The sequence below is a fragment of the Paroedura picta genome, chromosome 3 (assembly GCF_049243985.1).
Source record: "Paroedura picta isolate Pp20150507F chromosome 3, Ppicta_v3.0, whole genome shotgun sequence".
Classification (NCBI taxonomy): Eukaryota; Metazoa; Chordata; class Lepidosauria; order Squamata; family Gekkonidae; genus Paroedura; species Paroedura picta.
In genome coordinates, this window is record NC_135371.1 from 154,575,215 (window position 1) to 154,718,687 (window position 143,473).

Sequence of the window (143,473 nt, forward strand, 5' to 3'; positions counted from 1 at the left end):
TCACAAAGCCCATATGGTGCGTCGTACAACTACACCTGTCTAGGAGCTCAGCATTTTACGGCCTCATTTGCAACTGAAGCCTAAAACCCCAATTCCGAGAACATTCATTGTTTGCTATTTCAGTCTCTAATGAGCAACCCTGCAAAATATACCCCTTGTCTGAAAACCCTACTGGCTTAAATATCAAAATAATAAAATCATGAATTACAAATCACAGTCATGAATTAAAGAACAGCTGCCTTGAAAACTTTGCAGTCTCGTCGTCTATGGTGATGAGAATTCAGAGTTGAACAGGGACTAACACAGGGGACATTGTGTGGCAAAAGGAAGCGGGGAAGACAGAAAAAGGCTCTCGGTCAGACACAGGAGCTGTTACCACTGGCTTTCCCGTAAAGAAATCTTCGTTTTGTTCATCTGCATGTCAGGATCCACACAACAATCTGTTTTATCATAAAGCTGCCTGTTGTGGTGTTTGTGCTAGAGAGCCAGCTTGGTGTATTGGTTAAGAGCGGCGGCCTCTCATCAGGAGAGCTGGGTTTGATTCCCCACTTCTCCACATGAGCCAACTGGGTAACCTAGGACTAGTCACAGTCCTGTTAGAGCTGTTCTTGCAGAACAGTTCTCCTGGTTCTCCCAGAGCTCTCTCAGCCCCACTTACCTCACAGGGTGTCTGTTGCAGTGAGAGGAAGAGAAGGTGATTGCAAGCCACTTCGAGACTCCTTCTGGTAGTGAAAAGTGGAATATAAAAGCCAACTCTTCTTCTATTACTGTTGCACCAAACTGTGGGCTTTTCCGCATGCAAGGAATGTGGCGATACAGCCTCTAAAGGCAGGCAGCACATTCCGGCCCCTCCAAATGCCGTCTCCTACCTCCAGAGGCTGTCTCTCAATTTCCTCCATTTTAACCTGCATCTATAGAAATCTCAGAAAGTGGATTCACGACCCTAAAATGCGCCTTCTACCAATGAACAACCAGCCAAAAATACGTTTGGAGGTTGAAATGCACTATAGCCTGCCCAGCTTTGTCCCACCCTCCCACTCGCCTCCCTCTCCCACGTTCCCAGCCATGGGAAGTCATGTCTTTTTAAAAATGGTGACGCACGTGGAGCAACGCATAGGTGCCTAGGTGCCTAGGCAATTAAAATCTGTTTAAAAAACACTATGCGTCTATGCTTCCATGCAGGAGCGTTGCAACTAATAAGTAGTACTTTTTGAAAGCAAAAACATTTACGGCTATTGCGGGACCTTTAAACACCAACCGGATATGCCCGGTGGAGATTGGTTGCCTACAGTGAGTGACAGGCCGCCGAGAGGCACATCTACGGTGCATTGCTCCCTCTTCTGCCTTTTCCAACCACTACTGAGGAGGGTAAAATGTGCGAAAAGGCGGCTGGAAAAGGAGAGATGGCTTGAAGCTGAGGAGGGCCGGTGAGGCGCGATATACTATTGTGCATTTGTGTGCAGGATATGTGCCGCTACTTTGACCTATGTGCAGAAAAGCCCTGAGAGATCCTCCTCACACTGCTTCTCAGTTATTCAGGTTTGCCGGCAGAGAATTCCACAGAGTCATGGTGATTACAAACTTGATGAAGGGCTAGGAAATTCCTCCCCCTCCAATGTCTGATTCACACCATTTTCTAAGGGCCAAACTAGATGTGAAGGCATCCTCATGGATGCCTCCGCCCTTTGAAAGCCATCTACGTCTGATCCGGATCCAGCCCACAGTGCAGCAGGCTAGGGTGGACAGCTTTGGATGGGGAAATACTTGCAGACTATTGGGGGAGAGCCAGGATTTGGGCGGGGATTGGACGGAAAGGGAGTCCACCCTCAAAAGCAGCCATTTTCTCTATGGGAATTTATCTCGATCGCCTGTGGATGAGCTGGAAAACCGGGATATCCCCAGGTCCCACCTACAGCAGGCTGAGACGCTTTTGTTCCCCACTCCCCGTGCCATATCAAGTGGCAAAACAGAGGCTGTTTCATCTTCAGAAGCATGTGGGAGGAAACAAGAGTGTCACACGGCATGTCCAACGGAGACCAAGCCCTAACAGCAACATTAAATTATTTCGAAATGGCAGCAGCCGTGCAGTAACCATCGGGAGGTTGTTACATCTAGTTTGACCTTAACTTTAAGGATCTTCAACCTTCTCACATGCCTGGCTCACCTTTCATGCTCCCATGGGCCACGAGTTACATGACAAGTAGTCAAGGCAGAATTAAGACATTGCTAGGAGAGGACTGCACGCCACCAGCACTTTTGGACAACCAATTGGAAGGGTGTCAAGGGAGAACTTTTCCCCGGGGTGGTGTGGCTTTGGACCTGCCTCTAGTAAGATGAAACCAGTTCCTCTGAGCACACAAAGAGTGATAACTGGCCTTTGCTCTCTGTATGCACAGCAGCAGCAGCAGCTCTTTCCAAAAGGTAATCCACAGAGCTGCTCTGTAAGGACTAGAAACTATGCAGGTGGGGCTCTGCAGAGAGACCAAAACCCACAGACTGAAGGTTACTGGTTTGACCTTATCTACCAAAACGTGCCTGACAACTGATAGTGGAATGGATGAAAACAGACATTTACTACGGGTGATCCATCAGTTCTATATGAAGTGCCCATCTGCCACTCCTTATTGCAGCTTTTTGCATCCGTTTGACCGTGGAAGAGCCCCAGAAGTAATTTTTCAGCCTTTGAGGAGCCTCAGAAGTGGTCAGTTGCCATGCCTTCCAGCCACGCCCCCTGGAAATGACATATCGCTAGAAGTGACATAGCCACCTGTGTTAACAGACAGGCTTGAGGAGAACTGAGAGGGGGAGAGACAGGGGGCGGTTTAAGGCGGGAGTAGGTGTGCAGGCTCCGCCCACTCCCAGGCATAGAAACCATGAAAATCCACTCATTCATACACGGGAGTGGGCGAGTAATAGAAGCGCCCAGTTCCCTAGCTTGTGGCCCTGTCTGCTAAGGCAGGAGGGGAAAGCTGCAGACCCTCGTATGAAGTTCTGCCACTGAAGGGCTAAGCAGATAAAAGGTCTGACAGTGCTGCCCTAGGATCACCTGGGACCAGAACTGGCTTTCATTCCCACCAAGCAGTATTTTCCCATACAAGTTCCTATGAACTATCATGAGCGTTTTGTGACAAGGCATCCTAGATGGTTACTACATAGATAAATCAATGAGATCTCTTAGTTCAGTACTAAGGGAGGAAATATAGTGCCGTACTAAGAGGGTTGCGGTTAGGGTGACATGTGCTCCACACCTACTGCGGTGTGATCTAGCTTTCACCAGTAAGGTTGCCAAGTAGGGTCAACAGAGGACTTTGTACACACCCCTTCCATCCTGACCACAAGCATTTTGCTGCTCTACAGATATAAAATCAAGTCTGCCACATCCTTGTGAACTCTCCCAACATTCTATGCTACGATTGCTGTGTTTGTTATGATTTTCTCTATGTAATTAATCTATGGCGTTTTATGTAAACTGCCCAGAGCCATATGGAAAGGCGGTCTAAAAATCTAAACAAATAAATAAAATTCCACCACACTCCCATGGGACCAAGAAATGGAACCAAGAGGGGCCCGGCTTGGAGTTTTTCAGAGCATTATCTTCCAAAACTAGCTCATTATGTCGGCATAGGCAGATCCAAAATACTGGAGAATCAACCGGAGAGCAAAGCCTTCTATGTAGGGAAATATTGCGTCTGAAGAACACCATCCAAACAAGCGGAAAACCTGCTTGTCATTTATGCTGGAGATGGATGATGGAATATAAAGGATTTGTAATTAAGAATATCAAGCTGACAACTACAAGGATTAGTTTTTTTCCTCCAATACGCGTCAATGTATTATTGTTGTATAGCCATTAGTACCCAGATTGTGTTTCTTGAAAAGTGTTATATTCTGCGCACCCAGCTTGGTGTAGTGGTTAGGAGTGCGGACTTATAATCTGATGAGCCGGGTTTGATTCCTCGCTCCCCCAAATGCAGCCAGCTGGATGACCTTGGGCTTGCCATAGCACTGATAAAGCTGTTCTGACTGAGCAGTAATCTCAGGGCTCTCTCAGTCTCACCTTCCTCACAGGGTGTCTGTTGTAAGGAGAGGAAGGGAAGCCAAATGTAAGCCACTTTGAGACTCCTTCAGGTGGAGAAAAGCAGAATATCATAATCAACTCCTCCTCCTCCTCCTCCTCCTCCTCCTCCTCCTTCTTCATCCTTCTGTGTATATCATTGCTATGCGAATGGAAGCGGGCTTGATTCTCAGTGGTCGGACTTGCAGAAGACAGGGGGAAAGTTCAGCTCTCACCCAATGCCGTTATTTTGTCAGATATAAGCAAAAGTAGGGGGAAGGAGTGCTGCAACCAGGGATTCTGTTGTGCTTGTGAATATACCAGCGATAGCCACCCACAGAAGGAGCAAAGGAAGTGAACAGTGTGGACTTCACAGGTTTGCATTGATTTATTTCAATTCCCCTGCCTTTCTCTCCAATAGGGGCCCAAAGTGGCTCACAATATTCTCCATTTTATCTTCACAACAACCCTGCGGGGTAGATTAGGCTGTCAGTATGCAACTGTCCCAAGGACACCCAGCAAGCATTCATGGCAGAATTGGGATTTAACCCTGGGTCCTGGAGAACACCCCACCACACTGGATGCATCACACTTTCTCTGTGTTCTTGCAGCACAAAATTTCTCTCTCTGCTCCCCCTGCCCCATGACAAACATTTTGCTGCACATTCAAAAAAGGCTAAAGCAGCCTGAAGGTGAATTCTGACCCATCTACCAGTGACACAACTGTTTCTCGCATCCCTGAAGAGAAGACTCTAGTGAGCATGCGAAGAGTGATATGTGGGGTGGGAATTACTGAATGCATGTAATGGCCTCAAACAAAGTAAGATCATCAGTTCTTCTAGCACCACACTGTCAGGGATCAGGCCAAGCCCTGTCAGTAAAGTCCGTGATAAAGAAACATCCAGGATACCGAGGCAGGCGAAGATCCAAAGAGTAACTTTATTGAACAGACACTACAAGACATAGATGCGCGCCAAGACCCATTGAGCAAAGGTCTTGACAGATACAAAGGCACAATAGACATTAGGTCAGTCGTCTCCAACCCCCGGTCCGGAGACTGGAACCGGTCCGTGGATCAGTCGGTACCGGGCCGCAGCTCCTCCTCGTCCTCTCCGGCTGCTGCCTCGGGGGCTGCCCTGCCACCGGCTCGCCTTTGGTGCTCTCCAGTGGCCGCCATGGCTGGGGCTCCCCCTCGGCATTGCACTGCGCAGCTGCTGCTAGCAGCGTCCCCCAGCGGGTGCCGGCGGGAAAGCAAGTGCAACAGGGGCCCAGGCAGCGACGTCCCTCAGCAAAAGACTACTCCCCCCCCCCCAGGCCTCAGTAAAATTGTCAAGTGTTGACCGGTCCCCGGTGATAAAAAGGTTGGGGACCACTGCATTAGGTGATTCTTATAGAGGTGATTCTATAGGGGAGGGGGGGCTAAGGATTTAGGCGGGAGAGTAAGGGATACTCAGAGGTGCAAAGTTTGTTGCCAGACCAGATGGCTCCACTCTGATCCTAACAGTTCTATTTCTGCTTTGTCTCTACTGGCCTAGCAAAGTCGTTGGACTCAACCAGATAAGGAAGCCCCGCTGGGAACATCAGTAGAATGCAGAGGAGGCTAGGAGCCAGGAGAGGATTTATAGTTTTATGGCATTAGGTCCAGAGAGGACAAGGCAAAGGGAGGGGGGCATGAATCGGGGTGCATGACAAACACAATGGCTGAATCTGCACAGAGCTTCTATTCCAATCCCAGGTTGATTCAATCCCTGCCACCTACATTGAATGTGATTTCCATTTTGATTTTGGGTGATTCATCTACAACAAGCATGATTGATCTGGAGTGAGCCTACCTTTCCCCCACGATATCCTTGAATGGATATAACCCTCGATATTTGAAAAATCGGCATGAGTAAAGGTGCAGCTATCTGCTTTCCCAGAACTGATTTGCTGCCTTGAGCCACCAACACTCTAGAAAAGCCCTGATTGGCCAGTGCGTCAGTTCAAAGGCTTCCTTGTTCCCATGTTGCAAGGCTTCCCTTAAAGGGGAAACCCTAACCTCTCAGCAGAAGCTCCAGAAGCCCTAACTTCTCTCGGCAAAGTTTTTCCTCTTGGATTTATTCCCACTCCTCTGCTGTCACCAGTCCTCTCCCACACTCCTCATTCAAGAATAGAAAGAAAGAGGCTTCTGTTGTGTTTGGCTTCCCACCTTCTGAGCTTCCCTAATCATGTGCAGAACACTTTCAATGGGGAGGGGGGAATAGAGGAAGACCCGAGTTCAAATCGATCTGAATTCAGCAGGATCCACAACGGAATAAACAAAGTAAGTGCAGAGTCAGCCACTGTCTACCACTTGAATGCCCAGTGGCCTGCCTCTCTCTCTCTCTCTCTCTCTCTCAGGACTCAGGCAGACATCCCTCCTAAGCCCCAATGCAATTCTTTTAAACTTAGACCTTCAAAAGTAATACAACATGAAATGCATCCCCTTCCCACATCTGACAAATTCTTCCTGGATCCAAACTCACAATAATAGCCAGATTTTCAGGGCTCGTGCAGAAAGTTCTTCTTTTCCTAGACAAATGTTTCTCTTTTCCTTCCCTGCGCATGAAATAACGCTCCCATCTCTTTATCATGGACAGGAGAAGGCCTAAGCTTTGTGGCCAGGGGCTAGAAGTGCATGGACAGCAGGTTGATGGTGGGGGAGATTTTTCTTTAAAGATAAATGCATTTGAACGATGAAGAGCATAAGCTTCAGGCAAAACGTGGAGGGAAACAATTAAAAATTGGTAGGCCAGTCAAGCTGATGCAGGTAGGCGGGGAAGGGACTTGCAGCATGCCTGGCAGTGATGCCTCTGGGCACCCCCAATCACACCTGCAAGAGCTGCACCTGGCTGAGGGGATAATGTCTGCTGTTAGATGGAAAGCACCAGCCAGTGGGATTACTTCCGGAGGCCACGTTACTTGTCCAGAGAAATGACAGCAATTTGAGAATCTGAGGCTTCCTGAGAGGCATCTCCCACTGCTAAATCATAGTATTAAGAGAATGGGCAAATCTGGGGAGAATCTGGCCCCCTGGCAATGCAAATAGCTATGCAAAGACCTGACTTCATGCTCCACTCGCAGTCACTGTGCCCCTGTAAGCCACGCCAACAGGGTAAATCGGATGAGTAGGTAAAGGCAAGGCACAACTCACAGCATGCCAAACCTGGCATGGATCCTCTCAACGTCCCACACAGCCTGCCTGAGCCAGCCTCTCTGCTTTGCTGCTGCTGCTGCGTTTGGTCTTGTGGGGGTTTTGTAAGGCGGTCCCCTCCTGCTCTGCACAACGGGAGTGAGAACACCATTGTCATTTGCAGCGGCAACCGCTAAGGCCTGGACACACAGAGAGAAGCAGGTGATGGGAACCTATATGGGCCTCTTTCTGCAGAAATTTCTCAGATAAGCTCAAGCCTCCTCCTCCCTCCCTCCCTCTTTGGTCAAACAAAAGGATCCTCGCTGGCCTTTGGAGCTCATGCTGGCCTTTGGGGAAGGGCTCTGGATGCCTGCCACCTCCCAATGATCCTCAGGCTCTCCCTGCTAATTAACGAGGGGTCCAGAGGCCTTTCCCTCCCTCGCTCCCTTCCCTCTAATTAATTCGCTGTTGCCGTTCATTAGGATCAGCCTGCAGAAGGTTCTCTGGACGCAGCTCTTTGGTGGCCCCTGGCTCAGAAGGCCACGGTTCTCACTGGCTGGTCAAACAGACCTCTTGTCCCTCCTCCGCTCTTCAAGCACAGCTCACCAGGAGGGAGGGGAAGAGCAATCTTCTTTAGCCAAGGTGGAGGTGAAGATCAGAGAATCGATCCCGTGACAATCCCCTAGAATATATTCCACTCAGTTGTTGTGTGGAGGAAGAGGGGAGGAGGAAGTGTAATTTGCTGCACAAACATTGCCGGCTGGTGGTTGCTGTTTTTTTTTTTTTTAAGGAATTGCATTGATCCCAGTGCATAAAGCGCCCATAAATCCATCTAATATCCTGGCTTGATTGATTATTGCCCTTTGAAAGGACTCTGTCCAGGCCTGCAAATTTTAAAACGATATAGGTAAATTACACATACCATTGCCAAGGTAAAAGAGCTGCTGTCAGGGAGCCAAGTGGGTCAGCAGCAGACAAACTGGGGCGTGGAGGACAAATGTTTGCATAGGTATGCAGAGGGGCATTGGTGTGGCAACAGTCAGATACCCTCACACCCATCAATGCAAGAACAATATGTCCAGAAGAGGGCATACAAGATGAAGAAGAGCTTTCCTCTACTCAAAGGAGGCTCAAAGTGGCTTACGGTCGCTTCTCCTTTCCTCTCCCCACAACAGACACCCTGTGGGGTGGGTGAGGCTGAGAGAGCCCTGAGATTACTGCTTGGTCAGAACAGCTTTATCAGTGCTGTGACTAGCCCAAGGGTCACCCAGCTGGCTGCATGTGGGGGAGTGGAAAATCAAACCTGGCTCGCCAGATTAGAAGTCTGTGCTCCCAACCACTGCACCAAGCTGGAAAAGAGAGGAAGTTTATCAGCCCCAAATATATGAAGAACAGTTGGTTTTTATACCCCACTTTTCATTACCCTGACCAAAGGGGTCTCAAAGCAGCTTACAATCTCCTTCCCTTCCTCTCTCCACAACAGGCACCCTGTGAGGTAGTTAAAGCTGAGGGAGCTCTGAAAGGACTGCTCTGAGAACAGTGCTATCAGGGCTGTGACTAGCTCAAGGTCACCCAGCTGCATGTGGAGGAGCCAGGGAATCAAGCCCAGCTCACCAGATTGGAAGCTTTTGCTCTTAACCACTGTACCAAACTGTATAAAATCATATTACCTCACAGCAGCTCTGGTCTGCATTGTAGACTGGGTTAAAAATCCAAGCAAAACTAGAATCCGCAGATCTTATGAAACTAAGATCATAACACAAGAAAGAAGTCACGTAATCTGAGAGGGATTTTTGAGAATATGGTTTACGTGCCAAAATTGATTGAGCCCCTCAAACTCTTTGCTTGTGTCCCCGATACAAACTCATTAGGATAAGAATATGAGAAATAAAAATGATTTTTTTAAATCATTGGCAGAATATTAATATGAAGCTATAAACATTCAATGCCTGCTGTATAATTTATCAATTAGTCTCAAGACTAAAGACTATCAAGTGTACTGGAAGAGGAGTTCTATGAGATGTGACTGAATTTGAGCAGCTGATTACAAAACAAAGAAGAACATTTACTACAATGGATATATGGGATTTTACTCCCGCTATATATAGAGGACGAACAAGAGAAAAATGTATGATTAAGTGGATGCAAAACCTTTAAGCATAGATTTCTATGCGACAAAGGGAATTATTATGGGATAAAGATATCAAATTTACAGTACAGTCAGTACAGTACACTAAGAGAAAATTGGTACAAAATGCTTTTCAGATGATGGTATATAACTCCAAAGGATATTGAGAAAAATTACAAAGAAAAATGCTGGAAATGTCAAGACATAAACGGAACCTTCTTTCACATGTGGTAGACTTGTAAAAAGGCAAAAACATTTGGACAGACATGCATCAAAAATGCAGAATATATTAAATTTTAAATTCCCAGTGGAAGTCAATAATATGCTATTAGGTATTCTGCCTAGCAAATGACCAAAAAATTTAGAAGAGCTATTCAAATACATGGTGACTGCAACTAGAATTATTTATACAGCAAAATGGAAACTAGGCATCTTTAGAAGAATGGGAAAATAAAATTGCTGAATATGCAGTAACAGAAATATTAAGAACCTATATGAGAAACAGGTTGTCAGTTTGGTGTAGTGGTTAAGAGTGGCAGCATCTAATCTGGTGAACCAGGTTTGAATCCTCTCTCCTCCATGTGCAATCAAGCTGGGTGACCCTTGGGCTAGTCACAGCACTGATAAAGCTGTTCTGACCAAGCAGTAAAACCAGGGCTCTCTCAGCCTCACCCACTTCACAGGGGGTCTGTTGTTGTGAGAGAAAGGAAAGGCAACTGTAAGCTGCTTTGAGACTTCTTCAGGTAGAGAAAAAATGGCATATAAAAAACAACTCTTTTTCTTCAGGTATATTACAAAATTTGAGAAAAGATGGAGTGTGTATTATGTGTATTTTATGGTAACGGGAGACACACTTAAAGTGAGAACATCCTGATTACTATCTGTATGAGATATATATAATAGACATTTACTACTTGTTCTAAATAATATACAGAAGTGACAAAAATGTTATGCTGAAAATGAAACCAGTATAGTTAACACGGATTAGTTATGAAGTTTGAAACTTAAAACTTAGATGATGAATACAATTGCACTCCGACATAAATAAGAACTATTGTATTTTAGAAATTATAATGAAGATAATAAAAGGGAAAAGTATTCCCTGTCCTAATATTATCTACTACATGATTGTTTTAGACAAATGTAATTATATTGTATAATCCATTCCCCCCTTTTTCCCTTTTCTGTACCTTTCCGGTTTTTCTAAAACAGATAAATAAATTAATAAAATACTCTGACACCCATCAGTGCAAGAACAATACATCCAGAAGCATACAAAAGCTATGTGTTGCTTAAATGCAAGAAAGTTACATACATAAGCAAAGCCATGCAACAGCACAAAGAGGCCCGTCTGTAACATGCATTTATAGCAGAGAGAGAGAGAGAGAGAGAGAGAGAGAGAGAGAGAGAGGTATAACAGCAATGCACACAGAAACATTTTTTGTGAAGCTACCAGGAAACCCAAGATCCCTTTCCCCAAAAGATGAGATGCAGATACATGCAAGGTTGTGCACTGTACACAAAACACACACACACACAAACATTTATCTATGCATATAACTAGGGTGTAACTCTTAGGAAGATTCTTGAACCTTGATACTTTAAAGATAAAGACAAAATAAAATAAAATGTGCACAAACATGGTACACAGCATTACACACACACAACTGGATAAACAGTGAATAATCACATTAAAAACAACAACAAAACACATGTGCTAAAAATGCCAGTCACACCCCCTGGCACACGCAAAGGTTCAGCCAAGTACAATTGTGCACAGACAGTTATAAGAACATTTTTGGAGAGGGCCTAGCAAACTCATGCGTAAATGTGGAAGGAGCTGTTCATAAACCATTCAAAGCAACTGGATATTGCCCATGCAAATAAAAAGAAAAATCTCCTTTTCTCCCACTCTCCTCCCTAAAAAATGTCTGAACAATAGTTTTCTTTCTGGGGAATGTTAGCGAAGCAGAACAGAGCCTTGTATTTTTCAGTTGCCTTTTTTTAATTGCCCAGAAAATGCAGATTTTAATCCCTTCCAAGGGATATTTCGGCTCCTGGGAACTCTGAGGTCAAAAGCTAAATTTTGCATAAAGGAAGTATTCACTGAAGATTTGAAAATTTACTCATAATTCTAAAAGAGCAGCCATAAATCAGGCAAGCCCATCTTTTCCGTTAAGAAGGATGCAGGAGAGTAAATGACAGATTCCGGGGGGGGGGGGACGGGGGGGGACGACATGTTGCAATTAAGATGTCTTCTTGGGATCTCTGGGTTGTTGCCTTCTGGGTGAAAACGGGGGGGGGGGGGAGAGACTTGTACGATGATTCAGTCTTGTCACAGACATGAGACCAACTCCATGTTTTAAAAGTTGCGCTCTGGGATAAAATAACCCCACTATTTACAACCGTACAAGAATGCAAACACCAAAAACAAACAAGCAAGCAGAGCAGCGCATATGCCCCACAGAGACCCAAAGATTAGTCTCCATGGCTTGGACCCTATCAATAAGATCTGTGTGCACTAGATAGCCCTGGCTGCAAAGCATGTTTCACCTTGTGCAAGAACAAGTCACTGCGCAAGGGCTCATGGAAAGGCATTGATCAGAAGCGCTAGCAAACAGGAAGTACACTCTGTGGCCAAGGCTACCTCGTGTGCATAGAACTAGTTCAGGGGATCCTTATCCACACTGCTTATAAAAACATAGATATGCACACAGGCACAGGTGAAAGCTAACAAACACCACAGGCGCACTGAAACTTGCTTAATGTGCAAGTCCAAATTCAAGTGATGTAAGATTTAATATTTTTTTGCATTTGTTGCTGACTGCTATGGATCTAGCGGTTTGGTTTTTGCACAGGAACAGAATCAATCAAGGCACGAATCCAGAAATCAATAGACACAAGGAAACTTGTTAATACACATACAGTATGGGACAGCCTCAATAAGCAGCGCATTTGTGCAGGACATCTTTGGGAGAGCTGGCACATACACCCCAGGCCTTCTCAAGGTCTGAGCACTGGCTCCCTATCAACCTGCATGGTAAATGAAGGGCTCTGATACAAGCAGCATAGGCAGTCCACAATGCGACCCTAAACCGAGTTACACTCTTCTAAACCCATTGACTTCAATGGATTTAGAAGGATGCGACTCTGCTGAGGATTGCACTGCCAGTCTTTTCCATCTGAGCAACAATGTTCTTGTGCAAACGCACAAAGCCAAGAGAGATTTTCGCATCCCACTGGAAGTTATTATTGCTCCTAAAATCCCACAATGTGCATCAGGCTAGTATTCCCAGTCTCTTGTTCTCTTTAAACACTTAAAACACTTCTCGATCCAGTGTTTTTCTTTTCTTCTGAAAATTCATTGTAGGCTGGACAGCAAAATGACTTATGTTCTTAGAAAGCATGCAATGAAGACACACTGATGCAATTATGATGCAACAACCAATAGCGAAATCGGAATAGAATGGAATAGAATCTTCAATACTTACAGCACCATCATACGTATGTTTACTCAGATGTAAGATCCACTCTATTCAAATGGGTTTACTTCCAGGGAAGTGTTCTTACAACTGCAGCCTCACTCCTCACTTTAATCCCTTTATTCAGAGGGATATTTGTACACTGCTTCTCAGTACAAGTATACTTATTTATTTAAGAAATCAGCACGTTTGTAGGTCAGGCACACCCAATTTCTTCTACAGAGATTCAACTATATCCTAGATTCTATCCATGCAAAATGATGTATTCATATACAACTACATACTTACTAGTCTGATCAGAAATATATGCAAATGTGGCTCTTTCTAAGACAGACACAGGAAATGTCAGTCACATACATCTATAGGTTTTCGGCAGCCTTGGAAACCACAAATCAGGCACATAAAAATGCCTGTTTTTCTATTCAATTAGTGTGTTGCTACTTGCATAAACGGCTAACAATGATAATGCGATTTACTGGAGAATGTATGGATACAAATATGAACAGATGGACCGAAAAGTTGCATGCCTGCACCGTTCACGCTTAGAAAGAGAGAAAGCTCTGCATAACATCTCCATAACAGTATAACGATGCAAGTGCTCATTGCGGCTCTGTGCTGAAAGGTGAAATGAATCTGGCTCTTTCAGCAACGCAGCTCCTTAATAACTTATCCCTTTGCTGAAGAAGCCAGGTCTCAAATCTCTCCCAGGGAACGCAGCAATTTCTTGGCTTGAACAGAAACCAAATTTGTCTTCTGCACCCAAGTTCATGCACACCTGTCAAGCGGTCCCAGCTCTCTCACGCACTTAAGTGTTTTGTGTTCACTTCTTGTGTAGACCTATGCACTCTGGTCTCATTCGTACATCACACGTGCCTCAGAGAAAGATGGGTGTGTAAAGCGAAGTCAAGTTCCAGCTGATTTCTGGTAACCCCAGCAAGGGGCTCTCAAGGCAGGTTTGCCCACTGGCTTCCTCTGCAGAGTCTTCCTTGGTGGTCTCCTTTCCAAGTATAGACCCTGCTTACTTTCTGAGATCTGACAAAGTCAGGATAGATAGATAGATAGATAGATAGATAGATAGATAGATAGATAGATAGATAGATAGATAGATAGATAGATAGATAGATAGATAGATAGATAGATAGATAGATAGATAGATAGATAGATAGATAGATAGATAGATCATGCAACCTTCCTTCCAAGTAGACAGACATCATATATGCAAACCCATCTTTACGCTTTCACCCATGTGCCTTCCAGAAAGCCATCTTCACCCCTTTGACATGTGCACACCCAAATTGCTCACACCTTCTGCTTCCTTCCCCATACTCATCTTAATCTTGCCTCCACACATTGTACACACAAACACACCAATGCGCTCTTCCTCTTCCATAGGTATTGCTGGCTGCCTTCACCCTTTTCTGTGTCATCCAACTTCTCAGTCCCATATATTCCCACCCCGCATCAATGCTCCCAAAAGACTGAGTCATTAGAGCATACGGCACCTCTCTGTACAGCATGTGTGTATGTGTGTGTGTGTGCGCAAGAGACAGAGAGAGCGAGAGAGAGAAACGGGAGTTCGGGGAGAGGGGGAATAATTGATTAATTAATGAATGTGATGGCTTGCAGCCCCTCTAGGAGATTCCTGCTGGATCTGTCAGCTGTTAATCAATCTCCGCCAAGAGAGGCAAAGGAGGCACAAAGGTAAAGCACTTAATTGCGTGGGGGAAACGATACAACCCCAGCATATAAAACACATCCTTAAACATGACTCTCAATACCAGCAAGGCTGGGGGACAGCTGGGATGCAGGCAGAGTAAGCCCAGCCGAAGAGATGGAAGGGGTGTGAGAAGTGGGGGGAGCGCTCAGAATACATCTGTTACTCCAAGGCGATGCAAGTGCCCACACGCACGCACACACACACGCACACACACAGCAAAAGGAAGGGGTGCACCTCTTCGAGTCTCCTTTCTCTTCTCCCCCTTACAGAAATATGGCCGTGGTGTTTGTCCCCATGGATCCCCGCCAGCAGCACCTGAGGACGGAGGCCTCCAGCCCCCCACATTCCTGACAGTCCGTCCCTGGCTCATGCAAATGCGCGCAGAGATTCAAGCTGCTGCTATGGATGGGATGAGACACTTCCAGGCTCCAGGCAGAAGCATCTCAGTGGCTGAGCCTCGCCTCCTTTGCGAAGCACCAGAGGTCGCTCTGGTTGGCTTAAAGCTACTTTTTGCATCTTGGGCAGCTCAGTCTGATCTTCTCTTCTTGAGTTTGTGGAAAGGGTTTTGCATGTGCTAGGGAGGGGTGGTGGAGGAACTGGTTGTTGGGAAATCTCTCTCTCCCCCTCCGGTTTCCCGTTGATGGCCATATGATCTGGCACAAGGAGCCTGGAGCTGCTACGGCGTCACCAGCTGAGTTCTCAAGTGGAGAAGAGAAAGGAAGGCAAATATTATACACACACAAGCGCTCCTGCACGCTCACACACTTTTCTCCTGATCATCTCCACCCCTAGCACATCTGCTGCTGCCGCCACTGCCGCTGTTCTCTGCAAAGTGTGAGTGAGCCCAAAGTATCTACTGTAAAGGCAGCAAGTATCCTGAGGAGGAGAGACAGCTGAAGAGCTGAGCAACTTCGGACAGAGTTTGCCATCCAAGTCAACAAGTGCTTTGAAAGGACACGGCGTCGCAGTGGAGCATCACTCAAAGGGCGCCAGAGTTGGGACCTCCGTCTGGGTGGTTGTTGACTCCCGAAAACCTTCCACCATTACCTCCAAAAGCGAAGACGATTTCTTAACCCTGGCCGCCTCCAGGCTAAGCCACAAAAAACGGGTCATTGGGGCCGCCATTGGGGTGGCAATGGTGTTGGTTCTCCTGGTGGCCATTCCTTTGCTGGTGCACAGCTCCAAAACCACCTCCCACTACGAGATGCTGGGCAGCTGCCGTATGGTCTGTGACCCTTACACACCGCAAACCCACGGGGCAGCTTCGGCGGAAGCAAGCCAGGAGTTGGCTGTCATCTCACCACCTCCTTATGCATCTGGAGGAAGAGGAGATCAAGGAAGGAAGAGCAAGTCTGGAATCCGTGGGCCCCCAGGACCTCCAGGGCCACCTGGCCCCCCAGGCTCACCTGGAGAACCAGGAAGGCCAGGTCCTCCGGGGCCACCTGGTCCAGGGCCCGGAGGTTACATGCCGTCTTTCCCAAAGATCGCCTTTTATGCAGGACTGCGGAAGCCACATGAAGGGTATGAAATCCTGCGCTTTGATGATGTGGTGACCAATGTGGGAAACTACTACGAACCACTGAGTGGCAAGTTCACCTGTCCTCTACCTGGCATCTACTTCTTCACCTACCACGTGCTCATGCGTGGGGGCGATGGCAGCAGCATGTGGGCAGACCTGATGAAGAATGGGCAGGTAAGGAGATGCCCCCTACTCTGCAAGCCTGTAGCCTTTCCCACCCAGAGTCACCCTCGGCTCCTCTTTGCTTTTGCCACCACAAATAGCACCCCTTCCTCTCCACTCAGAATCCATGCTCTGAGTCCTACCACCCCCCATAAAGACAAAGCTCATTGTATCCTCCTATTTCACTGAAACAAAATGTCTGCTCCATCCATTTCACCTACCTACCATTACCACTCCACCAATAGCCCCTCTAATTGGGGTACCCCATTTCACCTGCAGCCTACTTGCACTTACCTTGTCAAACTTTTGACCCACTCCAGCTACAAACCACACCCACTCTTAACTCCTCCCCATTAATGCCCTAACTTCTCCCAACTGACCTCAATGGCTCCACCCACTTTTAAGAAATCTGTCCAACCCTCTGCCTGTAAAGATATAGCACTAACAGTTCTGTGAAACTTAGTGAAAGCTCAAATTTACTTTAATTATAGAAACTTCTCAATCAGCTATTTGGAGCACAGTTCATCTCAGCTCTTGGGAGACCTAAAAACATGTTTCCTAGTAGTAAGACTCACTTAGCAGACCTGGATTCTGGGTAGACTTGTTTAGGATTGCGCTTTATGTTACTAATCTCATAAAGAAGATAATTTTTTCTCCCTGGGGAAAGTTGAAAGGAGAATTATAATTTCTCCAACTTTAGGGTACTTTATAAATCAATTAGAAATTACATTCATTGCTGCAAATAATGTTCTTCCAGAAGAGGCTTTCAGTTAAACCAAGATTATAGAACTACATCGTTATTACAAACTCCCCTCAGGTTATTTATCAGAGGAACCAGGTAATGCTGAAAATATCCCTGCCTTTATAAAAGGTTGTTCGTTCTAATTTTAAGGGTTCCCTTTGAGAACGGAAATAAAATAAAGATAATGCTTGATAAATGAAAAATGCATATGAAGCCCTGCATTCCACTGGGATTCATTTAACATTCCCTCTGCCATTAAAAAAAGTCCCTATGGACTTGCAGCCCTACATGGTTGTCAGTCAAATTTAAAAATTGCTTTAAATCAGAATGCCCATTCCTCTCCACTTAGTTCTTATCATATAATATAGAGCAATAGGCAATCTCGGTAGAAGAATGTATTTGGTTATTCATATTTCCTTAGAGGAAATGTTTTCCATATATGCATATATTTAATCTATCTGAGCAGGGGCATATTCCTTTTAAAACATTGTTTAAAAAAAAAACAAGTGTGAAACTTTACTTCAAGCAGTATAAGCAAACACAATACTCTGTGTCTGCATACAGCAAAAGAAGAAATTAGAACTTGACACAGACATCCCACCGGCAATCAGAGCAAGCTTACAAACACGGTTTGCTACCAAAGGTTCTAAAGTTTAATATGATTGGCAATAATGGAAGCAGAGCTTATTTAATTCTTGGAAACAACGTGTGCAATCAGGTCTTGTGAGCTCTACCTAAGCGTCAAGGACATAAAATCATTTTCTTCTTTCAATTTTAGGAATATTACAGAACAACTTTGGCAGCCATTCATGAGCTTGCAATTATGCAAACTAGACATTTATCTTTAACTGCAGCATAAATGTATAGTTAATCATTTTTATAAATTACCTCCATACATCTCTCTACCTCTAAAAACATATAAAACTATGTGTGTGCCTAAATGCTAGACATATGGATGTATATAAATATATTATGGTTGTCCAATATGGATTCCATAAAGGAATAGCATAGTATCATTATTTTTAATGGGTGTATATTTACAACAATATATGTTAAATGATTATTATAAGGATACCCTTATTTTCTTTGCATTAAAATCTATCTATTATCTCTCTTTCTATCAATCATCTCTTTCATACATTATGCCAATGTTGTATTGAATCATGTGGAGATGCTGCAGGAAGAAATGTTTAACCTATGTTGTACCTTTCTATATTTAATTTTATTTTCAGTCATACACACACACACACACACACACACACATTTTCATATAAAATCAGTGCCGGTATACATCTCTGCCTGAATAATATAAACTTGCAAAGTAGAATTTATCACAAATCTCCATAATTTATTTGTACATGCAGGCTTCTTAGAAAAACTTTGTAGTGGCTTTGTTACTGCCTTATATTCATATGATCAGTGTTTATGTACAAATATCAACAGGTCAAAACCTACAAACAAATGGACTTCAGTTAAGAGACATGTCAGGAGAATGACAAGTCCAAAAAGAAAAGTTATTTATAAAATGTAGACAAAATGCCAAGTGAAGTTCAGCCATTCAATATTTTTTGCATGGGATATGACTTCGCACAGATGCACACAACTAAACGTAATCTGTCCATCAAAAGCATTTTTTTTTCTTTTGCTATTTTCCAATAAGCTTCTTTGACCTCTGCCTTATTTTTACATTTCTATCAGCAGCCTCTCAGAAGCTGCAGGTGGGGGGAAAGTTTTCAATAAACTCCCCTCTTTTATTATTTTTTTTTTGAGAAAAGCATGCAGAAGAATCACTTATTTCATCGAATATGAGGCACGAAGTTAGATATTGCCGTAAAGACTTGAATATAACGTTTTTAAAGTCTTTTTAAAAACCCTTCTCCAGGGCACTGACTTATCAGATATATGGTGTTAAATGGAATCATTTAGAGTCTCATCTTCTCCTCTTCCCATTTGTTAAAGATAAATAAGTCATTGATCTGAAATTTAAAATGCATGCCTGTTATCTCTTGACAAGCCACCCGAACTAATGAAAGCAGGCCTCTCAAGAGAAGGCATCTGCCGTTTCTTTTCCTCAAATCAATATACATAAGACATGTGTTAGCTGGGAGTTCCAACAAACTGCTCTGGGAGATGCTGAAATTAAAATGGTATATTTATATGATATACTGTACACAGAGAGTGAGAAAGAAAGAGTATGTTATGTCAAAAGGTATTTTAAGAGCCAAAGATAACCCTGCTGTGCAAAACTGCAGATCAATCAGACTCAAAAAGGATTCATTTCTACTGCCCTATGCCTCACGAGGATGTTTTGCAAATATATATGTTTAACTGCATGTTTCTTTCATAATGCAACGAGGACACTGTCTCACACATTAGGGATGAAGAGTGTATGCCCTGTGTGTTTGAAGCTGTAACACACAGTTAGTGACACCCACATGGACGCAGTCAGACAGGTACACCCCCTTCAAACATGCAGGGTAACTTCTGAATCCATGACACACAAAGCAGCTCCAGGGATAAAAGTGCAGGCAGAACTGCACCCAATGGAATTCAGAGGATCCGGGCAAGATTTGGACCTGTTGTCTCTGAGCATTTTATAACAGAAAGCCTGGTGTTATCTATTTAAGTTGCTTCCATTATCCAATTACGTTATACCTTCTAATGAAAATAAAAGTTTTAGTTAGCTTCCTTAGAAAACTGACTCAAAGAACCTATTGCAGCTCTAGAAGAGAGGTTCGGTAGTGGCACACAGCTTCTTGTTTTCTTCCCCCTCCCCTTTTAATTGTTACAGAACTAGTAAGAGGAGTTCAAAATCCTAACCCCCCTTCATTGTGTTTTTGGATCTCAGATATTTTTTAACAAAAATTGGAACAGGGGCAATTTCATACAACTCTTCCATAATTTCCTCATTAAGATCACAGTTCTGTCGCCATCTCCCCCCCCCCCATCAGTTAATCACTAGTAATATTTGGGTGACAGAAGGGTTACCTAAGATAAATTCTGAGTTCGTCCTCTGTGTTTTAAAACTGGCAGAGTTTGACATGATTGCAGATTTGTATGAAGTTGACAGGGTTTCTCTCCCTCGCCCCAACCTCTCCCACCCACAATCCGAGCAACACAGTAAAGCATTCAGGCACCAAAGTAATGTTTGTCATGATTTATGCTTCATGAGTATGTGCCCCCCCCACTCCCGCAAGCCTTCCAGCTAAGAAGAAAGATCTTCCCTTCCTTGAATAGCAGCTTAGATTTCAAGGGAGGTGGTAATGAAAGTTGAGGTGGAAGAGTTAATGTGTGTGTGTGTTTGTGTGTGTGTGTGTTTGTGTGTGTGTATATATATCGCCAAGAGGCTTTAGAATATATTTTGACACCTTCACAATTTGTGCTTGGTGAACAGGAACAATTGCCTGTTTATTAAATAATAAATAGCAGGCAGGATAGAAACTGACACGCCACGTGGTAATATTGGTTCAGTCAACTTTCCCCCAGAGACACTTTGCAGTCGATTTGTCAGTGCGGGGGCTTTTTTGTTTTATTTCAGTTTTAATACCAAAATGCCTCCTGTCAATTGAGATCAGGGGCAAGCAATACCCATGTCTTTACCTTTATTCCCTCTGTATGTAATAGAGATCTTTCCCTCCTCCCTCCTTTCCCTTAAATTTATGTAGTTTATTTTATCAGGGAATTAAAATGAAGGGAGGATCACTTTAGGTTTAATTTGCAACGGCTGCCATCAATCCAGCAGTAGCAAGGGGAGGGGGAGGAACCTTGTGTGCGGTTTATTTGGGGTTTAGCACTCTGGTATTATTCAAACATAGGCAGCAAATCTCCAATATACACACTAATTTGAAAAATGACAATCTGGCACACTTTCACAGATACCACTCAGCAAAACAGGACAGAACCATTTTTTTCTGGGTTATCTCTTACCTTCTAGCCCAAGGTTAACTAGAATATAAGCGGAATGAAAGGTCACAAGAATTTAGCCCGAGAACCGGCTTTTTGAATGCCAGGGCTCAGTCCTGCAATATTAAAAACAAAAGGAGGGAAGAGTGCCTCAGGGCATATACAGAGTGCTTCCCCCCCCACACACACACACAAACACACACTCTCCATTCCACTCACAAATTTAATAGCCAGGCCCCAGTCCCTAGAAATAAGCGATCAGGGTTTCAAAGGACAGAGGGGACAGCTTTTACTCAGGTCAGAGTTTTAGCACATTTCATGTAAGAAGTTAGACCCTGAAGAGTAGCAACACTTGTTTTAGTCGCTCATTTCTCCCTTCTTAGACCTTCCTGGTGATGCTTCTCAGATACCCGTGACAGCGCACCATGATGCATAGAAAGCACAGAAGTGATGTACAGAAAGCTGGCTGTAATTCAGAGGCGGTTTGCAATCGGCGCCACTTTTATTGGGGTTAAAAACAACACAGGCACTTATTTGGGAAGGAATCAAACAGCTGTTTGTTTGTTTCTTAGCGCTGTTCAGTTGAGAGAAGTATGTGGCACCTCTCTCTCTCTCTCTCTCTCTCCCTGGTAGTAAACCCTGGAGCATTCCCAAATAGATCAAACCACTCTTGCCTTTCTTGGCCAGTCGCTCTCAATATCCATCACTTTGTCCGTCCCAAATCCCACACCACAGGGACATATTCTTGGCCTCTATCCCTGAGCTTTGTTGTGTGTACTGTAGGGTTCCCTGCACCCTGCTCAGCTTTACTTCAAATTCTATATCCATCTCTAGAACGTCTTGAATGCGAGATTTACCAGGTAATAAATGGTAGCAGGTGTGCTTTGAACAGCCTAAGACAGCTGTTGACAGACAGAGAGGGGGGGGAGGGAGAGAGGAGGTACTTCTAGTATTCAAGTTTTCTGGGAATTCAGTTCCTTTCCTCAAAATCATTTTCCTAATCCTAGGGAACTGGGAGCCAGTTCTGCTCCTCTGCACATGCTTTGATACACTCTCTTCCTCGCTGTGCTTCAGAGGACACATTGCAAAGCCCGGCTCATAATAAGCCCCTAGATGTGCTTCTGAAATCTGACCAAGCGGTCTCCACCTCAACCATAAATGCCCTAGTCTTTAAGGAACTACAAGACACTTGCTGCTTTGGCTGCTGCTAATGAATAGGCATTTCCCAAATCTAGAATTCTATCCATCTCCAAGGCAGGGTTTTATTGATCAGGATTAAGAGAACAAAACAGCTTTCCCTTCCAGAGAGGGAGGCCAGTTTCTATGTCGTTGGGCAGGAAGTGAAATGCATGTTGCCTGCCGGGGCAGCATTTGTCGGGGATCCAAGCCCCAAGCACTCCCCCCCCCTCCAAACATGCATACACACACCCCGGCAGGAAACAGGCATCCACAATGACAGAATTAATTGGCAATGTCAGCAGAGGGGAGATGGGGATTAAATAGGCCAGGGAGAATTAGCCCTCCACTGGCCTTCAGAGAAGGTTCCCTGTTAGGGTCATGGGTGTCAGTGGCTTCCACAGCTGTGTCAGTTGTGTGAGTAAACAAGGGAGTCAGCTGTCATTCAAGCCTCATTTGACTGCTAGGAACTCTTTTTTTTAAGGGGGGGCAATAATGAATTGCACAAGCACAGCAGATTCAGGAATCGTTTTTTTTTTTTTTAATATGCACCTAAAAATAGCCTCTAACACCCGTATGAATGCTTCAAGGGCATTGACTTTAAAAAAAGAACAAAAAAGGGAAATATAACTAGGGACTTCTTTACTTGCTGAGTGTCTGTGCTGTTAAGATTGTGTGACGGGAAGAAAGCCACCAGTTGAAACCACCCTGCCATATCTCTGTTCCAAGAAACATTTCATTTTGTCACACAGTTCTCCAAGGCGCAGAGGAGAACCCGGAAATCCTATTAATATGTATGTATTTATTTTTATTACATATCTATATTACTCACCCTTGCGGCTCAGGGTGGTTTACAGTAAGGGTTCACAGTTCATAATCTGCTGCGACCCTGGTACAATACAAAGAAAACATTAACAGTTATAATATTCCAAACATTACAGCGTTACAACTTATAGCTGTATAACATTCAACCATTAACTGCACAACTGTAAGTGCAATCTTTATTGGGTGTTATTGAGAGCCAGTTTGGTGTAGTGGTTAGGAGTGCGGACTTCTAATCTGGTGAGCCAGGCTTGATTCTGCATTCCCCCACATGCAGCCAGCTGGGTGACCTTGGGCTTGCCATGGCACTGCCATGGCGCTAATAAAGCTGTTCTGACCGGGCAGTGATATCAGCGCTCTCTCAGCCTCACCCATCTCACAGGGTGTCTGTTGTGGGGAGAGGAAAGGGAAGCCAACTATAAGCCACTTTGAGACTCCTCCGGGTTGAGAAAAGCAGCATATCAGAATCGACTACTACTACTACTACTACTACTACTACTACTATTATTATTATTATTTACTCACACCTGTTTCTACATTTACTCTCAAAGTGCTCATGACGCCATAACATGGGACACACCACGTTTCATTCTCACAAAGCTCTGTGAGATAATAATTTGGCCAACCATCACTGAAAGGAGGAATTTCATCAAAGCCCTGTCTTCAGCGCTAGCTCTGTCTCTGGTCACTCAATCACACAAATTAGCAGGAATTAACATCATGGCAGAATAGCACCAGTGTTAAAACTAGGATACTGGTGTGATCTCCTGAATGCTGGAGGTGACCAAGAATTGATGGCCTCAAATTCTCAATGGAGGACCTTGGGCCACACAGCGAAAATGTGGTCAAATCTAGCGCTCAGATTCCGACACCCATATCCTAGCTGTAACAGCAGTGGCATCCTCTCCTTACCTCACAGGTGCCATTCCTCATGACCTGCTGTGAGGATGAAATATGATCAAACATTATAGTATTTTGTCCACAGAAACTTTGGGAGTCACAAACAGGAACTTGCAACTACTGCCAGTGTGACAACTCCAGTGGGAGACAATTTACGTGGCCAGAGATGTTCACAAAACAGTGACAGTAAAGGAATTCCATTGGCACTATTACAGCTGGCCTCACACTAGCATTAACGTTGTTTCTGTACGAATACTCATTGCTCGTGTACCATTTCTGTAGGAGAGAACATCTTATTGAACAGTGATGACTTTCCAGTTTACTGTTCTGGAATACCAGCAGTAATATTTGGTTGTGTCTACATGCACACATGGTGGAAGGCAAAAATGTGAACACAATAAAAGCCAGAAAGCTTCTTAAAACGAACGCGGATCTGCTTTAAAATGAAATCTGAGTAATGGCACATTTCTCCACAGTGCTGTAAGAATGTTTTCCCAAAGGACCTGAACTTTGCTTCATGGGCCAATTTTTTTTTTTAAAGCTGTGGAAAGTGAAGTGCAAAAAGAACAGCACAAAGAACCAGCAAAGTCTGTGTAGCAACTCTACACCAGCACTGGGAATAGGGTTTTGCAGATTCTGGGCAGTCAGAAGAAAGTGGACGATCCCAATGACACAAGAAGAGAAAAAAAAAGAATCTGTCCAATGGCTTAATCATATTAGAAATATAAGAGTCTCTATTAACTCTTTATTATAATTTCCACCTGGACTCAGCCAAAACGGTGTCTAGATGATTTTTCCATTTTCAGTTCAGTATCTTTCATCAGGGGAAGTATTTATTTATTGTATTTATTTATTATTATATTTATATACCGCCCTCCCCGAGGGCTCAGGGAGGTTTACAGAAAACAGGAAAGGATACAATTAATATATGGTAACAGGTAACAGTAACAGTAATAACATTATAACAATAATAACTTAACAAGATCATAATAATAACATTATAAAATAGAAATTGTGAGAGCCTCAGCTCAATTCTTACTGGACCCAGTGGGTAACTGATTAGCGTTGGTCATGGGGGGAGGAGCTTGAGGGCCAATAGAAGCGGTGTTTTGGTCAACCTCAACCAAATGCCTGGCGGAGGAGCTCCCTTTTGCAGGTCCTATGGAACTGTTTAGGTCAGGGGTAGTCAAACTGCGGCCCTCCAGATGTCCATGGACTACAATTCCCAGGAGCCCCCTGCCAGCGAATGCTGGCAGGGGGCTCCTGGGAATCGTAGTCCATGGACATCTGGAGGGCCGCAGTTTGACCACCCCTGGTTTAGGTAATGAGTCCTCCACAAAGTAGTAGTAATAAATTCCATGTATTCTATCTCAATGTATTCTATCATCTCGCTTATCTTTTTTGAAGTATAATTAGGGCAAAAAATGCTCACATGGTATGGAAAGCCAAGGCTGTAAGCTCCTAATGATTTTTAAATATATATATTAAAATTGTTAAACATTTATTGGGTGATATGACCATATAGGGGTCACGGTGACTCACTTCTCCCCTCCCAAAGTGGCCAACAATTGGAGCTAGAAGAGATGAGGAGGGGCCCTGCGTGGGCACGTACACAGCTATGCTCCCCACCATCACACCACTTCTGGGGTTTCTCAGAGCCTGAAGAATGTTTCAGGGGTTTCTCAATGGTAGCAAAGCCGAGAAAGGCTGCTCTAGCCTCTTCCAGCAGATCCACTACAAGGCTCCAAGTCCCCTTTGACTTAAACTTAAAAAACAAGAGCATAGGACTCCCGTGCTTCACTTCCCCTAATCTACTTACTCCCAGGCCCTATTTCAGTGTTGGCATTCAAGCATCCCGGCAGCCCGTCCTGTGTACTCAACACTAAATTACATTGTCCGTCAGGAAAAGGATACCAAAAGCTGCTTCTGTACTGTGCATATTTTATTCCCCCCCCTCCTCGATCTCTGGTTCCCCAAAATGTCTAATTCTAATTGAAATCTGCCCCCAGGAGCACTCCAAATTCCGCATCCTTCAATCAAACAGTGAGGGGAAAAAACGCTAGAGGAATTACGGTCAGTTCATCAACAGACAGCAATTCCTTTCGACTTCTCTCCAGAGTCATTTTTAAAACACATATACATTCCCAGGCACTGCGCTCCTTGCCAGCATACTGTCATAAACACCCTCATTGCATGAGGCCCTGCCAGCTCAGGCTGTGATCCTGTCAGCTCATCCAGGCTTAGCTGCCTCGCTTGTCCGACAGGAACCCACCAAGGAAAACTCTGGCAGGTCAGCAGGGGGCGCTCTGCCCACCAGCAGCTATTGGCTCTAGCCATTCTGGCCGGCTCAGAGCTCTATGGCTAATTCTGGTTGAAGTAGTCAGCCATGGTTGGCACACTTAGCCGCACCAGCTCTAACGCTTTTTCAGCATTCAGAAGTCCACCACATCCAGTAGCAGACTCAGTACACCTCGGTATCTGAAAAGCCAGTCAAACACAAAATACCCCTAACCAAGTTCAAATGTGGAAGAAGGGGATGGGCCACCATATATTCTGGCCCAAACATTACCAACCAAGTAATGCCATGCTATTAAGACCTTATTTTTAATCAGCATAAGGTACCTGAGAGTCAACCTCCAACAAACGAGGGGGTGGACTCATGTAGGTTTGTGCCACTCATATTTCTTCCACTTCCTCATTCCAGTCAGTCCCTCCCCTCCCCACTCACCTTTTCCTTCAGTTCCAGCTTGTCTGTGTCTTCCTTCCTTTTGCTCGCTGCTGCCTCCACTACCAGAGTCCACAGCTCATTTTGTGTTGCTGGACTCTGCAGGATTTGTATTGCTGGACTCTGCAGAATTTGTACAATGTTGTGAGATCAGCAGTCACTATTAACTTTATTGGGGATCATTCTCCCCCCCCCCCCCCAGGTGTCAGGTTGGCATCTATACCCTGCCGTGATTTTACTGTATATATCATTTGTGTTTCTGTGTTCTCTGTCAGGTTGTGGGGATTTATTAAAAGATTTCGGTGCTAGCCTCAGGATTCTGCCACAACTTTAAATAGTAGGTGGGCCTACTGGGTAGATTTGCCCATCTGCAGATGGAACCAGTCCTTGGTAGTTAATGAGGGATATCAAATTACTCTCCTGTTCTCTCATCTTACTTCTTTTCATTCTACAAATTCTGAAGCCTATGCCATTCCCCCTCCTTCTCATCTGCTAATACTGTTTTGAAATGCTCTTGCCACATAATGTGTAAACACAGTTTTTTATTTTTGATGTGGGACACATCTTCTGGTGCGGCCCCTAGGATGGAAATGGGTACAGACATGACATCTGTAGCACTGCCCCAGGTAGCATGTCAGTAGAGGCTGGGGCAGCTGTGGGGAGCCATGGCAGGCAGCCACCTGGGGAAGTTCAGGTCGTTGCAGGAGGAAGCTGGGCCACTGCCACGATGTCTGGGGAGGCCTGGGCAGTCGCAGGGCAGTGTGACACCTGGATGGGGCACTGCAGCAGCCGGGCAGGTGAGCATCGCCCCACCTGAGGCCAGGGGACATTGCGAGGTGGTACAGAGGCTGGGTAGGCCAGTACCGCCACAAAGATGAGGAGAAGGTGGGATGGGGAGGGAGCAGGGAGTATGGGTGGCAGGGAGGCCTCTGGGGGCTGTGGTGGAGGCTCCTGGGAGGAGGGCAGTTGCCCTCCAGTCCTCCGAGGGCTGGCACGCAGGCTGCAATGCCAGCGCAGGCCCAGGCACTGCCCTCCAGGCCAGAGGAGGCCAGGGCCCTCCTGGGAGAAGAGGTAAGGAGGGAGGGACTCTTTCTGTGCGGGTTTTTATGTGTATATGTGGGGGGGATGTGTGGGGGAGGTAGGATCGGGGATTAGGTTGGGGAAGGAAGAGGGAAGGAGAGAAGGGAGGGGGAAGTGGGGAGGGAAGGAATTTGCATGTGTATGTTTGTGTGTGAGAGAGAGGGGGATGGGGATGAGATTACCTGTGAGAGCCTGGGTGTCACTACTTTTATTATTTATTTTATACCCCATCTTTCTCCTCAATGGAAATTCAAAGCAGCTTTACATCATTCTTTTCTGTTCAATTTTATCCTCACAGCAACAATCCTGAGAGGTAGGTTAGGCCGAGAGTGTGTTGCTGGCTCAGAGTCACCCAGTGAGCACCTGTGGCAAAGTGGAGATTCAAACCTGGGTCTCCCACCTCTTAGTCCATCATGCTGGCACACCCTCACATATACACACCTTTCTGCCTTAGAATTCCTTCTAACTATATACCATGATTCATATAAACTTGACAGGAAGAATAATCCTTTACATATTTTAGTACATTATTACTTATTCTATCTCACCCTTCTTGAAAGGAACTTGGAAAGGCATGCTTAGTTCCTCCTTCCACAGTCCATCCTCACCCCTGTGACGTACATTAAGCTGCTCCAGTGACTTTCATGGATGAGGGATCTGAACCCTGCTCATCTGGATCCTTTTTAGATGATCTAACCATCGCACCACACTTCCTCTCCACATCTAGATCTTCTTTGCTTCTTGGTCTGTGTATGTTCGGAAACTGAAGCGGCAACTTGAAAGGTCAACCAGGACAAGACAAGGCAAAAATACTAAACAGGATCAGCATTTCCCCTCAGATTTCTGACTGGGTACAGACCTGTGATAATGGCAAAATGCCTCCAATAAATCATTACTTGGCCCTAGAGACCATTAGGGTCACCAATAAAAAGAAAAACACCTTCCTTTGCTTCAGTCTTGCACACCTTTCCTAGGAGAAGCACAGTTGGTGAGAAACACACACCCCTCTTGTGTTACAGTACCTGAACAAGGTGTGTGGGGAAGTGGACAGGACCGCTTTGGGCTACCATGTGCTCAGTCAGAAACGAGGCCTCACAGAGGCGTTTTGACACCACGGGGATGGGGGTATCAAGAGTGCCTCAGCCTGCTGGGCTGTGGGCCTGATCATCAGTGTTTTTAAAAGACTTCAAAATGGTGGTGGTGTCTTCATGGCAGCCACAAGGACGCTGTTAGTGTTTGGTTTGACCCTAAAACTCCTGTTCTGTGAAACCTCATGAGGCAGAAACCTCATGAGGGTTTCTAAAGAGCTGTGCCCAAGTTAGGATTTCCAAATCCTCCCTGGCCACTGGCAGGGGATGGGGGTCTGTGTAGAGATGCCAGATCCAAGCTGGGAAACTCTGAAGACTTGGGAATGGAATCTGGAGAGGACAGGGACCATACAGTTCTCCCCCCAGGGCAACTGATCTCTTCAGTTTGGAGATGAGCTGTAATTCCAGGGGAACCCCAGCGGCCACCTGGAGGTTAGCATCCCTAGCTCAAGTTCCTCAGGCCCAAATCAGGTTTCTTGCAGCTGCACAGCAGCTGTGAGGAATGGCCCCTGGAGTAGATGGGTCCCTGACTTCACCCCAAAACAGGAAGATAGAATGTGGGGAAGGCGAGAGTCCTTCCTCTCCCCCCACCCCCCATGGTGGCTTCTCAAGCCCCTTTGGGTTCTCCTTTATTTTTTAAAAGCCATTCCCCATAACTGCTGTGGGGAATAACTGGTCTCACTGTTGGGAAGAGGAGAAGACTGGCTCCTTGCCAATATTCGTCTGGGAATCTAATTGGGGGGAGGCATTTGTAATAACTGCAATGCTTTTAATTTTTAACTCTGTATGTTGTTTTTACTGTTGTCACCCACCCTGAGTGATATGGAGGGGTGGAACAGAAATTTTAAAAATGTTATTATTTTAAAAATAAAATATCTAAAGGTAAAGGTAAAGGTATCCCCTATGCAAGCACCGAGTCATGTCTGACCCTTGGGGTGACGCCCTCCAGCGTTTTCTTGGCAGACTCAATACGGGGTGGTTTGCCAGTGCCTTCCCCAGTCATTACCGTTTACCCCCCAGCAAGCTGGGTACTCATTGTACTGACCTCGGAAGAATGGAAGGCTGAGTCAACCTTGAGCCGGCTGCTGGGATTGAACTCCCAGCCTTATGGGCAAAGCTTTCAGACGGCTGCCTTACCACTCTGCACCACAAGAGGCTCATATAAAATATCTAGCTTGGGCCTAAGGGGCTGGCTCATGCGCATACATTCATGATGTGATTACCGCAGCATCAAGCAACAATTTCCCATGTGTTAATGGGCCAATCCCCTGAGGCAAAATTCCCACAGTCTCACATCACCTCAAGCCCAGCGCTTTTCAGTTAGATCATTCTCCTGCCAGTCATCAAATGGTTAAAAGGAAGATTAAGCCATTTTAATGCAGGCAAGAATCATCCTTACTTTCTCCCGTGTCTTCATAGGATAGTCCTACACAATAATTTTCTTTTTTCTGAAAAAGTTTGATGGCCTGCCTTTAAATATCTGTCCCCCCCCCCCTCCACTTCCCAGGGTAGCTGAGGCTAGTCCACACAGCTAGGCCTGTATCTGAGTAGTAGCTCCGCAGACTAAAGGTGTGGCATGTGGGCATCCATGATTATTCTTCCATACAAAACAACACATCATTGTTTTTTGTATATGCATTGAGTAATTGTAGCTCTTCAGTTAGGGCTGCCAGCTCATACCTAGTGATGGGGGATTGAGCCAGGAGTGGGCAGGATTTGGGGTGGGGAGAGACTTCAGTGGAGTCTAATGCTATGGCATCCACTCTCCAAAGCAGCCATTTTCTCAAGGGGAACTGACCTCTGTCACCTGGAGCTGTAAAACAGGGGGATCCCCGGGTCTGGAGAGCAGCATCCCTATTTACAGTGGACGCATGTACGACTGAATTAGGGTTGCCAGCTCTGGGTTGGGGAACACCTGAAGATTTTGAGGATGGAAACTGATGAAGGTGAGGTTTGGGGAGGGGAGGGGAGGGACTTCAGTGGAGCAAGCCACTTTTGACTGCAAGAAACCCCAGGGTTTCATGAAACCTTGGTTGAGAAAGCCTGCCCTAAGCTGTAGTTTACTTAGTTTGCGCAGAAATCCAGCTCTGCTGCTCCCCTGCCACACACATACCTGACTCTTACATGCTCCTCTCCCATCCCTCCCTCCAGTCCGGCCTTAGGTAGCACCCTGCACCTACCATCTCTCTGGAGAAGTTTTTGCACTCCTAGCGCTACACAAAGCAGGCCCCAACAAAGTTCCATCTTCGCAGACTAAAACAGGAAAAGTAGCTTTTATGTGTTCCGTTAATGCTGTATTTACTAGTGATTTATTAGTGGTGGTGCTGTATTTACTGCATGGTTGTGTGTGGATGAGGTGGTACAAAGAATGACAGCATCTTGTGTTTGAGAATCTCTGAATGATATGGGATACTAAATACTGTTTTAGTGAGTGCAAAGAGCTTATAGATACAACGTCAGCCACGTTGACAGCTGGAACCCAAATAATCCCCCCCTTCCGGAAATCAATTCAAACATTTATTGGAACCAAGTGAATAAAAGTGTGCAAGCTTTTCATTTCTACAGAACTTTTCACCAGGTTGGGCAGGGCAGGGAGATAGGCCAGGCTATGATGTTAAGGCCTCTTTTGCCTTTGCAGACAGCTCAGGTGACAGTTCAGCTCAGCTGGTATTAAGCTGTGGTTTGGGTCCCATTGCAGAATTCAGTACATGTGTGGCCCCTCAACTGGGCAAAGATTTCCACCTCCTGAGCCATCCTGGTTCTAGAAAACAGCATGGAGACGAAAACTGTAGCCATTCCTCCCTTGGGGCTATAGTCTTGGGCCCATTCTTCACACACTGGAAGATGCACTTTCAATGTGCTTTTGCAGCTGGATTCTCCTGTGTGGAACAGGAAAATCTACTTCTAAAGTACATTGAAAGTGCATTACCTAATGTGTGCGAAATGGGCCCTGGTCCCAATCCAGCCCTAAGGCACTTGAGGAAGTAGGTTTCACGGGGGTCACGTTGGGTCAGGGGAATGGCGACCTGACTTGCGGCCAAAAGTATCATGAAGCTTGGAAAGGAAATGAAGGAAATCAGGACCCCTTCCATCTGAAAATACATCAACCAGCAGCTGAACAATTCCAGTCTCTCTCTGTGTTCCCAAATGGAATACATCTGTCCCAACATCGGCTTAATGTGCTTTGCTAAACTGAAACATGGATGTCACAAATCTCCCCAGGGAGGAGATCATGTGCTTTGTGTTTCCTTGACCCTGTGGTATATACCCAATATTACAGGAGTACGTGTGAAGTGCTTTCTCTGGCACATCTGTGCTCAATGTGTGACAAGAAGTTTGGGTGTTGGCAGGACAAACTGGTATGTTGAACTCCACTGACCTTGATGTCTTTTATGCCTAGGTTCATCAAATGACTCCAACCCAACTTAAAATTATGTATGTTCCTATTTCATAGCTTTGTGCTGAAGATTTTTTAAAAATCCAATCGCTGCTCCTCAGAATCAATACCTTTCTGTCCATTTTTAATTTGGAAAGTTCCAGCATGATAAGGCAGTCTTGGGCTCTCAGGGCTCCAGAGAGACATGCTGTTGCTTTCATGTTGTGTTATATTTTTATTCCGGCTCACTAAACAGTCAGGAAAAATAAATAAGAGACGGGGAGGGAGATTTTCACTCAATTTTACAAAAACCAAAGAGCAGACAGCAAAGTCCCCAAGCAGAATTTGCACCAGCGACTCTGGGGCAGAGAAGATTCCCCATTAAATCCTGCCTATTGCCCTAGGTCGCTACCTGATGTTTATGGCTTCAGAATAAGCCCCACATGGCAAGTTTATCCCCTTTTTGCTGATTTAGGCAGTATTTCATCTCCCCTGGTGACAGCTTGATCCATGCAAGAGCTCACTCTATTGTCAGAGATTTGTTTGGAGAGGTCCGGTGAAGGCCTCTTTTGATCTGTCTAGCCAAGGAATTTATTACCAGGACACTGTCACTGCAGCCTTAGAATGCCCCGTCACATTGGCTGTCAGACCTCAACACATATATACGTTGGGAAAGGGACATGACATACATCGCTCCTTGTGAACTGGGGCACTAAGGTGCAGGGAAGCATTAAGCGGCTTGCCCAAAATGCACCCAGGCATCTGTAGCAAAACAAGAAGGTTAACCCCAAACCAGTCTGCAATCCTAGGCACGTTGACATTAGAGTAAGTCCCACTTAATTATTATTATTTCTTGTACGGAATGTGTAGTGTAGCCAGGAGATTGTCTCGCAGCCAGGCTAGGGACATTCAGCCTTTGACTGTCTCCACATCATGACCCCTAGTGTTCCTTGGAGGAACTACCACCCAAATCCTTGGAGGTCTCCCATCCAAATAACAGCCAAGGTTGGCCCTACTTAGCTTCTGAGATCTGATGAGATACGGCTTGTCTGGGCTACCTACAAGGAAGCACCCATGATCAAGCATTTGTACATTTACAGCCACTTCTCCAAGTGGGTACAGTCACCCCTAACTAGGGAAAACATCGATAATTAACTTAAAGAAAGGGCTCTTTATATTGCAGAGGCAGAGTTACTGCAGCACTAGGCAACATTGGCCGTCATGACCCTGCTAGTTCATATGGACTAGCACCTGTAAAAATGGAGAACAAAAGCCCCCTGAATGTGTAGATCACCCACAAAGACAGATCTGTCCCTCTCTTCACTCCAGCAACCTGCATGGCCGATGCTGCAGTGAGACTCAAACACAGAGGAGCTACTCTGTGGAACGTCTTGCAGAGCCAAAAGTTCCAGTTTGCTCAGCCAATGAAACTAAGGCTGAAACTGCACAGAGCTTTTATTCCAATCCCAGGTCGATTCAGTCCCTGCCATCACCACTGAATGCGATTTCCATTTTGATTCTGTCCGATTTAAATTTTCCCTCTGCAACAAACATGATTGGTCCGGAGTGACCCTACCTTTATCTTGCAATATCCTAGAGTGGATATAACCCTCAATATTTGAAGAATTGGATTGAGAAAGGATGAGAAAGCATGTGGAGCTCTGCCTGTTTTAAATTTGGGGCTGAACTCCATGGTAGAGAAGCCCTGATTGGCCAGGGTGTCAGTTCCTGGATTCCAGGCTTAAAGGGGAAGCCATAACTTTTCTCAGCAGAAGCTCCAGAAGCCTAAACTTCTCTCAGTAGAGATTTGCCTCTTGTTTTTTTTTCTCCCTCCTCTGCTGTCTCCAATCCTCCCCCCTCGTTCAAGAAAAGAAAGAAAGAGGCTCCCCTTCTGAGCTTCTCTAACCACGTGCAGAACACTTATCTGTTTCAATGGGGAGGGGAGACCCAAGTTCAAATTGATCTGGGTTCAGCAGGATCCACAACGGAATAAGCAAAGTAAGTGCAGAATCAGCTTAAGCCTTACAGTGTCAAGGAAGATAGCTCTGACTTCCAGCTATGCCACTGTCCATTCACCTCAGTTTGTCCTCTTCTTAGATGTGTGCCTCTTTAATGGTAGGGCTGGAGCAGGCAGGTTCAATTCCTTCATGTCATCTTTGAGAGCCTGCTTTGGGTGTCTCTTCCCTTTGAGATTAGGCAGGTGGCAAACCCAGGAATGAGCCTTCTCAGGCATGGGAACTCTTTCTTTCCAAGAAGACCCATCTGTCCCCTTTGGTTGCCATCTTTCTTTGCTTTCTAAATGGCCACAAGCCCATTTTCCAAAGGATTCAGAGCTAGGGGCTTTGGGCTCAGTCATGGGAACTGGCAGTGTTAGATCTGTGGGTCAAGGAGCATGGAGGCACTGGGTACAAAGAAGTACCAAGACTTCACTGAAAACCCCACAACAAACCCCCAAATATATACACACCATAAACAATAGATTGACCCGCAGCTGTGGGTGACTGGTTACATACATAGTTTAAACTGAGGCCAACCAATGGGGCTGCAGCTGCCCGGTATGAATCTACTGGCTCTCCCAGAGAAGCCAGCTGTTGCAGAGCCAATCAGTGGCTCTGATTTTCGATCCTGCCTTGGACCTCAAGCTAAGTCCTCAGCAGGGCTGCATACACAGCAGGCGGGTAAAGTAATTGGAATACTGTCACATGTGGGAGAGCAAGCCCTTGTCTTTTTCCTGCATCCATGTGGATGATGACCAGTTCCTTCAACTGTATAAATCTGATTTTCATCCCCCCATTATATTGAATGCTCCTTAAAATAAGTAGATTTAATACTAAAGTAACCCAGCATTTTTTCTACCTTGAAAGGTAGAAATGGTCAAATTGTATTAACTGATGCATATTGTTATTTTCGCTTTCCTTTATTTTTTATTGTTTGTCTTTTTGAAGTACGAGTAAAAATAATTTAAGAAATAAAGTAGCCCAGCAGATTACTTTTCTTTAAACCTGAATGCAAGATCCTCTATCAAACACACAGAGAAAATAAATGTCGTTTTAAGGCTCAAATGTTTTCATGTTTGTCACCTCGGGACCTGAACTGGCTGGAAAGGCGGCATAAAAATGTTTTGAATAAAGAAACATCTGACGCTCAAAGTCCAGAACTATAATAATGTGTTACTTAGATGAAGTAGGAATATTTATGGCTTCTCGTTGATACCAAACTATATAGACATTTAGCAGAGAATCCAGTTTGTATTGCAATTCGAAACAGTGTTATACCTTTTAAAATCCACTGAAGGATGTAGGGTTTAGAAGGGCATAACGCTCAGGACTGTCCTAATAGATTTTTCCTGGAAGTAAGCCCCATGGACTAAAACGGGACTTACTTCTGTGTGGATCTATTTAGGATTGCTTTAGGAATTTAAGTTAAGCATATTTTAATGCATCACACTGAACTTTAACCAGAAAGCATTCAAGCTTTTCTCAGGATGTTAACATTCTTGTCTTGACTCTTTTATTCTCATTACAACAAAAATCCTTCGCCTCTGCAAAGACTGGATATTTAACAAGTGATCTTACAGGCATAAAAAGAGAACCAAAACAGAAGTAACCTACCTAATTCTGAATCCTCAAAATGCATGTGGATTTGATGTCCAGCAGTTTTCATGACGTCCTGAGCAGCATAAAGGGGCAACAAGTTTTGTTGTTACTGCAACCAATGACTTTGCATCCTTGATCTGGGAATATATGGATTACGGAACAGGATAATTGATTTAAATCAATGGTTTTAAAAGCTGTCTCTCTTTTCTCGTCGATTTCAATTGCCTTGATTTAAATCAATCAGCCCTGTCCTTGATCAAAGATGCAAATATTTCCATTTGGTAACAAATCAACAACATTTCCGAGCAGTAGTAAGGGGTAAAGATAAAAATATGAGAGAAAGAGAAAATCTATATAGGTACAGAACCAACACACTTCATCCTTTTCCAGAGCTACCTGAAATACCTCCCACAAACAATTCCTTTGCCCCTTGGATTCCACTTTCTGCCCTTCAAAGATAACAAGTCTATTTCAGTGTCTTAGTCTATTTTATTTCCAAATCAGCCCCAAATTATCCTATATTTGGATGAGAAAAGCCCATGGAAATGTTAAAAGAAAAAAAAACCCACAATCAAACATCCTCCGTTCTGGATCCTGAAAATGCTTATAGATAGGTTGATCCTAGTACTGGTATATACATTTCTTCACACTTCAGCACAAATGTATTTGTATATTTGGGGGAGATATGGACAGCAGGTGTATATTCTGAGGATACATGCACAGAAAGTTGATAGACTACAAACAGGAGGCAGACAAGCATATGGACAGAATTGTCCTCTTGGTTTGTGCAGACTGGCATACTTTAGGGTGCATAAATTTGAACATATATTTTTGTGTGTATTTCACTGTGTTGCACACTTGAATAGTAGCACATGGGTGAAGTGACTGTAGCTGTATTGTAAGTGCTTAAAAGGACAGCTAAGCAGCATGAGCTCCATGATGAAGTAATTAATAATGCAAATGAAATTAATGCATGTTGTGTTAATTCTGTTTAATTAAATTGCATTTCACACCATGAAACAACAGAGAGAGGGAATCACTGATCCTGCACAACATTTCCCAAGCTACCCAAACACACTGAGTTTAATTCATGATTTCCCCCACCCCGGTGTCTCCTTTCCGCATTTCACAAAGCGTGTGTGTGTGTGTGTGTGTGTGTGTAGGGGTGCCAGTCATCCAAGCCCTGATCAATGCAGGAGTTGATAGGGAGACAAGACCTATCATGTTGCTGGAGAGACACCATCTTGTTTATGTGCCATAAAGGACTGGGAGGTCTTCATAGAATAATATAGTTGGAAGGGTCCTCCGGGTCATCTAGTCCAACCCCCTGCACTATGCAAGACACATCCCAATCGCTCATCCACTGTAACCTGCCACCCCCTTGAGCCTTCACAGAATCTTCAAGGGGAACAAGTTCATTACAGCTGCCCACCACTGATTCCCCCCTGACAATTCACTACCATTGCCAGTGGCACCCACTCTTTCATCCTTATTATTATCATTAATAGATTTATTACGCGCCGCTATCAGCAAACCATCTCACAGCGGGTTACAGAATAAAACCTCACATAAAACAATCATCATGACCCTGTTAAAATATAAACCCCGGCAGTGAAAAAAACTACCCTCCCACCCCCACAAAAACTAACCCTGTCTTGGTGCGCCATGGAGAGAGTCTATGGATGCTGATAGTTCGCCACAGGCCTGATGGAGTCTCTCTCCTAACACCACCAGCCCCTGCATCACTATGGTACCCTCCCACCCCATCTTCTCCTGGATGTAGCATCATTTTCTTCTCCCCTTGCTACCCTTTCTCCATCTTCTGATCTTCTATCAGCACAGCAACAACAACTCACACAGACTAGGTTCACTTGGACTATGGCCGGAGTACAAGTCACAGTCCTGAACTGAGTGACAGCGAAACTCAGAATGGCGGAACAAATTTAGAGTCCCCTGGCACCATTAAGATCAACAAAGTTTAAAACTTTGTCGGTCTTAATGGTGCCATAGGACTCTAAATTTGTTCTGCTGCTCTTCTTCTTCTAGTTGGTTCTTACATGACACTTTTCTCTACCCAAAGGAGTCTCAAAGCAGCTTACAATGGCCTTCCCTTTCCTCTCCCCAAAACAGACACCCCTGTGAGGTAGATGAGGCTGAGAGTTGTTTTATGTCGCCATATATGTCTTGGATGTTGGGTTCTGTCAGAATATTGCTGTATTTTTAGGGGTATTTTATTGGGATTTTTATTGACTGTAACCCACCACGAGCCTTCCGGGGGTGGCGGGCTAAAAGTCAAATAACAACAATAACAATAACAGTAACAATAACAATACCAATAGCAATAACAATAACAAGTATGCATCAGTAAAGGGTTTGTTTCAGAACACCCTCCCAAGAACAGCTGCCAAAATACCTATCAGGTTCCACGGCCATCTCCAGCCCACCAATCCACACCATGCCCTAAGGGGGGATGGTAGTTGAGACATCCAAAAATACTTCGCCTCCAGAGTCAGTTTGTCTCAATCCCCAAGTGCCTAAGAATATATATTGCCCCTCGGGAAATCCTTCTTAGTAGCTTATTTATTTGGTGTTTGGGTTGTTGTCATTTTACCGGTGATGAAAGTGTAACCCAAGCCACATGGCGAAACATATTGCTTTGTCAGCCAGTGAAATTACACGCCTGTTGGCACAAATTCCCGAGTCTAATCAGGTATTCATAGCAGGGCGAAGAAGTCTCTCCCGACTGTTACTATTATCTTTTATTTTGGGTTCAGTATACCTCAATCCGGCCCTTCCTCCAAGAAGCTCAAGGGGCATCCTCTCATCTCGCCCTTCTGCTTTATGCTCACAACAATCCTTTGACATAAATTAGGCCAATATCTGGCCCAGGGACATCCAGGCAGCTTCATGCCACTGTATGGATTTTAATCTGGATCTGCTAGATTCTCCTAGAACCAGCGTGGTGTAGAGGTTAAGAGCTGCAGCTTCTGATCTGCAGGGCTGGGTTGGATTCCCCCTCATCCTGTACAGCATTTGCTGGCAGGGGCTCATGGGAATTGTAGTCCATGAACATCTTGAGGAACACAGGTTGACTACCTCTGCTGTACACGAAGCCAGCTGGGTGACCTTGGGACAGTCACATTTCTCTCAGAGCTCTCTCAGCCCCACCTGTCTCACAGGGTGTCTGTTGTAGGGAGAGGAAGGGAAGGCGACTGTAAGCTGCTTTGAGACTCCTTCGGGTAGAGAAAAGCGGCATATGAGAACCAGCTCTTCTTCTTCTTTCCTGGTCCTTTAACCACACTAAAACAACAACAACAACAACACCTGGTTGGTGGGTGGGAACTAATTAATTCAAAATGTTTTACTATACAAAAGTCTGAATATACTAAGAGATCCAGCAGCTTCCACCCACTCATTAAAAACACAGACAAAAAATGTGAAGGTCATTTAATGGTGTAGTGAGAGGTCAGTCCTCTCTGGATTGGTGAAGCAGGTAGTGCAAATTATTATGCCTCCTATCCATTGGGGACTGCATGTCTGCATTTCCTGGATGAGAAAACACAACTGTTTCTTTATGGCTCCAGTTCAGAGAACAGTTCTGGGGGATGCCATCTCCCATTCTGTTGCTACTGCCCTTCTTGCTTCTTCTGCATGCAGGACTGCAGTTTATTTCCCCTGCCCTCCACCAGGCAAGAGGGTCAAGTGTGAATCCATGTCTGCAGGACTAGGAGAGCCAATACCAGGCCCAAGTTTGGAGCTTGCAGACCCACAGGCACTTGTGACCATAGTGCAGAAATGCACAAAAAGGTTGACCCTTTAAAAATGCAAGTCAAAATCATATCGCTAGTGCAGAATCAGGGACTGTTTCCACGCTATTTTATTACTGGATTTCCTACCCACTGCTATTGGCGAGCTGTTACACCAATAAAGCCCCCACAGCAATCCACATTCAGATTTGCATTTTTGAAGGGTCGAGTTTTTTTGTCTTTTTCCACACTGAAATTCACCTCTCCAGGCCCAAATTGCCCCCTCACTTGCCCTGCAGCAAAGGAATCCCTGGAAAACATTTTTAAAAGTGGGGAATAACAGGGTCTGCCAGCATTTGGGGCTGCCAAATGCAGAAATGAGTACACTCAAGTTTTTCTTGTGCCTGCCATTATGAGTCATTTGGAAACACCCCTTTCCTTGTCACTGTCCTCTCTCTCCTCCCTTCCTCCCAAAAAATCGGCCCTTTTATTAAAGAGGTGATCATATTATAATGCTGTTTCTATTTTTGTAAACAGTCTTGCAATCTTACACAGCAGTGTTATAATGTCTTGCTGATTGCCACTGTGGAATGGTGGGTGAATTCAAGCCAGGCTGGATTCTGGAGATTTTTGGTGGAGGCATCACTTGGGCATGAAACTGGGGTCACTGTGGGTGGAAAGGTAGTTGTGAGTTTCCTGCATTGTGCAGGGGGTTGGACTAGATGACCCTGGAGATCCCTTCCAGCTCTATGATTCTATGCAATCCAAAGCAAGGCTAAGACAAAATATGTCTCCTTATGCAGAACCGGGGGGTAGAACAAGCAAGAAGTAAGACGGACACAATTATTTCCTAGAGCACAGTTCTGCAGACACCTGGGGAACCTCAGCATGATTTCTCATTCTTGCTGGGATTCACAGGGTGCAAGCAGCTTTCCCCTGCATTCTCGGTGCAGATTTCTATAGACTTTGATCAAGAGTCCTTTTAATTGCCTTCCCGCCAAGACAAACAGTCCTGGCCATTTTAATCTCTCTTCATTCTTTATTTATAAATTGGAATGACTTTTAGAACGAGTCTAGCGGGCCAGCTCATGCAAGCCAAGCGCATTCGGCTCACAAAAGTGTCCACCGCATGAAGGCTCCATTACTTCGGCTACTTCCTCTAAAAAAAGTAAATCAATGCATGGCATTAATGCAGCATGAAATATCGCCTGGAACTGTATAGGAAAAAAGGCGTTTAGGAGGGTGTAACCCTGCTTAGGATAGCTCTGCAAATAAGGCACAGACTCTCCCCGCACCTCCCCCTTGGTCAACTGTACTATTTCAAAACTTCCTTTTAATTCACACCCTACTTTTACTCACAATGGCTCTGTGAGGTAGGTAAGACTAATGGAGTATGACTGATAAAAGATCACCCCAGCAAGCTACCATTCCTTTACATTTATAGTCCACTTTTTTCACACAGGGAGGATTCCACCGTGTAAACAGATGCCATTAATAGCATGAGACCTGTCGGCAGCAATGCAATAGAGCTAGGACTACAGACATCCGAAACTAAGCATTGAGTATTAGCCATACTCTGTTAAACTTGGTAGAGAGTGGTATTACATGTGGAAAAAAAAACAGTGCAGTAAGTGCAGGATAATATATGCAGCAAACAGATCAGCCTTTCTCAACGTTTTTACTCTGGAGAAATGTTCTTGAAACATTTTTGAGGCTTTGAGGAACTCCAGAAGGGATGCAATCATGCAGAATATGGTTGAGAGACATAGCTGTGTATATGCACAGGGTGGTAAGGCAGCCGACATGCTGTCTGAAGCTCTGCCCATGAGGCTGGGAGTTCACGGAATCACAGAATCATATAGAGTTGTTCCTCAAGATGTTCATGGACTACAATTCCCATGATCCCAAAACAGCCTCCACAACAATATTTCTTATTCAAGCTTCCTTCTGAACGTTTGCCCCCTCTAACAGCTGCAAGTGTAGGAGCCATTATAGAACCCAGCCTGGTCCTATGGGATATTTAACCCCGGTGATGTCCAACTGGATTTACTCCCAGGTACACAAGATTGAAGCCTGCAAACATTTCTAGAGGTGAGGCTTAAAGCAGTTCTCGTTTGAGTCAGTTCGTAAGCGGCTGGAATTCATAGGTAGCCCTGCCAGCCGGAAATATGCCACCACAGACCTGCAGGCTGTGGCAGCAAGAGAGCCTCAGGTGGAAGGCCCAAGAAGGCCCAGGGGCTAGAGTTACCTTTGTGCACATGAATGAGGGCTTGGAAATAATCACCTTTTGGGATGTGCAGGCAGATGTCTGGCCTAACCCCGGCTTGGTCTCTGCGCCTCGGCCTCCCCGTTGTCAATCTTCAGTTATTCTCCGCTTCTCCTCGCTTAATAGCTCTTTGGTTTGCTCAGCACTGTGTGTGCTCCCAGGGTCTAACTGCAGGCTCAAGTGCAGAATCTGTGAGCCTGGAACAGAATTCAGCATCTCGAGAATTTCAGGTTTAATTTTTTAACCGTCCAGCCCATACGGCTGAGGAGAGAGACTCGAGGAGTCATAAGCACTGCTTCACAGAATGTCAGAAATCAAAAAGCGTGTTGGGCAGGAACTGGAGTGCTCAGAGGACCCCTCTGCTCTTTGTCAAGGAGCAGATTATGCAGATATGTACGTGGACTCTGCATAATGGATTTAGGTTTCAGCACGTGCCCACACAGGCACACACAGGGCCTAAAACTGCCTGCTGGCAGCAATTACCCTTCGGCCAAACAGTGCTCTGCTGTTTCAGGGAGAGTGTTCATTATGGTGCATCACTAATACAGACCAATCCATTCAAAGTGTCACGGCAGCACCAAAACAGTGGAGTAACGGAGGACCATCATATAGGAAGAGAAGAAGAAGAAGAAGAAGAAGAAGAAGAAGAAGAAGAAGAAGAAGAAGAAGAAGAAGAAGAAGAAGAAGAAGAAGAAGAAGAAGAAGAAGAAGAGTTGGTTCTTATATGCCGCTTTTCCCTACCTCAAGGAGGCTCAAAGCGGCTTACAGTTGCCTTCCCATTCCTCTCCCCACAACAGACACCCTGTGGGGTGGGTGAGGCTGAGAGAGCCCTGAGATTACTGCCCGGTCAGAACAGTTTTATCAGTGCCACGGTGAGCCCAAGGACACCCAGCTGGCTGCATGTGGGAGAGCGGGGAATTGAACCTGGCATGCCAGATTAGAAGTCCGCACTCCTAACCACTACACCAAACTGGCTCTCCAATGAGATTTGGGAGAGACGGGTCCAAACCCCCCCTCAGCCACAGAAGCTGGGAGACCATAGGCCAGAGAAGAGCATAGTGCACATCATGCAGGCCTAGGAGCACATTAGGACCAGAGAATACCTGATTCAAAACCCTGTTGAGCCTCGATGTTCACTGGGAGACTTGGGTCAGCCTCTCATTCAGGCTCCCTGTATCTCACTGCACCTTTGTGCAGATTAGGGGCACAACCATCTGTGCCACCTTGCCTCCTTGGAGATAAAATGTGGAAGGCAGATGATCGAGTGCTTCTTGAGAGCTAGCGTGGTATGGCGGTAGCCTCAAATCTGGAGAAACGGGTTTGATTCCCTGCTCCTCCCCTTGCAGCCAGCTGGGTGACCTTGGGCCAGTCACAGTTCTTCCAGAGCTCTCTCGGCTTCACCCACCTCACAGGGCATCTGTTGTGGGGAGAGGAAGGGTAGGCGACTGTGAGCCACTTTGAGACTCCTTCGGGTAGTGAAAAGCAGGGTACAAAACACCAGCTCTTGTTCTTCTTCTTCTTGATACTACTTTGATGCTAAGGCAAATGCGGCAGGCGGCCTCTGTGCTTTGAAATGCAGCTGAAAGAGCTCCACAGGAGCAGCCTTCCTTCCAAAGCTGGAGCTGTACATGTCCTATGATCCCACAGTCTTATTGAATAAGATACTGTGTCGTCATTAAAAGTGTCGGATGAGATTTGGGAGAGTCAGGTCCAAATCCCCCCTCGGCCACAGAAGCCGGGAGACCATGGGCCAGTCACACACTCATAGCCTGAACTACCACAAAGGTGATTGTGACAATATTTTTTTTCAGAAGAGAATCATGTAAGCTTCTTCATAGCTCCTTTGGGGAGAGAGGCCCTGCCATTACAGAATCATAGAATCACAGAATCGTAGAGTTGGAAGGGGCCATACAGGCCATCTAGTCCAACCCCCTGCTCAACGCAGGATCAGCCCAGAGCATCCTAAAGCATCCAAGAAAAGTGTGTATCCAACCTTTGCTTGAAGACTTCCTTGACCTACTCGAGGGATTGGGCCATGATCACTGCTTGTTTGCATGCGGGGCTAATTCCTGCTTTTGCACAGTATCAGGCCAGGTCCGGGGCAGTCCCAGGCCTGGCCTGACTCAGGCCCTCCGTTGCTCTGCGGCAAATCTGTGTTCCCTTTTTTGCCCTGGGGTCCATCGGTGCATGTGTCGGAGCAGGGCCATGCATAAGGGGGAAAACCCGGCCCGTCCCCAGTCGGGCATTGCTCCCCACCCTCCCCAGAGCATCACTTCTGAGCATCTACCCTCATAACCTTATTTTTTTTAATGACCAAATGTATTACAACACGATTCCAAAGCAACGAAATAGCAAAAAAATCCACCCACTGCCACGCTTGGTCGGCACTTTTCCGTCTTTCTGTTTTTTCTTGGTGTTATTGAGATCGGGAACAGTCTGCATGTATGTGGGGAGGGGGGTTGGCATGATAAAACAGCCCGCTGTTGTTGTCCCTTTGTTGGTGTTGTAATGCTATGGCAGTACAATGCAATTGTGGCAATTAAAAAGATATATATATTAGACTTGGAAAGGGGCGCTCAACGAATGTGAGGGAGGAGACAGCAGGTAGATGCTCTGTTTATCAGGATTCTTTTGGATCAGCTGGGAAACAGTCCCAATGAGCCCTGCTCACCTCGTAAAAACCTCTTGGTGTTTTTTTCAGCCACCACGTTAGGGACACCTGAGCCATATGCTGCCTCCACACACTGCATTCCTGAGGTAGGTCAGGGCCTTGAATGACTGCATCCGCCTAATAAAAAGTCACTTGGAGATTACTGAGTTCCCACATTTTTCTCTGATTCTCTGGATCAAACAGGGTTTACCCCCTGAAACAGTACAAAAATATGCTAGTCAAAGGTGAAAGTGGGACATTAAGACATTATATATACAATCAATGATCCCTTATACAAACTAGCTTCAGTGTGTATGTGTGTGTGTGTGTGTGTTTCAGGGGGGGGATGCACTCTTCTTATTGAAATGTGGGAGAGTTCATGTTGGTTGAGGCCAGGTTGGGGAGAGCTTGAGTCCCTCCTCTGATATTGTCTTATGATATCCAGCTACATCTCCCTGGGTAAGTGGTTTGGCGGCCGGGGGGGGGGGGGGAGGATTTTACGAAGATTGGAAGGTTGCTTTTAATCATATTAGCATGGTATATTTTCTTGCTATTGTTTTAAATTGTTGTGAGCCATGGCAAGCTGGCTGGGCCAAGAGCAGCAGCCTATAAATATAAGAAATAATAATCTGTTCCACTAAATATTTCTGGTAAGACCTTGGAGAAGGAGCAGGTCTCATGGCTTAAGTGCCACTCAGCGCTTAACACCCACTCAGGGTGGCTGTCCCGCCCCTAAGTGCCTCCTCCTCCAACCAGCTGTCCAACGGCCAGCCAATCACCTTCTGTCCCCCATCCCTGACCACCCCCTGCTCCTTCCACTTCTCTAGGAGGCTTGGAAGCTGCAGATCCCTCCCAGCTGAGAGCTGGTGAGTTCCTTAACAGCCTTTCCGGGTTCTGGGGGGACAGGGAGGCCGTCTGCAGAGTTCTTCCAGTCCACCCCCAATCTAGTGTCCCTTGTATTCCTGGATGCAAGGGGGTGTGGCCCCCTAGCAGCAGCAGCAGTAATAGTAATAGTAGTAATATAGTCTTGATCCCGAACATTTTGTGGTTGGCTCCACTTCATGTGGCACCCATTTTCTGTGACTGTGTCCACTGTCAGAATTCCAAGATGCTCGCAAACTCAAAAAGGTTGGAGATACCTGGCTGAGCCCTTCTTTCCCCAGTTTACACTAATCCAAACCCAAATTCTGTTATTAGCCATTTACAGGTAGAAAAAAAGATGTCTGTCTGTTTTCCCCTTTAAAGAGCTGCAGACAGAAAGCAGGGATGATGATCTGTTCTGCTTAGTAACACCGTGCAGGAGTGGCATGGCTGGACCCCTTCTACATGGGAGCCCCGATCTGACTAAGGCCTTCGCAGAGCTGGCTGCAATTGCCCTTTAAGAAAAAGAAAGAGGCTGCTGGGAAGGTCCAATCACAAATGCCCTGGCATCTCATCAGTTCCGGTCCAGAGGCGACAGCAGAACAAAATAAATGTGTGCCCAAACCAGAGGAAACAGAGCCGCTATCAAACCACATTCAGTTCTCTCTAAAGCCATTGTCTGTCTGATATATGGGATGCCTGGATAGCAATCAACAGAGTGAGTCTTTAGGGCCCCATGTAGATCTCTTACCTGGCCCACGGCTAGCTGAAGTATGCAAATACATGCCGTCTGAGAGTTCTGCAGTTGATTCAGGCTGCAAAACTTGGGAGGATTATACCTTTGATTTCTTCTTGAATGGCCTAAGCGGAGGCCTGCCCATCAACAGCTCCAAGGCTTATTACAGGCTGGTCCCATTTGGTCCTCTTTTTACGACCTGCTAACATCAGCTTGTTCCCCCCAGGTCCGGGCCAGCGCCATCGCACAAGACGCTGACCAGAACTACGATTACGCTAGCAACAGTGTGATCCTACACCTGGATGTGGGCGATGAAGTCTTCGTCAAACTGGATGGCGGGAAAGTCCATGGAGGCAATACCAACAAGTACAGCACCTTCTCCGGATTCATCATCTACCCGGATTGAGCCCTCCAGGCTCCGACTTCCCCACCCTTTTTACCTAACCCAAACCCTTCCCCCTCTGGGTCAGCTCACTATTCTTCTTGGCTTTACCATCTCCCTGGAGCCCAGGGGATCCTTTCTGCTAGTCCCAATCAACAGAGGACGGAACAGACACTTGGAGAGGGGAGACTCTGCCCTCCCCCTTGGGTCAATATGCTGTTTAGAGGGTGGGCAAAATAAGGGATTTTGGGTGCATGGGGAATTGGGGGGTGGTAGATATAGGGTAATAGAGTATCTCCTGGCTGGGCCCCTGGCTAGTACCAGCCATATCCCCTAGAGAGGCAAAATCTAGGTTTTTGAGTATTAAACCTCCTTTGAAGGAAAGGTTTATTAATGCAGGGCAGGGGGGTCCAAATCCACTGCTGATTGGTTGCAGGTTTCTTTTCTCTATCATCTACTCCCTAAACAATTCCAAGGAGCAAAGACTTAGAAAGTGAACGATTTCATTAGCTCCTTTCCACAGGAAAACAAAGGATGCCTTTTGTGTATATTCCACAGACCAGCTGATTGGTTGCCTGTGACAGGAGTCATTACTTCATAGGCTATTATTTATCCAATAGCAAAAGCCAGTGGGGAGGTCTACTGGGGGAGTGGGGTGAAAGTAGGAAGAGCGGGCATTAGGACAAGGGGTCACGCTTGCATTCGGGAAACACTCCGGACTCCGGTGCTGTATGTCAGCGGTGGGACAGGATCCAAATAAAAATGGCGAGTGTGGCTGGGCTCCCCAGTAGGAGCTCACTCCGTCAGCAATGGGAGAAGAAATGTCCTTTGGAATGAATACATCAAAAGAACCCTTGTTGTACAAATAGGAGCTTCCTACCCCAGATGCCTCCTGCCTTTGTACATCGAACCAAGTATTACTGGATCCGATCCTCATACAAGATCCATTGTTCAATTGCATGAATATATATAGAAATCCCTAATGTAGAAACTTCCAGCTGGGACAGAAGAGGAGCACAATCCATGGGGACTGCTAAGGTGTTGTGTGTAAGTATGCCACTGCGGCTGCCCTGGGGACAATGGAAACGGCTCCATACCATGTTGTAGACCCTTGTCATCCCAACATTGACACACCTGCCCGCAAGAACATAATTGCCATGTTGGAATCAGGTAAGGCTGCTGCTGATTGGATAGCTGATGGGATCCAGGTGCATTGCAACAGGCCACCAGAACTACCCCAGTTCCAACCACTGTAACACTTGTAGAATATGTGCCATCTTGACCACATTTGCCCCGGTTGGGTCTCACTGCTGCCACGTCTAAATAAGCCATGTCCTGCCCCAAATAACACAGCATCCAAAAATATCTATTTATTTATGCAATTTATACTCAAAGTCTGGTTGTAGTAGGTTTTCTCCAATAAAACACAGCTACATCCCAACACTGTGCCACCCTTACAAGTTCATTATAATGCCTAACTTCTCTGAAAACCTTGAACCAGAGCCTGGGAGCCCTCTTGAAACACTGCAGGTTCTTTGGACTGCACCAGTACAACTTCAGACACCATCTCAACCCCCATGCTTGAAACTTCAGCCATATCAGTTAGAGGTCTTATCTCCACCAAGAGCATAACCACAGGTTCTCCACCCAACACAGGAACACATATAGGCAACCTTCAACATGCACACCCAATGATACACCGTGGCTTGGATCCAACACAACATTCCCACTTGCCCTACAATTCCAGAAAAGGCCAAGCCAAACTTACTGTATCCCCACTTCCATTCCTGCTTCCACAGTACCTTGTGCAACCAAGCTCTAGGCATTGCCCAAGATCTTGCACAAGCAGAACTGCACAAAGACCAATTATGTTTCTGCATCCTTGGATGCTTTTTTGGTCTTTCCATTACTAGAGTCCTAACGTTAGGGGCAGGGGGGCAGAAAGCACAGTAGGAGACAGATGAGATCCCAATGCAGATTTGCCCAGCAACAGCCTTCCTCTGATAATGAGGAAAGAAAGGTCTTTTATTCCACATATGCATACCTATGTATATCTGCATTCTTCTCTTCCATTTTGCACATGAACTGAGACGTACTACGATGCATGTGTTCCCTGCACACGTATCTGCAGATCTATGCATACTTCAGGACTACTAGATCAAACCAAGGCAATGCTAAACTAGTTCCCAGGCAGTATGTACTAATCCTAACAGAGCTGTACATGCAGTCATGTGTGCAGGGAAACAAATTCCTCAGCACCAGAATTAGATTTGAGGCCCCAACCTCACTTAGGGCTGAAAGCATGTTTCAAGTTCCAGTGTGCCAAACCAAAATTTTTCTATTGATGCTCCTAGGATTTTCCCATCCCTGACAATACATGGAGATATGCCTACTTGCAAATATTCACAGGTGTGCCTAGGTTTGCATGTGCGTGTGTGTGCAGGTGTACCACATTTGAATTTGAAAGGATACATACCTGAGATGACATATCAGAGGAGACAAGAGGAAGTGAAGATCACCCCAAAATTGCATCGCAACATGTACACAGTAAAGTCCATGTGCATGTTCACAACTGTGTACATTCTTTACAGCAATTAAAAGTGTATGCTATATGCCAGGGGTAGTCAAACTGCGGCCCTCCAGATGTCCATGGACTACAATTCCCAGGAGCCCCTGCCAGCATTCGCCAGCGAATGCTGGCAGGGGCTCCTGGGAATTGTAGTCCATGGACATCTGGAGGGCCACAGTTTGACTACCCCTGCTATATGCGCATACAAGTACCTGAACAAGTACCTGTGTATTAATGCACAAGCATACTCTGTGCAATTAAGCTGCGTGTTGGTATTACCTCCATCAATACTCCCCCTCCGTTGTTTCACCCTGTCCTGTTCCTCCCTTCCCATCTGCTCCTTCTTCCCTTCCGCTCTGGGATGAGCAAGAGAGGGGCCCTCCACTGTCGATGGCTGCAGGCTGGACCCCACTGCAGCCTGGCTAGTTTGCACAGTCTCCACACTGCATGCCTGCCCTCGTGTTAGCAGTTTTCAAATCCACTGAGGATCTGGACCGTGCCTCCTACAGATTATAGACAGAAACCTGCCGGAGGGGCCCCAGGGCATGGCTGTAAACTCAGCATCCGGATGGCATCGCTGCCAGGAGCACGAACGCCCCTGGGACCACTTGACTCTGTGTCTTTAAAAGATCAGAAATCTGTGTTTTATCAGTTAATAAAGATACTCTGGTTTTTGACTCACATCTTGTCCTTCTGCCGGTGTCTATTCAATGAACATAGCAGTAGCTGAACATCAACATTGTATTTACCAAGCTTCAACAGCATACACAATCCCAATACACTTGTACGCACACACACAGAGACCCTTGCTAGCAGCTAGCAGGCATACACTTTGGACAGACAGTGACATATTTTCCTAAAATGAGAAGCGTCTTCCACTGGCTCCTTTACATTGCCCCAGAGCTTGGTGTACTCAGTGTTCAGAGACACTTGTGTGCACGCCACCCAGAAGCTTAGAGAAAGCACCAAGGTTTAAATTGGGTCTATAATTCTGCTTCCTGAAAATCTCAGCTTTCTCATAAAAAGTCGAGCTTCTAGCTTTTCCAGCTATTCATTTTAGGAAAGAGTGATGTGAACATCAGAGGCACTTAAAACTCTTTCTTCCCCTAGGTCAGTGGTTCTCAGCCTGGGGGTTGGGACCCCTTTGGGGGTCGAACGACCCTTTCACAGGGGTCACGGCAGGGCAAGCAGCTTGGCTGGGGGGGGGTGCCATCCAGACAACAGCCTTGCGGGGTAGACCGAAATACAGAGTTCATCTGTCTGGAACAGCAGAAAAGAGCGAGATCAGCAGAACTGAACTGAGAAACCCCAGAAAGAAAGAAAAAACAATGTATATACAATCATGAACAATGGATCTTCATGCCATTGGTCAGTTTTCGTTTAATTTCCGTGAAAGAACACTTGCATAATTTTATGGTTGGGGTCACCACAACTCAAGGAACTGTATTAAAGGGAAGGCTGAGAACCACTGCCCTAGGTACATGTGTACTTATACAGACACACACATATATAAATTTTTCTTTGCGATCCAACCCAGCCCCCCCCCCCAAGTGCAACCGGTTTCAGGTTGGTTACTTGCCCCCGATAAGCACACTGAGAAGGGCATGAGAACAGAACTCTCTGCTCCTCACTTGGCATGGGTGGGCGAGGGAGAGGCTGCATGCGGGGCTCCTCATGCACGGCTTGGGCAATGCCCTTTTCAGCTGGTCCCTGAAGATCTCCTGGAATTGTAATTTACTGCCGGACTACAAAGACCTGTTCCCCTGGAGGAAATGGCTGCCTTAGAGAGTCTATAGCAGGGGTAGTCAAACTGCGGCCCTCCAGATGTCCATGGACTACAATTCCCAGGAGCCCCCTGCCAGCATTCGCTGGCAGGGGGCTCCTGGGAATTGTAGTCCATGGACATCTGGAGGGTCGCAGTTTGACTACCCCTGGTCTATAGCATTATAAAGTCCGTGGCGTTATACCCCCCTGATAGCCCATCCCTCCCCCCAGCTACACTCCTAAATATCTAGGAATTTCTCAACCCAATCTTAATCCAATCTCAATTATTTTAGCCAGCAGAACAGAAAGGAAGGGAGGAGAGAGAATTCCAGGGATCTCCAGGTCCCACCTGGAGACTAGATAACAGAACCAACAGTTGCTCAGTGCAAATACAACAAACTAAACAATATGCTGAGCAGAGGTAATACAAAGTACACTCTATATAAAGTTCCCCAAAAGGAAGTCAAAATATGAATCCTTGACTGTGTTTCTCTGCTGTTTGTTTCTCTCAATAAAGATATGTTTACGAACACCGGCCAGATAACAGACACTTTCAAACATGTTTCATCTGTGGTGAAGACTGGTTTACTTTTTGAGTACTTACATAGTACGTACTTTGTACTGCCTCTGCTCAGGATATTGTTTAACCTGCCATCCTCCCTGAAGGCTGGCATCCCTGGAGTCTGGCATCCCTAATTCCGCCTCATATTAACAGATGTCCTTGGCTGAACAACAGAAATCATTCCCCCAAGTTCTTCCTTGTCTCTCCATGAACGCTCTCAGTTATTTCTCCTTCCCATTGGGGAGGTATCTAAGTTGATAAAGGGAGTTATTTTGTGATCAGTGTAAAAACCCCTCCCCTTCATTCAGATGAGGTGGCACAACGCACACTCTAGCGGGGCCATCCTCTAGCATGCTTACCCACTGACTTCTGCAGATACTGACCTTGTGCACCACAGGCCCACGCTCAACCAATCAGCATGCCTGCTCCAAGCAACATTCATCTCCTCCACTCGTAGCATCATCGGTGCAACACAGTGGAGTCACCCCTCAGACGAGAACCTCCACCCAGTAATGAATATCTTTCCATACATGAAACATCTCAACAGTTGCACATGCGCACAGCATGGCAGTGATGCAGAGGAAGGCCTACTGCTTTCCCTTTATGTATAGCTTCATATATACAGATAGTAGCACAAGGGAAGGACGTGGGCATCCACTGAATGTGGCATTTCCTTGGACACATCTGTATAGAGTCCTTCCCCCCTCCACGCTCTGCCTCTCCCGCTACCAGTGGCTCCTTGCCGCAATGTGCTGGCCCCTGTCACCATTCTGACAGATGATGAGAGGCGTTTTCGCCGTAATGAGCTCCCCAGCCCTGTCGGGGTGGGGAGCTGGGGATTTAAGCTTCCTGACGGATCAGGCTGGAGAAGCTGCTAGGAGAAGAAGCCAAGGGCCAGGGAGTCACGTGGTGCCCCTGGGGAGGAATAATTCAGCAGAACTCATCAATGAAGGGTGGGGGGAGAAAGGAGGCCAGGCAGAGAACTCCCTCCCGTCCTGACCTATCTCCCCCTCCCACGTCCATCTCATGGCCACGATTTGCATGAGGCAGAAGGAAAAACTGTGGCAACATGCGAAGGAGACACAGGGGTTAAAGTGCATTTATGCACCAATGCTCAGCAAGGTGTAAACAGGGTGCGTCACGGAGGGTTGTGAAAGCACAGGATCTGAGCGGATCTGTGCCACTATGCAGCTGCGACTGCTTCCTGACGTAGGTGAATATATGTGCCCAAAGCATGACATTCTGATACATGGAGTGAACACGGAGGACACTTAGCCCACCACGACTAGAGGGGTGGGATTAGAGCAGGGGTAGTCAAAGTGCGGCCCTCCAGATGTCCATGGACCACAATTCCCAGAAGCCCCTGCCAGCATTCGCTGGAAGGGGCTTCTGGGAATTGTGGTCCATGGACATCTGGAGGGCCGCACTTTGACTACCCCTGGATTAGAGGATCCTTGAGATCACTTACTGAAGAGAGGGAATCACATAGTGCTCAAGAGTTTCCACATTTAAGATTAAAACAAACCAAAGGTGTCAAACATATGGCCCATGGGCCGGAACCGGCCCCTCCAGGGCTCTCATCCAGCCTGCGATGGAGAGATGGCAGGAGACTGCTTGGAGGGACGAGGGTGAGCGGAGGCACAGGGTGAGGTGTGTGTGGTAGACGCTGTCAAGAAATAGGTTGGGGCTAAGAGGCTGAGATTAAATAGGTTAAATGCCCCCCCCCGCCTCCTCCAACTGCCACAGTGTCACTACATGGGGGCAGAGCTGAGCAGGCAGAGCATCAAGAGATTTTGGAAACAGCCTCTCTGCCAGGCCTTCCCCTCAGCCCTGCTGCCTCTGTGAGAAACACGGGAGGGATGAGAACTGGGGGTCGGAGGATATGGGAGAGCCAGGCCCATCCCACCCCCACCACAACTTAGAGTAGGGGGTCTGTGCAAAACTGTGTCATATGGGCCACCCAGGGAGTGTTGGTCAACCTGGTCTACCTCACAGGGTTGGTGGTGGTGGTGTGGATGGGGTGGTGGAGGGGGAGTCCAGTGTTCCTCTTTGAGATCCTCAAAGGTCAGTTGGGGGAAGAGAGGAAACAAAGACGGAAGAAGAAGAAGAAGAAGAAGAAGCTTACATTTGCCTTCCCTTTCCTCTCCCCACAACAGACACCCTGTGAGGTGGGTGAGGCTGAGAGAGCCCCGATATCACTGCTCGGTCAAAACAGCATTATCAGTGCCAGGGTGAGCCCAAGGTCACCCAGCTGGCTGCAGGGGGAGGAGCGGGGAATCAAACCCGGCTCGCCAGATTAGAAGTCTGCACTCCTAACCACTCTCTGAGAGCTGCTGAGGCTGAGTGCCTTGGAGGGATGCTGGAAAACTACCTTGTTTACTTGCCGGGAAGATGATGCATCTACTCAAAGTGCTATAGATACAAAAAGTAACTCATTTGTATGGAAGAGTAAGATACCTCCCAAGGTATCCCTTGGGGAAAACCTAGCAGATGAGTAAATACAGTTCTTGGGGCTTCTGTGGTTTCCCCAGCAAATCCATTGCATTCATGGCTTGGAATCAATTGCTTTTGTTTGTATTTGGAGTAAAAAAGAATATTAATTGGGTTTACCAGTGTCCTTTATAAAGTTTATCCCTACTGTGCCTGGCATTATGTTTTTATGGCACCCGTGGCCCAGCCCGACAAAGTGACCTTTAATGTGAGTTCCAGCCCTTGTAACAAATGAGTTCAACACCTCAACATTATGCCAGTCTATAGTGGAGAGGGACCCAAAACAAGGGGAGGGGGAGTCAATATACTGGTTTGAAAGAAACTCAGTGTATTTTGAGTAATTGCGCTTCAAGCCACAGCACTTTTACATAGTCCCCTTCTGATTCTCTAGGCTTGCCAACTAAACCCAAAAACTTGTTCCCGTCTCCCCCCTCCTTTTGTTCACTTTACCCCTTTTTAACATCTTAAGTCAGGCTCTCTCAACCAGGGCTTCATGAAACCCCGGGGTTTCTTGATGACCCTGGAAGAGTTTTTTTTATATATATATATTTATATTTATACCCCGCCTCCCCCCGAAGGCTCGAGGCGGCTTACATAACCCCGTCCCCTAAAACCATAAAATGACAATAAAAACCAATGATTTACAGTAATTGTAACAGCGATGGCGTAATCTACTCATTTGCTCTCTGCATCCCAAATGGGTAAAAAAAGGTAAAGGTATCCCCTGTGCAAGCACTGGGTCATGTCTGACCCTTAGGGTGACGCCCTCTAGCGTTTTCATGGCAGACTCAATACGGGGTGGTTTGCCACTGCCTTCCCCAGTCATTACCGTTTACCCCCCAGCAGCAAGCTGGGTACTCATTTTACCGACCTCGGAAGGATGGAAGGCTGAGTCCACCTTGAGTCGGCTGCTGAGATCGAACTCCCAGCCTCATGGGCAGAGCTTTCAGACTGCATTTCTGCTGCCTTACCACTCTGCACCACAAGAGGCTCTCCCAAATGGGTAGGAGTTAATTAATTTTTAAAATATTGATTGTGTGATGTGAATGATAACGTCAATGCACCTTCCCTCCCAAAATGGCCAGTGATGGGCCTGGGGAGGGTCCCCAGATGGGCATGTACACCACTATGCTTCCCAGCCATATTCTGTGCGGTGGTGCTACTTCTCAGGTTTCTTGAAGCCTGAAGAATGTTTCTGGGGTTTCTCAATGGAAAAAAAGTTGAGAAAGGCTACCTTAAGTAAACATTTTAGCTTTAGGGCTGGTCTCTCAGTTCAAGGTCATAGGAAGGGCATGGTATAGTCTGGGCTTGTCAGATCTTGGAACTAAGCAGGGTTAGTACTTGGATAGGAGACCACAAGGGAAGGCTCTGCAAAGGAAGACAATGGCAAACCACCTCTGCTTCTCACTGCCTTGAAAGCCCCATAAGTCCACTGCAATTTGATGGCAGAGGGGCTCATGGGAATTGTAGTCCATGGACATTTGGAGGGTCACAGTTTGACTACCCTGAAGTTTGCTCCCCTTTTTTTCTGGAAATTCCAAAGACGTAATCTAGGTCCTTTGGAGTGCAAAGAAGGTACTCTTCTTCCACCCAGCCTCTCCTGATGGCCTCTCTTCAGGCTAAGAAACCACAGCTCACAGCCTGCCAGAGCTTCACAACACATTCACACGCTGCACACACCACACATGCTTCCAGGAGACAACAGCAAATGCAAGAAGAATAAAAATGGTGGCCATTTGTTTTAACAGCATCTGCCAAGGTCACTGCTTATAGTGTCTTTTCTCTTAAACCGGATGAGTTCACACCAGCATGTCTTTTCTAAGGGGGAGTACATTATATTAGTAATAAAAGCAGTCACTTAAGAAGTAAAATACAACTCTCTCTCTCTTAGATCAATCTTGCTGGGCCTACAAAAGAAAAATGGGAACTCTGAAATGGATATCAAACGCAAACAGTAGTTCATTTCAGTGGTGCACTGAATAAAGGTGAGTAGAGACGCTGTGTTTGAAATCTAGAGGTTGAGAAAGTCTGCTTTATTATTTCAGAGGGTAGGCATGTAGGTCTACCATAGAACATTAAGAACTGAGCCTGGCACCACTTTAGAGACGCACAATATTTTGGGGGCATGAGTTTTCAAGAGTTAGAGGTCCCCTTTGTCAGATATTTACTTATGTCAGTTATAAGCCACCTTGCTCAAGACAGTTGATTTATTTATTACATTATTTATTACATTATGCACTGTAAATCAGCTATGAATAAACATCTAGTCAACAATGCAAAAGAGTCTGGAATGCAGAAATCGAAGACACAGCTGAAAGAAGCCTGAAACAACTTATAAGTATGCAAACAGGACATGTTAAACAATTTGGAAATCACACAGTAGCATCCTTGCCGCACAGGGTTGCCTGCTCTGGGTTGGGAGATACCTGGAGACTTTGAGGGCGGAGCTGGGAGTGGGCAGGATTTGGGGCAGGGAGGAACCTCAGTGGAGCATAATGCTATGGGCTCCACCCTCCACCCTCCAAAGCAGCCATTTTCTGCAGGGGAACTTTAGCCTGGAGATGAGTTGTAAAACCAGGGGATCCCCAGGTCCCACAGCAACAGATAGTATATAGTAGGATAGTTCTCAATCGCTATCCCTTTACCAAAACATCTCTCTGAACCATTTCATGACATTACAGCCCTCTGACCTGTGTACAACAGCCTTTCTGAAATAATTCCATTTTGCACAGTCTGAGGAAAGCCAGGACAGTGGAGATGCTCTCGACCTCTTCAGGCAGGCTGCTCCACAAGGTGGGGGCCACGATGGAGAAGATACACACATGACCAGTGGTTGACTTTGCCCATTTGCAAGGTGACAGTTCCACAAGAGGGAGAGGAATGATTTTCAGGACACAGTTATACAGATGTTTTTCAAAGCAGCCTCGATGCGACCAGAATATATTAATTCACCATGGCCTTCACCATTCCAGCCAAGACAATAATCTCTTCTAAGGTGTATTAACAAGCAAGCCTGCTGAATCAAATAAACCTCTCTTGTAACTGAAGTGCCTGATCTAATTTCACCATATATATATATAGCTAAACTACTAGTGAGCCAGGAAAAAACGGGAGAGTCTCCACTATTTCTGTTAGCCGCAGAGTTTTAGGCCTATCTATAGGCGTTTGCTGGCAGGGGCTCATGGGAATTGTAGTCCATGAACATCTGGAGGACCACAGGTTGACTACCCCTGCTTTACACTGATCCCACCTTGCATATGGGAGTGCACTAGGTAGCCCCCTCCAACTCAATGATCCTAGGATTCTATTCTAAGAGGGGAAAGTTAACTGGCCCAGAGTGCCAGGACTGGAAAGGGTGGTGAATGGTGGGTGTATTGTCCCTCCCTGTGACATTGGAGGGAGAGGAAGAGAAAAAATGTCTGGGGAAAACTTTTTTCCCATTTATTTCCCTTGGGATCCCTCCCCCTTTTTCCACCAGAGAAAGTGGACATTTTGTGGAACTCTGAGGGGGGGGGGGACCTATGAAATACTTTCTCTTTCAGACAAAAAAAAGATGTAGTAAATGCCACTCCATATTCCAGTTAACTCTTTGCAATCCATTTAACCACACAAGGTGTTACTCAAAATGTATACAATGAAGATTATGCATGGCAGTTTACTGCATTAGATGATAATTTGTGTGTGTGTTTGTAGACACATCACACATCATTTCAAGCATATATTGTTCAAATGCAATTCAGCTTGTCCAGGGCCCTTAGACTGCTAACAATAGGGCTTATTGGAGGTAATTCATTCATAGGGTCACTATAAGTCAGAAACAATTAGATGCCCCGTAACTTGATAAGAAGATGCTATATAATGTATATAATGACAAAGTACTATTGAAGACTTCAGTGAGTGTTTTTTCAGCATTACTGTAATAGGCTGCTGATCCGGTTGTGTCTATAGGAAACTGTCCCAGCCCAAACAATACTCTTTCTTTTGCTTGTTCACTGGCTGTTCTGTCAGCAGTTTTTATCTTCTTCTACCTCTAGGATGGCAAAGACTAATATTTGCGTTCTAGAGTAGCACAAATTCAGAATTTTGCTTTGGTACGGAAGTATGTATAACTTTATGGGCTGACAATATATCATGTAGTTTATGCTATTAAGACAGTCAAGTAAGTTGAGGTTTGATAAGAAAGGAAGCATTGTGTATATGTCAGGCGTTCTGAAGAAGTAGTGAGCTCTGAAAATCCATGCAAAACAAATGACAGTAGTCTTTAAAATGCCACTGGACATCAGGACTGGCCCCTCCTGGAAATGCTGCAGCCCCATCTAGTGGGGAAGGTGGGCTATAGCCCTGCAAATAGGCATCATCTTCAACCACCTTGTGAGGGATTGGGGCAGATTATGGCTAGCATGGCCTGAACTTCTTGACCTTCCTTCAGCCAAAAAAGGAGGTCCCATTTGCTCATGTGGCACAAAGCACAAGAGTGCATCCCAGTCTCTGCCTCTTGTGTGCTTATTGTAACCAGGGGCGGGGCGGGGGGGGGGGGGTAGCAGCCCATTCAGATTCCGAGGTGGCCCCTTAAATCTTGCCTTCTATTTCCCCCCTCCAAAAACCGAACAAGTTTAAGCAACTGCCAGCTAACCCACCTAATGCACCTATCTATTTTAGGCCAGGCGAGATTTAGGTGGCTGGACAAATGGCCGGCATTCAAGTAGTCGTCCAGTTGTCAGAGTGCAAAGGGACGGCTGGTATAAGCCCCTTGCAACAAAATAAAGCAGAGGACCAGGAGCACCTTGAAGACTAACACAGATGATGAAACAGCCCTGATCAACCGAGCGCATTTTATCCCCCTTTTCATGCGCTAACCAGACATCTGGGCGATGACAAGCACTTCTGCACAGAAGCAAGAGCCATAGCTCAACCAGCAATCCATATCCAATTTAGCAGAATTGCTGTGGGAATCGGCCCCTGGTTGCAATTGGAAAGGCTCAGACATTGTCTCACCGACTCCGAGCACCTTCAGAATTCATGGGAGCTCAAAGAGGATATCCTGGGAGGAGGGAGTGAATGTGTTACAGGTCCCACCCCACACCTGTGCACAGTCTCCCCTGATAGGTACGGTACTTGTGCACATACCATATGTGCAAGGGCTCTGTCACTGTAAACAGGAACATTGGCTCCAGATTATAGGGATGTAGCCTATGCACATATAACTTGTTCATGCAGCACAAACATGTCTATGAAGGTAAGACCAGTGTGCTCAAGCTCATTTTGCACACATTTGTCCATGAATATGTTGTGCATCCAGATCAAGCAACAGCCAGAAGAAGAAGAAGAAGAGTTGGTTCTTATATGCCGCTTTTCCCTACCCGAAGGAGGCTCAAAGCGGCTTACAGTCGCTTTCCCATTCCTCTCCCCAAAACAGACACCCTGTGGGGTGGGTGAGGCTGAGAGAGCACTGATATCACTGCCCGGTCAGAACAGTTTTATCAGTGCCGTGGCGAGCCCAAGGTCACCCAGCTGGTTGCATGTGGGGGAGCACAGAATCGAACCTGGCATGCCAGATTACAAGTCCGCACTCCTAACCACTACACCAAACTGGCTCTCCAAGCATGCACACCTTTGCTACATTGTCCTGAGTGGCTTGAGCTGGAGGCAGAGTTTGAATATGCAGAGAGGGTGAAGCACCAGGATGCTTAAAGAATAAAATCATTTTTATTTGGAAGTGAAACAATGATGTGGAGAAAGAGACAAAGACCTAACTAACTATTCTGGCTGTTTCCGGCAGTCCTTTCTGTTCAACAACTGTTCTGGAGGCAAGCTGGGAGGAAGCGTGATCAAAAAGCAGAAAGTATCGTGTAGAGCCAATCAGGACACTGGAGGAGATCATTTGAAAATCATCAGAAAGTGCCTATCCTAGCTAAGCTAAATATACATCTCCTCTGATGCCCCCTGCAGGACACCTTTTATATTCTGCTCAGTTTTGCACAGGTCAGATCTTGCATATTCCAACACAGGCTAGCCCAGATTTCAGAAGCTAAGCAGGGTCATCCCCAGTTAGGACTTGGGTGGGAGACATCCAAGAAAGTCCAGGGTTGCTGAGCAGAGGCAAGCAAGAGCAAACCATCTCTGAACACCTCTCGCCTGAAAACCCCTACAGGGTCACCATAAGCCAGCTGTGATATGATAGCAACCCTCCCCCCCACCCATATTGCCCAAAGAGAAGCACATAAGTGGAATGTGCAAGCTCTCCCGCTCCTGTCTGTGCATGAGTGTAGGGTGGCTGCTTAAGCTGTTGGTCACCAGTAAGCTTTTCACTTTAATGTGGACCCCAGGATGCCGGGGGGGGGGGGGAGAGGGAAGAGTCTCCTTGGGAGAAGTGTCAGCAGTTCTGCCAAGTGCCAATGAAAAGACAGCTTTCCAGTTCAGTGCAGAGAGTTTGAGCACAGACAGTGGGAAGGTATGCAGACCTAGGAATAGGAGAAACAGGCACACGCCTTGGCTTCCAGTCTGCTTTTGGGAAACCCATGGCCAGATCTACCCACTTGGGAGGGACCAGCCCAGCTCCAAGAAGACACCCACAACAGGAGTACAGCATAGTCTGTGGGTGGGGCCAGTCTTGATTGGTGGAGCCCAGTGTGAATTCAGTGATAGGGCTGGCTCTGTGCCTGTGCTCCAGAGGGAGCCCCTTTATGGTGCAAAATGCAGAATAAGGCTTGTTAGCATTTATTCTCGCAGCTGATGCTGCCCTGCAGAGTTTTCACTAAGAAGCCAAGATGTGGGTTGGGGCCAGACAATCATTTCTGGGAGACCCGAAGGGGATGCAAGAACACCGTGATTGCTCTGTTTCTTTTGTCTCTGGGAACCTGGGGAACGCCACTTAAGCCAAAAGTCAGACAGCAGAACAAAAGACACTGGTGTGTAACAAGGGATGGGGATTGCTGTCCTCGGCTACCCTCAGCTCTCCTCTCAGGGAGAGAGTCCTGTTGTTTTTTTTTTAACCTGTGCGCTCCCCCAATTTAAAGTTGCATCCTCCATTTGATGGAATAATCACAGTATTGCCCTGACATGCTCCTCCATGTTCCACTACACCATGTGTTAAAATTATCCTTTGGTCTGTGGCTAAGTGGAATCCTGTATGCATAAGATCCCCATCCCCCCGCCCCTCACATCCCTTTATGGGTACAAAATTGGAGAGGGGAGGAAGAGGTCACAGACAACCTCTGCACCTAAGAGAAGATGGAGCTACCCACTCAGTCTGCTAACCTCTGATTCTGTGAAGGTTCAAGGGGGTGGCAGGTACAGTGGATGAGCGATAGGATTGTGAGTGTCCTGCAGAGTGCAGGGGGTTGGACTAGATGACCCAGGAGGTCCCTTCCGACTCTATTATTCTATGATTCTAAAGAAACAGTGGGATACAGTACTTCTTTGGCAATAAACTATTTGCTTTGTTTTACTTACTTCATGCCCTACTGTTCTCGCCAGTGGGGACACAAAGGAACTTATACTGTTCTTCTGACTTTTTTCTTCACAACAGACCTGGGAGACTATGTGGTTAGAGCTAGCAAGTTCTTGTAGCAGAGTGTCAAGAACCTAGGTTTAAAGGTCCTGAATGGCCCAGCCCAGGCTCCTCAGATGTTAGGAGAGAGGCAGGGACAGCCACAGTCATGGGTGGGAAACCACTAAGGAGATGTAGAAAAGCCAATGGCAAGCCAATGGAACGCCCTCATGAGTGAGGTCATGAGGAGTCAGTTGCAAACTGAAGGCACCTCCTTCCAGATCTGAATCCAACTTTCTAATTCCTACATCACACATTTAAGTTTTGTGTGTGTGTGCATTCATCTTGTGACATGACCCCAAACAACCCAGACTAACCTACACAAAGACAATTCAGGCCACTCAAAGCATAAGCAAAGGACCTGGAGAAAAGGAGGTTGAGAGGGGACATGATAGCCCTCTTTAAGTATTTGAAAGGTTGTCCCTTGGAGGAGGGCAGGATGTTGTTTCTGTTGGCTGCAGAGGAAAGGACACGCAGCAATGGGTTTAAACTTCAAGTACAACGATATAGGCTAGATATCAGGAAAAAAAATTTCACAGTCAGAGTTCAGCAGTGGAATAGGCTGCCTAAGGAGGTGGTGAGCTCCCCCTCACTGGCAGTCTTCAAGCAAAGGTTGGATGCACACTTTTCTTGGATGCTTTAGGATGCTTAGGGCTGATCCTGCATAGAGCAGGGGGTTGGACTAGATGGCCTGTATGGCCCCTTCCAACTCTATGATTCTATGACCGATTCTACTTTATGTGGGCCAAGTGTACTGAACAAGCACTTCTGATTCTTCCCCAAAATCATCTTAAACAGGCGCTTAGTGACACTCTATACCAGACTTTCCCAACCAGGGTTTCATGATGGCCCTGGAAGGATTTCCTGAATGGGTGGGAGTTAATTTTTATATATATATTATTTTATTTAGCAGGGGATATAACTATATACGGTCACATCAACCTGCCCCCCTCCCCAAATGGCCAGTGATGGGCCTGGAGGGGGTGGGAATGGGAGGGGCCTCAGGTGGGCATGTACACAGCTCTGCTTCCCAACTATATGCTGCATAATTGCTCCACTTCTGAGGCTTCTTGAAGTCTGAAGAATGTTTCAGAGGTTTCTCGATGGTAAAGAAATTGAGAAAGGCTGTTTTATATACTAACAAAATATTTTAGCATAAGCTTTCATAGACTAGACCCCACTTTGCAAAATGCAAGTTGATTTGTGCAACAGTAAAAACCTTTACATGAGCCTCTTGTGGCGCAGAGTGGTAAGGCAGCCGCCTGAAAGCTTTGCCCATGAGGTTGGGAGTTCAATCCCAGCAGCCGGCTCAAGGTTGACTCAGCCTTCCATCCTTCCGAGGTCGGTAAAATGAGTACCCAGCTTGCTGGGGGGTAAACGGTCATGACTGGGGAAGGCACTGGCAAACCACCCCGTATTGAGTCTGCCATGAAAACGCTAGAGGGCGTCACCCCAAGGGTCAGACATGACTCGGTGCTTGCACAGGGGATACCTTTACCTTTACCTTTAAAAACCTTTACACTTCTCTTTGTTTTTGCCACAACAAGGCTACCCTGCCTCAATTGTATCTGGACAAGAATGAATGAATGAATGAATGAATGAATGAATGAATGAATGAATGAATGAATGAATGAATGAATGAATGAATGAATGAATGAATGAATGAATGAATGAATGAATTCTCCCTAGGAGGGATGAGGTACAGACATAAATTTGGCAAAATTGGTCCTTTCCCCAGCCTGTGTCCAGCTAACATCTCACATTTTTCGATGCATCTGCTTGTTCTGCCCCACTGATAGTTCTTGAAGCAAGACTTTGAGATGGAACTTTTAGGCCCATTATGCACGGAGTGGAAGGTCCACATTCGGGGTGGAATGGCGGTGGCTAAAATCACCAGTTATGCACGCTGCAGGCGGCAACCGGACGCAGAGTCAACATATGCCGCCGAAAAAGCCGTGTTAGCGAGATGCGGAAGAAAGTTGAGCTTCCTGGGACCAGGGCACAACCAGAAGCGGCTCTGGAGTAGCCGCGTGCATAATCGGATACTCTGGGTTTTGCCGCCGTTCCGTCCTGTGCATAAGCGGTTTGCTTTGCTTCTTCCTCCTCTGCGTTCTCCATACCGCTGTTTCAGCGGCGGTGCATAATAGGCCATATACACAGCCACAGAAAACTACAAAAGCAGTTCACCTTGAGCTGCTAAAGACTTGGCTGCCATCTGGTGGCCAGCTGCTGCTGTAATCACTCAAAACACAGGAAACCTCATCTAGCATGCAACGGGTCTGCCTGTCACCTCTATAAAAGCGACTTCCACAGATTTCCAGTTCGTTTTGTGATGGGTCCCATGGCCACCGCTGCATAAACCTCTTTCACCCCAGGGAGATTCCTCTGGGCCTTCTGCTGCTGTATTCCACCAGCAAGGGAGGCCTTTACTGTTTCACTCAGCATTTTCTCCGGGATCCCATCTTCCTAACCCATGATCTGTTTTTATTAATTTTTACTCTGTTTCTAACCCTTTCAGTTATCTTGATGAAGCTTTTTATTATAACAGTTTTATTATGCAATTTTATTTTGCATCTTTTAGATTGCTAACTGCTTTGGCTGCCCTTGGCAGGGTAGAAAGGTGGGATATAAATTTTATAAACAAACCAGGGTGCTTTGAAATAAGTGTTCTTTGGACACAGGCAGTTTACATGTTATATGCAGGCCACAGAGAGTGAGAAAGGTGGAGTACCAACCTTTTGCTTAACATTTTGTTCGCTTAGGAGGCAGGATGAGGATGCTGTTACTACCTGTCTTCCGGTTCAAAAGAGTGGCATCAATTCAGCAGGAAGTATCACAGTTACAGACCTGTAGCACACCTAATTTCTTGCAGAGGGGCATTTAACTCCACCTCAGCCAGCCCCCAGGAACTGCTGCAGTTAGTGGCACAAATTTGTTCCCCAAGCAAATATAATTGGGGTAGAACATGGAACCGCTGGGATGGTGTTTTTCTAAGACTGACTAAGCCCCTGGAGTGGAAAACCTCCCAACTTCCTTGCCCATGTGCGTGGGTCAGACATTTATCTTTCTTACCCCTTCTCTAGGGAAGATGTGATCCAGACCATGCCGGTCCAATAGGTCAAACAACTAGATGCACACATCGCAATGCCATCCCTCTCCCTCTTTCCAAAAAGCTAGAGGGATAAGGCAACAGACACAGCAAGTGTCAACCCAAGGAATTTTGGTGTCCTAGGATGGAGAGGCCACCCACTGCCTCCCCTCGCATCATGGGGAGCTCTTGCAGACCCTCCTGAACCTCTTTGCATGGCAGGGCATGCATGGCACCCCCAATAACTTTAGAAAAGGGCTCAGCCCCCCAACTGTAGGGAAGCAGCTTCCCACAGAGGCCATCCATTGGGGCAGGATGCATAGCCTCCAGCTGCTGTTTGCTGTGATGCACCTGAGCATCCTGGGCAGGTGGACCTTGTGGCCTCTGGCTTCCTAAGCAATCCCCTAATTGTGCCACATGGACCTCCCATGAAATGTCATTTCTTCTCTGCTCATCTCGTCTTAGGATGCCTCACCTTACCTTTCTTTTAGGTACGTTGCTTTGAGAACAACCCTCACATCATAACTGCTGGATAACAGCCCAAGCTGTTCAGCTGATATAATGAAGACATGATGCTTGTTTAAAGTCAGTTCAAGTTCCCACAACTACAACGCCCAAGGCTCCAGGGAGCAGGGCAGAATTTCCTCTTCTGCCTGTAGGACCCTTTGCCATATCCACCAGCAGAACAGCAGATAACATACATGCTAAAAGAAGGGCTGCATAAAATAACATTGAACAGGCTAACTGTGTTCTATCATGGGTAGCCGGTGTTGGTCTGAAGCAGCACAACAAAACAAAATCAGAGTCCAGTAGCACCTTTAAGACCAACAAAGATTGATTCAAGGTGTGAGCTTTCAAGTTCAAGCACAGTCTGAGGAAGAGTGCTTGCACTCGAAAACTTACACCTTGAATAAATCTTTGTTGGTCATAAAGGTGCTACTGGACTCTGATTTTGTTTTGTTCTGCATGTTCTATCAGAACTTCCTTTCATCTGGAGCTGCCATGTTCAGCGGATTTGCTAGCAACAGATAACAGGCCAGAACAAACTTACTCCACCAAGCTAGAACCACGCCGTTTCGGCCTAGCTTGAATCCAGCTTGTGACCTTCCCCAACACAAAAAAGGCGTTTTGCTTGGCTGAGTGATAGAAGACAGGCAGGCTTTTGTCTGGAAGCCGGAGGCCTGCGTGGGAAGGCGGCGGCCAAGGTTTCCATCCCTTTGCAGGACCCACAGGGAGGAATAAAGAGATTCATTCATTCTCATTTAGGCTAGACGACGCTAGGTGGGTGTATCTGGATGGAACGACTACAGCTGTACCATTCATCACCATGCATCAAATGTGACAGGAACAAGCAGGACAGAATTGGCCCTGACATGAGGCAGTCTCATCTGGAGGCCTCCTGGCCACCTCTCCACACCCCACACCCTTGCCGGACAAGGGCTCATCCCAGGAAGCCTTTAATACTATGCTCAGCCCTTAAGGATGGTCCAAGATGTCCTACACAGAAAGTGCTTGTATACCAGAGCAGGGGTAGTCAACCTGTGGTCCTCCAGATGTCCATGGACTACAATTTCCACGAGCCCCTGCCAGCAAATGCAGGGACTACAATTCCATGGACTACAATTCCCACGAGCGCCTGCCAGCAAATGCTGGCAGGGGCTCGTGGGAACTGTAGTCCATGGACATCTGGAGGACCACAGGTTGACTACCCCTGTACCAGAGCATGCAGCCCACTGGATTTAACCCCACCCCTTTGAGCACAGGAATCTGGAACCTGTTTTTAACAGGTGCAATTGTGAGCAGGTCTACACCACAGTGTCTACACCAGAGTTGACCTTAGGGATAAGCACACTGTCAGGAGCACCTTTATTCCAGGAGTAAAAAGGAAGCAGACAGGGGAAAAAAACTTCCATTGAATCCCCATGTTTTTTTACAGTTCCTGGCAGTCAGAGCGGTTTCTCAGTGGAACAGGCTTCCTCGGGAGGTGGTGGGTTCTCCACCTCTGGAAATTTTTAAACAGAGGCTGGGTAGCCATCTGACAGAGAGGCTGATTCTGTGAGGATTCAAGGGGGTGGCAGGTTGCACTTTCAGCGATAGGGCTGTGGGTGTCCTGCATAGTGCAGGGGGTTGGACTAGATGACCAGGATGTCCCTTCCAACTCTGTGATTCTAGGTGCGGGGGCAGCTGTAGATATGAAAACAGCAGAGCCATTAACAAGGGTAACAGGAGGGGAACTAGTCTTGGATGCACAAAGCTAAGTGGAAGAGAAAAACATAAAACGTGAGTCTACTACCCCAAGCCACCGTGCCATTTGGAAAAAGGCCCGTTTCTTCTGTCAGATCAAGCTGAACCCACCAAGCAGGGGCGGCTAATCCACTGGACTCGGCTCCTCGCTTCCTCCTCAGTAGACCCAAAGCCCTGCTGAACTTACTGCCAGCCCAGGGCTCGCAAGCCGTTTGCTCACTGCCTAATCTTATGTTCTCTGGCCTGCTTTTCGTTCTGGACTTCAACCAAGTTCCTTCCCAAACTCAAGGGACAGGAAGCCCCCATTCTTCTTCAAGGCACGGCCTCTTTCCTGGGGTAAGGCCCGTGGCTGCCCTACAGGAATAGGGTGAGGCATATATTAAAATAAAGCTTGGTCTAGAGCTTCTTATGAACTCACGTGAGTTGAAGAAACCCCTGCTCAGCTGTAAAAGGGGCATGTCTTCCATCAGGCCAAGGAAGCCAGGAAACAGATACATGAATCATCAGCTCAGTCTTATTAGCAAAGAACACCGTGATTCTTTTTGTAACAGTTAAATTTTTATTTGTGTCTTCTGAAAATAAGCTTTTTACAACGCTACCGTTAGACACGGGGCTAGTTGTCCTGCCTCCTCTCCCCAGGGGCAGAGTCTCTCTCACAACCAACAACTGCCCTTTCTACAGGACCCTAAATGCTTTCATCAGACGGGAGAAGGCATTTCGGTCCCTGGCTCTCCCGCCCCAAAAAAGGGAATCAAGTCACGGAGATTTGGAATCCCAGGGAGAATTGTTGGCAGGGAGGAAGGTTCCAAGGGCAGCGGAACTACAGGGAGGACCCTTCAACCTGGCGAATCGGTGAGGAGGCACAGTCCTGGTGCTGGTGGTCCCACCTTGTCCCGAACTCAGGCCATCATAGGGGTGGAGCCCTCTCTGCTTCCGTGAATGGAGACCGAGGTGAAGAGATGGGGATAAAGTGCTGGTGGGTGAAGAGAAGAAGCAGTCACTGAGATGCCAGATTTAACAGGCTCAAACACCTGTTCCTCTCTGCATACCTAAAAAGGGGATGGTCCACAAGACGCTGAAGCAGGATGCCCAGGCAGCACACTCTGGACCTCCCACTTTTTCTTAGTGAATGCCATGCCTCACCTGGGTCAAATAAAATGGTCCTCATGCTTTGGCCTCTGACTCCCCCATCTCCATTGCCCCACCGTGCCAATGCTGCTACTCTGTTTACCTGCAGCTAGTTCATGGTGGCACAAGGTTAGAAAGACAAAGGGCAGCGTCTTCTTTTATGTCCTTGCTGCCCTGAGCTGTGTTACACTGTTGCTGTCAAAAGGGCAGCTTGAAATATGGTTTTGTCATACTAAAAAGAGGTGTGACTTGAGGGTGCACGTTGGCAAAAAAGAGAGGCTCATTGACGCATCTAGGGATGTGCTGTCCAGAGGCATGCTCACAAAAAGCATGGGCTTCCTGCTAGTGTGAGGGAGTGTTAGAAGCTGCTGGGACTACCTTCTTGAATATCACCACAGAAATACAGGAAAAGTCTACTTCTCATCTGTGTTCACAGTTTTGGGCACCTCAGTTGGAGAGGGATGTAGACAAACTGGAGCGTGTCCAGAGGAGGGCAACAAAGATGGTGAGGGGTTTGGAGACGTATGAGGAAAAGTTGGAGGAGCTTAGTCTGTTTAGCTTGGAGAGAAGACGACTGAGAGGGGATCTGATAACCATCTTCAAGTATTTAAAAGGCTGCCATATGGAGGATGGAGCAGAGTTGTTCTCTCTTGCCCCAGAGGGACAGACCAGAACCAATGGGATGAAATTAATTCAAAAGAAATTCTGTCTAAACATCCAGAAGAAGTTCCTGACAGTTAGAGCGGTTTCTCAGTGGAACAGGCTTCCTTGGGAGGTGGTGGGTTCTCCATCTCCATCTTTGGAAATTTGTAAACAGAGGCTGGATAGCCATCTGACAGAGAGGCTGATTCTGTAAAGACTCAAGGGGGTGGCAGGTGACAGTGGATGAGCGATAGGGATGTGAGTGTCCTGCACAGTACAGCAGATTGGACTAGATGACCTATGAGGTCCCTTTCCAACTCCATGATTCTATGGTTCTATGATGTACTAGGGTAGCACCACACCACTCCAACACCATCTTCTACCCAAGTTTCAAGAGGCCTGCACACTGTCCTCCTAATTACATACCTTTAAGTCTAACGCAGTGGTCCCCAACCTGCGGTCCGCAGCCCGGTGCTGGGCCGCGGTTCCCTCTCCTCGCCCCCCCCCCACAGTAAAAAACTTCCCAGGCCGCAAGCTTGTGGCCCGGGAAGCTTCTTACTGTGGGAGGGCGGGGAGAAGGAATCAGGGCCACGCCGCACATGCATGCTGCGCGGCCGCAATCGCGCATGCGTGAAAGTACCGCGCACGCGCGATTTTGGCCGCGCGTCCATGATGCGCGGCCGCGGCCACACATGCAAGATGCGCGGGCGCGGCCGTCGCCCTGCCGGTCCCCAGCCAAAAAAAGGTTGGGGACCACTGGTCTAACGGACACATGTGGGAATGTCATCCAGTGGGAGAACATTTTAATCTTCTAGGACATTCTGCTGCAGACCTAAGAGTGGCAGTTTTCCTGCAGTGAAGCTTCAGAGGGAGATTGCAAGGTGAAACTGCTGAACTAGAATTCATTTAGTAGGACAGGGGTAGTCAACCTGTGGTCCTCCAGATGTCCGTGGACTACAATTCCCATGAGCCTCTGCCAGTTTTTGCTGGCAGGGGCTCATGAGAGGTTGACTACCCCTGGCTTAGGACCATGAACTCCCCACCTGACCTTGGCTGAATAGGTGACACAGGATTCTTATCTCATTACAGATGTTCATTTTCTGTGTTCGCCAGTTCTGCTCATCTCCTAGCTCTAACCAAGCTGATTCTGCTTTGCATTTTCTCTACGAATCCTGACTCCACTTGGTCCTCCCAACCCTCTGACAAGCATAACGGCTAAAGAATCTTCATTCTATTTATATCTGATGAAGCAAGCCTTGGCTCACAATGAGTTTTGGAAAGTTGTGTTTGTCTTTAAGGAGCTACTAGGCTTGAGTTTTGTTCTCCTGGTACTATTACTAGATCCTGCTACCCACCCGCAACCGTATCTCTACCTGTGACTTTTTGAATGAAAGGAGAAATTTTGCAGGTCCACACGATAGGTCCACACAGCTGACATCTGTGCTCCATTCCGTTAAAGGCTCCTAAATCTAGCCTAGCATAACAGGGTGTTCATGCTCTAATTCCTTCCTAATTCACTCCTCCCAGGCTAATGACTAATGTTCAGGTAAGGAAGTGTAGCCTATTGCTCTAAGTCAGGGGTAGTCAAAACTGCAGCCCTCCAGATGTCCATGGACTACAATTCCCATGAGCCCCTGCCAGCGTTCGCTGGCAGGGGCTCATGGGAATTGTAGTCCATGGACATCTGGAGGGCCGCAGTTTTGACTACCCCTGCTGTAAGTGGACCCATTTATCGAGCAGCCAGAACTACCAAGATGTGCCACTTCCATAAGCCACTCCCATCGTCTGTCACGTGGCCCCATGAAATACCACAGTGAATTCCTACTTGGAAAGTAGCTGCCTGTTATCTACCTGAAGGCTCCCCATGCTGGAGCAAAGTAGCTCCATTGTTGCACAGGCTGGAGAGCATCAAGGGGCTTCCAGCTTACCATAGCATCTTGAGCATCCAGCAGTTTCGCTACAGGCTCCTTGCACCGTGGCGCTAAAGGCTGGGTGAAGGGGGTGACGCGGGATGTATAGAAGGCACACTCGTCGTTCAGGCAGTCCTCGTGGAAACGCTGAGCTGCCTCCAGCAGATCTTCCAGACGTCGCTTGAAATGGGCCACGGAGAAAGAGGCAGCAGTAACTCCTAGACATGGGAGAGAACAGAGCGTGAACGCCACACCATGGAAGGCCAGGCTGTGCTGATGTCAGGGGCACCTACACTTTGCTCCCCATACTTCCTTAGCAGTCTCCACTCTATACTAGATGACCTGGGGAAAGACAGTCCTCTTCTCTCTCCCTCTCGCTTCTGGGGATCTCTTCCTCAGCCTTACAGGAAAAATTCAAAATTTTGGAGAGCATTGTCTGTGTGGGGGGGGGGGGGACTATGAGACACAGCCTCCTGGAATTAGTTAAATGCTTTAGTACACAAGGTGCTTTCTAAGAACTATTATGAGGGTTTTCATGAAAGACAAGAGATCACCACATTTGGATAATGCTAGCTCATATGTATGCAGTAGATATATCTACCTAAACTTCTGTACGCTGCCTTTCCTCATGGTTTACGGAGGCTTCAAAACATAGAAACATTTTCAGTTAAAACCAAATAACACAAGCCCCAATTATGCAGTGTCAAGGATACACTTAGTTTTCCCCCTCGCCATTACAAAGGCATGCATGATAAACAGCTGGAGGTCAGGGTTCACTTTGCAATTGGCGCATCTGGATCCTCCATACTGTAGACCAAAATAATTCCGCTTATTATAAAACTTCCACTCTCAGCTGTTCCCCCTTGCTTCTCAGAGGGCAAAAACCCAAGATACCCATATCAATTTGCAGCTCTCTCTATTTGCAGGTTTTAGAGAAAACTAGGGCTTCCAGTGCTCCAAAGTATAACAGCACGTTTTTATATGCAACCGTGTCAATTATGCACTTTATACTGTTCAATAAATTGCACTCTTATAGAGCCCAGACCATTTATCATTTCAACCACACGGGAGGGAACTACCTGGCTCAGGGCTTCCACCCAGTGAGCTTCCTGGTTGAGCAGACTCAGAATCCAGAGCCTCCTGGACTGGAGGTTAAACACCACATAGGGAGGAAAAAGTCATCCTCCAAGACAGTGGCCCTTTTGTAACATTAGATTTAGGTATGCATATATATTTGCCTGCAAACAAGACCCAATGTTCCTGCCTAGGGGCCTCTCAAGCTTTGTTTGGATAGTAGTTGCAATATGTTTGGCCCTTCTTGGCCACCACCAAGAGAGTAACAAAGCTTCTTGGGGAGGGAAATTCTGGGCTACATTCCATGCAGGCTGTGGAGAATACTCTAGCCTTCCCTCACCCTCCTGAGTTCCTTCCAGGCGACCCAGCCAGGCTTACCTGTACTGTCAGCGCAGGATGGAGAAGGCCCGAGAGAGCACACGGACGGGCCGGAACAGACCGGCTGTGAGCTGGCGGAGGTGAGGGTCGTGTTGGGCACAGCTGCCACAGCAGCAACTGAGACAGCTGCCTGCTTGCCAAGCTCTGGGGTAGCCGCCTGTGAAGGCGTGGTGACGAGGTCAGGCTCAGGAGCCTCTGAAGCAGGGGAGCAGTGAACCACCAACAGTTTGTGCAGTTCTCCCAGCGAGGGGGTCACCTCATCGACACCACCGTCAACTTCCTGCTGCAGGAGCCGGGCCAGGAACTCAATACGCTGGAAGCGGGACAGCGAGAAGAGCAGCCGTTAACTTTTGACCAACCTCAGGCTTAGCTTTGCTCCCTGCAGCTGCCAAATAAGCCGACTAGCCCAAGCTCATGAGAACTTGGAAGCGAGGCGGGGTCATCCACAGTCAGTACTAGAATGGGAGACCACCAAGGAAGACTGGGGTTCTTGCACAGAGGATGGCAATGGCAAACCACCTCTGCTCCTCCCGTATCACAGGAAAGCCCTCCACGGCCTTAGGGTTGCCACGGCTTAGCTGCAATATGGTGGCAGCGCACTATAGTTATTTGCTTGCTACAAGACATCTTGAAGTTATGCACCCCCTGCCTACTGTGAATCTCTTGTCTTAACCAGAGAATCCTTCTGTCTCTAAACCTCCCCACACTCCAACAACTAGGATATTCACTGATAGTTGGCATGATTGCAACTTCTTTCCTAGCCATTCTCAGACCAGGATATTTTAAAGCAAGGGCTGAAGGGAGAGGAGTCACAGGAGGGAACAGGACACCGAGGTGGGGAGGTAGCAAGGCTACTCCTCTGCAACCTGGAAAGCTAGATGGGCTTGCTCTGAAGAAACACACCTCTCCTTTCTGAATGAACTCTGTGCCAGGATTTAATCCATTCAATAATTATGCAGTTGTATGGCCTTCCTGAAAATCTTTGGACCTCTAGGACATATTTAGAGAGCCAGCGTGATTTAATAGTTAGGAGCAGAAGACTGCTCTAATCTGGGAAAAGCAGGTTTGAGTCCCATTCCTCCACCTGCAGCCAGCTGGCTGACCTTGGGCTTGTCATAGTGCTGTTCTCAGAAAGCAGTTCTCTCAAAGCTCACTCAGCCCCACCTACCTCACAGGGTGTCCGTTATGGGGAGAGGAAAGGTGTCTGTTGTGGGGAGACAGTGCTTGAAAGGCACTTTGGGACTCCTCTGCATAATGAAAACCAAGGTATAAGAAGCAAGCTCTTCGTCCAACAAAACCAAATGTGAAGAGTTCAGATCCCACACAATCTGTTATGGCCTTTCTAAATGCTAGCATGTTGAAATGACAGCGTCATCCTTCAGCCTGGGCATTTTGCAGTTTTTCCAGCTGGGTAGGGGCCGCTCAGGGCACACCTGCACAGCAGGGCCCCAATGGCCATCAAGGCACTCAAGCAAGCCTTGAGGCTGTACAGGAGGAAGGTGAACAGACTCCAATTGTCCCCCCACGCCCCACTGCAAAGCTTGATCCAAACAACTCCTGCATTTGCTTGCAGAAAAGCCACACCTGGTCCTGCTTGCTCCTGGCTGAAGCCCTCTAGGAAGCTGGTTCCCCCTGGCCGGACTCTGCCCTCTTGTGCCTTTACAGCCAATGAGTCACCCAAGAAGACGACGACGAGCTGGGGGTTTTGTACCCCGTTCTTCAGTACCCAAAGGAGTCTCAAAGGGGCTTATAATCGCCTTCCCTTCCTCTCTCCTCAACAGACACCCTGTGAGGTAGGCGAGGCTGAGAGAGCTCTGAGAAAACTGGGACTGGCCCAAGGTCACCCAGCTGGTTGCATGTGGAGGAGGAGCAGGGAATCAAACCCAGTTCCCCAGATTAGAGGTCACTGCTCAACCACTACACCACACTGGCTTATGGACCTCGTGCATCTTTAAATTCCCCATTTTAAGCATCAGTTACCAACAGAATGCCTTCCTCCCTTACTGAAGGGCCAGGAAAAGTGGCTCCAAAAGAGATTTTTAACCAGCGCGTGTCAAATGTCCAGCACCCTATACTCCGACTCCATAAAAATCTTGTGCAGTTTTTGCAGGGTCTCATCTTGTGAACAGTCACCAATTAGTTTCGGGTGTTCTCCTTCCTTCCCACTGCAAGGAGCGAGATTAAGGCAAGGGCTGGGTTATTCTGCAAGGAGCTCCATCGTGGCCGTGCAGAGCACAGAAACAACACGTTCAACTGAGGAGACAGGTTTGTTTACCAGCAATTCAGACATGGACAGATCACTCTGTCTGGTGCCAGGTGCGGTCTAGTACAGGGCTTGCTTTGCAGGCAGGACACGATCTTCCCCTAACTTCCTCCCACTTACAAGTCTGCTTTACTGCCTAGACCCATTCTTCTAACCCTTCATCTGGAATCAAGAACCTTCATGAACCCAGCCCTCTCCCCTCCACCCAGCAATGACTCTTTGCTTATGGATCTAGGCTTCCCAGCAAGCTTAACTCTGCAGGAGAGGCCTGGCAGCTACTTAATTCTCATGCTGGGGGCCAACAGCTACCAGAAAAGAACAGTCCCCTGCTGCCCACTCAAGCCAGGCCCCTGCTGCCCATTCCATACCTGGAGCTTCCCCATGCCCGAGGGGATGACACGAGTAGGGGGCACTTTCTTTGCCGATGCCTCTAGACCATCGTTAAAGAGGCGCACTGCAATCTTCTCCTGTGGGGAAAGGAAGAGGTCAGGCTGGCAGCCTGGTGTCCCCCCCCCCATTCAGCTGACATCACAAATGGAATGTGAACAAGGAAGACGAGGGAGAAAGCAAAGCATCCCCTTCCTCGCCTAGAAACTGCCTGCTGATCTTGACAAGTGCCGATTAGAGAGCCAGGGAGGTGCAGTGGTTGCAGGGCCAGGATAGAAACTGGAAGGACAAGGTTCAAATCCCCATTCTGCCATGGAAACCTGATTAGGTGATCTTGGGCCAACTGCACAGTCCATCTACCCTACCTCACAGGGTTGTTTTGGGGATAAAATGGAAGAGGAAAATGATGTAAGTTGCATTGGGTCCCCGGATCAAGGAAGAAAAGCAGGGTACAAATTAAATAAATGCAGCTTATAAAAGCCCACCGGCTAAACCACAAGTCAGAATTCTGCATAAATTTAATCTCTGCTATCCAGATGACATTTTAAATTACAATAGGAAATCATAAACCGCCAATGATCTATCAGCAGAAAGGCTACTCCAGCCAGACCTGCTCTGACTTCTGCAGATGGAGCAGTTTTGTACCTTGAATGCTCACTTTGGTTAAATATAATTCTTTTAAAAATTAACAGATCCTTTTCTGGGAATAGATCAGGTATACCTTCTCGAGGCTTTGCAGAAGGCAGGCAGGGGAAGGGATTTCACAGTATTCTGACCTCAGTTTCCTCAGGTCTCCACAGGCAGTTTTTGCAAGCGTAATGCTGCAGACACCTCTCAGTGTACATTAAATAAAGGTAAAGGTATCCCCTGTGCAAGCACCGAGTCATGTCTGACCCTTGGGGTAACGCCCTCCAGCGTTTTCATGGCAGACTCAATACGGGGTGGTTTGCCAGTGCCTTCCCCAGTCATTACCATTTACCCCCAGCAAGCTGGGTACTCATTTTACCGACCTCAGAAGGATGGAAGGCTGAGTTGACCTTGAGCCGGCTGCTGGATCAGACTCCCAGCCTCATGGTCAGAGCTCCAGACAGCATGTCTGCTGCTTACCACTCTGCACCACAAGAGGCTCATACATTAAATAAGCCCCAACAAATCACACCCACAACTGAAAAGGTTTGGCCAACGCAGGCCGTGGAAGAAAGCCGGAGTGCCTGGACTACTGCCAGATCTGTCCAGGTATCAGCGTTTCGAGGTCTGCTTTTCACTTCCCTTTTGGCAGCAAACAACTCCCACAGTTTTTAAAGGATTTGTCATAGCACTCCCAGAAAGAGTTAACAGCCACCCAGAAGCTTCATAAAAGGCCTTCTTAGATGGAAGCTCAAACAACACGCTCAAGCCAACATGCAGAGTCACCAAGAGAAGCACACTTGAAAGCATCAACCCAGTTCCACCTGGACACTCACCCAGCGTACAGGACTCCCATCTTTTCTGGAGCTGACAAGGCCCGTACATCGTGGGGTGACCCCACCCATCCACTTAGTCTGGAAAGGACAAGAGGACGTGGGTCAATGTTTTGTGTGCCAACGTTAACTTGGGGCCAGGTCTTGGAGGACAGAGAGCCTTGGCTGCTGCCAAGACTCTCTACCCTCCACGACCTGGCCTTTCAGGCCTGTCACCCCTGCCTGGTCTAGACCTAAGGCCCAACCATCACATAGCCCAAGATTGCTTCCTAAGTCCTGCCATCAAATATTCCTTTAGTGAAGGTAACAAGACGCAAGTTCCAGGAGCCTGTTCCACTATGTGCTCATACAACATTGGAAGTGACACATACGGCCTCGAAGTCAACCATGAGGAAGCTCCCCGTACAATGCGAGTGACTTCTCAAATTGCAAAAAAAAAAAAACAAACCCTGCATTAAAAGCATACCCGTAATAAATGTTCTGTTTCATGAGCTGCCACTCTCTAAACCGGGGGTAGTCAAAACTGCATCTCTCCAGATGTCCATGGACTACAATTCCCATGAGCCGCTGCCAGCAAACACTGGCAGGGGCTCATGGGAATTGTAGTCCATGGACATCTGGAGGGCTGCAGTTTGACTACCCCTGCTCTTAACTATCAGAGATATAAACAAGAAGCAGATATGGAATTTAACTTTTGTACACTGACCTGGTCTCGGCCAGGCAGATTCAGGATTTTGCACATCATGGCAAGTGAGAGCACTGCTCTGACCCCCCATCGTGGCATGAACATCAAATTGCCCCCCACAATAGAAAAACTTCCAGAGAACATCAAATATGACTCTACGTCAGAGATCATTATCACTGCACTGATGACACTGCGGAATGGAATTCTGATTGTGAGATGTAATTTTAATGGTTTTTAATGTTTTTAATTAGTTTATATGATCGTTATTCCTATTGACGTATTCCACCCTGAGCCGGTGCGGAAGGGCGGTATGTTAATCACATAAATATAACTATAATTATAAACCCTAATCCCCTGCAGGCCGTGCCCCCCCCCTTAAAGGAATCAGTACCATCAAGGGGGAACTGAAGACCTCAGAATGCAGATTTCCTCCCTTAACCTACTTGTCACACAGCAGCCGCTTCCTGCCATCACTAAGCAACATTTAGGCCTTTTAATGGGCCTTTTAAATGCTTTTTAGCAAAGGAGGACTTGGCCTCTCAAAACTCTGTGGTCCGTCCACAAACCCACCTGTGGCGTCTCTGTCAGGCACTGGATAGCTGGCCGCTTAGCAGTGCAAGAGGAGGGAAGTGCACGGTTACATCTCCATGGGTTGAAATGCTGAACCAAAAAGGAGAAAATACTCAGAACACCGCCTTGTGTGTGTGTGGGGGGGGGGGGGTGTTTGTTTGCTTTTTCGGTGGTGGCGGAGTACAGAAAGAGGCAAGGCTTCAAGAATGAAACAAAGGGCATTCTGGCTAATGACAGCCACCCAATGAGTATCTATGACTGCCCTGGCCAGTAAGAGAGTGGTAGCATTCGGACGGCAACATGCCCATCTCAGAAGATCCAGATACCTGCTCCTGGGAACTCACCTTGGATAAGAGCCATGACTCAGAGGGGGGGGGTGGAAAGGGGACTTCAGCTTTCCCCACATCACCCCCACTGCTTCCCCGACCCCAAAATGACAGCTTGGATGCTATTGGAGGGAGCTGCATGTATACTGATGAACTGCATGTGTAGCCCCTGCAAATGGGGAAAGTAAACCTTCCACACCAGGGCCATTTTGGGCCAGGAAATGGAACAGCAGGGAGCTGACCCCCTCCCTCCCACCCACCCTGCAACCCCAGTTTGAGCACAGCCTGTGGGGCCAAGCCACTCCCCCCCCCCCCCACCATATCTTCTTCCCCAGGCACAAACCGTGGATTGCGGCTGCACGACAGGAACTCTCCTGGCCAGCCCACTCAGGGAGTAATCCGCCACAGAACACCTGTTGCCAGGTGTGACGGGCAGCTGCCCTCCGAAAGCCCCCGACTCCGCAAGACCTGCAAGGGGAAAAAGAAAGAAGTCAGAAAGTTTCAGGGGAAAACAATCCCCCCATATATCCCCTAAGAATAAACACGCCTCCTTAAATTCACACAGCAAGAGCTCTTTCGTTTGTACCTTTAAGGCCCTGGGTGGACCGGCAGGAGACACGGCCAAACTTTGCTGTTGGGGGAGCACTCATCCGGTAGCCTGGAAGAGATGCATTTTCATCCTAGTATAGGAGGGGGAAATAACTTATCAGTGCTTCCAGCTGTCAAGGGCAGCAAGCCACGTCCCGGAACGTTCCCCAAAGTCCTTTCCTAAAGCAGGCCTCTAAGCCTAGGCTCATGAGAAATGCCATTTCTTCTCTGCTCCTCTCGTCTTAGGCCTTCGGATGCCTCGCCTTACCTTTCTTTTAGGTACGCTGCTTTGAGAACAACCCTCACATCACAGCTTTTCAATAAGCAGAAGCTGCTTAGGAAGCTACTTGGTAGGGGAGCGGTGAAAGGCTGCCGTGTCCAGAAAACGGGGTGCCGGAGGGTGGGGGAGTCTGTGTGCACCGAGCACAGCGTCGCTGTACCTACACAATGTCTGGCCCTTGTGCCAAAACACAAGAGCAGCAAGACTGAGCCATCCCCGGACAAGTTTCCAGCTCCTTCAACCTTTCCTAGCTTCATGGTCTTTTTCCGGGGACTCTCGTCTGCTCATAATGTGACCAAGGTACGAGAGCCTCCACTTGGTCATTTTCACTGCAAGGGAGAGTTTGGGCTAGATTTGATCTAGAGGCCATTTATTTGCCCTTTTGGTGATCCACAACCCAAAATGGCCGGCGAACACTTCCAATCATGCCCCCCAGGCCCCCCAATTGATTCTCATGAGCCCCTCCTCTAAAGCAAACAGCATTCTAATGTTCACCTACAATATTTTTTAAGACCAAGGATGCTTCTAACACTCAGAAGCCATCCTTTTGACAACATCTGTGAGTTGACAGCTGGAAACCAGCTGGAGACTTTTCCAGGCAAGGTTGCCTACACCCCCTACCCCTGCAAAATCTCCATTCCACTGTTCTATAACAAATTCAGCCACTTAAGAGGAAGCCATGCTCCACACTGACATTCCTAGTTCACACTCAGTAGCCTGTTAGAAGGCCCTTGTAGGAGTGCTCCATTCCCAGAAGCTGGATCAAGCTAGCTGCCACCTTTAACCCAGTTCCCGTACCCAGTGGTTATGGGTCCTAAGCTTATGGCTGCCACAGTTCCTTGCCTACTTAGCCACAGATCACACCACAAGAAGCAGATGAGGGAGATGATATGTCCACCCTGCAGAAGTCTAGGACAGGACTTGGGCTCTGCAGACGTTCAGCCCCTTGTTGGGGTGACCACAGGAACATGCCGAGAGATAATTCATAGACATCCAGAACTCTGTTGCTGAATGCTGCTCACCCTGATGCTGCCACAAATGGGCGGCTTTCGAACGTCTTTTATCGGGACCCGCCTGGCCAGACTCAGCTTGCTGCCAGTCCCAAGGGCTGAATGGCTCACTCCGATGTTCATCAAGATGCTGGCTTTGGCAGCTGGATCTGGTACAAACTCTTCTTCTGGAACACCAAGAGAAGAAGTTTATCACGGACGGCCATTAGCCAACCTATTCAGGCTCCGCACCAAACCGAATCAAGAGCTGCATTCAAAAGAAGGCTTCCAAGGCTGTGCTTAAACATTACTGAATGGTGCTCTATTTGCATGCTTCAAGCTGAAGTGCTCATGACTTTTCTGTAGCCATTGAATGGTAATAGAACAGAATCTTCAATTAAAGAGAAAGAGAGAGAAAATAAGCTTCATCCCAGGGTTACTGAAATGCAAATGAACTCTAACAATCCATTTTTAATTGATATCTACAAGCAAGTCTTTGTGCCAAGATTCTACACCTAAGAGATACAAAAAACAATCAGGCAGCTTGTTTCAGTATAAATACAGAAAACACAAAGAATCCTGAACAGGGCCTGAATAAAGTACAATAAATATAACTAGTAGAACAATGAAAAGAGATGACTGTTCTGTTTTTCTTTTTTTCTAATTTATTTGTAATCTTCGCCAAAGCACTGTCCGGTACCAACCATTTTCAAAATATGTTCCTCAGTGGCAAAGGCATCAGAAGAGGTCTAGTAGACCCTGAAGTATTTCAAACAGTGAACACTAGGGTTGCACGCTTCAGCGCACCACGGCACGGTGAGGAGGGGTGGCGGCGGAGACACACCAGCTGGCGGCCACACACAGAGCTCGGTGCCTGCATGTGGCTGCCGGCTAGCACACCACCACTGCCGTCACCCCTCCACTCCACACCGCTGGCCACCTACACACTGCTTAAGGCTTCGGTGATCACCGAGGCGGCCAAACTGCACCAAAGCACACAACCCTAGAATGCTCTGTTTCTACTTAGGGTGTTTGCCATTCTGAAAGCGGTTCCCCCCTTGGGAACAGAACTTTGGAAAATCATAAGTCATGGTTTGTAGGTATTTTTCATGATACCAACTTTGAGAACTTAAGCGTGCACTGTTTGAAGTTTACTCCAGGGTCTACTAGACCTCTCCTGAAGTCTTTGCCACTGAGGAAAATATTTTGAAAGCGGTTGTTACCGGGCGGCGCTTTGATGAAGACTACAAATAAATCAGAAAAAAGAAAAACAGACAAGAGTCAACTTTTTTCATTGGTTTACTAGTTATATTTATTGGACTTCATTCAGCCCCTGTTCAGAATTCTTTGTGCTTTCAGGATTCTTCACCAAGCAGATATGGTGAATCATGTATCTAAACAGCAGACAAAAACACTGCTACTCACCTGTCCGTGAGGCTCTTGGGGTCACCTGACTGCCAGTTGTGTCGCTAGTTGAGAACAGACAGCAAGACACAATTACAAAACAGGGTGGGATGAAGGGGAGGGGTCCAAGCCTCCTCCTCAGTATGCAGCAAGAACTAGCCTCCAGTATCCTTTTATGCTGCAGGGGATCCACCCAATTGCCACCAGTAATGAATACCTCCATCTGGAAAACAATCTGACACAAGCTGGCTGAGGCTCCCTAGATTAGGAAGAATTGGGAAGCAATAAAAGAAGGCAGACCAGGAGTCAGGCGGGGATTCTCCCCCATCCTGATGAGTTTGGAAAACCATGGTAACAGACCTCAAAATGAATTATGAGTTCAACTGAAGTCCCCTCCCCTCATTGTTCAGTTCACCTCACCTTTGCTTCCCATTAGCAGCCTCAGTGTTGCTGCTCAGACATTCCATCTTGGGCCTGGCAGCTGAATCCTGACACTTCCCTGCTTGCAGGTTCTCCATTGGTTGGTTGTCCTTTGCCTCCACCTGATGCAGAAGTCAGACAGTCAGAGAAGCAAGGGGGCTGCCGCTTACAAGCACTATTCTGGGGGACAGAAGGACCAGCCCAGGTGGGACTGCCTTCACAGGGCAAGGCAGTCCCACAGAGAAGTGTGCCAACTGGACAAAGGGGTACCAAACAGATTTGGGACCATTAGCTTAGGCATAGCTATCCCCAGATTTCACCATCACTAGAGGTGAAGATTGTTTATATTTGTAGTTTTCTGTTTAATTTGTAGGAGAACTTTCTGGAAAAAACGAAATTGGGAGGGGAAGATTTGAATTTACACAGTGCTTCTTTATCAAACCTAAACTTACCTTACTGCTTTAAACTTACTTTACGGCTTGGTGGGTGGATAACTTGGGCTTGAAACTGGGGTCACTGTGGGTGGGTAGGTAATTGTGAGTTCCTGCATTGTGCAACGGGTTGGAATAGATGACCCCAGTCCAAGTCTTATGATTCGACTAGGGGCCAAGCCCATTGTATTCAGGAATACAACGGGCAGTAGATTAGGGGGGGTGGAGCGGAAGAACTCTGCGGACAGCCTCCACCTCCCCTCGGGACCTGGAAAAGCTTCAGGCAGCTGTTATGGAATTCACCAGCAGGGGCAGCTCTCACGCAGCAAGGATCTGCAGCCTCTGAGCCTCAAAAGGAACTGGAAGGAGGAGGGGGTGGTCAGGTGGGGGACGGAAGGCAATTGGCTGGCCTCTGGACAGACAGGCAAGCCAGTTGGAAGAGAAGGCACTCAGGGGCGGGTCAGCCACCCTGAGTGGGTATTAAGCGTTGAGTGGCACTTAAACCATGAGACACACTCCTCCTCCAAGCCCTTATCAGAAATATATTATGTGGATGGATGATTCTAACAGTATACATGCGTTATAAACTTAGGTAGCATGTAAATGGCATATTTAAACAATAGTAATGTTGCCTTCATTTTCTGTAATCAAAATCAAAAACACCCACAGTACTAAAGAGATTGCAACTTGCTATGCTGCCCTAGCTAATGAATCTGAGCTTTTGCCAATGGAAATAAAAAGCTAAAGATAACCAGACTCAGAAACAGTTTTTTACACTATTAGTAGTGTATTGTCACATATCGCGTTCACTATGGACAACATTTGTCACATTTAAACATATGCTTGAAAATATCTCACATAAGTTCACTATACTCAAGAGTCACCATTACCTAACGCTACAGATGGATTTTTAAAAAATGCAAACGTGCTAAACTTCATGAAAGAGTGAAGCAACATCTTTAAAAAGGATTTCAGTCATTCCTAAAGAGGAAGTCTTCCAGGGGAGTTTCTCCGTGCCACGAAGTTCTCAGTCAGAAAAGAAGAAAGCCTTTCTGAATCCCCCTCCTCCAAATATTTGTCTCTCTAGATGGAGTCACAAAGAACCACTTAAAAAAAAAACTGCACTCCTGGATAGTGAATAAAGAAATATTTTTAAATACGTCGGTAGAAGCCTCCGTTCTCTCAAGCCCTCACCCAATTTCCGTGTTACCCACTATGGCCAGAGGCCTAAGACAGGAACTGACTGTGGTATTGACACACCTGCTCCTCCAAGACAGGGAAAATCAGGAGACAGAAGAGCAATGGATTCAAGACACACACAGGGAGAGCACAGACATGCAGAACCACCACGCAGAACTAGCTTGGGATCATAACCCTCCACCTTGCTAATAGTACGAATGGAGGGTTACTCTGAACCAGCATTGGAATGGAGACACACTATGTGACTCTGAAAGAAGACGGTATCCACTGAGCATAGCTGCTGTTAAGGGCAAGGGAGCCTTACTTAGCAACAGCTGTAAGCAGAGACCAGCAGCCCCAAAGCAAACTTTTAAAGAAGCATTAGTCTCAAAGAGCCAAACTAAACACAGCAATGGTCACAGGTCCACCCCATAGCGGCCAATGTCAGTTTAGAAGCAGATTAGAGATAGAGATGATGGAGACGGAGACGGAGACGGAGACGGAGACGGAGACGGAGACGGAGACGGAGACGGAGACGGAGACGGAGACGGAGACGGAGACGGAGACAGAACCAACAGTTCCACGGGGCCTGCAAAAGGGAGCTCCTCCACCAGGCATTTGGTTGAGGTCAACCCAAGCCATCGCTTCCAATGGGCCCCCAACCCCCCCCCCCCCCACCACTACGACTTGACACTAATCGGCCTTACCCACAGGGTCCCAGTAAGAGTTGAGCTGAGGGTCTTGCAGTTTCTATTTTCTAATGTTATTGTTATGATCATGTTAAGTTATGATTGTTATAATGTTATTACTGTTATCACCTGTTGCCGTATGTTATCTGTATCTTTTCCTGTTTCCTGTAAACCGCCCTGAGCCCTTGGGGAGGGCGGTATATAAATATAATTAATTAATTAATAGATATTGCTGTGAGCTCCAATTCAGATCAGATACAAGGCAGCTCCAAGATGTTCTTGTCATCTGCACCCCTCTCCCAGGCCTTTTCGGGGGCTAAAACTGCCATGGGGGGGGGGGAATGAGAGCTCCTGGGTCCACCACACACCCAATTGGGATTAGAGCCTCCCATCAATTTTTGAAGGACGACAGCTGCTTCCAAAATGGCATTGGTAGCTGTGGGATGAATCCGAGGCTGCCCAGCCTTTTAAAAGTCATCCCACCCACCCCCAACCCCGCATTTCTCCTCAACACTGCCATCTGCTGGTCAGCAAACAAGGAACAATGACCTGCCACTCACCCGAGGACCCAGGTTCCCAAGGGTGGTAGACAGTGCCTTCAGCTGCTGGGCATTCAGTGCCAGACTACCGGATTGAGGGCGATCCACATCTGTCGTGGGGAGGAGATGGAGGGACAGAAGAGGAGGAGGAAGGTTCTTCAGTTTCACTTCCACAACCCTCAGAGCAGCTTAGGGGCTTCTACTGAGTTGCAACACCGAAGATGCCGCAGGGAGACCTAGGGCAGGGGTAGTCAACTTGTGGTCCTCCAGATGTCCATGGACTACAATTCCCATGAGCCCCTGCCAGCATTTGCTGGCAGGGGCTCATGGGAATTGTAGTCCATGGACATCTGGAGGACCACAAGTTGGCTACCCCTGCTATAAGGCAGCAAACGCTGGCAGGGGCTCATGGGAATTGTAGTCCATGAACATCTGGAGGACCCCAGGTTGACTCTCCCTGACCTAGGGCACTATTCAGCCCAGCCACCCCACCCCCGAACATCCAGAAGAAATCCCAGGCTTCGGTACCTTTTGATGCGGATCTGGAAAGATGGGACGGGCGGACAGGATTCACTGCAGTAGCTCCTAAATACAGGGAGCCTCGGCCTATCTACAGGGAAATCAGAGGTGTTGAGTGCAAAAAACACCACCTCTAGAAAAGAGCCCCCCCTCCAGTTTCTTTGCTCCTGTTCCAAGGACCAGACTAGAAAGGAGGACAGAGAATCCATTTGCGTAAAGATTATGGTTTTCATATCTCCTTTACTACAGCTGCTCTGTCAGCATGCTCTGGCCCTGCACATGATGCTCAGCAAATGTTAGCACAGCTTCCTTTCTGTTCATCATGGTGGTTGTTCTTACCATTGAGTGAAACAAGGAAGCTGTCAGTGGTTTCTTATGCTGTAGGAGACAAACCTGGCTCAAGGGGGGCAGCGGCCAGGCACAAGAACACCCTGTAACAGCAGCATGAGCATCATCTACCTTTGTCACATTCCTTAAGGCAGAGGGGAAGCCTGTGAGACAATGTTCTCCAGCCCTTCCAGACACAGGACCCCACCCTGCCTAGGTGCCACTTAAGCTGCAAGCATTTGACAGAAGCCAGGTGACATCAGAGCCTTGCGACAGAATGACAATGAGCCAGAACTATGACTTCACCTGTATCAAGGCCAGAACCATGGGAGCAAGAGAGTGAAGGATCAGAAACACACAGCCTTTCTCAAGCTTTTTACCATCGAGAGACCCCCGAAACGTTTTTCAGGCTTCAAGAAACCCCAGAAGTGGCGGGATTATGCAGCATATGGTTGGGAAGCATAGCTGTGGACATGCCCACCCAAGGCCCCTCCCCTTCCCACCCCCTCCAGGCCCATCATTGGCCATTTTGGGAGAGGGGGGGCGGGGCAACATAACCATATATGGTCACATTTCTTGATAAACGTTTAACAGAAGAAAATTAAATCTACAAAAAAATTAATTAACTCCTACCCATTCAGCAAACCCTTCCAAGACCATCATGAAACCCTGGCTGAGAAAGCCTGCATCAGAAACATGGACCACAGTGCAGATCAAGTCAAACAGCCATGGAAAAACTCTCTCCGCCACCAAGGGACTTACTTCTTTGCCAGGCTGTCCTGTTGCTTTTTCCAGCATAAAAGAAAAGCAACAAAATCGAGACCAGGGGTGGGCAAACTGTGGCCTTCCAGATGTCCGTGGACTACAATTCCCATGGGCCCCTGCCAGCAAATGCTGGCAGGGGCTCATGGGCATTGTAGTCCACGGACATCTGGAGGGCCACAGTTTGCCCACCCCTGGTCTAGACCCTCTAAAGCCAGAAAAGTAATGGTGGCTCCATAAGGGCTTGTAAGCCACTTGGGAGTCACAAAGCATAGCCTGAAGACCACTGCTGTTCTCCAAGTCAACTTGACTGACAAGTGAACATCACACAAAATACACACATAGCTGCACCCATGCACATCGAGGAGACTTACCCCACTGCTGGCTGAACATACTCTATTCCCATGCAGAGGCATCCGCCGGGCCAGGCTGGGCTTGTGGGTTGCACTGACCACAAGGTTAGAGAGCCCTGTGTTGGACAAGATGCTGGCAAGGGCTTCGGCGTCAGGCACAAACTCCACTGCTTTGGCTTCTATGAGAGAGAACACAGCCTCATATGAGTAGCACAGGGAGCTGCACAAAAGCCCCGGCAACTAAATGCTTTAGGGTGGTTAGGGCTGATCCTGCATAGAGCAGGGGGTTGGACTAGATGGCCTGCATGGCCCCTTCCAACTCTATGATTCTAAACACAGGTGCCTAGGAACCGGAAATTGAATCCCAGCCCTGCCTGGAGATGTCCTCAAAACTGGATGGTGGGAAGAGATGGAAGCTCTCCAGCTCAGCCCCATCAAGCAAATCAGTCCCACTTACAGACTCACATCCGAGAATGTTGAAGCCACGGAGGGGAGGGGTTTCCCCGCCTTTGGGAGGAATACAAAGTTCACAGATTTCACGGGAACAATTCAACAAATGTTATGATTAATCAAAATTCAGCATGCTTCACTGTTTTAAGAACATAAAGGGACTGATACCTTTGCCACTTGCATTTCCACCTTCCAGGACATTCCGCTGACCAGAGACGCTCAGCTGCATCTCCCCTAGAGGCTCTCTGGGACAGCCCTTGGAGAGCAGCCCGGCTGCTGGTTCCAGAACTGGAACGCCGACAGAAGACGCCTTGGACATCTTGAGCCCTTTGGTCTTCACAGCGGACGAGTGTGCCTGGAGAGCACAACAAGAGGAGTTTACTCAGACCGGTTGTATGTCTCAAGATTATGTCCCCATTCAATAAAGGGCAGCCAAAATACGAAAGGGGACACACCAGTCCAAAGCTGTCCAAAGATCCAAAGTTCCCCGATGGATGTAATCCTCATCACAGCAAAAGCCTGGGGAATATAGACCCACACTCAAATACCCACTGCAGGCTGTAGTGATAACGGATGGTGTCCTCTAATCTGGAGAATTGGATTTGATCCCCCACTCCTTCACATGCAGCCAGCTGGCTGACCTTGGGTCACCCAGTTCTCTCAGAGCTCTCTCAGCCTCACCTGCCTCACAGGGTGTCTGTTGTGGGGGGCAGGAAGGAAAGGTGAATGTAAGCTGCTTTGAGACTCCTTCAGGCAGGGAAAAGCTAAAAACCAGCTGTTCTCCCTGCTGTGGAAACTTACTGGGTGACCTTGGATTAGTTACTCTTTTAGCCTCACCTACCTCACAGTTGTTGTGAGGATAAAAAGGAGGAGAGAACAACGTTGTGAACCACTTAATTGGGGCGAAAGGTTAAGTAATAAAAGCAGAGGAAACAGAACGCTTACACAGTGCCCCCTGCATGGAAACACCGATTCCAAAGAACAAGTCTAGAAGTGACACTCAACCAGTGTCTCAGGAGCCCTAAGTGGTTCTTTGACTTGCCACCTCTGGCTCTTTGGAGCGCCACTGTCCTCTGCAGCACCTGCCCCATGTTCCAGGAGCATCGGCTAGGCCCTTGCCTGGAAGGGTTTGTGGTTTGCGAGTGGATCCCACCTTGCAACAGGGGCCACTGCAGGACCAGCGCATCCCTCCCTGAGACACAGGCCTTCTTCTGCCAGGGATGGAAGCCAACGCAGCTGTTTGGGCTGATGTGACCTGCCCTTGTGGCTCTCTGTGAGCCGCAGCGTGAGCACCACTGAAGCATCTGTTTTGTCATAGTCCCCAATAACTTTTGGACAGGGCTGGCTGCGAGACTGATCCAAGCGCACGGTATCCATTCATTCATCAAGCACTGTCAGGCAACCTGCACAGTAATCAATACATTCATCCAACAGTGTCAGAGAACCGTCAAGAATTTATACCATTAATCACCTAACAAAATAGTTATGCTAAATACAAAAAAAGTCTCATAGCAACCAACTTAAGGGGGCTCTCTGAAAACCAGCCGGCCACCCTCTGGGCTCAGGTTACGGGCCTGAGCGACCAAACCGGAAGGAAACGAGAGGCACTGAGTCTAGGAGCTGAACAGCAAGCTAAGCTTTTGCACACAACCTTCCCAGGCCCACTGTGAGGACTTTTCACTGAGACTTGCATTGAGAACTCCGTGCCAAGCATGTGGGGCCCCTGATTGAGATCAGGATGGTGGTACACAGAGGGAAAGGTCCTCAGGCTCCTCTGTCCCAGGCCATTTTATTGGCCTGAAAAGTCCCCCAAACTCTGCTATTTGCTCTTCTGGGAGCTACTGGGGCACACACAGGTTTCCTCCAAGGAGCAAGCAGCGTTCAGGTTGGGAGAACAATGCAGGGGGAAGCTGAAGTCCCTTTCCCCCTGCATGCTGCAATCCTTATCTGGATGGGACCCTCACGCACTTGGGAACCAAGATCCCAGCAGGGACTCACAGTGAGTAGGGAACGCAGACATAGCCCATGGCAAAACTTCCTGCATAACTAGGTTCTCGAAAACACAGAAATCACAAGACATGCTTTTTAAGAGCTATAACCCTGATATAGGGGTCCATCTCCCAGTCTTCAGCAGATGTTTAGCAGGTAGATTATGCTTTTACTAGCAACCACAAGAGCCTGGCATTCCTTTTTCTTTTTACAGTGCATGACTGGGAGGCTGTCGTGAACCTTATGCATCGCACAGGTATTGTAGAGCCATCCCATGACAGAACAAGCCAGGGGGTCACTGCTTCGCTCACCTGCGGCAGCTGCTTCGGCTCTGATGGAAGCTGGCTTTTTGAGAGAATTGGGATCTTGCTGCTGCTGAAGGGACGCTCTTTCGGCCCCAGCTCCACATACTGGCCTGGAAGGGGCGGGACCCCTTGTGTGTTTTCCTTCCCGGTCAGAGCCATTTAGAACGGTGGTCTCCGTCTCTCCGTAGAATCCTCTGCCGATATCTGTGCACAGAAGAAATATAGATTCTGTGACCAAGCAATGGAATTAAAAAAAAAAAAAGAACAAAGCAGCCCTGGTTCATGATAAGCACAGGCAGCCAACAACGTGTTCTCCACGAGGGTTTGGTACCCTTTCATTAAAAATGTGTCCCTGGAAGGCATCACCCCTGTAGGCTTTTCAGGGCACAAGACATTCAGAGGTGGTTTGCCATTGCCTGCCTCTGCATGGACATCGTGGACTTCCTTGGTAGTCTGCTGCCCAAGAACTAAGAAGAAGGAAGAGTTAGTTCTTATATGTTGCTTTTCCCTACCAGAAGGAGTCTCAAAGCGGCTTACAGTCGCCTTCCCTTTCCTCTCCCCACAACAGACACCCTGTGAGGTGGTTGAGGCTGAGAGAGCCCTGATATCACTGCTCGGTCAGAACAGCTTTATCAGTGCCGTGGCGAGCCCAAGGTCACCCAGCTGGCTGCATGTGGTGGAGTGCAGAATCGAACCCGGCATGCCAGATTAGAAGTCTGCACTCCTAACCACGACACCAAACAAGGCCAACCTTCCTTAGCTGCCAAGATCTATCAAAGGCAGGCTTGCCAGGGCCATACAGATGAGGTTGGCCCAAAACATACTAATCTTCATGCAACCAGTTATCCTGATTGTAACCCTGACCAGTAGACAATGCAGGTGAATTTCTAGGACTCCCTTACCCCCAGGCCTTTGTCTTAAGACCAGTCTCAGGCATGAAGCAAGCCCACATTATGTGTGTGTGTATAGGGGGTGCTTATCAGCTCTATCAGGATCATACAGAGCTGGAAGAGACCACAAAGGGCCATCCAGTCCAACCCCCCACCTTCTCGCACTCCTGAAAGGTGTTCATCCAATTTCTTCCTAAAAACATCTGAAGGAGACTTCACCACCCTCCAAGGTAATGCATTCCAACTAGGAAGAGCCCTCACCCTCATAAAATGCTTTATAATATTTAAGTAGATCCTTCTTTCCCACAATTTGCACCAAATATGGACAATAGCAACCTGATTCTACAAGAGATATGAAAAAAATATGGGGGAGGGGATTTGGAAACATTCTCAAAAGTTTTTTGTTTGTTTGTTTGTTTTAATCCATCCATGGCTTTTGTCCAGCTTTTCCATTGGGAAATTTGGAGGAACACTGGAAAACAACCTCCCATGAAATGTTTTCTCTTCAAATGAATGAAATGCTTTTTAAGACACCGAGTTTCCCTCTTAAGATATATAGCACGAAAAGATCTGAGAACTCTATTGAATTTTTGCCATTGGAAAAACTGGGATATATTAGGGAATACTGGACAAAGAAGTTTCTTTCCTTCTCTCCAGAATAAATGAAATGCTATTAAATACAAGGTTTTACTTGTGTTATATACTTTATATCCTAACCTTATGTAATGACAACTGTATATGCCAATAAAGATAGTATGGAAAAAAAATATGTAAGACAGGCTACAGAATTTGTAAATAATAATTCCTAAGTAGATATAGACAATGTGCTTTCATGAATACTCAAACCCCCAAAAATTGGCAACAAGTAACATGCAATAATGTATTTAACGATAATCTATTAAAAAGTTCGGTGTTTTCAGTGCTAACTGAATATCTAAATATGCACATGGACAGAATAAACAATGATCCTTTAGAATCAGGAGTCGCAAGAGTATACTCAAAAGATAAAGCCATGCTTAATCTTTTTTTTTGCATTGCATTCACTTTAAGAAACTTGCCATTTTACTTCCTATTGGATACAACTAAACTCTACAGTGGTGTATTAGAAGCCCAAGGCTGCCACCTAGTGGCTATGACTAACAGCAATTAATCTGGCTAGTTCTTTGTGAAAGTACCATGAAGTCATCACAGACAAATTATACAGACTTTGTAGGGCTTTCAAGGCAAGAAAATGGCTTGCCCTTGCTTGCATAGTGATGTAGGTGGTCTCCCATCCAAGTATTTACCAGGACCATCCCTGTTCAGTGGTCAGATCTGATGAGAACCAGGTCACTGTCTACTTAGCAGAAATTATGTTCTGGCCTAAAACCTACACTGCCCTTTAAATGCTTCTAGGTCTGGGTCCAAGACAGCAAAGCCCTATCTTATTCTGTTAACTCATTTTAAGGATGTATTCTCAAGCTGAAAGTTCCCTAAATGGATCATTTAAAAGCCATTTATCACAACTTTTGAAATACTTGCACAACAATAAGATGCTTAACAGCACCAGTACTAATATATGCAGGTAAGTACCGCATCATGCCAATTTAAGAAAGCAAGGTATTAAAACTAGCTAAGCAATTTAGAAAGAAGGATATTAAAACAAACAGCATCTACAAATTTAAAAGCCAGGAGACAGCAAGAATTTTAAAACTGAAAGCCCAAATAAATGAAACAAGCTAATGCCAAAAACCGGGGATGCTCTCAGAATTCACACCAAATCACACAGTGGGAAGAATATTAGCCATTTCTTGAACCTGCAGATTTCTCCCTTCTTGTGCGAAGTGCAGTTAAGAAGCCCTAATTTGAACCATCGCTGGTTCTCCATGATAGACAATACAAGTATCCAAATGACTTCAAGCTCATTTACCCTCCCACAAATCAGGAATTTAAACCAGAAAGTGTAGTTTAGATATATTAGATATAAACAGAGATTATTCCAAGCAGCTTCATGGAACTGGAGTTTGGTTCAAAGCAGGAACCTTTAATCCCACCAGGCATAAGGAGGGATGGGGGGAGGGGGGGTTTACACAAAGAGATAAAAAATAAGCAATGTTCCTGCCTGATATGGCAAAGAGTGGGTTGGTGCTAATGAGTGAACTTAGCCTAAAAGCTCAGGCCAGCCAAACAGCTGTGAATAGGGCAATCTGCACCTGAGGGCCACCTAAACAATATGCATGTCTCTTAACTATTGGGCAGACTTGTACTTCAAAATGTTATTTTGTATAATACGGTTAATGCACATGGTGGTTTAGTGGAACAGCATAAGCATAGAGACTGCTCTGGATCCTAAACAGCTTACTGAGCCATAGCTTTCTCTGCACACAGCCTAAATTTTGGCAAAGCTGGAGAGAAAAATGCTGGAGACAAATGCAATGACATCTGCCTTGGTTAGGAAAGAGAAGATAAGTCAAAAGGCTACATGGGAGAAATGGTTTTAATAAAGGTTATCAGGGTGGGAGGAAGGAGGCGACAAGACCACACAAGCATTCCAGAGATGGCATTCTGGGCCTCAGGGCGAATGTCGGGAAGATGACCTCCTCAGGTAGATGATGGGATCAGAACAGAGGGGCAAACACTGCGCAGAAAGGAGAACACACGTATGGTTTCCTCCACCATTGCGAGGCTGCACTTTACAGTTTTTGAAATTAATTTTATGGAAATACATAAACGAGAGGGTTGGGAAGGGACTTCACATACTTACTCCATCTCCCCACTTGATAGCCCCAAAGTATTCCAGCATCTCACCTCTGGCTATCCCTCCCCCCTTGCCACCCTCCCCAACCCCAAGGCCCTTGTGAGGGTTTGGCCTCCATTTTCTCCTTGGCTGCTCCATCCTTCTTTTTCAGAGTGTTCCCTTGCCACCCACTCCACCTTCCTGTTTTTTTTCCACCCATTGCTTCAATGGGCACTTAGTATCTTGAGGGCCTGCAAGGTTTGTCCTTCTTTCACAACTTTTCAAGGACCCCTCCATCCCTCAGCTTCACTACCATTGTTCCCTTGCCAGGTTCTTGTTTCTCAGTAGTTTATTAGCAAAGACCTCGCCTTCCTTCTTCTGTGTTGCCTCTTGGCCAGATGATTTTGAGGCAGCCCCCTTTCCACACCCTGTCTTCTTACCAAAAACTTCCCCTCAAAACATACCCCATGCCATTGCCCAACTTTCGCCACATCGCTCATCCTACTTTTCAGCCTCTATTTTTTCTCCATCTATCATCTCATTTCAGCCGAAAAAGTAGGCCTGTCGGTAACAGTGGATTACTGACAGCTACTTTCAGCTGACAGAGTATTAACGTACATTCCACAGTACGACATCAGTGACAGGTTTCAGAGGCTTCACCACGGCCACAAAAATGCCTTGGCACATGACCATATAGCCCAGAAAATCAAATATAGAAGATGCTGTCCCTGACTTTTTACTCTCTGCTTCCCTTAAAAGCATCTCTTCCCTTGAAAGCCAGCCTAGTGGTTAGGAATGGCAGCCTCTAGTCTGGTTTGCCAGGTTAGACTCCCTGCTCCTCCACCTGCAGCCAGCTGGGTGACCTTGGTCTAGTCACAGTCCTGTTCTCACAGAGCAGCCCAGTCAGAGCTCTCCCAGCCCCACCTACCTCACAGGGTGCATGCTGTGGAGGGAACAAATGTATAGTCCAGTGGCACCTTCAAGACCAACAAATTTTTACACAAGGCATGCGCTTTTGTGTGCACGCACACTTCCTCAGATACATCATGTGGGGGGAGGAAGGGAAGGCAATTGTAAGCCGCTTGGAGACTCTTTCGGCCAGTGAAAGGTAGGGTACAAAAACCAGCTTCTCTTCTTCTTCTTCTCAAGCGACAGGAAGCATTACACCTGCCATCCCCAGTCCAGTTCTAGCAGCTAGGCTTCCTTGCCCACAGGACCACCGGCTTCCCTTTGCCCCTTCCCTTAACATCACAAACAAAGTCAGCCATGCTTCTCCCCAAGCTCTCTGCCTCTCTTCTCAACCCCAGCAGCAGCTCAGTTTCAGCGCCAGCCAGGTGGCCCTTTAGAGCAGGGGTAGCCAACCTGTGGTCCTCCAGATGTCCATGGACTACAATTCCCATGAGCCCCTACCAGCGTTTGCTGGCAGGGGCTCATGGGAATTATAGTCCATGGACATCTGGAGGACCACAGGTTGACTACCCCTGCTTTAGGACACAAACACACAGCATAGGGCGAGGGAGTTGTTAAATCTCTCGCACTGCAAACCGGAACAGAGTCACGCCTGTCTCAGCCCATGAAGACCCTCTGCTTAGGGTGCCAAGGGAAGCCTCTCGCTCCTGGGCAGCTTTTCCCTTAATTGGGGGGGGGGGTGTCCAAGCACAAAGGCGCGCGTCCTGTAAACTGCCCGGTACCCCAAAAACAACCCTGCCGAACCTCCCTGGGCGGGGGTCTCTCCCAGCCCCCGCGACCCTGAAGGCAGCCAGCCCTCGCTCAGCACCCAGAAGCAGCCGCAACGTCTCTTCTGCACCCCCCGCCCCCAAAGGCCACCCGGGCGACCAGCCACAGCCCCCCTGGCGCCCCCGGAGCGCCCCTTCCTCTCCCACCTGGCGCCTGGGCATCGCCAACGCACTCGCGGGCCAGCCAGACAGCCAGCCGCCCGGCCCAGCTTCTCCGGGCAGTTCATAAAACATCGGCAGGCGCTGATTGGGTGGTTCGCCGCCCCACGTGGCTCGGCGAGGGGGCGGAACTAGAACGTTAGGACGCGCTGCCCGGGGAGAGGGGCGGGCCGGAAGCGTCCCCGGGAACTGGGCAGGAAAGGAGCCGGGCCGGGGGGTCTCGCCTAACGCCTTGTGGCGTTTCAGAGACTGGCACCGTGGGATTCTTGCACAAGTTTCCGTACACTGGAGCTTTTCAGTCAGAAAGGAGAAAACTGTGCCTGGCGCTCTGGTGTATTGCATCCCTCGTTTGCTTGACCACTGAGGAAGGCTAGCCGGTGCAAACAGCGTCCTTCTTAGGCTTTATTGGGTGATTTTGTAAGGCTATTATTTAAGCCTAAAGTTGTTTTTAGTCACTTTGTAATAAATACATGTAATTTTTGTATATTTGAGCTTTTTTTTAACTTTCTCTGTGGAAATGCTGCATCGTTAGGGCCTGTATTTTTATTTCTTTAACCTTTTGGTTCTAATTTTGTTCACCTTTAAGGTGTTCACCGCAAGGCTCTTGTGTACTAGAAGTGCTGGTTGCCTTTCTGTCACATTTTGACCCCTCCCCTCCACAGAATAATGGTTCGCCTGTATAACTATTTACTCATAGGCTTGCTGCTGCCTGAAGCAGGGAAAATACTCTCCCTTTCATGTATGTTAGATTAAGTGATTTATTTGCCAGATTAAGTGATTTACCTACATGTCCTGAAAGGTTTAAACAGCCCATTTTTGCACCTTAATCATCTCCTAAAGGGGACAGAACATTTTTTTCTAGGTCTGTGGGCAATTTGACACCTTACAACAGCTTGCAGATTTAGCAGCTCAACTTCAATATTGTTTTAGTTGCTGATTTAGTGCACTCCGAGGATGTCACTTGATGTACAGCCAGCCAAGTTTCTTGTCCATCCCAGCTGACATTAACCAGATGAGATTGCCCAGTTTGGTCCAGGAAGTAGTAAATGTTTCTTTATAGGAGAGGACAATCTTGATTGTCTTGAAGAACTGTTGTTGTTTTTAAATACCCAGCTTTTCACTACCCAAAGGAGGCAAAAAGTGGCTTACAGATACCTTTCACTTCTTTTCCCCACAGCAGACACCCTGTGGGGTAAGTGAGGCTGAGAATGTTCTAGCCCAAGGTCACCCAGTTGGCTGCATGGGGAAAAGTGGGGAATCAAACCTGGTTCTCCAGATTAGAATCCATTGCTTTTTAAGCACTGCACCACATTGGCTTCTTGAAGAAGACATCTCTTTAAGAAGCCTGCCCTAGGCCCTGGTCAACTATTAGTTGTAAATACCCCTTTGTGGGGAAAGGAGTTTCAGCAAGTAGTAGCCTAGTTATGCCAGGCCTTCTTGACTGACATATAACCCTGTGATGCTCACAGGCCCCATGGCTCCCTGCGTGTGTTTCCTGCATCTCACTGGAGCAGCAGATGCTTTAAAAGAGCCCAAGAAGGTAAGTGTGTCTGGAGGGAACCATCATTCAGTATCAGCTGTGTCCAGCTTCGAGTTACTCCATTAAAAAATGGAAAATCCCTGTACCTTTAGCAAGTATGCAGGAAAATGTAATTTCAGTAGACAAAGCTTGTCCTGCAATAGTCGCCATTGTAACTCCCCCTCCCCCCAAAAAAACAGGCCCTGCTCCTAAAACTTTTTGTAGGAGCTGTAGAAAAAAATTAGCTGGCAAACAATCTTGTTTTCTGGCCTCTAGTTTTCCATTAAAGAAAGCTAAACTAGATGGAAGGGGTGGGGGTGGCAACTTCATAACATGTATGAATGTATCTTGACCAAACCATATAGTATATTGGGGCACCTAGGAAAAAAGTAAAAAACCACAGAATACAGAGGACTCTTCAGTATGGTGTTTATTGGCTGGTTGGAAGCAGTTCATGAGCCTTTCCACACAAATGGCCAAGTGCCATCAAAGAACTGTCGCAATTGAGGACAGATCAAGAGGCACCGGAAACAGTACTACTGCCACCACCCTGTCTCCACAAGCCCTCTTTCTTCATGGGAGGGTGAGACAGGCTGGGCTGTCACTTGGGCATATGACCTCTTCTTTCCAAAGCTTAGTGAAGCAAAGCTGTTCCAAGGAAGGAGAGACTGGAGAGCCAGAATGTGTGGCTGTATTTGGTATGTCACAAGAGTAGTGGGACTGGTGGAGGATCAGTGTGGTGAGGGGGAGACAACACAACAGCAGGGATCTGGTCCTGACATTAACATCAAGAGCCGTTTGTATGCAGGAGTTAGCACCAGGAATTCTTGTCTAACTTTGAATATGGAAAATTAGCAACACGACGACAAAAAAATATTAGGAGACATCAGCACCAAAGTCTCAGAAGACCCCTGGACCAAATGCTTCTCAGCTGTGACCTCAGCATTGTCCTTTAAGTGAAGAAAGAGCAAACCTTTGGGAGCCTCCAAACGGAGTGATTCTGACCAACAGATACTTGTAGCTGCAACCATGTGGAATTCTACCCTCAAAGTAGTTCCAGGGATGGTAGGCAAGAGTTCTGGTGTACTGTAGTGGCTAAAAAGGATTGCCCCTGGACTGGGGAGATGAGGGTTTAGATCTTTAGTGTGCCCCTGAAGGTCACTGGGTCATTAGGGGCCAATCTCACTCTTCCAGCATAACCCTACCTCACAAGGTTGTCATTGGGACAAAATCATGGGGTAGGAAGATCTTATATGCTGCTTTGCGAATGTATGGGATAAAAATCAAATTGGTAATGCATCAAATGATGAACATGAAAAGGGAACAGGAAGAGCCTTCATCCTAACACACTCTTATTCACATCCCCAGAAACTCAATATGGACAACACTGAATCAGTTATTTATTGGTACGGTGTACTGTTAAAAAAATTCTAAAGCAATGCGAATAACTTATATAGTGTTTTAATGTTCAAGCACTTCATATCTATTCTCTCAGATTTGCTTACAACACACTGTTAAGTATTATTAACCCCAAACCAGGATGTGGGGGCTGGGAGGGAAGCTTCTGCATTTGTGCCAGAGGTAAGGTATAAGTGCAGCTAATTCCTAACTCTGACTCCTGACTACTATGGTTGAGGTGCTCTAACAGTGTGATTGTAAACTTACAGAAATCACCAGGCTTAGACTGGAGTAACTTAAACATGCTGTGTCAATTCCACCTGTGGGGGAAGAATTATGCTGTTTCTAAACCCTGGGAAGTTCACCTGGCCTCAATCAGGGCCAGGGCCTTTTTGGTCCTGGCCCCAATCTAGTGGAATGAGCTCCCAGAAGAGCTGAGGGCCCTGTAGGAGCTCTCTGCATTTTGCAGGGCCTGCATGATGGAGCTCTTCTGCCAGGTCTTTGGTCGAGGCCAGAGCATGGGAGATCAGATGGGCGCCTCCTGTTAGATCATCACCAAGTCAGACCATCAGCTGGTAGTGGATCGCCTCCCATGACACACAGAGAGGTCTGCGGAGGGGGAGCATAGGTTTTTGCTGCCAGGATATATAATTTCAATGGGGGGATTAATATTATTGTATTTTATGTGGGGTTTTATTACTATGTAACCCGCCGTGAGACAGCTTTGCTGAAAGCAGCGGGTAATAAATCTAATAATAATAAATGGCAGCAGTGCTATTGCAATCCTAAACCATGAACTGGGTTAGAAGGGTCAAACTTTAAAATTATACTACAAATCTCTTCAGCCACTCGCCAAGCGCTTCATAGCTCCCCTGCCTTCACTGCTGGTCTGTGGCATTGCCTCATCTATAAAAAAGTGGGATCCAAGTGTCTTTCCGTATATAGTACCTTCAGAAGAACAGCTTTACGGGGTACAAATTATAGGTAAATGTAAGTTACAGACTTCTAGGTATCACAAGCATAACAAGGTGACCTAAAAGCCTGTTTTTGAATATCAGGTGGATTTTATGTTCACCTTAGTTGCTTTTTAAAATTTGTTTCCATCACCTTTCTAACTGACAGAACATGTCCATTTGGGTCCGATCAGTAAAGGACAACACAGCCCATTGTTGGACTTGTCACTTTTGATCTGAGTCCCTGGCTGTTTTCAGTAGCTGCCCAGTCCCAGGAGTTAAGAAATGGTACCTGCATGAAGACCATTACAAAAGAACATAACAATCAGGAACAGGCTGCAGGTAGATGATACAAATGGGGACTAAATAAGAGTGTTGTGGTTTGATAGGCCTAATTTGCACCACAAGTTACCTATAGAGGATCTCAGCTCCAAATCTTCCACCAGGTATTTGGTTGAGGCCAGGGTGTGGTGCGGAAGATCTGGGGGTTCCTTTACTTTACCATATTCTATACTTCAATAGGCCCCTTGAGAGTATCAGGATTAGGGACCGCTGTTAATCTCTAGAACCATTCTGGAGGGCACTAAAGGAACCTCCACCTCTGTAGCCTCACTATTGGCTTCAGAAAGAGCTGAATAGTGGCAGCATTAGGCAAAGTGATTGAGGCGGGTCAGAGAACTAGAAAGGGACGGCCTTTCAGTTCTGGTTCCCCGAAATCCCCTGCCTAAGAGATCCCAGAGCCCTGGTTCTCAAGAGAGTAAAACAAACATCCCTATAGGATTATAAGCAGAAGTGGAGGAAAGCAGGAAATTAGGAGATAAAAGGGCCAATACAAAGGCCATGGCCTGGAGACCTGTTGCTAATCATGTATGCAACGAGCTTCCTTTTTCAAAGGAATACCTTACTCATCTACAAGGACATTTGGCAACCACAGCCTATGACTTCTAAGAGAAATTCAAGTGTGAGAAATTCCAGAGTGCGGCCTCTCTGCCTCTGCTAGGAGGTGACAGCCGTTCTCGGCTACCACTGTGGAATTTAAAGGGGTTTAAAACTAGAAGGCAGGAGATGCTGCGACCCAGCCTGTTCCAGCAGCTTTGCAGGATGTACCATGCTTATGTCTGGAAGGCTGTGGGTATCAGAACTCCATCCATGGAACAGTGGAGGTTAGGGGAGGAGCCCAAAGGAGGGATGCACGAAATACGAGGCAGAGAATGGAAGGGAGATCATTAGGAGTGATGAGAGCCGAAGAAGAAAAACGTCTGCGCATTTTGCTCACTCCTGGGAAAACTGGACCTCAGGATAAGTTGACAAGTGGATAAAAATGTCTTGCATGCAGACAGCAAATTTAGCCTCCGTGAGAAGTCAATACTTCACAGAGCAGCATTTGAGGATGTTCTATTTAATGTCCCTGTGGGTCAGTATGAAGTAATCTCAGCTGAATATTGTCAGGAAATCCAAATTGTTGGATTAATATTTTTTTCTCTCTCTTTATAGATATGAATGGCATTAGAGCATTAACCTGGATTATATTAAAATAGTATCCATTTGTTTCCCTGCCCAGAGGACTGGTAGCTCATCTGCCTTCCCTTGGGTCCATTAACCAGGGGCCTATTGGTATTTCAGATGAAAAGTCACGTTTGGTGCAAAGAACACGACACTTAGCATTAAGTCTATCGGTCCAGGAGTATTTGCTTCTGACTTAACAGCTCTAGGACTGGGGTGCAATTTTATAAATAAGAATTCATGGAACTGTGCTGGAATCAGCTGGAGAAATTCCTTCCTATAATAGACTGTTATTTTGGCATTGTTTTTAAAATTAAAAGCTAATTTTAACAAACAAAAAATAAAAAACGAAATGTATTCATTCATTTTGAATGTGTGAATGTTGAATGTGCTAGGTAAAATTTCAGCAATTCTACTCTCGATTTAGGGAATTCTCTTACTGAAAGCTTTTGAGGATCCCTGTAATGCAATTTTGATAGTCAACACAGTCAGTTCACCCAACGAGGCTCCCATGGTAGGTGGTCAACAGTGACCAGAGCTAGTGACCAGGCTGTTGATTTTCTTTGGTGTTTCTGCGTTGGTGTGCCTAGCTAGACTGGCCCGGCTTCCTAATCTTGACAAGTTATGAACCGGAACATCGTCCAGATTTGCCTTTAAACACATCTGGGCAACATTGTACCTATCAGGGGCCAACTCCAATCGATCCGCTTTGGTGACAGTGCTGGCTGGGAGTGGCCCTTATGGGGCAAAATGAGAGTCTGGGGGGCAAGAGGTAGGAGGCAGGGGAAGGGGGGAGAAGAGGAAGACAGCTCCGCTCCCCGCCCATGTGTGGTTATTGCTGGAATCACAACTAGGCTGCCCCTTGAAAGGCTAGAGGCACACGTCAGGAGGGGGGGCTGGCTCTAGTAGCCTGGTAGAGTGTGGGAAAGGCTGTTGGAGGTAAGAGGTATTAGCATCATTATAAGTAAGGCCAGTGTGGCTTTGTGGGGAACGGGGGGGGGGGGTTGCTGCTGGGACTTCTGCACGTTGGCTATTTAGTGCCCATCTCTGTGGCATGGGGAGGTGCCTGGTGTGGCCAAGTTCACTTTTCTAACTCTGCTCGCTGCTCTTTCCTGGATTCAGTCACCACCTGCAGGGAATAAACAGACAGGCCGCAGCATTAAGACTCTTGGGCTTCTGGGAATGGAACAAGCGGTGGTCATCAGTTCACAAAATTGTAGGTGGGGTTGTATGTAGGCCATGGGACTGTATCAGTGGGCCATGCTGGAGTCTGAAGAGGGTGGGAAAACGCAACATGCTGAAATATTTTTATTCCCCCCCCCAAAAAAAAAAGAAGCAACTTTCTAGTCCTTAAGTCTGTAAACACTGGTTTGATATATATATAAGTAATAATGCCTCCAAGGGGTCAGAATTGGGCTTCATTTCCCTGAATAGCTCCATCCTCCTTCCCATTACTGGCACAAGAACAATGAATTATGCAAAAGAAGCTACTGCATGCCAATTAAAATAGCTTGCATAATTTATACGGGGTCCGGAGGTTACCATTGCAGCCCTTATACAAAGCCCTTATTTTAGGACTGGATGGGGCTAAAATACAACCAGTTCCCAGTCCCACACTGCAAGACATGAGAGTACCCCCAACTTGCCTCTCACAGGTACAGTCAGATGGTCTACACCAGGGGTAGTCAACCTTTGTTCATCCAGATGTCCATGGACTACAATTCCCATGAGCCCCTGCCAGCAAATGCTGGAGGACCACAGGTTAACTACCCCTGGTCTACACAACAGCCAAAAGCACATAAGATGCACACTCTTCCAAATGACCAACAGAGAAAGAAGGAGCTGGAGAGACAGAATTCTACCCCCCTTGGCCCAAACAAAGTTTGCTCCAGGCCTAGGTGTGATCTTCTCTGCAGATATCCTGAGCACAGCTCAGGAACCGCCTTCAAAGCCCCTGGGGATCATGAATACGCTCACCTCTCCATCTCGGGTCTCGATAGTTTTGATCAGAACCGTCTTCCGGGTATGGCTTTCTACAGTCGGCTCAGGCTCTGAAACTGTAGGGGTGGGGGGCCGTTAGGAGAGAGGGCACAGCAAATTCCAAGCAGCCCCTTGTTGTTGTTGTTGTTGTTGTTTAAATTTATTACTCGCCTCTCCCCAAAGGCTCGAGGCGAGTTACAACATGTAAAACCCCAGTAAAACCCCTAAACAGAAATAAAAACAATACAAATATACTCGACCCCCATTGGGGATGACCTACAGCCATCCCTGAAAAAACAATTCTAGCAGGGAGGGAGACAGGTGAGTTCAGAAGGAGGTGCTTTTCCTCAAGGGAAAGCAGACTGAGCTCAGCTGGTCCGTGTCAAAGGGCTGAAGAGGATTCTCCACCGCAGAGCTTAGCACCCACCCAATGTACTCTCTTCCCAGGTCAACAGTAAAGCAGCTTTGGGTTGGGGGACTGTTTAACAGGAAGCAAGACATGTGCATCAGGACAACAACATGTACACAGAGGCTCATGCAAACACACCGTCTCCTATTTGTGCCAATGCCAGCAAGCAGGTCTCAGCAGGTGCTCTTCCAGAAACCCACATGCATGATGTAAAAATTGAGCATTTCCCCTACAGAGTGATGGACTTGCCTGTTGTTTTGATGCTGAACGTCGACATGGACTGGACAGGCACTGTGATCCTGTAGGAAACACAAAGTAAGAAGCCACAGAATAAGCTCCACAAGCACCCCTCCTTTTGAATATGGTTCTTCTCGATCCGTTCTGCCTTGGCAGCAAGGAAAGGAGGTGAACTCTGCAAAGCTGGAGGGAACCACTGGCCTGAGGAACCCACCTGCTTTCCTCTCCCTCCAGCAGCTTGCGGTAGGTGGCGATCTCAATGTCAAGGGCCATCTTGACGTTCAGTAGGTCCTGGTACTCTCGCAGGTGCCGAGCCATCTCTTCCTTCATGTGCTGGATCTCTTGTTCCAGCCGTGCCACTGTGTCCTGGTAGGAGTTCATCTCGACCCCGTATTGGTCCTCCAGCTCCCGCATCTGTCTCAGTAAGGCTTCATTCTGGGGCGGCAAGTAAGTGTGTTAAAGGTAGGTGAGAGCCCCTGTGCGGTTTCCTGAAAGTCTCTGCTTCACACCCTGGAATGCTGTTCCTAATTCCCAAATGACTGGGAGGAGATGAGCCAGCAGAGCAGAGGACTAGGCTGGTTTCTGGCCCAGGGTTCGAGAGTCAGCACAGGGCTGTGGCCACCTTCCCTCGCTGGTTGGGGATGCCATATTTCCAGGTAGGAAAACAGTGGTGACTGAAACTTCTAGAACTCTGTCACCACACCGAAGCATTTCTGCATTTTTGTTGTGCTGGCCAGTTAACAGTGTCCAAAACACAGGATTAGCAAGAACAGTTAGTTTTTCAAAGTTCAAAAGCTTTTATTTATTTATTTTCAAATTTTTAGACCGCCACTCCTGGAACAACCGACTCGTGGCAGTTTACATAGATCTAAAATGCCATACAATGGTAAAATATCCCCGTAAAAACCCAAGATGGCGGTAAAAACACAACGGGATAACCCATCGGACTGTTCCCACCTCCCGACCCCCACATCTGTTCCTACATTAAATAATACTTTATTAGGATTAGTCCATTCCCCCATCCCACCCTGCTTTAAGCACCCTCCCTCACACAGTCATAAAAGGGAGATTTGTCTCAGCATTGCTTAAGCATACAGTTAACAAAAACCCTGACAAAAATCCACCTCAGGCTGGGGGTGACAGAAGGCATTCAATGAAGCCCAGGGCACTCCTATTTCAGCAGGGCAGCTAGACTTTTCCTGATTCTAAAACCAAATCCTATTTCTTATTCTAATCAGAACCTTCCTTAGAGGAAAGGGTGTAATTAAAAAAAAAAAAAAAGGGATCTTAGATAGGGCAAAAAGCCCTCCAGGTGAGGCCGTGGTTCACTTGGCCACATTTATTCCTACTATAATCATGAATTCTTTTAACTGAGCACTGAAAAAAAAGTGAGCCAACCCCTGGTTGAGCCCAGGCCTCCTGCATGTACTGAGAGCCCAGTTCCACCAAAGCAGCCTTTCCCAGCTTTTTTACCCCTGAGAAACCCCTGAAACATTCTTCAGGCTTCAAGAAACCACAGAAGTGGTGCGATCGTGCAGAATATGGTTGGGCAACACAGCTGTGGACATGCCCACCTGTAGCCCCTCCCCTTCTCACCCCCTCCAGGCTCATCACTGGCCATTTTGGGAAGGGGAAAACGGGTCGATATGATCATAACACCCAATAAATATTTAACAGATTTAAAAATCATATAAAAATTCACTCCCACCCATGTGGGAAACCCTTCCAGGGCCATCAAAAAATCCTCAGTGTTTCACAAAACCCTCGTTGAGAAAGCCTGCATCAAAGGTTGCCAGTAGGGAGAAAATATTCTGTCCCTTTAATGGAGGTTTAATATACAGAACTCTGCAAGTGAAGCTTTTCATGGTATGGTGCTAAATAACATGACCTGCTAACTGCTGCAGATCAGGCTGATATTAAGGGAACAGCCGGTCTAAAAACGGGTATCCGTAATCATACCGCTTATATAAAGCTCCCGCCTGCTCCCTGGAAGACAAAACAAGGGCCTTAAGCACAGAGAGCAAGCAGCATGGATGCCCCAGGGCAAGCAGTTCAGGACAGGATCCGAGGCCTACTCACGGTTCCCTTGAGTCCATCCACCTCGCAAGTGAGACTCTGGATTTGGCGCCGAGATTCGTTCATCTCCTGCTTGGCTTGGCGAAGTGCCTCGTGGTTCCGATTGGCTGCATCCGACAGATCGGCAAACTGCGAGAGACGGAGGGTGGAATCATTGGTGAGGGAGGGGCTGTGGCCCAATGGCAGAACATCTGTTTGGCACGCAGGAAGTCCCAAGTTCAATCCCCGGCATTTCTGGTTAAAAGGACCAGGCAGGAGGTGATATGAAGACCAGCGCCTGAGATTCTGGAGAGGTGCTGCCTCTCCGACTGGACAATGCTGACCTCAACGGGCCACAAGGTCTGTTCCAGTGTCAGGCAGCTTCATGTGTTCGTGGAAGCAGGGGACCAACATACAGTGCAATCCCAAGCAGAGCTGCACCCTCCGAAGTCCAATGAAATCCAATGGACTTGAAAGGTTGTAACTCTGTTTAGGATGGTTCTAACAGTCTTCAGTTATCAAGCTCTCCTGCTTGAGCTGAAGGCTAGCTATTTCTATGTGTCCATCACTGAAACAGACTCGTCCCTCCTCCTGTCTGGTGCCTACGAGACTGCTGGTTGGTCCTTATCAGCCTCAAAGGGGCAAATGCCTGTGATGTGCAAATGCATACAATGGAGCATTGAGGTGTTGGGGGTTTTTAATGAAAAACAGCCTAGGAAGGCTACCTTTGCAGCCAGAGAAGGGGTGGGACAATCCCTGACACCCTGGAGGGCTGCTGCCAGGCAGAACAAGAAATGCTGACCTTGGTAGACTAATGTACCGACTCAGACTAATGAGCCTTCATGTGTTCGTGGGACTGCTGAATTTTCCTGTTCAAAATATCCTTCTCAGGTGCTTCTGGGAAACAGCCAGTGAGCAAAGGGTTAAGCATCACTTTCTTCCACCATTTCTCTGCACAAAAGCACGGCTACCCAAACAAAACGTGAAGACTGTGATAGGACTTCACTTGTAACGTGCGGTTTTCTGCATCCTGAGATGTTTTGGTAGCGGCGCCGTGTCTCTCTAGTTCCCCTACAAACTCACCAGAGAGCTCATTTTGGCATACTTTGGAAACAGACTTTTCCGTTTGGGTATGTGCACGGTGGCTGCATTTCCACAAGAAAGTATACGTGTGTGCATATGAGAGAGAATGTCCCTCCAACCCAGTATCCAGTTCAATATCCACATTATGGAGCTCCCACAAGAGCTGGCCACCAGGAGCTCCCTTGCGGACCAGGAGAGCCAGCTTGGTGTGGTAGTTAAGAGCAGCAGCCTGTAATCTGGAGAGCTGAGTTTGATTCCCTGCTTCTCCACAGGCAGACAGGTGGGTGACCTTGGGCCAGTCACAGTTCTCTCAGAGCTCATTCAGTCTCACCTATCTCTCAGGGTGTCTGTTGTGGGGAGAGGAAGGGATTGTAAGCCACTTTGAGACTCCTTCACATAGTGAGAAGCAAGGCATACTTCTTCTCTGGTGGGCGCCTGACAGCAGTGCCGGTCTTCCCAGGGGAGAAGTTCAGGATTACAATTCCCCATTTTCTGCCTGTGGCCATTCAGATCCACTGGCCTTCCCCTACCTTCCAGTCCACAACATGTTCTCAACCGAGGACTGTGGCCAGTCCTGTCTCCCTGACAAGTACATCCGCTGGGTTCTAAAATGAATATTTGTTGCATTCGCTCTTTTAGATATGCCTGTGAGAATCATTTATCTGTATCCCCCCTCCCGTGTGTGTGTGTGTATTAAGCATTTAATGGCTCTTAAAGGTAGATAGGCCAGTACTGGCAACAAAAAAAAAGACTGCAAGCTCCTGGATCCTGACATACAGTTTCTAAATGACTGTGGGTCAGCTAGAAAGATTGGGAGCTCTGGGGAGCTGCAGCAGAACTGAAATCCTGGGCTTGGGGTGAAACTTCCCCCCGCTTCTTTGGCTATGTCCACCCTTGCACTGGCTATCTGTCTATCACGCTTGTATTCCCCCCAAGTTATCCCCTTGATAAACCCGTGAAGCAGACTGATAGATTCTGTTGTATTCACTGAACTTCACGGTTCCACACGGATTCAAAACCAGGGTTCTCTTGTCTACACTCAGCACTCCCCATTACACTGCGCTGGTTCTCAGTGGATACATGGGTCATCCCACCCTTTTTCCTGCACTCAAATGTAGGCACCTTGGATTTGTACCACTCTTCAGCCTCTTGCAGATTCTTGACGGCAATGCTCTCGTACTGGGTGCGGATATCTCGCAGAGCGGCTGTCAGGTCCGGCTTGGCCTGCTCCACCTCCACTTGGACCTGCTGCTGGCTGTGTATGCTCACTTGCATGTCGTGCAGCTCCTGCATGCATCAAGAGAGCCACCAAGGTAAGTCAGACATGTTCAAAAACACGCCCGTCCCACAAAGCAACATGGACGGACACAGTGGCAATCACACCTGAGACAACACACCCACAGAACAAGGCGCATGAAGCACAAAGAAACATATGCATAAGAATGTGCATACCAACCATCCATAGTATGCATCATAATTAGAGGCGTTCATAGAGGCCAGACAGGGAGTGCTTAAGAGCACCTGCAAACCTGCCACAGTAAGAACAGCAGCTTCACAAGGCACATGACTACCATCAAGCAGACAGATTTTTTTTAAGGGATGTAAGAGACAACCGGCTTCATGTACAAGGTTTCTCACCTGGATCAGGCTTTGCAAACCTACCATGATAATCCTGCGTATAAAATTTGCTCCTGCTGCCAAGGGTGGGGCTGAGGATGCAGCTACAGTGCTATTATTCGCCACTAGATGGGGCACAAGTAATACAGCTTTGGCCTATGAATCTTCAAGAGCTCTGGAGGGGACCTAAGGCCACAGTCCCACCCTCCCTGTCAAACCTAACCGCACCTCTTCTAATCTCTGCCCAATTCTGCTTCCTCTATTATTATTATCATTATCATTACTACTACTACTACAACTATTATTATTACTATTACTACTCCATTACTATTACTATTAAAATTTATTGCCCACCACTCTTGGCAAAGCTGGCTCGTGGCAGGTTACAAGATAAAATAAGTAAAATACAATACCCTAAAAAAAAGAACCCACCCTAAAACTCAGCAGCTAATAGAATACAATCCAGCAAGAACTTGACAGCAGGCCAACCCCCCACTTACCCCCACTGGGGACCAGGGAGAAACAGCTGGCCACAACAGATAGAACATGGTGGAATACCTTCCCTCCTTACTCCTCCTTTGGAGGGCCCCACAGACCTTTTCTTCACCCTGGTCTCAACCATAGACCTGGTGGAAGAGCTCCGTTTTGCAAGCCCTGCGAAAAGCCAAAAGCTCCTGCAGGGAGCTTCTAGAACCCTTGACTTCCCGCCCACAGCTCCCCTAGAAAAATGCAGCCACTGGGGCTAGCCACTGGGTTGGTAAAATGTGCTGTAATTGTTAAAGGGGTTCAGGGTGCCAGCCCCAAGCAATCAGGGGAGGCAGCAAGAACCAGGAGACCTGTCCCATTTTTAGAGGGTTCTGCCGGACTTTCTACACCAACAAGGCAGGGGAGGCTATCTCTATCCAAGAATGGGGGAGCTGATCAGCCACCTTCGGCCTTGGTGACGGAGCCCTGCCTTCCTTACCTCTTCGTGTAGCTTCTTGAGGAATTCAATCTCATCCATGAGGGACTCGATCTTGCGTTCCAGCTCCAGGCGGGAAAGGGTGGCATCATCCACGTCCTAGCGTGCCACAGGAAGGGGAGAAACAGAACCAGAATCAAAAACACAGCAGGCAAACCTTTCATGTAAAATGTTTTAGGAGGGGGTGGCCAAACTGTGGCTCTCCAGGTGTCCATGAGCTGAAATGGGCTGGTGGTAACTGTAGTCCATGGACATCTGAAGAGCCACAGTGTGGCCACCCCTAGTGTAAGGGAAAGCAGGCAAAATGCCCTCCCACCTCACTTCAACAGCCTGGCTGGCAGAGCAATGGCAGGTGGAGCATGATCCCTTAATTCAGCACAATGGACAGCTCATGCATTGCCCAAAATGGCGCTGGAGAAGTAGGCTGGGCAACGTCTCCGGAGGGCTTGTCTTGGAGCAGGATGGCACCAAAAGCCTCTCCATGTAACTGTGACAGAGGATACAAACCAGAGAACATCTGGAGAGCCTGCAGGTCCACCACCACGAAGGGCAAATGGGAGAGCCAAGTGGCGCCATTTCCTTTGCTCTGCCCCACCCATCGGGCACACTTACCTTGCGGAACAGAACCAGGTTGTTTTCAGCTTCTTCGCGTTTGTGCATCTCCTCGTCCAGCCTGCAGGAGGCAGAGAGAGCAGCAGAGGGCTAGAAACAGGCTAATTATATAGCTCACCATGGTATTGACTGCATTGACCCAGCTGTAACCCCATCTATCTATGATTACACTCTGGCCTATCACACACCCACACTCACATGCCACAGTCTTCTGCGCTAGAGAGAGGGGACCTGTTTCTATTCCCCTCTGACTGCAGGAGCCATACCAGATGTGACAACCAGTCAAACAGGCTACACATATGGAAACTCCCCCGAGCGCCTTTTCCCGCGTGATTCCTAGCAGATGACCCCCCTGCCAAATAAACTTATCCAGCTCCCTCACGTTTATTTACTGCAAACTGCATGCTGCACAGAAGGGGTGATGGAAGCCCCTACGTAGGGGAGTTGATGTTAGATGGTCAACACGAGGAGTGGAGGGAAGGAAGAGATTGTCCACTAAGCAAAATTTGGACGACTTGGTTGTAGAGGGGACGTAGAGAAATGAAGGCAATTTTGGAAAGGGTTTGTTGGAAGCACTTTGCAGAATTCGGCTGCATTAAAAGCCTTCTATTGGGTCAGGAGAGTTGACATACTCTGTTCCTTTGGAGGCAAGAGGGGATGCTTTCCCAATGGCCTTTCTTCTCCCATCGCCTGTCCATCCTCCTAAGCTGGCTGATGCAGGAGGAGGAAAGGATGGAGAAGAGGTTGCTCTGTCACAGTGCAGGCATCGGGGACCACGCCCATTTCTCTTCCAGCCTTCGGCTCCTGGCGCTTCCCTGTGTCTGGTCCCTCTTCTCTCCCCCCACCCCCATCTGCCACACTGCAAGCTATGCCAGGATGCGGAAATTCAAACCCCACCCCACAGAGCCTTAGGGAATGCAGTCCCCATTTTCCTCTCCTATTATTTTGTTCCTTTTAAAAAAGAAAGCATTGGAGTAGTGGGATGCATACAAAATGGGCCCCTGCACACAGCCAGGTGAGACCGATGAGGCTGCCCCATCACACCAGTGGCATCCACCTGACATCCCCTTAATGCCTGTGTTTGCCAACTCACCAATTCCACCATTCCACTCCTCTACCGCCATGATATTCGGAGTCCTTCCACAGGAGGGATTCTCAGCAGGGCATTTTTTCTTGCCACGCCCTATTGCTCCTCTGCTCCTGCGTCACACAGTCACTCCACTCCTCTCCTCTCCTCTCGCCTTGCCCCACCCCACCCCACCCTCTCACTGCTGCAACAAAACTGTAGGGGGAGGGGTTCAAACTCCTCCGGGCACCCATCCCTCCTGTAATTCCTCGCCCTCGTCTGGCGGCTCAGTCCAGCCGCTGCCCCCCACTGTCCCACCCTTTCAGCCAGATCTTCCTCCCCATTCTTGCATACTAAAGTCCCACCCAAATGGTGGATCTCGAACCCCACTCTTATACAGACATGGTGTTCCACTGGTGGAAGGACATCCTCGCTATAGGGTTTTCCCTCTCCCTGCCCCCTCAAGGATCCAATAGCAAATATACTTCCTCAAATCCCAAAAGCCATCTTCTTTCATTAAGCACGCTCCTTAAAATCACTGCTCCTTCTTTATGTATTATTTATTTCTTAGATTTCTAAACCGCCCTCCCAGCGAGACAGCTACACTCCAAGTAGCTTCCCTGTTTTGGATATGAGACACCCTCAACAGAGCACCGATTCCCATCCACCCTTTCTGTCTGTCTACAGTCTCCATCCAGAGCTGGACCAGAAATAAACCTCAGAATTACCCTCTGCAGTCTGGGGGTGGATTTCAGGATGGTTGTCTCAGCTCTCCTCGCCTTGAGCTTCCAGGCTTCAGCTCAAGTCCTAACATTTGGGATAAATGCCTGGGAATCCCAGGTGCACATTCACAAGCCTTTTCTGCATCGGGGATAGAGGCCAGGAGACCTGGATTCCAGGGTCGCTGTGGGAGCAACCATGAAACTCCTTCTCAGAACTGGGGCTAGCCCTGCGCTCCCCAGCCCACCGCATCCCCATTAACATTCAGCCTCAAATGCAAAAGAAATACAGATCCAATTGCCAATCAGACCCATTTGGAGTATTTACTCAGTGAAGAAAGCAAAGAATTGCACAGATATAGTTGTATAATATACATTGCTAATTCCATGTTGGTCTGTGGCAGCAAAATTAAAAATGGACTGACATTGGACAGTCAATAGATCCACACAAGTACCATTGTTCATTAGTCCAGCTTTAACTTTGCAGAACAGACCTAACTAGACCTCCTCCTCACGTCTTCCCACCACACCTTCCTTGATTAGATCTGACTTAATTTTCCCCCGGCTGCATCCATCTATCCAATTCCAACAGTTGGGAGTGGTCCACCCTGGCTCTGAAGGGACTGATTTCTCTTCAATTGGCGATTGTTCAAAACTCGCTTCTCCCCACTCCTGACTTTCGATTGCTGTAACTGCGGGTATAAATATATCTGCCACAGAGGTACAGTCCTCCAGGAACCCAATGAAGTGAGCTGGGAATGCTTATGCTAGGATAAATGTGGTTAGTCTTAAAGGCGCCACTGGAGCCTTAATTTGATCTAATGCAGAAATGTCAAGCATTATGCTAATTTGTTTGCACTTCCGCTCGGCTTTGATTCTGGAGGGAACGACAAAGTAGGAGACATAGACATGACAGTTTAGAACATGTCCCACACTTACAGTGCCCATGCTGGACCACTTCTCCACTCCTTTGGATTAGAGGCAGAACTCACATGGGCTAAATTGGCCTGCTGCCGTCATCAGTCGATCATCGCTACGCATGCTGCTTTTTGGGTTGAGTCCGCAGCTCTGAAATCCTGGCACCCAGATCTATACCCTGCCAGCAGCCCATTAGATCCAACCCTCTCCCCAACTCAGGAGCCTTGATGCTCCACTGAGATTGACTAAAAATCTTCTCCAGATGTGGTGAAGCCTAAAAGGTACCAGCGTCCAAGCCTATCTGTAAGTCCTTTTCCCAACTGAACCAAGATTAGTGGTCCACGCATGCAGCATATGCTCAGAGATACCCTCCGCCTGTTTATTTTGCTTGTTCCAAAAAGCTGGGAACTTTGGCATGCAACTTAAACAGTGAGGGGCTGAGCCGGGCTCAGATGGACTTTCTAACTCTCCGCCCACTCCCAACACCCCGAAACCCCATGGATCCCGGGAGGAAAGTTGCCGACTCATTCCTGGGTCCAGATCGGGCCCGGGTTGTCCTCCACAGACCCCACCCGGCTCAAGGAAGGAAGGTAGGTAGCCAGCCAGCCAGCCAGCCAGCCCCGCCTGGCGCTCCGGAGAGCGTCCCCCGCGCCGCCCGGCGCCCTCCTCACCTCTGCTTGAGCGCGGCCAGGTCCTCGGCCAGGTTGTCCCTGTCGACCTGGAGGCGGTCGCGGTCCTTGCCCAGCGCCTCCACCTGCCTGCGCAGCTCGCGGAGCTCGTCCTGGAAGAGGTCGCCGGCGCGGGTGGGCTCCTTGGCGCGGGCCTGGCCCAGCTCGGCCAGCAGGGCGGCGTTCTGCGTCTCCAAGTAGCGCACCTTCTCGATGAAGCTGGCGAAGCGGTCGTTGAGCTCCTGCAGCTCCTGCTTCTCGTTGCTCCGCGTGGCCAGGAACTCCTGGTTCAGCGCCTCGGCCACCGAGAAGTCCAGCTTCTCGCCGCTGTAGGCGAAGCGCGCCGGCGCCGGCGTGCTGGAGCGCAGGACGGCGCCGCCGCTGCGGTAGGAGCGCAAGGAGGGCACGGCCGAAGGCGCGCTCAGCAGCAGCCGCTGGCCCGACGACGAGGCGGCGAAGCGGGACGACGAGTACGACACCGGCGACAGCATCGGGGGCGGCCCGAAGGTGCGGCGGTACGAGGTGGCGCGCAGGCCGCTGGAGTGGCTCATGGCTGAGGCGAGGGCGGCCGGGCGGGCAGCGGCGCACGAGGGAAGCGAAGAAAGGGGCGGCCGAAGTTTCGGGCGGGAGAAGGAGGCGGTGGCGCCGGGCGAGCCGCCTTTATAGGCGCCCCCTGGGTGGGAGGGAAGGAGGGAGGGCGGGCGGGCGGCGGGGGTCACATGCTCCTCCTCTCTTGGACAAGGCCCAGAGCCCCGCATTGCAGCCCCGCAGGCGGCAGGGAACCACCCGCGCCAGCGCCGCGCCCGGGGAAGAGGCGCCGGGGGGGGGGAGGGGGAGAGGAGGGCGACCGGCCTTCACCCAGGTGCTGCCCCGCACTCAGCCCACCCTCCATTTTGTGCGATGGTCGGAGCGGTGCCCTTCTGCGGTCGTTTCCCATCGACTGCGTGACGGCTGGCTCTCGCCCCGGTTTGGTCGCTTAGGCGATCTGGATGGATGGGGGGACGGATCTCCCAGACCCCTGCCCTTTGCCCCGGAGGAAGAAGAAGACCTCCCCCACCCCCCTATTTTAAAGGTGCTTGGGACACATTCAGTCTGAGGGAGGAACGCATTTCTTTCCTTGGTTCTTCCCCCCCCCCCCCCCAATGTATTGGGAAGTTGTTCCATGTCAGATATGGAGTTTTTCCTTCCTTGAATGGGATATGGGTGCCACAGCCTAAGGCACAAAGACTGTAGGGGAAGAGAGAACCCAGGTGCCCCTCAGCCTTTTGCTGCAACCACCGATGCCCCGTTTGCAGAATCCGCAGGGATTCAGATTGCCAAACTGAAACCTTTGGGCACAAGGCATCCTGAACCCCACTGTACCCCCCAAACAAGCCTCTTTGCAGTTTCTGTCCCCCTTAAATGGTAAAGGTAAAGGTATCCCCTGTGCAAGCACTGAGTCATATCTGACCCTTGGGGTGATGCCCTCTAGCGTTTTCATGGCAGACTCAATATGGGGTGGTTTGCCAGTGCCTTCCCCAGTCATTACCGTTTACCCCCCAGCAAGCTGGGTACTTTGTTCCCCTTAGAAAAGTTCAAATAGGGAAGCCGGGTTGGCCTGAAGTAGCACAATGACACTCAAAAGCTCATGCCCTGAATAAATCTTTGCTGGTCTTCAAGGTGCTCCTGGACTCTGATTTTATTCCTTTGAAAAATGTCCATCTGCATTATGTTTGGAAAGATGCTTAATGATCTGGCAAGTCTGTGCATCCATGCACGCCCAAGAACAAGAGCCAAGTCATGGCAATATCCCTAGTGGACAAAAGTACAAACAGACCGTGTGTGCAAATAGTGTGAGTCGAGTGATGGTTTAGAATGAAGCTCAGAGGCAAAAGTAGGGTCAGCGACTGCTTCTGTATTTACAGATTCTTGGTTCAAAGGACAAGTTATCTGTATTGTTCTTGTTTTGAATGACATTCTTGTTCAGATTCTATCCATCATAAAACACCCAAGGAGTACAGATATCATGCAACCATACAAATGATGATGATGTCATCTGTTGAGTACCACTGCAATAAAAAATTTTCCTTGTGGAACTCACTTCTAAATGCACACAATGTCCACAAATTTCACTGATGCTTTTTCCCACCCAGTGACCTTGCTATCTTCCAGACTGATAAGAAACCGGCTTGGCTACATGGATGTGCCACTTGGCACACGTTCATGTCTTCATATTCATTGCTCTCTCTCCCTCCAGCAGTCTTCACCGCCATCTCTTTTTCATATGTGTTGATCACATCTCTGGTAATCTTCAAGCAACGGCTGGGCAGATCCTGTACTAAGCAGGGGGTTGGACTAGATGGCCTGTCTGGCCCCTCCTAACTCGATGATTCTGCAATTGGACTGTAGGGAAGCTTGTGTTCCCCTTTGTCTTCCTGTTTCCAGCCTCCCTGTCCTCCCTCGTCCTTCAAATGATACATTTGAAGTTCTGTTGGCAGCACTGCCAGCTCTGCAGCCTCCCAGGCTTCCTTTGTTGAAGGATATGGATGGAAGAAGCGGGAGAGGAAGAACAAGAGCAATCCTGGCTCTCTGGAACTCTTCCTCAAGCTACATCACACCCAGTGCTTAGACCAGGGATTCCCAACCAGGGGTCCATGAACGCCTAGGAGTCCCTGAGAATTTCAAAGAGGGGTTGCAGCCTTTCCTCTCCTAGTTTAATGGACTAGGCCACAAGCTAAAGAATTGACTGCCTCTGCCCAGAGGGCTCAGTGGTTAGGCCATGTAAAAATCAAAGAGGGGGAGTTGGTCGCATCAGCTGCTGCCATTCTTTCAAGCCAATATTAGGCAAAACCACCATACTAGTAGTTAAGGTGTGGGGGAGAGCAAAAGGAGGGTGAAGGGTGCAGGTGGTGATGTCACTTCCAGGGGCGTGACAGGAGGCATGTCCAGCTGACATCACTTCCGGGGTCCTCAAAGTTTGAACATTTATTTCAGGGGCTCCTCCACAGACAAAAGGTTGAAAAGGCTGGTATTAGAATGCTGTGCCTCGTCCCACTCCTGCATCCTCCTACCTAATCCCTGTATCACTACCATGGAGTGGCAAAGACCTCACTCATGCCACCCAAGTGCCCACCAACAACAACCTAGACACCTGTATTGGAGCAACATGGAGACTTTTCTGCACAGAAATACACTTCAGTGTGGGGAAATGCATGGATTCCATGTAAGGACCAAAACATATGACAATCTCAAATCCATGCTGTTTTTGGCAAGTGCACATCATGATTTCATGTGTTTTCCTTTAGAGAAGTCCATTCTGCACAGGAAAATTATAGTGTGCGAAGCTGAACTTAGACAGGTGGACTGCAGGGTCGGTCATCCCTGGACAGTGACCCTCTGCTTCAGCATACATCACACCAGGGCGTGTCACAGCCCTTGATCATCTTTCCCAAAGATTCAGGGAGCTTTTATTTCACGCAAGCACGCACATCATTCAAGCAATGGCTGGTCGATGCCTGACTCTCAGCTGAACTTGTGAACTGCTGCCACTGAAAAACATTGTGTGCTGGGGGCCATGATTGCGCCCTCTTTGCATTTAAACTCTTTTAAGCCTGGAAGGCACCAATCAATACTACAGCCTTTGGCTCGGATCCCATGGAGGACGTCTGCAGTTGGCCCCTCTTGCGCCAGTCCTCCAACTCCTCCTCATCCCGTTCCTGGGCTGCAGGAGCAGAATTTCAGGGTTTAGGAGAGGGGAGATCAAAATGGTGCACTGTGCACACAGAAATCCCTTCCACTTTCAGTGGGTCCAGGCCACTGTCTTAAATGCAAGTAGATTCCCCCACAGTGAATTATTCTAGGTCCAGTCAGGAGTGAATGAGAAGTGTTAGATCTATGTCTGCTGAAAAAAGAGGGGAGGGTTCTAGGAACCCCTTGGAATGTGGCAAAGCCGATCCCAGTATAGTCCACCTGCCTGCCAAAGGGGCAATCTCAACAGAGAGAGAACTGCCTGAGGGGCTTATCTGGTTGTTGACCACCTACTGAGACTGCCAATCTCTAGGCCGATAAATGTCAGGGATGGTTGATAAGTTGTGACAATACAGATGCCTCCTTTCGTGAGGCCTCACAGGCACAGTGCAAGCAGGAACTTTTGAGCATCACATATTTTGTCTGAGGCAGATGTGGAGCAGAAGGCAGCAAGGGCTGTGGTTTCACAAAGCCAAAGCCCAAATCTATGTGCAGCTGCAAGCATAGCCGCATGTACACTGCGCTAAGAAACACCAAGATTCTGTTCCAGGAAAATTGAGCAACATGACCTGTATAAACTGAAATGCGAATCGAATTTGCCTATATTTGCTTGCCGTGCTTAATTTAATCTCTTTTATGCTTGTCTTGAAGAGGAGTCAGGAGTCGGCAGGACTGTGAAGCTCCAGCCTGGAATCACTGGAGATCCTTCTTATACTACTGCTCCTTTGGCTTCTGAGATTTCACCAGTGTCTGCACACTTTCTGTGGCATTCTCAGCAGAGCTGCATCCCTCTAATTCAGTTGAAATCCATGGGCTCAGAGGGAGGGTGACTTTGCTTAGGATGGGGCTGTTGGAAACTTCTCTGCACAGCCACAAAGGCTAGGGATTCACTGCTTCCTCCCAGGGGACTGGATGCTTTATTGAGTACCAGATTCTGTTCTGGCATTGAATCACACAGTGTACACAGTGTTAGGCAAAAGGGCTACGCCAGGGCTACGCCAGGGCAATTGGATTCAAATTCAGAATGGCAGAGAACTTGGTGCATTGGAGTGGTAGGTGGGATGAAAATATAATTGGACTTGCAAAGATAAAGTTCTTGTACGGTTTTTAGAATATGCTCAGGTTAGGACTTTACGCCAAGAGGCAATGAAAAATGGAAGATATAAATATAAAGATATAAAACTGGAGAGCCAGTTTGGTGTAGTGGTTAGGAGTGAGGACTTCTAATCTGGCATGCCGGGTTCGATTCTGCGCTCCCCCACATGCAGCCAGCTGGGTGACCTTGGGCTCGCTACAGAACTGATAAAACTGTTCTGACCAAGCAGTAATGTCAGGGCTCTCTCAGCCTCACCCACCCCACAGGGTGTCTGTTGTGGGGAGAGGAAAGGGAAGGCGACTGTAAGCCGCTTTGAGCCTCCTTCGGGTAGGGAAAAGTGGCATATAAGAACCAACTCTTCTTCTTCTTCTAAATCTATACAATCTAAGAAAGCTTGTGTGTGTGTGTGTAGGATTATTTCCCCTATTTATTTTCTGCAAAAATATCTCAGTACTTAAATCACAAGTACTGAATTTGTTTTGCAGAAAATAGGAGAAATACATTTATAGACACACAAAACAACTTTTCTTAGATTACATACATTTATTTTCTTTCATTTTACATTGCCTCTTGGTAATAGCACAGTTCACCCTTTTGGGGTCCTTTTGGGCTTGTATTCATATTACTGTGCCCCCCCTTTTTTGTAATACTTTTAGGTTAGTACTTTGGCAAACCTCCAGAGAAAGAAGTATGGGAGAAGAACTGAAAATACCTCTTTCTGCAACTTTGCATAGGAAAGGGGCCTATAAGCGGATGAGAAAGAGGCACTGAAATTAAGTTTACTGCATGGACACTGCAAGTAATAACAATTTCAGTGGTTGAAATCATTCCCTACCTACTATTCAATTATTTATTTATGGTTCACTCTCCATCCCACCCCCATCTGCTATTAGTGACTGATATTTGGAGTACGAATGACCTATTTAATAGGGGTTGACGAGATGATTAAGACAAAGCATTGTACAGCACTAAAACTGCTGCAGAGATTATAGGTAATATCCCAATAGGGCTGATGATGGGAATATGCTGTTATCCGGGCAAGCGTAGCACAGAAGCTGGGTAATCAGATTTGCAGCCCCTTTCCGCAAACCCCTATGGCTCTTATCAACTAATGGAGCTTAGGGGGGAAGGAAAGAAACATCAACCCTGAGAGACATGATCCTTCATCAGCAGGAAGTGCTGAAGCCAGAGATCCAGCCAGCTACAGAGACAAGCAAAAAATAAAACCTTACTCTTGCTGTTACTATAGTTCTTATTCTCTTGCATCTTGAGATGGAGTAAGTGGAACCTCAAGAGCCATTTCTCCAATCAGATGATGGGAATTCTCTTAGGTGTACGATGAGTTTATCGCTTGCTTTCCATTGGGGCTGCCGTTCTCATCACACAGCAGGTTTCTAAAGTGGGTTACCATGTGGCTGGGCGTGGTTTTCTCCTTGCCAATGCAAATACTTCTAGGATTTTTTGCAGGACCAGGGAGGAAACATGCCTGTACCATATGGTGAACTGTTCTGAAGGACTGGCTTGCCATGCCACGGCAAGAGCCACCAAGGACAGCAATTTAAATGGCCTCCAGGTGTCTGCTGCAACATGTCGTTAGCCCTGAAAAGATCTCTGGTACCAGTTTTGCACACACAATAAACTACTGTGCAGTTATCAGAGGCTGTGCTTCTAGATTCTGAATTACCATGCTTTCCTCCATACACACACCCATCCTTCTTCCATGCTTATTGTCTTGAAAGGATTCATGTGTCCCCATTCATTTTGGAGACAGTTCAAAATTATTGCTGTTATTCTTTTCTCCAGTAGTCTTTGGGCAACCTGAGACTTTCCTTTTGCACCTGTCCCATCCTAACCTATCAGCCTGCATAAGGTTTCCTGTTCTCCACTGTGTGGTCTTAGTTACATGCTTCTAAGACCATGGAAGGTAATGGGTTTAGAAAGGTGAAACTCTGTTTAGGACTGCAATAATGATCTGTAAAGATGTGCTGGATAAACTCTCCCTTTCTTTTTCCAGCAGTGTATACAGTTCTTGCAAAACTGTGCTCCCCGATATGTGATATTTTAGTGGATCCAAATGAAGATATTACACTGCCCTGTTCTTGCTTCGGATGTTTTCTGTATATCAACAGTGTCTAGGATTTTTGGCTTCTGTTGGCAGTTTGGGAACCAGAATGCAGGGAACCGAAGGACGCTGGAGAGGCCCAGAGAATATCAGAGCCGCTGGGAGACTTGGTCTGATGCTTCCGGTGAAGCAATGACTGTTTGGCATGCACTTTGGGCAGGCTGTTCTCATTTTCTTTTTCAGCTTCAGTCCCTCATCTCCAAAACAGACAAAATGAATGACCTGTTAGTGTGAAGATCAGACAGGCAATTAATGTAGAGCACTTGGCGCCTTCGAAAGTGCTATAAAGATGATAAATAAAAGGCAGTGGCTGGAGTGCTAACAAAGGGGTGCTGAGGATAAGCTTGGAGGGGAGGGCAAATCAAAGCTGAAAGAGCTCATTTGGTCCTACCCATCCACTGTCAGAAAGTGTTGTGAGGCTTTGTCCTAATTCTGCCTAGTAAAACAACTGCAAATGATTATTTCTGCAGAACAATCTCAATGTACACAGAAGAAAATTTAAGTCCAGTGGCACCTTTAAGACCAACGAAGTTTTATTTAAGGGGTGAGCGCTTTCGTGTGCATGCACACTCCTTCAGACAATCATAAGAGTACAGATACAAGGAGAGAGTAAATTAGTAGTAAATTAGTAAACAGCATCATGAAGACATCCACAAATACACAGCATGATAATGAATATTGGATAATTCCTTGCTAGAATAACAAATCAGTCCTTTGGGCTCAGTTGTCATTCACAAAAACATAGGGGGAATAAAAATGTTAAGGTTAGCAATTAGTGGCAAATGCTTTCCCAGTTGTGATGAGAAGTAATTAAAAGAGGCCTGTTGCTAACCCCATCTCTCTCCACCCTTAGCATGGAGGCATCCCCACAAGTGACAAGCCCTGCTGTGTTTGTTCTCCAGTCTAAAGACCAGAGAGTTATTCTAAATAACATTACATACTTAGTTACATCACATTACAGCCCCATTGTCCCAAATGAAATAAAATGGACTGTAAGGAATGTATATATTTATTTATTTATTATAAAATAAATAATATAGATATAAGAGCTGAATAAGGTTAGCATATGTAGTGAGATGGTGTATACAGTAAATTATGAGGTTATACAATGTGACTTCTTGCCACTGGGATGTTCGCCATCACTCGGTGGAAAAGGAGGGCAGAAAGGGAAGAAGAGAAATAACAGCAACAGATGATGAGCATTCATGAATGCCCGTGTGTTTAGGCTTAGTTTCTGTAGAAATGAAGATATAAAAAATAAGTTAATGGCTTTATGGAAAAGATGCTTGTATGTAGCGCATTGATAGCCTACCCTTTCACTGAGGAGCTCAGAAAGGTGTACATATTTCTTCCATTCTCCTATAAATTACAGAGAGGTGTGCAAGGAAAACAGGCTTCAATCCTATGCATACTTTAAAAGGTAAAGGTATCCCCTGTGCAAGCACCGGGTCATGTCTGACCCTTGGGGTGACGCCCTCTAGCATTTTCATGGCAGACTCAATATGGGGTGGTTTGCCAGTGCCTTCCCCAGTCATTACCGTTTACCCCCCAGAAAGCTGGGTACTAATTTTACTGACCTTGGAAGGATGGAAGGCAGAGTCAGCCTTGAGCCGGCTGCTGGGATTGAACTCCCAGCCTCATGGGCAGAGCTTCAGACAGCATGTCTGCTGCCTTACCACTCTGCACCACAAGAGGCTCATGCATACTTACTTAGGGGTAAGTACCACTGTGTTCAGAGAGCTCCACTTAACATAGTGGAACTTACATCTGAGTAGATGCATATAAGATTGTGCAAGCATGAGACCCTCAGGATGCTGAGGATGATAGTATTCAGGAAACAGAACCTGGGAGCAGAGATATGAGAACCAAGGGACAGCAGACATCTCACATCATTCATGAATTAAAATAGCTCTGGGTTTCTTTCAGCAACTGTCCAGCATTGTAGAATATATTTTATATATAGTTCCTTTATTATTATGAAATACCTTCTCTTTCCAAAATATTTTTCTGGGGTTGTTATTTCAAGAAGAGAGGGAAATACAGGGGAGCTTTTAACTCTTTCCTCCCATGCGGTTTTCCCATTTAAAAACGCCACCACCACACCCAGTTTCTTCGCCCAGAGCCTCTCAGCAGCAATTTGCTTTACTGAAACATCTAAATGAGATTGGAAATGGAGCTACATGCTATATATAGCTCCATAATTAATTTAAAACACGCTCTTCCCCCCCTAAGTGCAGTCACTGGTGCTGTTCTGAGCAGAAGGGAGTACCAGTCTCTTCCCCAGTAGGAAGCAAAGAGGCTGGGCGTGGCAGGGGCATTTTTAAATGGGAAATTCTCTGAGTCTCAGAATGAGGGGAATAGAGAGCCAACATCTCTGCCCCAAGCAGACCACAATAGAGCAAAGCTTCCTTTGAGAGAGCCAGCTAGGTGTAGTGGTTAGGAGTGCAGACTTCTAATCTGGCGAGCCGGGTTTGATTCCCTTCTCCTCCACATGCAGCCAGCTGGGTGACCTTGGGCTTGCCACAGCACTGATAAAGCTGTTCTGACTGTGCAGTAATATCAGGGCTCTCTCTCAGCCTCACCCACCTCACAGGGTGTCTGTTGTGGGGAGAGGAAGGCGAATGTAAGCCATTTTGAGACTCCTTTGAGTAGAGAAAAGTGGCATATAAGAACCAACTTTTCTTCTTCTTTCCTAATTCCAGGGATGGCTTGGTATTCTGGTCAGTTTTTGCTGAGCCTCCCTGGTGAGGTCAGCCTGAGGACGGCAATGATAAATCTGGCCTAGAATCAAGGCTCTACCAGGGAGGGCAGAAATTCAGTGACAAGCATTTCTGAGATCAGTCATTCTCTAAGCATCCCAGCTGCCCTCCCCATGCTGGTTTGTCACTCCTCTTCCCCCCTCCACTTCTGTCTGAGAATCATGCCAGCCACTTCCAGGAAAGCCAGGCAATTTAATGTCTTTGCTGAGGGACTTGAAAGATACCCAAAGCACAGTTAAAGGGGGGGAGGGCAGGTAGAGCGCAGCAGAGCAATTGAAACGTCAGTGAAACGCCAACCGTATTGGATTTTCAGCCTTAATGGATCGTCTGCAGCCAGTCCAGCCTGGGGAAGGGCCTGTGCTAAAGGCCGGATGCTGAATCAAATGAAATCCTCTTTCTGAAAAAAAGATATTGCTTCAGCAGTGGAAAGGGGACAGCAGCATATCCTAGCAATGGAAGAAAGTGTCCTTTTTTTTGCACGGGGAAAGCTTTCAAGCAACAATGGAAAGTATTGAAGCCTTGCTTCTGGAAATATTGTTGCCCCAGCTAAAAATAATCAAGACGGGAAACCCCTCTTCTGTGGTTCCCACCCAGTTTCTGGCCTAGTTGCCATTGAGGTGTTACCACTTTTTACCTAAGGTCGTATTGGCTTGCATTGAAATAATCCTCAGTACAAAGTCCTCAATCCCTTCCTGGATGAAGTTATCGAGCTACCTAAAGGCAGGCTTCTTCAAGTGTTGGTAAAGATTGCTAGCACATCCAATCACAACATTGCAGTAAAGCCAAGCTGAAAGGTGACAGATCTGTTTGAGGCTCTTTCTGTGAAAACAAGTAGACCCAGATCTCCTGAGTTAAAATTTGAACCAGCTTTCTTGATTCTGAAGATTCGTCCATTGCTGAGGCATGGAAGGAACTTCTGAGACAGAAACTCTGCCAAAGTGCCCAAGTATTCTCACTTCATTAGTGGGGTCTTGGAGAAGATAAGGATATATAAGAATGTGGCCAATGAAAGGTTTCTTCTCCATTCTGTGCACAATCCAGGAAACCGGCATTATCTGAGATAGATGCAAGACAACAACTTCGTGACTTACAGGCTAATGACAGCCCCCATGTGTCACCTATGGTGGTAGTAAGGGAACGAATGGGAAAATCAGAATGTGTGTTGATTTTCATGCAGCAACAGCAGCAAGACTTGTTATCGCTTCCAGCCGGAAGCAGCCACATGAGCCACACATGGATGCATGGTGTGAAGAACTCAGAGAACTAGCAGTGATGGTCAAACTAATAGGCTTGGTTAATCATAGGCTGCCAGAAGAATTTCAAAACATTGGGATGAGTATTTAAAAAATCTGTGAAATCTCTACTCTAAAACTTTCTATAACATCTGTAATACTGTTAAAAAATTTTTTTAAAGTTATTGGACACTAAATAAATGTACAAAACCTGATCAGTACACTATGCATCATGTGCAAGATGCCTTGGACTGTTTTGGAAGTCAAAGGTCTTTAGTTCTTGACCTTCAGAGTAGATAGTACCAGATTCCCCGTGCAGAGGAAGATAAGGAAAAGACAGCTTTCATATGTCCACTGGGGATTTATCAATTTGAACACGTGTCCCAAGGCATCTCTGGGACCCCTGCCCCCTTTCAGAAGCATGGAAAAAGCTAAGGAAGGTATGAACCTGCTGTGAGTATTGGTTTGTTTAGATCAGCCATCTTTAGCAGGGGCAATATGGCTCCCTGAAGGGCCCTGGCATATTTGAAGGGGGACACAAAGTGAAAAATGTGAGGATCCCAAAGGCTGAATGGGGGCCCTGGTAACTGAACCAATGAAATACCCTTTTTGTCATGTATGATGTCATCAACTGCTAGGAAGTTCAACCTTCATCAAGTGGTATTATAGACAGAATCTTCATGATTATTCTGCTATCATGAAACCCCTAAATAATTTAACTAGAAGATTCCAGTTCATTAAGATGACCCCTCTAAGTGGCAAGAAAATGTGGTATCTGAAAGGAACCCACAGAGGAGATTTATCATGACCCCTTTAGAATCTTAGAAAATGATGGGATGAAAATTGTAAGAATGCATTTAAAGAGATTATCAAATGTCTGTCAGGCTCCGGTAAATTATTCATTCTGCATACAGATGCTAGCACAAATGGATTGGGCTGATGGAGAAAAATGGCTGGTTGCTTTTTCACCATATACACAAATTGGAGTTTTTAGCTCTAAAGTGAACTATCACTGAGAAATCCCAAGACTATATGGTGCCAACTTTCAGGTCTGGGTGGACAATAACTCTTCTGACAAAGTGTGCATGCACACAAAAGCTTATACCTTAAATAAAACTTTGTAGCACTTGAAGGTGCCACTGGGTTTGAACTTAGTTCCACTTCCTATGTGCACACAACTGCCAAGTTATGCCTCTGATCACAGATGGGTACCTGCATTGCCCAACTATGACTTCAATATTCATTATCAAGTTGGAAAAGCTAGCAGGGATGTTGATGCCTTAACCAAACTGCAGCAAGACAACATGCTGAAGGAGTAAAGAAGATGGGTTGAAATCAGCAGGAGGCAGAGTTGCTAGAAGGCAGAGTTGCAGAGAATCTAGGTCTTTCGCCTTCTGTATCTGAACTATGTTGCACTACAACAGTCACAATTACCACACCTAAATGCTAGTGATGGGAGTGAGATTCAACTGAGAGATCCTGATGTTAGAGAGGTTTTCTTTCTTGTGAAAAGGAATGAACAGAATCTATCAAAAACTGTGATTCTGTCAGCTGGTGCCACACTTTTATGGAAAGAAAGAAAAAAAATAAATATCATCAATGGGGGATTATATCGAGTCATACATGGACTAGTAAAAGGGCAGTACAAACAAATGATCTTACCCAGACAGTATTGATGGATTGCAGTGCATGCTTTACATGATGATTTAGGACAGTGGTCCCCAACCTTTTTACCACCAGGGACCAGTCAACGCTTGACAATTTTACTGAGGCCTGGGGGGGTAGTCTTTTGTCGAGGAACGTCATTGCCGCCGCCGGTTGAGCTCCTGCTCCACTTGCTTTCCCACCGGTGCCCCTGACTTCCTGTTGCCCGCTGGGGGGCACTGCCAGCAGCAGCTGTGCAGTGCCACGGCGAGGGGGAGCCCCAGCCATGGTGGCCACCAGAGAGCACCAAAGGTGAGCCGGTGGCAGACTGGCAGGGCAGCCCCCGAGGTAGCAGCCAGGGAGGAGGAGGACGTGGAGGAGCCTCGAACCGGTCCCGGACCCTGGACCGGGGGTTGGGTACCGCTGATTTAGGATATTTGGGAATTGAAAGGAGATTAGAACACCTTAGGGACAGATTTTATTGGCCTCAGAAGGAAAAAGACATGGCCAAGAAGTGGGAGACCTGGGCCCACTGTATCCTGCCCATTTAGGCTGCTTTTGTAGAGAGTATTAGTACCACTGGCCCAATGGCATTTGTATGTATTGACTTTTTATCTGTAGAATCTAATAGGCCATTTTTTTGGAAATAGTCTGGTTGTGACAGATCACTTTAACCCACTATGCTCAAGCTTATCCCATCAGAGATCAGAAAGCAAGCCCTGTTGCAAAAGTACTTTGGGAGAATTTTTTCCCCATCTACGGACTGCTATCATGGATACATTCTAACAAGGATCACATTGTGAGAGCCACTTTTTAAAAGAAGTACTGATCCTGGCAGGGTGATCTTCAACCAGGAAGATTTAACCACACTTTGTGAAATATGTTGGGCACCCTGACCAGAAAACCAGATAAATTAGAAAACTGCCACTTTAGTAGAGGTTTAATGTGTGGACAGGGACCATTGCTATGGGTCAAATGATAGTAAAGGGAGAGAGAAGGGCTACTTTAAAAGTTGGCAACCATGTAGAGAAAACTAAAAGTGCTGTTTTGCCAACCCCGTTTCTCAAAGCCACAGTTGAGGTGGGATTTGGGACGCTGCGGTTCCAGGCAACTCAAGGGATGGTTTGAGAAAGAGGCAAGAAGTAGGCCTCATCACCAACTTTGCCTGAGCTCAGGCAGGACTGGTTGCCAGAGCAACCCACTAACCTATGAGATCCCCTCCCCCATGCCCCCTTCAAGGCGCTCTGGATGGGAGGAGGAGGTCAGAAGCCCAGTCAGGCTTGAAGAGCTTGGGGACAAAGAGAAAAAGAATCTATCCAGTGGCTTAAGTCTCTTATATTATTTATTCACTTCGACTCTGCCAGAACGGTCTCTAGATTGTTTTCCGTTTTCAGTCTTTCATCAGTGGCAGTGAGTCCTACATAGACAAATGTCCTTATTAGTATAACAAATAGTAATAATCATCAGAAATGTACAAAAATATATCCATACCCCCACATGGGCCCCTGCTCCACATGTGGGGGTATGGATATATTTTTGTACATTTCTGATGATTATTACTATTTGTTATACTAATAAGGACATTTATCTATGTAGGACTCACTGCCACTGATGAAAGACTGAAAACGGAAAACAATCTAGAGACCGTTCTGGCAGAGTCGAAGTGAATAAATAATATAAGAGACTTAAGCCACTGGATAGATTCTTTTTCTCTTTGTCACTAATTTGAAGAGCTTGGGAGCAGCCCTCCAAAGGGAGAGGCACTTTCCCTGCCGTGCCTCAGCACTTCAAGCATTAAAATAAAGGGCAAGGATGGTCGGAATAAATGCTTCCACTGCCCATGCTGGTACCGCTTCGCCGACCTTTCTCTGGTTCCCATTCTTTTCAATTCCTGTTTTCTATGCATGTGAAAGAATCGTTTCCCCCTATGCATGCCAAGTAATTTTTTAATAAAACTGGCCCAGAGAAGAAAACTTGTATCTGCAACAGCTGCAGATCCTGTGCATGCTCATCTGGGAGACAGCCCCTCCTGATACAGTGGGGCAAGCTGCTCAGTACAGCTTGTGTAAAATAGTGCTGATAACAACTTGGTGGACATGTATGAAGCAACAGGGCCTTTATTCTTCAGGCAAGTGTCTTAGGGGTGTATCCTCCCCTGTGTGTTGAACCTGTCATGCCAACATCACATATTTGAACTTACTGTCCAAATCTATAGTCTAGTGGCACCTTAAAGACCAACAAAATTTTATTTGGGGTATAAGATTTCATGTGCATGCATATTAAAACTCATACCTGGAATAAAGCTTTCCTGGTTTTAAAAATGCTGCTGCACTCAAATTTTGTGCAAAACCTAGTGAAATTGTGTGCAAAATCTGAGAAGATATACCACTTCCAGTGGAAGACTGAAGCAAGGGATGAAATGTAGACATATGACAAAAGCAGCTTCTCGAGTGGAAGATTTCATGTCTTTGCCTCATCTCTGCAGTGAAAATAAAAGGTGGAGAAAAGTCTCAGGGATGGATTCTGTGGACATTGGTCCAGTGACCAGGTCATTTGTCGTAGTGTGTTAGCTACCTATTCCACTAAGGGGGATTTTGGGGGAAAGATACAACAGCAGAGCCAATTCAACAAGCAGTGCATATGGTTGTGATATCAGCTATCAGTACTGTAAAAATAAGTTGATATCTTGGGTCTGAGGAAGAGTGCTTGCATTCAAAAGCTCATGCCTTGAATAAATCTTTGTTGGTCTTAAAGGTGCTACTGGACTCTGATTCCCTTGGGTAAAATAAAACTGGAACCCAGCAATGCCATAAACATTAACCAAAATAAAAAATGTCACTAGACTCCTCTTTTCTTCTGCTACTGACTAATTAATATGGCTACCCGTCTAGATATGTGAGCATCAGACACACATCAACTTAATTTTAATTTCCTGCCTTATATGTTGGGTGCCAGAGTCATAGAATCATAGAGTTGGAAGGGGCCATACAGGCCATCTAGTCCAACCCCCTGCTCAACGCAGAATCAGCCCAAAGCATCCTAAAGTATCCTAAAGTCCTGGAGTGGTTAGAGCATCAGACTAGGATCTGGGAAACCCAGGTATATAGCCCTCCAGGGAGGCTTGCTGGATAACCTTGGGCCAGTCAGTCTCTCTGCCAGCCTTGCCTGTTTCAAAAGGCTGTTGCTGTAAGGATAGGATTGTGGAAAGGAGAATGGGCTACTCTGAGTGCCCTTTGGGCAGAAAAAAACAGTGTTTAAATATCCAAATACTATAATGGAAATAGCTTGTTCATTGAAGTCATCAAATGTGTTAACAATGCAATAAAAAAGGATTCACTGTACTGCAACTGAAAAAAGTCTCCAAGATATAAATGTATGTTGCAAGAGATTTATTATTCTCTGATGTGCCACAGTATCTATCCATCTTGCATGGGCGGTCTATCATTTGGTCCACGGTGACCACTGAATGAAAAATAATTTATTGTGCAAAGGAAGAAGTTGACTTTTGGAAGCAAAGATCTGGGGAAAGAATGTAGTCAGGCTGTGATCTTAAAAGACTGAAATTAGTAATATTTCTTTGTTGGAGATTAATTGAAGGAAAAAATAGAACAACAAGAAAAAATGAGCCTTTGGAAAAATCTCTTTTAAAAAATCCTTTTTTAATTGAAAATTAAATCTTGCAAGAAAAATCAAGCATTTTTTTCTAGAACTAAAATATCTCCTCATAGAAAATAGGCGATCCAGCCAGCATATAAAAATGTAGCTCAGTGTCCTTCTGAAAGTACTAGACATAATATTGAAGCAAGAATAATTCTCTGCAGCATCACAAAGAATTTAAGCATCGGTAGTTTAACAACTAGCATCAATTGAAGAGATGCCCCCCCCTCCATTCCCTAGAACAGGGGTGGGCAAACAGTGGCTCTCCAGATGTCCATGGACTACAATTCCCATGAGTCCCTGCCAGCATTTGCTAGCAGGACATCTGGAGGGCCACGGTTTGCCCACCCCTGCCCTAGAGCTTTTCCTGACCTGACCCTGTTTATTTTCAACATTGTACATATGTAGCAGGGGAAAGACCAGGATTCTCCAGCACTTTGCTGTGGAGCTGCTGCAGCTGATCTGGACCAAACTCTGAAACCAGTTTTGAACCTGGAGCAAAGAAGCAATAAAGTGCCTCACTCTAGGAATACTCAAAATATATTAACTAAAACCAGCTTCAACTATCTGGGAGTAGGAGACATGCGTTCCATACCTTTGTCTGGTACCATCCAGACATTAAGACCAGGCTATTTGACAAGGGGTTGTAGTGCATTCCTGTCTTCATTCAGAGCCCTGCCAAGATGCTCCCTGCAAGGGCACATTCTGCACTCAATGGATAATGTGCTTTCAGTGATTTTCTTCTTTTACAAAAAAAGTACATAAAGTGGGCATTATCCAATTTCTGCCCAATGAGACTTGGTGGGGGTAAATCGCTGCATTTGTGCAATGCTTTGAAGCCCCCCTCCCAGCCGCAAAGCATCCTCCGCGACCAACCCCTTCCCCGACTCCAGCTCCCCAGCCACAAACTATCCTTCCCGCCGCCTTCTCGGTGGGGATCCTACGCCCCGCGACCCTAAAAAGGAGGGGCCTCAGAATGCCGTGGACACCACACACACACACACGCTCTTACCCCTGGCCGGCCGTTCACCTAAGCATGTGCAAAGTCCTAACCAGCATGCACGCTGATCTGGGCGCAAACCCCAAGAAAATTACTCTGCCGCAAATTGCGATAGTCTCTTAAGGTGCTGCTGCGGGAACTCGTCTTTTCTACGGCTACCGTCGGACCAACCCGGCTGCTCCCCATCTGGATCTTGCTTCCGAGCAGGCATGCACAATTCCCCAGCGACAAGGAAGCGTCTTCCGCCGCGCAGCCATAGCCAGGCGTTCGCTGGAGGGCGCTGTTGCGCGTGCAACGGGGTGGGGTTATTTCCTCCGGCTGCCGCAGCGAGGCGGTTTTGCATTTGCGTGAGCCGCGGCATCCCTTGCTGGCTTGGCAGATGCCACCAGCAGCCAGTCACGAAAGAAGGGCGGCAGTCGCTTCCCGCCGTTGGACTCGCCGGAGAGGGCGTTTTTTTCACCCGTCTTCCGACGGCGCCGCTTTCTTTAGCGGCCATCAAGCCACGCACGTTCGTGTTCCCCTCCTCTCCCTGCGTTTGAAGAGCTGTCATTCGACGTGGCTGGTCCCACAACCGAAAATTCATTCTGCATCTCACCGTGGCCTGCTCAGGACCCAGTTGGGACCTCTGCCACCCATCTCGTGGTCAGTGGCCTTCCAAGATAGAAGCACAGCTATGCCCAGGCCTATGTGGGACCCCTTCCCTTCCCTTCCCACCAGCCCCAGGCCCATCATTGGCCATTGGAAGGGAGAACAAGTCAGCATGACCATATATGGTCATATCCCTCTCTCACACACACACATACACATACATATATGTAGTTGGGATTTTGGAAGCCAAGCAGCTTTTTTGCTCTTGTGGTCCACAAGCCACATAAGTCAGAAGACCCTCTGACAATCACAGGGTGAAGGCCCCCTAACTGTACAGCACTGCAAGGCCCCTGGAACCATGGGGCCCATAGCATGTGCTACATGCGCTACTAGTGCTATGTGTGCTACTAAGCTCAACCGCCTCCATGTTTATATCCTGCATTGTGCAGGGGGTTAGACTAGATGACCCTGGAGATCCCTTCCAACTCTTTGATCTTATCCATCCTTCACAATTAAGGGAGAAAGTTGCATGAGATAGGCAGGATTTGACCCCCCAGTCCTGGGAACTAACTTGATCTTACCCACACTAATTTAATTATATTAGGGATTTTATTATGTTGTGACCCGCCAACGAGCTGTTTGGGAGTGGCGGGATATACATCCCTAAATAAATAAAATAAAATAAAATAAATATTACATTTCCACAGGTCCTGAAGTCTACCCCATCTTTCTCCCTACTGGGAACCTAAAGTTAACAGGGATGCCAATCTCCAGGTGAGCCTTATGTTTTTCAGAATTACAACTGATTTTCACCATACAGAGATCAGTTCCCTTGGAAGGCATGGCTTTATATCCATACTGAGCTCCCTGGAAATATCCCAAAATCCGAGGCAGCTGTAACTTTTCAGATGCATGGTCACTCATGAAATGGCATTAGACAGAATCAGAACATTGGTCTAGTAAGGCCCCTATTGTCTTCTCCAGCTTTCTATAGCCTGTTGACTTGGAGGGGGGGACCCCTGAAATATTTTTCAGGCTTTGAGGAACCTTGAAAGTGGTGACATGCCAATCAATGGATCATTTTCTGTTTCCATTGTGGAGAAGACTAGCCCTGTAAAGCAGCAGGGGAAGTGGGCTATGGTAGCATCTAGTAATGTCAGCAGCTATCCAAACTTCTGGGAAAGGCTGCACAACCTCCCAGAAGCTCTCACAGAACCCAAGTTGTGAACCTCTGGTCTACTTAGACTAGTAGTAGCTTTCCAAAGTCTCAGACTGATGTATTTCCCATCCTTCTGTAACTGGAGACGCCAGAGAGGGATTGAACCTGTGAACTTCCGCATGCAAAGCAGAGAGCCACAGCCCTCTTCCGTCTTCCTCCTGTCCACCATTTTCTCACAAGAGTTCTGTGAGGCAGTATAGGCTGAGTATGCTTAAACTCCCGCTTCAAGCAGATTTCCGATACAGTTGTTAAGCTACGTCTCTACAAACACTCCTGTGTACACCTCACCTTTTGTTGTGGAAGGAAGTTGGGATCACAGTTGGTTTGATTCAGATCTATTTTTGTTGGGAAGGTTTAGAGGTAAGCAGAATTGCAGACACTCTTCTAAGGAACGCGGTCATACAAATTTAACTCTGATTTCCTGTTTGGTCTTGATAAAAATACACAGCAATTTATTGCAGTGATTTGAAAGTGCCCATTAGTGCCCTTAGAACCACGGAGTAAACATGGAGAGAACAAAAAGGAAACAAACTTACCACCCAAATCCAAAGAAATGAACAGAACAAGCTCTTACTGCCACCTGCTGAACCCTGTGGAACATAACGCTGCCCTTTGCACAGAAGCCCACCTCCCTCCCTCCCTCCTCCACCCCCGTGGGCCCTGCATCACTAGATTCTGTTGGGAGTGTGCAGCGTTTTAAACTGTGAAAGCAGCCTAGGCTCCATGTCCCTTCTGAGAGCTAGGCAGCTTTCTTTGCCAGTTTTCGACAGGTCCCACATTGTCCCTGGAATCCCGGCTGACAGCCTTTTGGTCCTCAAGCATACAATCAACCAAGACCAGTCTTATAACCCCAAGCTAAACAGCCTTCACACAGCCACAACCAAGAACCCTCTAAACATAGTTTTTGTTTGTGCAGACAGACGTGGCCACAGCGTAGCCATTTGCAGAGTGGTCGTTAAGGCAATCTCCATGTTCACCTTCCTCTTTATTCCGCTGCCCAAACAACTTTGGCAGAAGCCTATTATTATTGCATGAAACCAGAAGTGTAGCTTCAAGCTGCAGGCCTAGCACTACACACTCACTCGTTTGCTCCTCTACCTGAGCCCCGCACTGCAAGAAGAGCTTTGGGGCAAGAGGACCAGCCTGAAGTGTGTGTGGTCTGGGAAACAAGGAGACCTGCAGCCCTCAACTGGCAGCTGCTCTACAGCAAAAGAGCTTGTTAACAGTCGCAGCAACTCACACCAAAGGCTCAGAAGCCAATTGAGTAGCACAGGTGCTGCTCTGAAAGCTCACATGTTGCCCATTGGTACGTTTAATATAGTGAGCCTCTGGGGGCACTCTACACCAGCAATGATTGCTTAGTGGCTCTTAGATATGCCACCTGTAGCTCTTCTGAGCACTGATCCCCCATGGGGCACCCATACAGTATCTACTTCCCTTTGCTGCCTGGTCATTTGGGTTGCCAACCTCCAGGTGAGCCAAGAAGCATAGAAACTGTCTGTACAGGCTTGTATCGTGCGAATCTTGTATCTTTATTTCCGAGTATACACATCTCAGAATGTAAACAATGATTGTAGCTATCCAGTGGGAAAATTAAAAATTCCCCAGATGTGTACTGGTTACACAAACCACATTTTCAATGCTTACCTCAGCAGCAATTTTTACAAATCATCCAGTATTTTTGATCATTCTGCTAGCAGCGCTCTATTAATAAGCAATCCCTTCACTCACTGTAATACAGTGGAGGACAGATTGTCCAGCAGGGCCCTCCACATGACATTTGCACTATACAAGCCGGTCTGTCAGTTTCTTCAGTTCTTAGATGCAGGCTTTTGGTGGGAATTACGAATCTGGGTCTCAAGCAGCTGCAGAATGAGTACCCCCACTAAATGCAGTTTACAAAAAGGGCTCGACCCATTCAAATCTATTAATATGCAACTTCTCTGGTTTTCCAGGTCAGCAGTTCCCAGTATAGCCTTTGGCTCTGAATTTAGTTTCATTTGGGTCACTTCTCACCACCCAGCTGACATTCATTTACCTATCTGGCCCATCTGCTTAGAGGGGGAGCTAGCAAACTCTCTTCTTCTTCAGCTATAGCTGGCTTTGCCCCAAGAACAGTTTGAGGGGGGGGGGAAGTTTCCTTGAACTGAATCACTTGGATAGAAGGATAATATATTAGCCTAAGGGGCAAGGAGAGTGAGATGATGCTCATAGGCTGTTGTGGCACAGCCCTGACAAGCAGCAGCCTGCAGCTAGATGAAATATACAATATTGGCATTAAAGAGCCATGACACATGACAGTCATATGACTAGGCATTTGCTCCCACAAGGGAATTCCTCTGGACACTCCTAGCTTCTTGCCTCAGTCCTGAGAAACTTGAGTCTGAAAAAGGACGAGTTCAAAAGCAGAATTCTGGAGCACAGAGGTTAAGTCCATTATTTTGTGGTAGCCTCAAGACTTGGGGCAAAACTTGGACTCAGCGTGTTGCTTCTTCCACCATCTAGTGCAGGAGCAGCTAAACTGTGGCTCTCTAGATGTTCATAGACTACAATTACCATGAGCCCCTGCCAGGGACTCATGGTAATTGTAGTCCATGGACATCTGGAGATCCACAGCTTGGCCACCCCAATCTACTACATCCCTCTCTCACATTTCCTGCCCCACAATCAGCAGGCGTACTCAATCAAGCATTGTGTTTCCTCTTTGACCATGCAGATAGTAACCGAGAACTGAGATGACAGAGGGAAAAGACAGAGGGACAGATGACAGAGGGAAAAGATGCTACAAACTTCAACGTCCATTGTCAGGCATTGTGTCTGTTCAACTCTACCTTCTTTTTTCCCTCCTGAATGATATAGACATTGCCTATTAGGAGCCAGGAGATAATTTTAGTTTCTCTGGGCTTTAAAACACTTCGTGCTTATAGCTCCATAAAGATACAGACTTGGGTAAGGTTCTTCATAAAGGCTTGTCTACAACAGGGGTAGTCAACCTGTGGTCCTCCTGATGTTCATGGACTACAATTCCCATGAGCCCCTACCAGCAAATGCTGGCATGGGCTCATGGGAATTGTAGTCCATGGACATCTGGAGGACCACAGGTTGACTACCCCTGGTCTACAAGGCATGTGGATTCTCATTATTCAATGGGTTTTAACAGAATGACTTTTGATTCTGTTCAGACAAGCGCATCTTCCTCAAAATAATCAGAGGTTTACAAAATATAATCCGCAAGTATTTCAAGAATCTTTTCCAGGGGCCTAATAGAAAGAACATAAGCCACACAAGAAATAATCTCTTGATAGGGGAAGAAGGCGCCAGGATAACTGATTCTACCCTTCTTGAGCTCCTGCGTCAACTGCAGAGTTGCTGAAGTACTCCAAATTTCCAGGCCAATGCTCCTGCATGCATCGCTGGGTTGCAAATACTCATTTTTCCAAGTCATTCAGCCCTTGCCAAGTTGGGAGCCTGGGCATTCCTACACAGCTATTCAACAAGTGTGCTCCCAGCTGGCACCAGACCGCAGCAGAACACTGACAGGTCCTTTGCACAGCTCAGTAGCACAGGGCAGAACTTGTTCTAAATAAAAAGGAGCAACAAGAGTGCTTTTAACTGAAGACAGCTTTTAATGAGTGTTAACACAATGGACAGTCACAAGCAGTCAAGAGAGGCAGAAGCCAAAGGAGGAAACTTAATATTCTTCTCCCTCATCTTCCCCATCAGCACTGTCTGCCCCAACCTCTTCATAATCCTTCTCCAGGGCAGCCATGTCCTCCCGAGCTTCTGAGAACTCTCCTTCCTCCATCCCCTCCCCTACGTACCAGTGGACAAAGGCACGCTTGGCATACATCAGGTCAAACTTGTGGTCCAGGCGAGCCCAGGCCTCAGCGATGGCCGTGGTGTTGCTCAGCATGCAGACGGCACGCTGAACTTTGGCCAGGTCACCCCCAGGGACCACTGTGGGAGGCTGGTAGTTGATACCAACCTTGAAACCAGTGGGGCACCAGTCCACAAACTGGATGCTACGCTTGGTCTTGATGGTGGCAATAGCAGCATTGACATCTTTGGGGACAACGTCACCTCGGTACAACAGGCAGCAGGCCATGTATTTACCGTGGCGAGGGTCACATTTCACCATCTGGTTGGCCGGCTCAAAGCAAGCGTTGGTGATCTCTGCTACAGTCAGCTGTTCATGGTAAGCTTTCTCAGCAGAGATGACTGGGGCATAGGTGGCCAGAGGGAAATGGATGCGGGGATAGGGCACCAAATTGGTCTGGAATTCTGTCAGGTCTACATTCAGGGCACCATCAAATCGCAGGGAGGCTGTGATGGAGGACACGATTTGGCTAATGAGGCGGTTGAGGTTGGTGTAGGTGGGGCGTTCGATGTCGAGGTTCCTGCGGCAGATGTCATAGATGGCCTCGTTGTCAACCATGAAGGCACAGTCAGAATGCTCCAGGGTCGTGTGAGTGGTCAGGATGGAGTTGTAGGGCTCAACCACAGCAGTGGAGACTTGAGGAGCTGGGTAGATGGAGAACTCCAGCTTGGACTTCTTGCCGTAGTCAACAGACAGCCGCTCCATCAGCAGGGAAGTAAAACCAGAGCCAGTGCCACCACCAAAGCTGTGGAAGACCAGGAAGCCCTGGAGACCTGTGCATTGGTCCGCCTGTATTGGCAGGGGTGGGTGGGTGGGAGAACAACAGTTGATTCAGTTAGAACATCACATGGTTGACTGGAATACAATAATCTGTATCAAAACCCTCTTTCAAGAACCACGATCTTCCATGACCCTTAGGCACAATCCATTAATAATAATAATAATAAGAAGAGTTGGTTCTTATATGCCGCTTTTCCCTACCCGAAGGAGGCTCAAAGCGGCTTACAGTCGCCTTCCCATTCCTCTCCCCACAACAGACACCCTGTGGGGTGGGTGAGGCTAAGAGAGCCCAGATATCACTACTCGGTCAGAACAGCTTTATCAGTGCCATGGCGAGCCCAAGGTCACCCACTAGTTGCATGTGGGGGAGTGTGGAATCGAACCTGGCATGACAGATTAGAAGTCCGCACTCCTAACCACTACACCAAACTGGCTCTCACTCCCTCCTGTGCTGAAACACAGCCCAAATATATGTAAAATAAATGAGAGTACTTCCCCCCCGCATTTACCTACTTCCCTCACCTCCTGTAGATAAAATTATAGGTAGTAAGTTCCTTGGGTTGGGAACAGTCCTCTTTTATTCTGCAAAACACCAAATGCATTGTCTCCCAAACTTCACAATCCCAGCTCTCCTAAATCTATAAACACAAAATCTTGTCATCTCTCTCCCTAGAATCATAGAATCATAAGGCACCTCCAGGATCATCCAGTCCAACCCTCTGCAAAATGCAGGCGATTCACAACTACCTGCCTACCCACAGTGATCCTGATTCTATGCCCAGGTGACGCCCCCCCCCCCCCCAAAAGCTAGAATCCCTGGCTAGTCTGGCCTGGATGAAATTAACTTCCCCAAATTGGCAATTATCATTTCCCTGGCCAAGCACCACATAGTCCTTTCTCCTCACCTACTCCTTGTGCCACTGCAGTAAACCCAAGTTTCCAAATCATGCAGAATGTGACCCCAAGTATGACAACTGGGCAGTGTGTTTTGGCAGAAAGACCCTTCTGATACCAGAATATTAACACAACTTGAATCTGAAAGCCTTTTCATTGAAAATTCCAGAACTAAGCTGTTCCAGCTGGATGTCATCTGTGATCCTTAGGACCATCTCACCTGCTTCGGTTGAACTCCATCTGGGTTAAAACTAAAGGTAAAGGTATCCCCTGTGCAAGCACCGAGTCATGTCTGACCCTTGGGGTGATGCCCTCTAGCGTTTTCATGGCAGACTCAATATGGGGTGGTTTGCCAGTGCCTTCCCCAGTCATTACCGTTTACCCCCCAGGGTTAAAACTAGTTCACACTTAATTAGTCTGCCACCCAAGCTCATCCTGATGTGACCATTCCTACCATCAAATGTTATAGATTAGTAGTTCCTCCTGTATGTTTTTGCCTTTGGGAGAAGCTACATGGCCTTGAACCAAACAGATTGAGGAGCAAAACGCTACAAGAGGACCTGAAGGACTTTCTCCAGCATGGCCGCCACTGTCAGCTTGCAGAAGTTTCAATTGCTCTCCCTCCTACTCACTCTTTCCTCAGGTTGCAATAAGCAAATACACGAGAGGAAATGCAGCCACTGGGCTTCTATTCCTGGCCTAAATTAGAGATGGAAGGGAAAGCACTTACAACACTCTGGATGCTGAGAAAAAAAGACAGGAGCTAAAAAACTTGGACTGGGGTAAGGGTGTAGAACATGAGGTGGCCAAACTGTGGCTATCCAGGTGGCCATGGACTACAATTCCCATGAACCCCTGCTGGCATGGTCATCTGGTACATGGTCATCTGGAGAGCCAGTTTGGCCACCCTTGGTGTACAACCTCTTGTAAGAATGGTTTGAATCCTAAGTGGCCATTGCCCGTTTTCCAGGAGCTACTTTGCTACCCACTCTTACACAATGACTCTAAGGCAGTATTTCTAAATCTGTGGGTGACAAAGCCAGTGAAAGCAGGTCCTCCTGGCCTTATGCAGACTTACTGATATTTTTGTAAGTGGGTCACCAAGCCAAGTAAATTTGGACTTGTGGGTCACCATATCCAGGAAGTACAGACATTTCCTCAGGAAGAGCTGTTTGCTCAAGAGGTTATTTCCCCCATGTCAACCAAATGCAGGGACCACGGGGTAAACCAGGGCTACACCGACTCTACCCCAACACTACTCCTGTTCACCACCTCCAGCTTAAATAAACACAGACCAAACTATTTATGCTCCAGCCTGAAAACTGGCTCCTGGGGGCAGCTGTCTAACCAAGTGATGTATTGTAGATGAAGTCATGAAGGCAGCAGATTACGATCTGAAAGCAGCTGAGATTAGCAGACAACTGCAGATGCCAACATAGCATAGTTAAAAACTAGTTTTACACTGTCCCCTCTTGCCTGCAGCAGAGAAGCAGCCCAGGTGGCAGGCCTTAGTGCAGAAAGCCAGCATTTCCTCTTTGCATGCAAATGTGCTTTCGGGCTAATTGCAGCTTTAGGAAGTCAGAAGATGGTTTCTGTGACTGAGCCTTGGTTCAAACATTCCCAGATCCTCCTCTGAAGCTCTAACCCAGGTGTAGTCAAACTGCGGCCCTCCAGATGTCCATGGACTACAATTCCCATGAGCCCCTGCCAGCGTTCACTGGCAGGGGCTCATGGGAATTGTAGTCCATTGACATCTGGAAGGCCGCAATTTGACTACCCCTGCTCTAACCACTGGAAGCTGCTTTGGCTGCAGATCACTCACCAGCTTCCTGATCCGATCCAGAACCAAGTCAATGATCTCCTTGCCAATGGTGTAGTGGCCCCGGGCATAGTTATTGGCTGCATCTTCTTTGCCAGTGATGAGCTGCTCAGGGTGGAAGAGCTGGCGGTAGGTCCCAGTGCGCACTTCATCTGTGGAAAGCAGCAAGTGAAGAACACTCAAGATTTCCCCCCCCCCCAGCCCACATGTATGAAACACCTCCACAGTCAAGCCCAATGAGGAATGCAACAACGGCACAGAATGCAAAGGAGCTATTAGAATTTTAGGAAGTGTTGTGGTGCCAAGGTAGAATGGCTGTGGCAGATGCACAGAGTTTACTGTCAAGATGAATGTCCAGTTTCGCTGCCTTCTAGCAGATACTTGCTTTGATGGAGGCAGCAAAGCCCCTTCCTCACTCCAGGAGATGCAGAATCCTGCTTAGAATCATCAGATTCCTCATTCACCTCATAGTCCCACCCAATACCTTGTTTATGGAAAAGCAAGACAAAGGAACTTGTATGCTCACCTATCACTGTTGGCTCCAAGTCGATGAACACTGCCCTGGGGACATGCTTGCCAGCCCCCGTCTCACTGAAGAAAGTGTTGAAGGAGTCGTCTCCTCCCCCAATGGTCTTGTCACTGGGCATCTGCCCGTCAGGCTGGATGCCATGTTCTAGGCAGTAGAGTTCCCAGCAGGCATTGCCGATCTGGACACCAGCCTGGCCCACGTGGATGGAGATGCACTCACGCTATAGGCAAAAAAGGTTACATAAACTTAGCAAGGAAACACTCAAGACCATGGGTCAGGATTCTCTAATAATCTGACTGGCAACAGTTACACAAATTCTTGGGCAGATGTTTTTTGGGTCAACTGCTCCCTGATCCTTTAACTAGATAGATCAGGGACCAAACCTGGGATCTTCTGCATGCAAACCAGATTGTCTTCCCCTGAGCCATAGCCCATATCTTCCAGGGTAGCTTCAGAGAATTGTTAACAATCAGTCTCTTGAGAAAGCCCCAGATCAATACATGTTTTCTCCATTTAAACACAATGCCTGCTTACCAAGCAGAGCATGAACTGCTACTCTGCATATGAATGAGCAAGTATCAAAAGCATAGCTAAGCCGAGCACTGAACCTCCCCCCTTACAAGACAAGGTAAAGTAGCCCAAAGAGCACAGAGTAACTGCTTAGCTACCAACTAATCTATCCCAGGGGCCTTGGGCTGGTAATTATGTGAACCTCCATCCTTAGCCAAAGTTTATTACTCATCCCCAGAACAGCAGAAAACAAATCCAGCTTTCTTTAGTACTTTTCACAACGCTAGCCCCTTGATCAAGAACCTGCAAGTAACCTTTGAGTAGCAACCTGTTCAGCCACTTCCCACTCATGTGCATGCACAATTGTTGAAGAAAGCAACAGATGATTTACAGAAATATGTACCACTTGTGTAAATTCTCACTCTCAGCATTCCAAGCACATTGTCAAAACTTACACGTCCGCCTTCCTCTCCAAGTATGCTGCTGGCTCAGAGCCAGAATGCAAGCACAGGAACAGTGATTTGTGGCTTAGATTTGGAAAAGCAATCATGATGCTAGGGTTAAGCTGCCAATGCGCAAAAGTTCTGTTCCAGAAGAACAGAAGAGCAAAAAGCCAACCATGGTTTTAATGCTTCTATTTTAATAAAGCCGTTAGCAGAACGGGGTAATTTGGCATGTTAAACCCTTTGGAAGTTGTAATGCCTGACCGAAGAACTACTTTGGGAACAGGCAGATCTTCTACCTTGATCTCCCGAAGAGACAAAAACGTTAGTGACGTCAATGCCTGGATATTCCCCTTAAATGTAGCAAGTCATTTTCCATCCCCAGGAACATTCCTGACAGAATCGACAGGAAGCTATCCTCCTTTTTTGTGCCTGATATTAGTGTGACCTCAAATGAGCTCATTCTGCAGTGCTTTAATCCTAAAGGCTGGCTGTTCTTTCTCTTCTCTCCCCTCCTCCTTTAAACCAGCTTAAACCAGCTCCTTCCCACCATCTGACTCACAGTCCAGAATGCTAGATAAACAGCAGACCTGCAATTTGAAGGCTTGTGGTCTACTGTCATTAACCCTTTCTAGGGGGTCTCCAGAGAGGGAGTTTCTCTTAATGCCTAAAGAAACTATTCAGCTGACTCTAGCACTGATGAGTAACTATGCTCAGAAGAGCCCTTTAGACTCCCCATGAAACCTAAGAAAATTTGAATATGGATACAATGTAAACATATTTTACATCAAGCACAAACACTTTCTCTCTCTGATCCACTGTATCCCTTGCCATCAAATAAGATCCTTCAATATAGTCTTTCAGGCCTTCTGGGGGAAGGTCAGGGCCCTGTGGGACCTTAAACAGTCCTGCAGGGACTGTAAAATGGAGCTGTTCCCCCAGGCTTACAGGTAAGATCCATATACACCAACAGAACTGGCCTCCCTGCAAAGACATGCACACAGAACGAGTGCAAATAGTAGATTCTCTAAATAAGAACAATCCAAATTAGTGACACCTTGGCTGAGGACTTTGCCCCTCCCCCCCCACACCCTCTGATGGAACAGAATGCCCCATGCTGCTTAATGAAATGTTTAACCATTTTAATTTAATTTTAATGCATTGTATTATTTGAAATGACCGAAATGTTCATTAGAGTTGGGTGGCCATGTTGAAGCAGAATAAATTTAGGGTCCAGTGGCATTTTTAAGACCAACAAAGTTTTATTCAAGGTGTGAGCTTTGGTGTGCGCATACACTTCCTCAGATGCAATACCCTGGAATGGAAGTCATGAGTTCATACTTACAAGCAAAGTGTAAAAGGAAATTTTACATACAGCATAATGAAAATGGGCAGCAAATTCCAGAGATGAACAAAACAGTCTTCAAGCAAAGGTTGGATACACACTTTTCTTGGATGCTTTAGGATGCTCTGGGCTGATCCTGTGTTGAGCAGGGGGTTGGACTAGATGGCCTGTATGGGCCCTTCCAACTCTATGATTCTATGAAAACAAAGGTGTGCTCAAAAAAATTTGGGTAAACTATAGTAGACCAGCCCTTTCCCTGCATAAAAAGCAGTAATCCAACTTGCTGCTCATTGCATCCCCAGACACCATTACTCATCCTGTAACTAAGGCAAGAAACCTTGAGTGCAAGTCTTCCCGCAACTGAAGAATCTGAGTCAGGGTGTTCGCAATGCTAAAGCATCCAGCAAAGGGAGGGGGGAAGCAGGAAGCAATGCCAGCATATTGCCCTTTGTATTGTTCCAGCCTTGGACTGTGGGCCAGCTCATGCTGCATGACAAAAGGAACAGTTGTCATCCTTAATGACTGCAAACATCTTCAATGGTTCTGGTCAGCTGGCTCATCAGGATTTGGTTCAAAGGAAGAATTGTGCATTCACAAGGAGGACAGGCTAGCTGGACCTGGGCCAACCTCAGAAGCTAAGGTGGGTCGACTCTGGCCAGTATTTGGATGGGAGACTGCCAAGGATAGCCAAAAGTCACTTGTGACTAGATGGCAAGAAAACAAACAAGGACAGCTTTGATTCTAGATGTAAAGTAATTAGGCAGACCTAGAGGGAACAGGATCTCCCTCTCTTGGGATCTGATGTAGGGTGGAAGGTCTGCCACCATGTAGGAGAGGCTCCAAATGTATAAAGGTAAAGGTAAAGGTATCCCCTGTGCAAGCACCGAGTCATGTCTGACCCTTGGGGTGACGCCCTCTAGCGTTTTCATGGCAGACTCAATACGGGGTGGTTTGCCAGTGCCTTCCCCAGTCATGACCGTTTACCCCCCAGCAAGCTGGGTACTCATTTTACCGACCTCGGAAGGATGGAAGGCTGAGTCAACCTTGAGCCGGCTGCTGGGATTGAACTCCCAGCCTCATGGGCAAAGCTGTCAGACGGCTGCCTTACCACTCTGCGCCACAAGAGGCTCTTTTCCAAATGTATACTAAAGAATAATCCAGCTATTACCAAGGCAGCAAAAACCTCTTGTGCCATGCCTCCAAGGGAAACATTCTGCCTCTGGAACACTTGTCACTGTTTGGAGAACTGAGGGAAGGGACCACAGCTCAGTGGCAGAGCCTCTGCATCATAAGCAGAAAGTCCCGTGTTCAATACCCAGGATTTCCAGCTAAAGGGATCATGGTGTAGGTCAGCCTTTCTCAACTTCTTTACCATTGAGAAACCCCAGAAATATTCTTCAGCCTTCAAAAAACCCCAGAAGTGGCGCAATCATGTAGAATATGGTTGGGAAGCATAGCTGTTTACATGCCCACCTGGGGCCCCTCCCCTCCCCTTCAACACCTCTAGGCCCATCATTGGCCATCTTGGAAGGGGGCCCCAGTTGACATGACTATTGCTGATCATATCACCTGATAAGCATTTAACAAATTACAATATATATATAAAATTAATTCACTCCCACCCATTTGGGAAACCCTTCCAGGGTTGTCAAGAAACCCTGGTTGAGAATCTCTGGTGTAGGTGAAATGATGGCTGAGATGCTCTCAGAGCAGACAGCACTGACCTGGACACACCAATGGGTAGCAATCAGACAAAACAGGCTTCCTTGGGAGGTGGTAGGTTCTCCATCTTTGGAAATGTTTAAACAGAGGCTGGATAGCCATCTGACAGGCTGATTCTGTGAAGGCTTAAGGGGGTGGCAGGTTACAGTGGATGAGTGATAGGGTTGTGAATGTTCTGCATAATGCAGCAGGCTGGACTAGATGGCCCATGAGGTCCCTTCCAACTCTATTATTCTGTGATTCTATGAAAACAAGACTTATCCAGGTTGCCAGGAGTTAAACGCCTGTTCTTCCCATACTTCACACGGTCAGCTCTGAAATACAATTGCTTCTTGTGCTATTTGAAGTTGTAAAAAAAAAAACCCTCAAAAACCTAACCTGCTATCACCAGTCATGAGGCAATCCCTCACCCAGGCCTTGAGATCTACTGATACAGTCTCAGGGAATGCTCCAAAGATTTCAACCAAAGGTGAACTCTGGCTTCCAGAGTAAACAGTCATACAGGGTTGCAGACCGGGAAGTGTGCAGCTGGAAGGCTCAAGCTGCTACAGACAGGAATGGTGGGAGGTGGACATCTGGCAGAAGGCCAGGAGATACCACACAGGGTTCCTAGCAAAGTGGCAGAAAGCCTCAGAGGGCTCCAGGATAGGAGAAGCTGCATGCTTATGAGGGCAAGCATTAACTCTTCAGAAACTAAACGTTTGTGGGTCACAGTGAGCCACCAGGAAGGGAGCAGA

General features: G+C 47.1%; 4 protein-coding genes across 6 annotated transcripts in view; 1 reads left to right on the top strand and 3 right to left on the bottom strand.

Annotated features, from left to right (window-relative positions):
- The first annotated feature begins 14,706 nt into the window (after positions 1–14,706).
- On the top strand, positions 14,707–48,890 carry C1QL4 (complement C1q like 4). Its single transcript, XM_077328779.1, has 2 exons — positions 14,707–16,225; positions 46,107–48,890. Exons 1-2 carry the CDS (start codon positions 15,668–15,670, stop codon positions 46,284–46,286), a joined length of 738 nt encoding a protein of 245 aa, XP_077184894.1. The 5' UTR covers positions 14,707–15,667; the 3' UTR covers positions 46,287–48,890.
- An 18,174-nt stretch (positions 48,891–67,064) lies between these two features.
- On the bottom strand, positions 67,065–94,203 carry TROAP (trophinin associated protein). 3 transcript variants are annotated; one of them, XM_077328781.1, is made up of 17 exons: positions 94,065–94,203; positions 88,582–88,779; positions 86,450–86,636; positions 85,853–86,010; positions 84,399–84,480; positions 83,892–83,980; positions 81,033–81,154; positions 80,634–80,677; positions 79,242–79,393; positions 77,938–78,031; positions 77,695–77,819; positions 77,026–77,115; positions 75,774–75,851; positions 74,292–74,390; positions 71,661–71,973; positions 70,227–70,426; positions 67,065–67,501 (listed from the first exon to the last, which is right to left on the bottom strand). In XM_077328781.1, exons 2-17 carry the CDS (start codon positions 88,732–88,734, stop codon positions 67,436–67,438), a joined length of 2,052 nt encoding a protein of 683 aa, XP_077184896.1. In that variant the 5' UTR covers positions 88,735–88,779; positions 94,065–94,203; the 3' UTR covers positions 67,065–67,435. The 3 variants fall into 3 exon arrangements, with proteins under 3 accessions (XP_077184896.1, XP_077184895.1, XP_077184897.1); XM_077328780.1 differs by having other exon boundaries at positions 79,242–79,396; XM_077328782.1 differs by lacking the exon at positions 75,774–75,851 and having other exon boundaries at positions 79,242–79,396.
- A 1,805-nt stretch (positions 94,204–96,008) lies between these two features.
- Positions 96,009–112,547, bottom strand: PRPH (peripherin). Its single transcript, XM_077328784.1, has 9 exons — positions 111,778–112,547; positions 108,404–108,464; positions 107,795–107,890; positions 106,336–106,500; positions 104,155–104,280; positions 102,290–102,510; positions 102,088–102,137; positions 101,427–101,506; positions 96,009–100,578 (listed from the first exon to the last, which is right to left on the bottom strand). Exons 1-9 carry the CDS (start codon positions 112,530–112,532, stop codon positions 100,531–100,533), a joined length of 1,602 nt encoding a protein of 533 aa, XP_077184899.1. The 5' UTR covers positions 112,533–112,547; the 3' UTR covers positions 96,009–100,530.
- A 21,876-nt stretch (positions 112,548–134,423) lies between these two features.
- LOC143833226 (tubulin alpha-1C chain) overlaps positions 134,424–143,473 on the bottom strand; it is a 14,571-nt gene continuing 5,521 nt past the window's right edge. The window contains exons 2-4 of the mRNA XM_077328785.1: positions 138,714–138,936; positions 138,191–138,339; positions 134,424–135,483 (exon numbers count right to left, since the gene is read on the bottom strand). Coding sequence (XP_077184900.1) covers positions 134,509–135,483; positions 138,191–138,339; positions 138,714–138,936 — 1,347 coding nt within the window. The 3' untranslated portion in view covers positions 134,424–134,508. The remainder of the gene's footprint in view (positions 135,484–138,190; positions 138,340–138,713; positions 138,937–143,473) is intronic.

What these genes read in the sequence shown, in the direction of transcription:
- C1QL4 (XM_077328779.1), top strand. Translation starts at nt 15,668, where the DNA reads ATGGTGTTGGTTCTCCTGGTGGCCATTCCTTTGCTGGTGCACAGCTCC. An exon ending in ACCTGATGAAGAATGGGCAG is followed by an intron (nt 16,226 to 46,106) that starts GTAAGGAGATGC and finishes TGTTCCCCCCAG; the next exon opens with GTCCGGGCCAGCGCCATCGC.
- TROAP (XM_077328780.1), bottom strand. Translation starts at nt 88,734, where the DNA reads ATGGCTCTGACCGGGAAGGAAAACACACAAGGGGTCCCGCCCCTTCCA. An exon ending in TTCCAGATCCGCATCAAAAG is followed by an intron (nt 83,981 to 84,398) that starts GTACCGAAGCCT and finishes TCCCCACGACAG; the next exon opens with ATGTGGATCGCCCTCAATCC. An exon ending in ATGGGAGTCCTGTACGCTGG is followed by an intron (nt 74,391 to 75,773) that starts GTGAGTGTCCAG and finishes CTTTCCCCACAG; the next exon opens with GAGAAGATTGCAGTGCGCCT.
- PRPH (XM_077328784.1), bottom strand. Translation starts at nt 112,532, where the DNA reads ATGCGGGGCTCTGGGCCTTGTCCAAGAGAGGAGGAGCATGTGACCCCC. An exon ending in AAGAGTGGTACAAATCCAAG is followed by an intron (nt 104,281 to 106,335) that starts GTGCCTACATTT and finishes CGTCTCTCGCAG; the next exon opens with TTTGCCGATCTGTCGGATGC. An exon ending in TCGAGACCCGAGATGGAGAG is followed by an intron (nt 100,579 to 101,426) that starts GTGAGCGTATTC and finishes TATTCCCTGCAG; the next exon opens with GTGGTGACTGAATCCAGGAA.